This window comes from Hippocampus bargibanti, linkage group LG14 (genome assembly GCF_051943395.1).
Source record: "Hippocampus bargibanti isolate YZ-2025 linkage group LG14, ASM5194339v1, whole genome shotgun sequence".
Taxonomy (NCBI): Eukaryota; Metazoa; Chordata; class Actinopteri; order Syngnathiformes; family Syngnathidae; genus Hippocampus; species Hippocampus bargibanti.
The window spans coordinates 18,503,913-18,647,064 of NC_142747.1; the positions used below are offsets into that span (position 1 = coordinate 18,503,913).

At 39.9% G+C, this 143,152-nt stretch overlaps 9 protein-coding genes and 1 long non-coding RNA gene across 19 annotated transcripts in view; 4 read left to right on the forward strand and 6 right to left on the reverse strand.

The window, feature by feature from the left end:
- The window catches only part of lrfn1 (leucine rich repeat and fibronectin type III domain containing 1), a 151,415-nt gene extending 142,560 nt beyond the window's left edge, over positions 1 to 8,855 (reverse strand). Inside the window, exons 1-2 of one of the 2 annotated variants that reach the window (XM_089013170.1) lie at positions 8,781 to 8,824; positions 1,186 to 1,285 (exon numbers count right to left, since the gene is read on the reverse strand). The gene's annotated coding sequence lies outside the window, so the exon portion shown is untranslated. Of the gene's footprint in view, positions 1 to 1,185; positions 1,286 to 8,780 lie in introns of both variants that reach the window. The other variant, XM_089013171.1, reaches the window with a different exon arrangement.
- Positions 8,856 to 14,412: 5,557 nt separating this feature from the next.
- Positions 14,413 to 17,449, reverse strand: socs9 (suppressor of cytokine signaling 9). Of its 3 annotated transcripts, none has more exons than XM_089014348.1 (2): positions 17,330 to 17,449; positions 14,413 to 16,108 (listed from the first exon to the last, which is right to left on the reverse strand). In XM_089014348.1, the coding sequence occupies exon 2, from the start codon at positions 16,100 to 16,102 to the stop codon at positions 14,654 to 14,656; it is 1,449 nt and encodes a 482-aa protein (XP_088870474.1). In that variant the 5' UTR covers positions 16,103 to 16,108; positions 17,330 to 17,449; the 3' UTR covers positions 14,413 to 14,653. The 3 variants fall into 3 exon arrangements, with proteins under 3 accessions (XP_088870474.1, XP_088870475.1, XP_088870476.1); XM_089014349.1 differs by having other exon boundaries at positions 14,413 to 16,130; positions 17,330 to 17,448; XM_089014350.1 differs by having other exon boundaries at positions 17,217 to 17,357.
- A 531-nt stretch (positions 17,450 to 17,980) lies between these two features.
- samd4b (sterile alpha motif domain containing 4B) lies at positions 17,981 to 34,354 on the reverse strand. 3 transcript variants are annotated; one of them, XR_016117174.1, is made up of 14 exons: positions 34,063 to 34,354; positions 32,144 to 32,634; positions 30,446 to 30,922; positions 29,240 to 29,476; positions 29,056 to 29,165; positions 28,114 to 28,200; positions 27,689 to 27,959; positions 26,680 to 26,765; positions 25,940 to 26,055; positions 25,621 to 25,819; positions 25,392 to 25,518; positions 24,585 to 24,668; positions 24,409 to 24,496; positions 17,981 to 24,202 (listed from the first exon to the last, which is right to left on the reverse strand). XR_016117174.1 is itself a non-coding variant. In XM_089013844.1 (13 exons), exons 2-13 carry the CDS (start codon positions 32,337 to 32,339, stop codon positions 24,468 to 24,470), a joined length of 2,019 nt encoding a protein of 672 aa, XP_088869970.1. In that variant the 5' UTR covers positions 32,340 to 32,634; positions 34,063 to 34,354; the 3' UTR covers positions 17,981 to 24,467. The 3 variants fall into 3 exon arrangements, 1 of the variants encoding a protein (XP_088869970.1); XR_016117175.1 differs by having other exon boundaries at positions 17,981 to 22,140; positions 24,062 to 24,496; XM_089013844.1 differs by having other exon boundaries at positions 17,981 to 24,496.
- A 1,013-nt stretch (positions 34,355 to 35,367) lies between these two features.
- LOC148888665 (glia maturation factor gamma-like) lies at positions 35,368 to 39,625 on the forward strand. Of its 3 annotated transcripts, none has more exons than XM_089014425.1 (9): positions 35,368 to 35,525; positions 35,746 to 35,811; positions 36,765 to 36,806; positions 37,062 to 37,140; positions 37,852 to 37,895; positions 37,965 to 38,014; positions 38,382 to 38,476; positions 39,325 to 39,398; positions 39,465 to 39,625. In XM_089014425.1, the coding sequence occupies exons 3-9, from the start codon at positions 36,804 to 36,806 to the stop codon at positions 39,534 to 39,536; spliced, it is 417 nt and encodes a 138-aa protein (XP_088870551.1). In that variant the 5' UTR covers positions 35,368 to 35,525; positions 35,746 to 35,811; positions 36,765 to 36,803; the 3' UTR covers positions 39,537 to 39,625. The 3 variants fall into 3 exon arrangements, with proteins under 3 accessions (XP_088870551.1, XP_088870553.1, XP_088870550.1); XM_089014427.1 differs by having other exon boundaries at positions 35,762 to 35,811; XM_089014424.1 differs by lacking the exon at positions 35,746 to 35,811 and having other exon boundaries at positions 35,372 to 35,525.
- Positions 39,626 to 40,352: 727 nt separating this feature from the next.
- LOC148888666 (glia maturation factor beta-like) lies at positions 40,353 to 44,307 on the forward strand. The gene is made up of 8 exons (XM_089014428.1): positions 40,353 to 40,383; positions 41,303 to 41,345; positions 41,817 to 41,895; positions 42,420 to 42,463; positions 42,545 to 42,594; positions 43,512 to 43,594; positions 43,978 to 44,051; positions 44,144 to 44,307. The coding sequence occupies exons 2-8, from the start codon at positions 41,343 to 41,345 to the stop codon at positions 44,207 to 44,209; spliced, it is 399 nt and encodes a 132-aa protein (XP_088870554.1). The 5' UTR covers positions 40,353 to 40,383; positions 41,303 to 41,342; the 3' UTR covers positions 44,210 to 44,307.
- A 452-nt stretch (positions 44,308 to 44,759) lies between these two features.
- Positions 44,760 to 54,477, reverse strand: paf1 (PAF1 homolog, Paf1/RNA polymerase II complex component). Its single transcript, XM_089014360.1, has 14 exons — positions 54,286 to 54,477; positions 53,425 to 53,457; positions 53,246 to 53,338; positions 53,045 to 53,166; positions 51,907 to 51,973; positions 51,714 to 51,815; positions 51,490 to 51,595; positions 50,905 to 50,973; positions 49,852 to 49,955; positions 49,664 to 49,780; positions 49,463 to 49,591; positions 47,893 to 47,998; positions 47,713 to 47,806; positions 44,760 to 46,763 (listed from the first exon to the last, which is right to left on the reverse strand). Exons 1-14 carry the CDS (start codon positions 54,330 to 54,332, stop codon positions 46,309 to 46,311), a joined length of 1,644 nt encoding a protein of 547 aa, XP_088870486.1. The 5' UTR covers positions 54,333 to 54,477; the 3' UTR covers positions 44,760 to 46,308.
- Positions 54,478 to 59,310: 4,833 nt separating this feature from the next.
- On the reverse strand, positions 59,311 to 78,210 carry taok1a (TAO kinase 1a). 2 transcript variants are annotated; one of them, XM_089013344.1, is made up of 21 exons: positions 78,060 to 78,210; positions 77,623 to 77,971; positions 73,015 to 73,274; positions 71,084 to 71,155; positions 70,720 to 70,821; positions 70,586 to 70,631; positions 69,693 to 69,789; positions 69,464 to 69,577; positions 69,290 to 69,381; positions 69,134 to 69,227; positions 68,971 to 69,052; positions 68,716 to 68,883; positions 68,423 to 68,623; positions 67,410 to 67,544; positions 67,023 to 67,259; positions 66,789 to 66,917; positions 65,631 to 65,834; positions 65,012 to 65,251; positions 63,541 to 63,753; positions 63,176 to 63,358; positions 59,311 to 62,160 (listed from the first exon to the last, which is right to left on the reverse strand). In XM_089013344.1, exons 3-21 carry the CDS (start codon positions 73,144 to 73,146, stop codon positions 61,621 to 61,623), a joined length of 3,081 nt encoding a protein of 1,026 aa, XP_088869470.1. In that variant the 5' UTR covers positions 73,147 to 73,274; positions 77,623 to 77,971; positions 78,060 to 78,210; the 3' UTR covers positions 59,311 to 61,620. The 2 variants fall into 2 exon arrangements, with proteins under 2 accessions (XP_088869470.1, XP_088869469.1); XM_089013343.1 differs by having other exon boundaries at positions 77,623 to 78,209.
- Positions 78,211 to 79,182: 972 nt separating this feature from the next.
- tsr1 (TSR1 ribosome maturation factor) lies at positions 79,183 to 89,305 on the forward strand. The gene is made up of 15 exons (XM_089014415.1): positions 79,183 to 79,340; positions 80,533 to 80,636; positions 80,868 to 81,096; positions 82,108 to 82,242; positions 82,334 to 82,776; positions 82,853 to 82,997; positions 83,988 to 84,163; positions 86,025 to 86,227; positions 87,119 to 87,278; positions 87,335 to 87,445; positions 87,518 to 87,650; positions 87,727 to 87,843; positions 88,639 to 88,779; positions 88,852 to 88,926; positions 89,052 to 89,305. The coding sequence occupies exons 1-15, from the start codon at positions 79,223 to 79,225 to the stop codon at positions 89,228 to 89,230; spliced, it is 2,469 nt and encodes an 822-aa protein (XP_088870541.1). The 5' UTR covers positions 79,183 to 79,222; the 3' UTR covers positions 89,231 to 89,305.
- A 19,583-nt stretch (positions 89,306 to 108,888) lies between these two features.
- LOC148888670 (uncharacterized) lies at positions 108,889 to 128,749 on the reverse strand. Its single transcript, XR_016117127.1, has 4 exons — positions 126,728 to 128,749; positions 121,209 to 121,427; positions 118,307 to 118,357; positions 108,889 to 109,262 (listed from the first exon to the last, which is right to left on the reverse strand). It is a non-coding gene; the product is annotated as an uncharacterized LOC148888670 (long non-coding RNA).
- hic1 (hypermethylated in cancer 1) overlaps positions 114,127 to 143,152 on the forward strand; it is a 54,589-nt gene continuing 25,563 nt past the window's right edge. The window contains exons 1-2 of one of the 2 annotated variants that reach the window (XR_016117105.1): positions 114,127 to 114,512; positions 122,669 to 124,972. Coding sequence is in view for 1 of the 2 variants with exons in the window: in XM_089013219.1 (XP_088869345.1) it covers positions 114,461 to 114,512; positions 122,669 to 124,872 (2,256 nt within the window). In the remaining variant the exon portion in view is untranslated. Of the gene's footprint in view, positions 114,513 to 122,668; positions 126,387 to 143,152 lie in introns of those variants that run through there. The other variant, XM_089013219.1, reaches the window with a different exon arrangement.

Genomic DNA, 143,152 nt, shown 5'->3' on the forward strand with positions numbered 1-143,152 from the left:
TAAATATCAATACATTAATAATGGACGACCGTATTTTCCGGTGTATAAGGTGCACTGCAGTATACTGTAAGGTGTACCCACAATGAATTGTGTATTTTAAATTTTTCTCCATATATAAGGTGCACTGGAGTATAAGACACACATTCAAAGAATGACAGAAAATTTCCAAACATATGAATATATAATAGCTTTTCACATTATAAGGCGCTACAGTAGAGGCTGTTGTGGCTCAATATTATTATATATTATTTGTCTATATTATAATATATTGTTCACATATAAGGCGCACCTGGCATATAAGGCGCAGGATTATCTTTTAGAGAAAATCAAGGCTTTTGGGTGTGCCTCATACACCGGAAATTACGGTATTTTTTTATTAACTGTATAATCATGTGCAAAAATGCATTGAGAAAATGCCAGCAATAAATAATTCCAAGAGAGAGACTCTCCCGTGCTATGAACATTAAACAATAGATTTGAGATTTTGTCATTTATTCATTTATTCATTAACAATTTAGTAAGTTATTAATTTGTTAATTTATTAATTATTTATTTATGGATTTATTTAGGACTGTATTTAGGACTGTATTTATGGCTGTAATTATGACTGTATTTATGTATTTATCTATTTATGTATTTATTTATCTATTTATCTATAATTATTCATAATTATGTATTTTTATTTATTTATTATTATGTGTTGAATCTTTGATTATTTATTTTTAATTTATTCATTATTTATCATTTATTGTTTATTTATTATTCTCTATTTTCGATATATTATTTTCTATTTATGATTTAATATTTATTTATTTATTATTAATTTATTCATTATTTCTTAATTATTATTTATTGATTATGATTTTCTATTTATGATTTTAGATTTATTATTATGCATTATGTATCATGCATTATGTATTATGCATTATGTACTATGTATAATTAATTAATGTATTTATTTATCTATTTATGTGTGTATGTATTTATTTATTTATTTATTTATTTGTTTTTCCTCTATCGAGAATTAAATCGATCATTCCGGCCATGTTTATTATGTTGTTTGGGATTACGTGAAACTGTGGTCTGTGTCAATAATAATAAAGAAAGTCTTCTCAGAGAATGCCAGCAAATGACTGAAACTGTGAACCAATGATGTGCTTTCTTAATTTTATGCAAAAAGCCCACCTCCTTCCCAAGAGTCAGCGCCTCGCCAAAGCTCCCAGCGGGATATTTGTCGGTAAGACGATGAGCCCTCCAGGCAACCAAGTGACTCATATATGCAATGCTAAAGAAAAAAAAAACAGATGAAATAAATGCAAACAGACTCCATGTAAAAAAAAAAACATCTGCATTCGTGTTAGGTGTTTAAACAGTCATGTTCATGAACGTGGGGAATAAAAGATAATACTAATTGCTAAGCACACAGTTGCCGGGATCACTGGGCTGAAATTATAAATGTATTCCCCCGCTAACAGACAAGGATGATCAAAGTACAACCACGAATAAAGTGAATTGTAAAAATACATTTTGCCGTGGGGGGAAGAGGCCGCCTGCCTTCTTTCTAGAACTTGATGGAGAATTATTCGTCACTTCAATGAATGGCTGAAAGGCACAATCGCAACAATATGAGCGAGTAGAAAGCCTTTAAAGGACAACAACCGACGTCTCCGGACAAGTTGTGTCCAAAATTTGTAAAATGGCTTCAAATGACTTCTACTGAGCGTATTTTAATAAGATTCCACCGCATATAGCTATATTTTACCTTTTAAGACTCTGAATATTCAGGAAGTCTTGTTTTTGAGTTGGTGACGAGTCCGTACGTGACGTCACGAAAGGACCGCCCCCTGACCGAAAAAAGACACATTGTAGCAGTCCTTCCATCACGTCAATGTATTTTGCTGTACATGTTTGGTCTGAGAACCGTGATGTACCCAAAAGCCGCCAGAAGAGGGCATCCAAGCTCCATATAAGGAATTTATCAGCCTGTGGAAGCGGAGGTGGCCACTGGAGGTCGCCATTTTGTGCCTCTTTTTTTGGGGGGTGAGAGATTTTCCCGCAATGTTGCCTCAAAATGACACATATCATTCTTTAATCGATTGCAAACATGTATACTTTCCTCTTCGGAACTATTTGAATCATATTCATAACTGGATGTGTAACAAGAAAGCATATTCTCCAAATCTGAAGCCATTGTTTTGATTCACAAGCAATGCAAGTCTTGGCGTGACGTCAACACGAATCAACACAAAGTTTTCAGACCAAACAAAGTACCCAAAATGCATTGTGTGTCGCTTTCTCGGTCAGGGGCGTTCCTTCAGTGACGTCACGTCAGGAATCATCACAAACTCGAAAATAAGACTTCCTGAATATTCAGTCTTAAAACGTAAAATATAGCTATACGCGGTGGAATCTTTGTAAAATACGCTCAGTAGAAGTCATTTGAAGTGATTTTACAAATTATGGACACAACTTGTCCGGAGGCGTCGATTGTCCATTAAGCAACATTGCCTCCTAAAAAAATAAGACAAAAATACATGAGCAAAATTAATGGGATGAGCATATAATTTCATGCTCGAATATTCAAGTTGAATATTTGTTTTGATACTTATATAGTCTGGGCGCCAAAACACACACAGAAGTGACATATTGGTGATTTCGGCGCCAAAGGGGTGACCATTGAAATTCATTCACTTCTTGCATAGATCGGATTATTCCCATTTTAATGGTTTCCTATGGGATTTTTTTTTTGAGATACACACTTTTCGCCTTACACACTCCGTCTGGGAACCAATTAAGTTCGTAAGTTGAGGTCTCACTGTAGTAAGTTTATCAATGATATTCACCTGCATGATTGCACTGCAAGATCAATGTTTCATTGTCATGTTATTATTCAAGCTGAAAATAAAGTTTAAAAAAATGGAGCAAGGCGGTCGATTGGCATGCGGCGAATAACTCCAGTGGCGCTTCTCCATTTCGGCAAAGCGCCACGGTCTAAATCGCATTTTCTCCGAAGCGATATGAACGACCAATACGGACCGAACGCGCAAGTCAGACGCTATCAGACCAATCAAATTGACACTGTCACATCTCGGCAACGTGGGCGCGTTAGCGCTAAAGCAGATTTCATTAGAGATGCTGCGGCGCCTTTGGGAGAGGGAAAATGGCCGGGACATTCATTTCTAGTACCATTATTACATAATTGACTGATTAAAAAAAAAAAAAGTCCTTGTCAACAAATTGTTGGATTGCATGTTCTACGTGGGTTTTATCTGGGTACTCCAGTTTCTTACTACATTCCCAAAACATAAATACCCATTCACCCATCGAACATCTGATCCGCTTATCCGCAAGGGTCGCGGGTCAAGTCAACAAAGTCCAAAAAGACACAGTAGAAAAGGAAAGAGGGGTTGGGGGGGGGGGGGGGGGGATATGTTGCTTAATCAAAAAAGACCGTTTGAAAGTTTTTAGTTTGGTATTGATTACTCCAAAAAACAATATATAATATAATTGAAAAAGCAAGCTAACACATTTCTTCACAAATACATAAACGCACACATAACTAAAGAATGACATCAATGAATTATGAAATAAAGAAATAAATAACTAGCTAGCTAGCTAATAAATAGCTGGCTAGCTAGTTAATAAATAGCCAACTAACTGAAAAGCAAGCTAACAAATTTCTTCACAAATACATAAACGCACGCATAAATAAATAATGAAATCAATGAATCATGAAATAAAGAAATAAATAACTAGCTAGCTAATAAATAGCTGGCTAGCTAGTTAATAAATAGCCAACTAACTGAAAAGCAAGCTAACAAATTTCATAACAAATAAATAAATAAATAAATAAAGACAGACAGACATAATTAAATAAATGTATCATAAAATAAATAAATAGCTCATAAATGTTAGAAATAGCCTATAAATAGCAAGCTAGCATTATAAATAGCTAGCTGGCTAATAAATAGCTCGTTAGCTAGCGAGCTACTAAATCGCTCTCTAGCTAATAAATAGCTCACTAGTTAATAAATAGCTCACGAGCTAATAAATAGCTTGGGTGAGGTCAATCAATAGCTAAAAACTAGCTAGTGAGCTAACAAATAGCGAGCTAGTTAGCAAGCTAATAAATAATTCACCAGTTAATAAATAGCCAACAAAAAAAAGCAACCTAACAAATTTCATCATAAATAAATAATTACATACACACATTTATGATTAAATAAATGAATCATAAAATAAATACATCGTGAATAAATGTTAGAAATAGCTTATAAATAGCTAGCTAGCATTATAAATAGCTAGCTGGTTAATAAATAGCTCGCTAGCTAACGAGCTACTAAATAGCTCACTAGCTCGCGAGCTAATTAATAGCTCACGAGCTCATAAATAGCTTGGGTGAGGTCAATCATTAGCTAAAAAGTAGCGCTAACTACCGAGCTAATAAATAGCTCGGTAGTTCGTGAGCTTATAAATAGTGAGCTAGTGAGCAAGCTAATAAATAGCTCACCAGTTAGCAAGCTAATGAATAGCTCACTCGTTAGTATTAATATTATTATATTGTATTTTATTTTTTTATATTAGATTTATATGACATCTCTTCATTCAGTGCGACTGTCATTGGAGACATAGATAAGAGGACGATTGATACCTCAGACCAGCTTTTTTTTTTTTTTTACGGAAAGAATTTGTGATTTCCCCCAGCGTGCCCGTCGAGGGACAGTGAGCCAAGAATCCCCCCCCCCACCCAGCTAGCATACAAAATTAGCTTTAGCGTTAATATGGAAAGAGAACGCCTGACAACTCATTAAACACAAGTCCTCTTGATAAGCACAAAAGGGGATGGGGGGTGCGTCCTGGGAGTAGATAAATCCAACATGGCGATGGAGAAGATATTTTTTGAACACGCGTGTGCATAAAAATAACAACAAATTCTCGAGAAAGGAGCCCAGGAGTGTACCACGAGGGAACTTGCATAACAAAGCACAAGTTATGCGCTCGACTTACTTCGACAAGGAGACGTGAAGGTTAAACGCATCCTCCTCCTCCTCTTGCTCTAATTACGGCGAGTAGAGAGAGGAGGTGGCTGGTGACTGCAAAGCAAATCTTTGCCGTCGAATAGGAAATGACGGACGGCTAGAAAAATTGCCTTTTTTTTTTTAAACCATCCGTTGTGCAATTCAGAGTAGATTGGAACTTAAATGGAATTCAATTATTAAACCTGCGCCACAGCCCGACAAGCATTAAACAACGTTTTGTCTCAAATCGAGTCATGTGCCCAGGCGATACTTTTTCACTCAAAACCCTCAGGCGCTAATTTGATCTTGCTAAGAAACGCAGCGGGCCTAAGATTAAACAATCCACAAGGTGAAGAAAACGTTTGACTTTCGGGTACAGTCGCGCAAAGTCAGAAGTCCCGTATCTACGCTAACACAATACAGTGATACACCTCAACTTACAAACACCTTATCTTACAAACATTTCGTCTTACAAACGTCAAATTTCTGAAAATTAAACCTTATAATAAGCACTATTTTCATAATACACACCCACCACGGCTGGCGGAGTGATCTTAAGTTACCAACAGTCCTTATGGAAGGTGACTCTCCTTCCATAAGCCATCAACGACCATCAAAGAGGTAAATAAAACTTTATTTTACAGCACAGTTTATTTCTTTAATTACAGTCCTCATGTAATGTGCCTCTCTTTCCAAACAGCAATTCCCTTTGACCTTCGACCTCCAACGCCATTCCATCAAGCCATAAATGACCATCACAAATGTAAATAAAGCGACTTTATGATACAATGCAGTGTATTTCTTTCATTACAATACACTAGCACATGTATATACATAGAATAAGGTATGTTGTGTGTAGTTTTAAGGCTTATTTAGTTAAAAAGTATATTTTATGGAAACCCGGGATCGGATTATTCCCATTTTAATGGTTTCCTATGGGAATTTTTTTTTTGAGATGCACACTTTTCGCCTTACACACTCTGTCTGGGAACCAATTAAGTTTGTAAGTTGAGGTCTCACTGTACAGTGATACCTCAGTTTACGAACTCTTTAGCTCACGAACTTTTCGGCTAACGAACATTAATTATTTGAGGTGATACCAGAGCAAATGGCCAGTCGTAGATATCATACTCAGGCGGGACAATAGAAGTAATCATTGGAGCCGCAGGGAGTAGTCCTCTGCTCCCCCGCAACCTGAGAGCCGAGTCCGGCACCGCCACGTATGGACAGAAGGGATATATATATATAGTGCCGAAACTACCAGTAAGACTTTAGTTTGCTGACGAAGCATCTTGGATAAGAAGCGAAACGTCCAACACCTTCAAAAAAGTACAGATGACGGCTGAAGAAACCTTTTCATCGATGGACCACTCCTGTACGACTGAGACTTTACACAGACGTAACGAAAATTAAATTTGCGAGAATATAATCTTGTCATACGGACTAGTTTTCGGCGGACGAACCAAACCACACAGCACCACGGTGGCTGGCGGATTAGTTTTCCACACCCCATCTCTGAGTGCAGATGTGGTTTGTTATTGAGTGGAGTACTTTTGCTATTATGGGACTGAAAAAGACCGCACCGCAGGCTAGTGTTAAGCCTAAAATGACACCCGTACTTACGACCACGACCTCCAGACGCTATTCTAAAAAATGTAATTCTACGCCTGGCACGCAATGCGATAGCAGGCCGGCAACGTGTACGACAATTTGGGCCAGCCAGCCAGCATCTCACTCTCGCACAGCAATCGACTGTGTGATGGCACCAGAGGGGGGAGTTTGCGTGTCATTTAGCCTCTGAGTCTCTATTCAACATTTTGAATGGATTTCGACTTACGACCATTTTGACTTACGACCGTTTGGTCGGAACGGAACTCGGTTGTAAATCGGATGTAACCTGTATAACGATCTCGATCTTAAATCCGCAAACTAATAACAGGATTGGGAGAAATTAATTGAATATATTCGTCCAACGATGTTTTGACCAGAAGGGATGCAAAATGGCTATCAAATGATTGATCTCCAAAATCCAATTGAAAGTTTGCGGACGGAAAATTTCAAAGCGTTAAAACATAATCTCATCAGGCTACGTTTGAGTTGCGCTTCGTAAACTTGTTCAATCGATGTAATCAGTTTGTCCGATTGTCATCGCTTGCTAGCTCGCGGTGCCATTTTCGGGATGGGACCACACTCGTTTCGACGCAACCGTCGTTTCCGAATAAATAGTTTGGCTTTTAATTGGGAGCTCTAAGTGCAGACGCCGCACTGCGGGTAGTCGCCGCTCTGGCTTTAACGTCGCTGCCTCAAGCTGCGTTTCGTCACCCTTTTCTGTATCGCATGCACACACAAACGTACAAAAGTAACAAGGAACACAATTACAGAGACGCTGAAATAATACGCGTGTTTGTCTGCCTCCCCTGCTGTCAATCAGAGGACTATTCAGCGCAGCGCTTCAAATGGCCGCCGCGTCGCCCATTTGAAGTCTGAACAACCTCACATTCAGCCCGCTGATGATGATAAAAGAGGCATGCGGCGTTTTTTAATAATAAAAAAATAGCTAGCTAGCTACTTAGATAGCTAGCTATCTAAGTAGCTATCTATTTGCTATATGGCTATCTAGGTAGCTATCTATTAGCTAGTTAGCTAGCTTTCTATTGATTTAAGTTACTTCAGGGTTGAGCGAATGCTGGCGAGCGTGGCTGCCGCTGCTCACCCACAGAAAAACCTATCCTGTGATTGTAAAGTGACCGTGACAGTTTTGAAAGGTGCTTGTAAATTAAATTTATCGTTATCGTTATCATTATCGGTATCGTTAGCGTTATTGTTAGCATTATCGTTAGGGTTTTCGTTAGCGTTATCATCATTATTATTATTATTATTATTATTATTATTATCAGGAGAAGGATGCTGAATCTTTAACTGCCAGGCAGAAAACCAAGTGGAAGACGGAAGAGGAGGTTTATGGATGTTGTCAAAGAGGACATGAAGGTAGCGAGTGTGAGAGAAGAGGATGCGGACACTAATTCATTATGGCGACCCCTGAAAAGAAGAAGATTATTATTATCATTAATCGGCACCCATGCAAGAAAAAACAAAACCCGAATAAGCGCAAATTTGGGAACGGCAGTGAATGAGTTAATGAAATAATATGCGAGACGACACTATTTAGCGCAAGTATCTCTAGTGCGAACTGTCACGGTAAAAACAAAAGTGAAGGTAAAGAAGCAAAGTATTTCGTCTACGTATGCGTGTGTGTGCCCAAGCCAAAAAGTAAATTGAGCACTTGCAGCGGCCAATTCCATACAAAGCGAACACTCCATTCCGAATAAACGCCCGTCTTTTTTTACATTCAATGGCTGCATCCCAAAAACAACTGCGCACAGCTTTACAATCCACCGGCGTTCAGCATTCTCATCCTCTTGCTAGATAATTCTGCTGTTCCAACAACTTTCCTTTCCTACCATGAGCTCTGGTGGCCAAGATTTATCGGAACTGAAGCTGATTTGCGACAAGCAAAGCGCCTAATCACACAGGGGAACCGTATATCTCGCCAGCCTCTTATAAATCCCAACGCACGCTGCTAGTTCAATATACCGTAAATTCCAACCTGGCTGGCCTTGCGCTAGCGTTATATGCAAAGATGTAACCACACTCACAAAGCTGAATGCAGCCCAAAAAAACCACATTTTGCAACAAGGTATGCTGATAACAAATCTACCGGCTTTATAATCGATCCAGAAAGGTATCTATCGCATTCCATACCTCCTCCACAGCACAGATGACCAACACGACAGACAGACAGCATCCATAAAGGTGATTTTTGACATTTTTTTCCCCCTAAAACAACAAGAAGAGGAGTGCGTAAAAGTCATTGACAACCATCTCAGACGAGTACAGGTTTGCTCGCAACGAAATGGTAGACATTTGGAACACATCTTGGGAAAGCCATAAATTGACTAAAAATTGACAGAAATAGCTGAAATTCTAGTGAATAGTCTTCCATAATCTGAATAATGTGTGGTTGTAATTTGAAATAAATAGCTTCTTAATCAAAGCCACAATTGACATTTTCATGGGTACGCATCTTTTTGGGTCACCCTGTGCTTTAAAGGACAACCGACATCACTTTTTTGTTTCTTAACTGACATCAGGAAAAAATTTTAGCATCTAAAATACCCAAAACACGCAGTATGATATTTTTGGTCAAAGGCAAAACACCAATAAAAATGACTTCAAGTGTCCAAAATCTGCAAAAAAAAAATTAGCTGTGAATTGGGCATTTTCAGAAAGTCCCGCCCCCATTTCGTGACGTCACGCCAATACGTCTTGCATTGCTTGTGAATCAAAACAATGGCTTCAGATTCGGAGAATATGCTTTCTTGTTACTCATCCAGTTATGAATATGATTCGAATAGGTTTGAAGAGCAACCAAAAAAGGCAGAAGATGGCATCAAAGCTCCATGGAAATGGGCTCAAAAATTTTGTCACAACACACAAGGATTCACCATCGCGTTATTTATGTGTTTTCCTTCTAATTTCACCATCAACACAACAACACAAAGTTTTCAGACCAAACAAAGTACCATAAAATGCATTGACGTGATGAAAGGACTGCTACAATATGTCTTTTTTTCCGGTCAGGGGCGTTCCTTCCGTGACGTGACGTCAGGACTCTTCACGAATTGAAAAACAAGACTTCCAGAATATTCAGCGCGAGTCTTAAAACGTAAAATATAGCTATATGCGGTGGAATCTTTGTAAAATACGCTCAGTAGAAGTCATTTGAAGCCATTTTACAAATTATGGATACAACTTGTCCAGGGCGTCGGTTGTCCTTTAACAAAAGAAGTTCAAAAAAATGCTCAAAAACATGCAAGATTCCATAGAAACTTATCAGGACTGGTTCCAATTGGAGTCATTTGGCATTAGCTTTTAGCTTCATCAAACAAAATATAGGTCCTAAACCTCTCCCTTTTTTCCCCCTCTCAGCTTCATTCTGGATTTTTCATGTTTTTATGAACGTTGATATCCTTACTTTTTGTTGTTGCGTGCAGTTCTCCACCTCCATGATATCAACTACCGCGATGCCTCCATACTCGATTAGCAACACCTGGATCTTCCATAGCCCCGCCCTATTCTTTCTCTTGATTGGCCAGTCACATAACACCTGTGATTACTCTTTAATTGAACCGTTTTTTTTTTACTCTCAGTCGCTTTGGTATACTCAGATCTAGTGATGGAAAATACGGCTCTTTTCAGAGAGCTGGTTCTTTTGGCTCGGCTCACTGAAAAGATCCGGCTCTTATGGCTCCCAAATGGCTCTTCAGTTTGTTTGTTTGTTTGTTTGTTTTTTGTTGCTTAAATTAACTAACTACCAAAAATCATGTAAAATTATGTGTAAAACGAATTATTCATCTAAAAAATACACTACATCAAATATTTTTATTTATATGGCTTGATTTATATGTGCACAGAGAGCATGCGCTAACTTTCACTTTCCCTGTGGTAACTCTGGTCTTATGATCAGCTGTCACTAATTTGCTTTTCATATTAATAATGCAATCATACTAACTAGTAAAAAAATATCATAAATGAATAATAATAACAGCATAATGTGATAACATTTGTCCATCTGTCTACCCTAACATCCCCCCTATCCCATTCTCCTCACTGCTGATATTCAACTATCTAGCAAACTATCTATGAGTTATCCATTAGCTAGCTAGCTAACTTTCTATCTATTTGAGTTACGTCCGGGTTGAGTGAACGCTGTCGCGTGTGGCTGCCGCTGCTCACCAACAGAAAAACGTATCCTGCGACTGTAAAGTGACCTTGAGAGTTTTGAAAGGCGCTTAGAAATGAAATGTATTATTATTATCATTAATATTATGAATTAATTTTGTGTCATTATTTTTTTAAAGCATGGTAATGGCAATTGGTAAACGGCACCCTCTCGTGGCCGTGCAGTAATATCACACCACACTCGCATAGTATTTTTTTTTTTAGATTTTCGTTTGTTTATTTTTCAATTCCTGACGCATAAGCCCCCGTTTAGCAGAGGTGAAAGCTGCTAATAAAGGACAATTGTTCTCCAAACAAACAACTCTTATCTATGATTGTATCCGTAGCGGCCATTACGGCAAAACATATTATGATACATTACAAGTGATAGGGATCATTTACAAAGCTTCATACGGGAAACCATCGATGACACATCCCGGTTGTTTCCATTAAGCGACGCGTAATGATTTTATGGACTCCGTTGTGGGATAAGGGTCACTATCTATCTCTCGATCTCTTCCTGTGTTTCTCTCTGTCCGTGTGTCTGTTTTTTTCGATCGGGGAATGACGCAACGCTGTTTTGTAGAAGAAGCGCTCTGTTTGAACAGTTTGATGAAAATAGACAGGTATGTCTGATTCTCAATGGGGAGAATTATATTTAGTCTGATTTGCTGTAAAAAAAAAAAAACAAGTACAGTGATACCTTGGCTTACGAACTTAATTATATATATATATATATATATGTAACGGAGTTGTGCGCTTAGATTATTAAATTATGAAGGAAGTGACGCAACGGCGCACAGTGTGGCACTATGTCCCGCCCATAGTTTCCAGAACAATCTCGAGGAGATTCAGGGTGAGTCGCAATTTTCTGTTGGTCTTGATTAACGCGCATTTTCATGACAATATCTTATTTTGTTTCCCCTTTTGTACTGTCTAGTGTTATCTAATTAGTTCCCTTATTCATTTCGAGTGCAGATTACTTTTTGTGTCATTATTTACTTCACGTTTTGTCGAGTGGAACTTTGGAGCATATGCGCTTTTCTATCGCAGTTAATCACAAGACGAAACCCATGCGACTTCACCCATCCCTTCTGCCATACTGTGTTGCAGGTAATAATTGTTTCATTTCGTTTTTATTGAACAATATTTAGTTTCTTGTGTCGTGTTTCATTTGCCCGTGAGTGTCCGTGGCGGGTTGAACTTCGCGCCAGCCATTACAAGCGCACCGCGTGTTCTGCCGAGTCTCCGCCCATGATGCGTTCAGGGACATCTTGTAAATAACAGTGAACTTGTGTTGTATTCTCTTTTTCTGTAAATAACCACTATACGATCACACGTTGTTAATTCTGTTTTGTTATCTACAATGTTTTGCATTTGAGAACAATCTCGAGGAGATTCAGGTTAATCACAAGACGAAACCCATGCGACTTCACCCATCCCTTCTGCCATACTGTGTTGCAGAAATAAAAGAAATAAAAAGACACATCCACGCGTCTCGTCTTCATTAATACGGCAGCATCGTGGAGATGAAGACAGTCACTGTTGTGACACCCGTCACATATATATATATATATACATACAGTAAAGTCTCATTATATCGATAGTACTGCTTATTACGATACTATTTCTATGAACGCAAGGAGAAAATCTACATGCCGCAGGATCGGATATATCGATAGTCCGGTTATATCGATATTTTTTCCGACTCCCGGTAATATAGATATAACGAGACTTTACTGTATATGTATCAATAAATATAAATACTGTATAAAAATAAATATGAATAAATATAAACAAAAAAAAATAAATACACACATTCATATACATACATATCCATTGTCCGACAATTAAATGTTTTCTTACTGATCACATGTGTCAACGTCAAGGCCCGGGGGCAAATCTGGCCCGCCACATCATTTGATTCGGCCCTCGAAAGCAAATCAAGCATGTTAAGTGCCATGATGTTTGCTGCAGTCCGAACCATTTTTTTTTTACATTTTCCCACGTAAACCACAACGACAGTCATTATTTTTGCCTTCAAATTTGAAAACTAGTTATTCAGTATTTTTGTGTATGCTCTATATTTAATGTGTAGAAGGGATGAACCATTCTAATGGCTTCCCCAAATTGATAACGTCTCCCGAGAGGAAAAAAAGTCGAGTTCACTTTTTTGAGTTGGAAACAGCACCATCTGGTGGCACTAGTGTGTCATTGCATTACAACCCATCCCCCTCAAGCATGTTGTCACCACTGATAAATCGAGGTCCCCCACACACAAAAAAAAGCTCAAACAAACCTATTGTAGTTGGACCGGTGCCAGCCTGAATCAGTTTTTCGCATGTATTCGACCTGAATATCCACTGGTCGACTTGCCAGTGTGTTTATCCCCAGGTGTTGTGAACAGTTCAATCTTATTCTCCAACCCTTTGATGCTCAGATGTGGGGATTAAACTCAAGGACAATCTCTCCCCCTAGTAGTGAAAGAGGGAGAGAGAAGAAATGAGAGGTTTTAACACACTGACAATGTATAACCAATCATCCTGGGTCTTTCCTTGAGGGCTGTTGTCCCCTCTGGGCCCAATGATCCAGGAAGAAACGCCTTTTTCTTCCCTCAGGGGCTCTAATACCTTCATGTTGGATGCTGTAGCAGGCACACATATACACCCCAATATGGAACAAAGCTCCATACAGCCCCCTGCTGTGCTTACTGCAAATTCACTGCTGCTGCTGGAAAAAAATGTGATATGGTACATGCCGTATCTCAACTACTATCTTGAACATAAATGGTCTAAGATCCCAACGGTGACAATACACTGTATCTTTCCCAATCATGAATTTATTTCTAAGACTCTCCCCAAAATTGTTGCAACTTTATTACACTACTACTTCTTACTTAAAGGATAACCGACACTATTTTTTTGTTTCCTAACTGACATCAGAAAAAAAAACGTTTTAGAGCATCTGAAATACCCAAAAGACGCAGGCTGATATTTTTCGTCAAATGCAAAACACCAAAAAATGAGTTAGTGTCCCAAAACTACTTCAAAATGACCCCGCAAATGGCGGGTTTCATAAGGTACCGCCCCCTTGTTTGTGACGTCACGCAAGGATGTCTCGCCTTGTTCTCGAATCAAAACAATGGCTTCAGATTTGGAGAAGATGCTTTCTTGTTACTCATCCAGTTATGAATATGATTCAAATAGTTCTGAAGAGGAAAGCATAAATGTTTGCAATCAATTAAAGAAGTCCTTCCGTATCAATTCGAGCCGTCTGGACTCCAATGTAGCGGCCCAGAAAATGCACAAGATGGCGCTGAAGCTCCGTTGGAAACGGGCAGATTTGTCTGCTGGGAATTTGTGTCAACTAGTATCAAATAGTGGTCGATTGCCCGGGCATAGAATAAAAATGTTAAAAAAATAGGATCTGGAGGTCATGGTCGTAGTTACGGGTGGTTGTAAGTCGAGCTGGTCGTAAGTCGGATGTTACCTGTATACTGTTCAAGCCATTTTCAAGAATAGATGGACGTCATGAAGAAAGGTTGGACAGCTCCGAAGCTAGCAGAAATAGCAAATAATATTGCGATTTTATGAGATTATCATGAATCCACATGTTCACAGTAAATATTCGAACAGTTTAATGACAGTTCCTTCAAGTCACACGTTATTTCCTGGTCAACACCAACAGTGGACGTACAGTAATATCACACCACACTCGCAGCTGATTTATTCAGACATGGCATTACTGAAGGCCTAGAAGTGACATGCACGGCCCGCCACTGGTTGACAGTATGTTTCGAATGTACAGTCCAATAAATAAGTGCGGTTCGGGCGAGGAGTTGTTGTGGTCACCGGTCATTCCCACCACGTGTCCAGTCGGTGGATGTGTACCCTTTGCTTGTAGTGATACTCTTTGAGATGTTTCTTCAAGGCGTTGGGCACGGGCAACGCGTTGATGCCGTCGTAGGTGGTGCAGCTGCTGACGACGGCGCGGCAAAGCCTCTGCAGGCTGAAGGGCTGCGTGCGGTGAATGGGGAAGGACAGCAGAGGTTCGAAGAACATGCACGAGCTGGGGTCCTTGTAGTGCTCCAACAAGGCCGTGACGGTGGGCGCGTGAAAGACGCTGGGGTCGCGTACGTCGAAGCTGAAGTTGTGGTTCCACTGGTCCACGCGGGCGTGCAGCGAGCGACCGTAGCGACGGAAGCTGACCGAGAAGAGGTAGTCCTCCTGAGCGGAGTCGCGGAGTAAGAAGGTACCCTCGGGTTTGCCCTCCAGGAGCCCCTCCGCCTCGTAGCGGTCCATGATGCCCCAGTAGCAAGGCAGGTTCGTGATCTGCAGCAGGTCGGGGACCAAACAGTGGATGTAGTCGATCTGGGTGTGAACAAGCGGGCCGGCGCGGGGCGACGTGGTTCTCGTGGCGACTTCCGGGTCACAAGAAGCGGAGGAAGACGATGCCACCGCCTCGTCCAGAGTGTCCAAACAGCTCTGGAGAAGTAGCTGGTGCTGCCGCTGGAGGTGAAGCTCCTTCTGCTCGGATCCGCAGTCTTCGGCCACGGGCAGTTTGGGCCCGCGGCGCCTGTGGAACGCCGGGCCGGCCCGGGACGTCACCTCCAGCGTATGGATCTCGGCGTTGGCCGGCGGTTCCACGCCATGCGCGATACTGACGCGCCGGCGTTCTCTCAGTCGGTCGTCCACGTCATCCGTTAGCCCGGCGGCGGGTTCCGTCGCCGTGTGCTGCTTGATGACATGCCACTTCTGTGCCAGGTCCGACCCCGCCGCGAACGGGCAGGTATCTAGCATTAGCTCGCTTAAATGGATCTTCCGCCTTGACGCGGTGGAACTTGGTGCTAAGGACAACGCCTGAGGGATTGATGGCATCGTCGCTACGCTCTGAGTCTTCATCGGGAAGCACTGACCCACTGCGTCTTGGATTTTTTGCCGGAATGTGCGAACGCCGCCACTTTCGGCGGTCGACGACTCGGCAACCAACACCGGACCAGATGCTCCCTCTTCTGAATCTTCCGTACTAGGACATCGGCAGCCCAATCTCTGGGAAAATGAGGTGCTGGTTCCGGTCTGGTCTCTGCTCTCCAGCTCTTTCAAAAAATTCCCGTACTCAAAGCCGTCGCTAACGGGCCGTTCGGCAACCGGTTCGCGTGCTGAAAAATCCTGCCGTCTGGCGCGAGAAGATTTGCGACCGCCGCCAGCGTCTCGTCTCTCCTCAGACCGACTCAGTCGCACCTTGGGCTGCGTTCCCGTCCTGCGTTCTTTTCTGCGAGCCCCCAACTCCTCTGGGAAGGACATCGTGGACTTGGACGAGAAAAAAACAAATCTGTCATGGATCAGATTATGAGTATGATTATGAATTTTTTTTTTGTTCTTTTGACTTAAAGATGGCGCCGCAAGAGTGACTGTCTTTTGAGCAGCTACTCAATTTTGTTTTTCTACTTCTTTCTTTCCGTTATTCTTCCTTTCATAACTTTGCTGATGTGAAATCTTAAGTGGGCTATCTATGAGCGATCTATTGGCTAGCTAGCTATCTGTTGGCTATTTAATAGCTAGCTAGTTTTTTATTTATTTGAGTTATTCGGGGTTGAGTGAACGCAGGCGCATGTGGCTGCCGCTGCTCACCCACAGAAAAACTGATGCAGTGACTGTAGAGTGACCTTGAGAGTTTTGAAAGGTGCTTATAAATGAAATGTATTATTATTATTAGTTATCTTGCTAGCTGGCTGGCTATATGTTAGCTATCTATCCAGCTAGCTAGCTATCTATTAGCTAGCATTATTATTCAATTATGATATTTTTTACTAGTTGGTATGATAGCCTTATTAATATGAAAAGCAAATTAGTGACAGCTGATCATCAGATCAGAGTAACCACAGGGAACGTGAAAGTTAGTGTATGCTCTCTGTGCACATATAAAGCCATACAAATAAAAATATTTGATATAGTGTCTTTTTCACATGAGTAATTCGTTTTTCACATAATTTGACATTATTTAGGTAGTTACTTAATTTAAGCAACAAAAAAACTGAGGAGCCATTTGGGAGCCAAAAGAGCCGGATCTTTTTAGTGAGCCGAGCCAAAAGAACCAACTCTCTAAAAAGAGCCGGAATTCCCATCACTATTCGATACTGAACTCGGTCTGTGATCTATTAAATGGACGAATGTGCTGCTTCTCCAAAGTAAAAGTCACATTTTGAATATATTTCCAGAATTCCGTTTGTTTCAGCCATTTCCCATTTCACTGTCTACTGTGCAAATCAAGAAATACATTTCAGAAGTGGGTAAATTACGCCATTGGAAACATTCTCGTTCTTTTCCAGTCACAGAATTGTGACTTTATAAACACAAACGAGCCTTATTTTTAGAGGTATAAGACATAAACAAACAAAGGAGAAAATGAACAAAGTACCTTAACGAAGGCTTTGACGAGCCTTCTTGGGAAGTTACGTGCTTACACGAGATACTCTTGGCTACTGAAAACAAAATAAAATGGAATCATTTAAGATTATTATCATAACATACCTTTGCTGGTTGTGTCGAATTCAGCACCGAGAGGACTTTGGCTTCATCTTGGGTAAATTAATAACGCGACAGAAAGGCGGTTCGTTGTCGTTTGCGAGATTACAAAAAAAACGGATGCCGTTCAACCCGGAAGTACTTTCGATGACGTATCGGATTGAATGTTCCGAACACTGAACCTAGAAAATAAAGATTGATATTGTATAAATACATTTTAGAGATATATATATATATATTATTTTTTTTATAATTATTGCATTTTATTTATTATAGTACTTATGCTTGTCTGTGACTGTAGAATGTCCTTGAGAGCTTTGAAAGAAAGGCGCTTAAAATTAAATGTATTATTATTACTATTATTACTGTGTACATAGTGTTTTATCTTTTCACCCTCCACACAAGATGTAGTTTTTTTCCCCTTTCAAATTCTCGCTGTGGACTGCAAATTTCCCCATTGCAGCACTATTACAGGCTTTCTGCTTCTATCTGATTAATAATAATAATAATAATAATAATAATAATAATAATAATAATAATAATAATAATAATAATAATAATAATAATCAAAGCTCTCAAGGACATTTAATGTCCACTTAATGGTCAAAGTCACTGCATGAAGATCCAAATGAAAAGACACAGAACAAACTATTGATTCCGTTGCAAAAACTGAACCTTTTTAATTTGGGACTGCCATTGAGTTGACAGATGCTGCACTTCAGACCATTCACAAATAGGACTTACAGTTTAAAAAAGAAAGAAAGAAAGAAACGACAACATAACAAAAGCAAGCACTGGATGCACAGTATTTCAAAAGACATTAGAAAAAAGCTTGGCAGGGACATCAATGATTTCAATGTGAGCGCTAGTCCAGGGATTGGGAGAACCGTTGCGGTCCTCTGAGGCCCGTCTTAATCCAAAAATATATGCCGACTGACGTGAATCGTTTACATTAAAGTTTTTCGGCTTTTCGGTGACATTTCAGGATGAAGCTCAAATGCGGTATGACATCATTTATCCCCTTCAAAACTTTTCCTCCCGAGGTTTCAGCATCAATGGTTGTTTGCCTCTGCGTGCCATGCGATTGAATCGTTCAGGGTGTGCCCCGCCTACTTCCTCGAAGACTGCTGGGACAGGAACCAGCGACCACAGGAGGGTTAAGTGGTTTAGAAAACGGATCGTTGAATAAAACTAATAGATAAAGCACAAAAAAATATTGAACAGTTAGGAATCCATCCATCATTTTACAAGTTGGAGTCGATGGAGTTGTTTTCGGGCACTAGGCGGGGGACACCCTGAACTGGATGGCATCCAATCGCATGTAATGCATCGACAAACAACCATACACACCCACAATCTCACTTAAAGGACAACCGACACCATTTTTTTTGTTTCCTAAATGACATCAGAAAAATGTTTTGAATATGATTCAAATAGTTCTGAAGAGAAAATCATAAATGTTTGCAATCGATTAAAGAGGTCCTTCAGTCTCATTTTGAGGCGTCTGGACTCCAATGTAGCGTCCCAGAAAATGCACAAGATGGCGCCCAAGCTCCGTTGGAAATGGGCTGATTTGTCTGCTGGGAATTTGTGTCAACTATTGTATCAAATAGTAGTCTTGGTGCAACACACGATTCACCCATCGCATTATTTACGTGTTTTCCTTCTAATTTTGCCATCAACACAAAGTTTTCAGACCAAACAAAGTACCCAAAATGCATTGTGTGTCGCTTTCTCGGGCAGGGGCGTTCCTTTAGTGACGTCACAAACTCGAAAACAAGACTTCCTGAATATTCAGCGCGAGTCTTAAAACGTAAAATATAGCTATATGCGGTGGAATCTTTGTAAAATACGCTCAGTAGAAGTCATTTGAAGTGATTTTACAAATTATGGACACAACTTGTCGGGAGGTGTCAGGTGTCCTTTATGGACGGACAACTTACAATTTTAATTAACCTGTCATGTGTGTATTTAGGAATGTGGGAGGAAACCAGAATACCCAAAGAAAAGCCACGGAAGCAAAGCCTGCACCTCTGCAGTATTGAGGCAGATATACATCCAGTTTGAAATTAACATTTTAAAATTTAAGATGTCAAATTGAACAGATCTGTAAGTTTACTATGCATTTTAGGTTCATCCTGAACTTTTTGTGCATGTGTAATTAGCCACAGGTCCCCCCTACCCCTGTTCTAAAAATAAAAAAAAACACAACTTGGAAGTGCATCATTGGAATGTAAACATGGAGTACTCCTTGGCCTTGTATTGTTTGTTGTGTAGTGGTTTTACAAATTACTCATCAAGCATGGCTCAGAAAAAGCGTAGTCATGCCCCTTGTTTGCAGCATCATTATTTCCGCAATGAGTGATTCACTTATGAAAAGCACAATCTGAGTGTATTATGTAATACAAGTCCTAAAAACGTTGTTGAGGTCCTTGTCCGGCACGAGCGTGATGTTTTTTAAATGAAGTCAGATGTATCCAAGAGCCTGCTCTGAAGAAAACCCATGACTGCAATATAACTCGACACCATGAAGCCAACATGTTAAAGGACAACCGACATCACTTTTTTTGTTTCCTGACTGACATCGGAAAAACGTTTTATAGCATCTAAAATACCCAAAACATGCAGTATGATATTTTTAGTCAAATGCAAAACACCAATAAAAATGACTTAAAGTGTCCAAAATCTGCAAAAAAAAAAAGAACCCGGAAGTGGCCAATTTCAGAAGGTCCCGCCCCCTTGTTCGTGGTGTCACGCCAAGACGTCTTGCCTTGCTGGAGAATCAAAACAATGGGTTCAGATTTGGAGAATATGCTTTCTTGTTACTCATCTAGTTATGAATATGATTCAAATAGTTCTGAAGAGGAAAGCAGACATGTTTGCAATCGATTAAAGAATCTATTCCGTGCCATTTTGAGGCAATAGGGGGGAAATGTAGCACCAAAAAAGAGACAGAAGAGGGCGACAGAGCTCCGTGTAACTAATTAATCAGCCCGTTTCCACAGGCTAATTAATTCCTTACACGGAGCTTTGTCGCCCTCTTCTGCCTCTTTTTGATGCAACACGTTCAGACCAAACAAGTACAGCAAAATGCATTGACGTGATGGAAGGACTGCTACAATGTGTCCTTTTTTCGGTCAGGGGCGTTCCTTCAGTGACGTAACGTGAGGACTCGTCACCAACTCAAAAACAGGACTTCCGGAATATTCAGCGTGAGTCTTAAAACGTAAAATATAGCTATATGCGGTGGAATATTTGTAAAATACGCTCAGTAGAATTCATTCGAAGCCATTTTACAAATTATAGACACGACTTGTCCGGAGACGTCGGTTGTCCTTTAAGGATACACAGAAACAAAAATAAAAGGGGGCGGGTGGTTGTTTTTGTTTTTCTCAAAACATAACGTGGGAATCATCTTGCAAAGATGTAAACAGGCGTTATAAACACACAAACACAGACACAACTTCAGTTGCAAGATGCCCGCTCACCATGTCGTCCTTTTTTATCTACAACGTGCTGCATTGCCACACATGCGATTATAGAAATTAAGCGTTAGGGGAGTTTATTAACCCCCTAAAGAAAACAAACAAACAAAACAACTTTGTGTGTACAGTGGAACCTCCAAATGGGAATTAATAACATTGAAATTTCAAACGGAATTTTGAATTAGTCATATGTGTTCACTCGGATATTTAGGTCAGATATTGTTAGTATATAATACAAATACAATTCATGAAAAAATAAATCAAACTGAGAATTTATTGAATGTAAAAAGAAGTGTAGCTGAGAGCATAGCTAGCAACTCATACAGTGATACCTTGGCTTACGAACTTAATTGGTTCCCAAACAGAGTGTGTAAGGCGAAAAGTGTGTATCTCAAAAATTAATTTCCCATTGGAAACCATTAAAATGAGAATATTCCGTTCCCAGGTCCCCATAAAACATAATTTTCTACTTTCAAATTTTTTAAGCCTTAAAACTACACAGAATATACCTTATTTTATGTATAATAAATGTGCTATGTATATATACATATGGTATATTAGCATATTTGACAATAGAGCTGACTTTGATTATAAATTAAGAAATAAAGACGTATCATTGTATCATTATTTAAAGGGGGCATGAAAAAAATGTAGGTTTTGTTTTAAACAATTATAATAGGAATTCTTTAAAACGGTTCCCTGTGCAATTAATATTAATTGTTGGAAATGTTAAGGGATCAAAAACAAAAAAGTAATTTTAGTCCCTGTATATTTTAAGAATTAATGGTATGATTGACAGAATTTTATTCTGTCAAACATTGCGATTAGCCTCAAAATTGTCCGTAAGGGTTGAGCTCTAATAAAAAAAAACAATATAGAAATTATTTTTAACTTGAGGAAATCGTGTCCTGAAATGATCATCTATAAATCATCCATAGTATGTCATCATGTTTACAGTTTGACTTTTAAACTTGTTTATTTATTTAACATTAATTGCGAAACGGAAGTCAACTTTGAGGGTTCCACTGTTTGAGCACGTTTACTTTTTTTTTTAAACCATGGGTACCGCCACCCAAAAAAAAAACATTCTAATACCTGCCTTACAAAACAACCGAACAAACAAAAGTGAGCCAAAAAGAGACACCATATTCATGCACCTCGACCCTGTCACATTCCAAAACAGACGTCAGGGTTAGAAGACCACTTTCTTTTGTTTATTAATTCATTATTATTATTATTATTTAAACGATTCAACACTGATAAACCATGTGATAATGTTGAGGTCTCACTGAAACACAGACACTAATGGAAAATACGGACATTTCGGAGCACCTTGGGGGAGAAAAAAAACGTATCAGTCATCAAATCATCATGTGTCAGGATAAAAAAAGGGTGTTAAATTTGGTGCATGGGTCTAATTTTGAAAGCCGATTGTTAAGAATGAAAGTGAATTTAGGCATTTCTCGATCAATTTTGCTTTTGGACAGGACTTGCGGGCAATCCGGGAGGACCCCAGTTGTTGGCATCGTATTGTAATGAACTAGCGGCTAATTTGTGAGCAATGTAATTACTGAATTCATTTAATTTGATTCTTTAGTATAGTGATACCTTGGCTTACGAACTTAATTGGTTCGCAGACAGTGTGTAAGGCGAAAAGTGTGTATTCCAAAAATTAATTTCCCATAGGAAACCATTAAAATGAGAATAATCCGTTCCCAGGTCCCCATAAAACATGATTTTCTACTAAATAAGCCATAAAACTACACAAAATATACCTTATTTTATGTATAATAAATGTGCTAGGGTATTATAATTCAAGAAATAAACTGTACTATATAATAAAGTCATTTTATTTACCTTTGTGATGGTCGTTGATGGCTTGATGGAATGGCCGGTTTCATCAGCATTAAAACTTGATGAGGAACGTAGCCTTTTCCTTCCTTCCTAATTTTACCTTGTTCCTCATCAATTGTGTTCGATTTAGCTGGGTTGATAGCTTTTTGCATCAAGTGTACAGAGGGCTTGTGCGGGTTATTTGGGGAACGTGATTGATGGGAATTTTAACCTTGCAGTCTACACTCTGCCTTTGAACTATCAAAGTGGAAACGAGTCCAAATTTCACTGTTTTCTATCCATTTTGTCACTCTCTCTCTGTCGTCTGCCTCTCTCTTTAACGTTTAAACCACCTCCCCTCACTGCTGCGTTCTTGACCAATCACGTGGCTTTAACCGAAGACTGGGGGCGGGGAATAGAGGAAATAAAATATCAGCTGCCATTTTCTTTTTGGGAGAATGGCTTCACGCTCTGTCTGTAACCCCCACCCCCTCACTGCTGCGTTCTTGACCAATCACGTGGCTTTAACCGACGACTGGGAGTGGGGGGCAGAAATTAGAGGACCAAAACAAGCCGGCTGCCATTTTCTTGTTAGGAGAACGGGCTCGTTCGCGAACCACACATCATTCATTGTGGCAGCTTCGTGTGTATCCCGAAAAATAGTTTGAATGCCAAGATAACATTTTCATAAATGTAACGTTCGTAAAGCGAAAAGTTCATAAGCCAAGGGGTTTGTAAATCAAGGTATCACTGTACTTCCTGGCAGTCGAGGGGGTCCCCAGTTGATGACATTGTATTGTTCTAAACTAGCTGTGTAAAAATATGTTGCTAATTTGTTAGCACTGGAGTTATTGAATTCATTTAATTGGATTGTTTCATATTTAGTCTGGGAGAAGTGTTTTCAGACATTTGACTGCTTTGGATTTGAATATATATATTATGACCCTGGCAGTCGAGGACACCCTGTACTTGGGGTCGCCGGTTTGGAAGCATGTTTCAAATTAGCTCGGCTGGCCTTCATTCGTTCCTCAGTACAACACGATAATTCATCATCATTAACGCCAGTAGGGAGAAAAAATAAAATAAAATAAAACGATATAACGGAAACAAAGCGCAGTGGAGGATTCTCGGACTGCTTTTTAATGTTAAACGATTCTGTCGCCAGGAATTCTTCCCGAGTGAGCCACAGACTGAAAAAAAAAAAAAAACTCTTTGGCTTTAGTGGAGAGGAGACTTGAGAGTGTAACGCTTGGAATAAAAAGGCAAGGCCTGCTGTTTAAACGTCATGCTCGTTCCTCGTAATAATCTGGAGTGGACAGTTAGGGGTGGGAAATCTTTTCAGATGCCTTTCGGGGTCTCAAAAGTGTCATCTGAAGCCAATTACAGTCTAGTGCCTTTTGTATAAAAAAAAGTGCCTTACTTCTGGCCGATCCACGCGCGAAGCGACGTAGGTCTGCGGGGAATAAGGAAAAAGAAGGAGAACTCATAAAGGGGGCCGTTTTGAAGACAGCACCGATCCTTTTCACCCTCTCTTGCTCATATATTGCGCCATGTCACAGTCCTGCAAATGACACAGGCGTCAACCATCCTCCCTGTCTTGCAATATAATAATTATCTGTATTCCATTTTTTTTTGTGTGTAATAATAAACTTAGTTGTATATAATAAAGTACAAAAATATTCGACAACATCTACACAGTTTTTTTTTGTCATTATGTATGTAGTGACTCGACCGCTTCTGCTTTTTGCCTGGTTTGCTTGAGCATACGTAATTCTTTGTGCTGGGTGATGAGGATATTTATTTTTTTTCTTCCTTTTGTCGTCTTTTCATATCGTCGATGTCCGGTCACTTCCGTCTGTGGTGGTGATGAAAACATGTGAATACATTTTATCTTAACCACCTTTTTTTTTTTGGCTGCCGTGAACGCAGCGAAAGACACTCACCCCCTAAGGCGTGTTCCGTCATACTGAGGCACAGCGACTCCAGCGTTGGGTTGATTTCCAGGTCAGCGCCTGGAATTTGGCAATCTAATAATAAAATGGCGGTTTGGGTTATAATTGAGTGTTAAATTTTATCATAAATTATTTTTTAAAAATCAAATCAAAACAGAGTATCAAATAGGTTCAAATGGAGTATATAATTGACAATAATATAACTGAATAAACAATAAGCTCTTTTCTTTGCTCTCTAGTTGGCTAGCGATCTAGCTAGCCCTCTGTTTGCTAGCAATCAATCCATCCATCCATCCATCCATCTATCCATCTCTCTCTCTCTCTCTCTCTCTCTCTCTCTCTCTCTCTATCCATCCAGCTCTCCATTTGCTATCTAGCTGCCTAACTATCTATTAGCTGTCTATTAGCTAGCAAGCTAGCTTTCTATCTATTTAAGTTACTCTCGGGTAGAGCGCGCGTGGCTGCCAATGCTCACCCACAGAAAAACTAAGCCTGTGACTGTAAAGTGACCTTGAGAGTTTTGAAAAGCGCTTATAAATGAAATGTATTATTATTATTATTGTTGTTGTTAATATTATTATACACTCATCCACTCACATATATGATACACATTTTTCGTCTTACACACTGTCTGAGAACCAATTAAGTTCCGTAAGCCAAGGTATCGCTGTATTCGAATAAATACGGTAGTTGAGCAAAAAAGGTGGATTCTGGAAGAGTATTGAAGTCGTAAGAAAAGCAAATAAACCATTTGAAGAGATAACTACAGAATGACGGAGCAAACGGAAGATACAGAACCTTGCTGCTGGAACATGAGCATGGTTTGCGGCGAAGTGTGGACAGGAAGCGAGTGGGTCCGTTGCACAGAGCTACGACTTTGACTTGGCATGCTGTTACTTCCCCCGGGGTTAGCAAACCACAAGCTCTAAAAAACAAAAGACAATTTCGTATCAGTTGATTGATATTCAGCTCAGTCGCCGATGCTGCCGTGATTGTAAAATGTGAACAAAATGACAGTGATACTGACTTGACGACCCTGGCCTGCTAGCGCAGGATTGGTGAGAGCGTGGCGGGGAGAGACGCCGCCGATTCCACCGGGGCTGAGGAGACCTATGCGTCCCGCCGGGAGTCCACGGGGCGTTATTTGGAACTGCCTCTGGCCCCGTCGGCCCACGCCTCCGCTCACAGAGCCCGCTGTGGGGAGGGAGTTGGAGCCGTAGGCCCAGCTGGAGCAGCAAAAGACAACAAGACATAGGAAAATAAACCGGGAGGACTCCATTTTGATTCCCCTTGAAATGATTTCACATCAAATGGCGGCTCAAGATTTGAAGTAGTGCTCAGCTCACCCTTTTTGTCGGTACACGGGCATGTCCAGCATGGCTTTACGAGGGACCAGGCGGAGCAGTTTGTGGACCTGCTGCTTCCAGGAAACCAGTCGTTTCTTGTGGGTTTCTGTGAAAGCCTGAAAAGAATGAAAACAAAAAAAAAAAACATTTTATTTTGTTTGTGGTTATCATCAATTTAATAAAAACAGCTCAGCCCAGTATCTTACCACAAAATACCAATAATGAGAGAGGATGAACATGAAAACCTTTCTTTTAACTTATTCACTGCCAGACGTGTAAAAATGCGTCCACTCCATTGCCAGGGTTTTTGTCATTTTCACTAAAATTCCAGGACCCACAGAATATTGAGTTTTAGGACTACATAAACATTCAGTGCAGAGATGGAAGAAATCCTGGCTTAAATTGAGGCAATGTAGTCAGAATCTCCTTTCAATATCACAGAGTAAACAAGTGAGCCCATTTAAACTCTGTTGCTGACCAAAACAGCAGCACCGTGCGAGGTCCTATTGGATGTTCTATGCTGCATTCAAGATGATCATCAATTACGTGAAGTATGTTCCATCATGTCAGCCTCGTTTCTTGCTAATTTCTTTTCCGTTCATTTTTTACATTTATTTTGTGATTAACTGTAATTTCCCGCTAAGTTCATAAGGTCTCCACGCCACCTAGAGTCGAGTCGACAACACACCTCTCCCCCTGGATACTATTATGATGAGAATACATCAGGTACAGACACTCACCTCGTGTATTAGACACTTTTCAATGAGCTGGAGGTAGCAGCTGATATTCTCCTCATCTGGCCTGGACACGAGAAGCTGTGTGCACACTGAAACAACAGATATGAGAGCGCAGAATGTTGAAAAGGATAATTAATGACTAATAACATCATACATTCAACTACATGAAGCACTTCAATGTAATTTTATTTAAAGGACAACCGACGCCTCCGGACAAGTTGTGTCCATAATTTGTCAAATCACTTCAAATGACTTCTACTGAGCGTATTTTACAAATATTCCACCGCATATAGCTATATTTTACGTTTTAAGACTCGCGCTGAATATTCAGGAAGTCTTGTTTTTGAGTTGGTGACAATTCCTGACGTCACGTCACGGAGGCAACACCCCTGACCGAGAAAGTGACACACAATGCATTTTGTGGTACTATGTGTGGTCTGAAAACGCCGTGTTGATGGCGAAATTAAAAGGAAAACACATAAATAACGCGACGTGAATCATTGTGTGTTGCACCAAGACAATTTGATATTCGCTAACACAAATTCCCAGCAGAGAAATCAATTTTCAAATCAATCAAGACAACCCATTTCCAACGGTGCTTGGGCGCCATCTTGTGCATTTTTGGGGACGCTACACATCAGTCCTCAAAATGACCCGGAAGAACTTCTTTAAATCGATTGCAAACATTTATGCTTTCCTCTTCAGAACTATTTGAATCATATTCATAACCGGATGAGTAACAAGAAAGCATCTTCTCCGAATCTGAAGCCATTGTTTTGATTCTCGAGCAAGGCAAGACAAAAATCATGAAGAAAATCATGTTGGTGCCATTTCTTTATAATTGACAAAATAGTCAAACCTCGGTTTTCAAATGACCAAATGGATTTTGATTTGAAAATTTGACATTTTTACGCCTTGGATTATGTCAAAAAAATATGCTCACAGGTGATGATAAAATATGCTTCCAGTGATTCATATCACCGCACCACCATAACAAACAGATGCTCCTTACCTTTCCCCATAACTCTGGTGAACTGTCCAGCAATGTCACCGTCCGGGATAGGCGTCACAGAGGAATCTCCATCGCAGGCGGGTGTGCTGTGAGAATGGAATCCCTCACGGACTGCCTCTTTAACCGTCCCCGACTTTGTCGCTTCAGGAGCGGCGCTGGTGGGTTCTTGCGAAGCTTGCATCAATAACGTGCTATAAGCCTTGATGGGTGTGACGATGATCTGCTGCAGCTCCTGCAGAGCGTTGCGAAGGTTTCCTCCTTCCAAAATATCCTGCGAGCAAATGAGGTGCGGATATTTGTAAGACACAAGAGCACAATTACAAACAAAGACCCAATCAGCCAAAAAGCTAAAGGGGAGTTTCTTCAACCGAACCACATGAAGACTAATTACTACTCATAAAAAAAATAATTAAAGTGTAAATTACCTTTTCCAAAGACTTAAGGACACTCTGCCGCTCACGCAGTTTTTGTATACTCAAGGCAATTTTATGCCGCGCTCCCTTAGTGACGTTCTAAGGAGGAAGGAGATAACAACGAGTGCAACCTGTCATTTCTTGACTCAGCCATCTAAATTGTGACTACACAAACAAAACATAATCACCAAATTCAAACTACCTGTTGATAGACAACAGAATAAATCATTGGAGAAAAATATGCGACGTGAACAAAATAAGCCAGTTTGTTAATTTGCGTTTAGCACACAAGTCATTTTAAGCATGTCGGCCATATTTTTGGAGCACTAGATGTCATTATGAATAATGTCAATGAGAAAGTGTACAATGGGTGCTGGTCTTTTTACATTATGTTGCACACTTGAGCTATCTAGCAGGCTATCTAGCTAGCGATCTAGCTGGCTAACTACCTAGCTATATATTTGCTATCTATTAGCTAGATGGCCGGCTATCTAGCTAGCTATATAGCTGCTATCTAGCTATTAGCTAGCTGGCTAACTTTCTATCTATGTCAGTGATTCGGGGTTGAGTGAACTCTGGCGCATGTGGCTGCCGCTGCTCACCCACAGAAGAACTGATCCTGTGACTGAAAAGTGACCTTGAGAGTTTTGAAAGGCGCTTATAAATGAAATGTATTATTATTATTATTATTATTATTATTATTATTATTATTATTACGGACGTAACATGAAATGATCATCATTACACAACAAAAAAGAATAATAATAATAATAATAATAATCAATCGAAAATGACGTGTAAACGTCACGTCGGCCATTTTGAATGGATACATCGGAAAATATGGGATAAAGACATAATGACAGTATTTCGACGTGTTTCCAAATTGTACAACCTAATGGCTGATCAAAGTTGTAGATTTCATTGGAATCTAACTCAGATCTTTGTGTATCTTACCTGAGATTCCAGATGATGTTCTGTGAGAATCATCATCTCCTCATAGGTCATTTGGGAGAAAAGCGACGCATATTTGTGAAGGCGGAGACTTTTTAACCATGTGGGGACATCTGCAACAGGACACAAAATGACAGATCAGTTTAAGTCACCGCATCGTAGCACACGATTGAGAACGACCTCTGACCTTTCATGCCGCTGCCGTCCTCTTGGAAGGTGTTGCGTGCGGAGCCCTGCTCTTCTGTTTGCTCGCTACCTGAGGAGGCCACGCTGCTCTGCGGGGAAAGCGGCGCTTGGTCGGTCGGGAAGAAGTTCTGCCGGCTACTCGTGTCGTCCTGACTGAACCACTCTGAGCCACAGGCTTGGGGACTGGAGGGGATGGCGCATGTCTTTAAGGGGCTGGGCTGCATCTGCCCGCTCATTCCTGGGAATGAGTAGAGAAAAAAATTAATGAACAAATTAAACTGTCGTGCTGGTTGTAATTTTTCCAGTATGGTCTAAAAATCAACCTGTGTTGCTACTTTGATGAGAAGGTTTTTTCAGCCGTCATCTGTACTTCTTTGAAGGTGTCGGACGTTTCGCTTCTTATCCAAGAGGCTTCGTCAGCGAACTAATTTTTTTGCTGGTAGTTTTGGCCCTATATATATCCCTACTGTCCAGACGTGGCCGTGCCAGACTCTGCTATGATTGGTCCCTGCTCTCCAGTTGGGGGGAGCAAAGGACTACTCCCTGTGGCTACACTTTTATATACATTTTCCAATGACTAAACAAATTCTCAAAGAAAGACTTTATCAACATCGCAGGGATAATACGAGTGGGCCTCAATCTGCAGTACATATGTACCTAAAAGCTATCAGCCACTCATTTGACGACAATGAGGTTAAAATTTAAGCAAAAGAAAAACAGATGGTTTGAAGGGGGAGTAAAAGAAGCTATTTTCACAAAACAGCAAAACCCTTCACTCAATCGCCAGGGTGGGGTGAGGTTCAATTTAGATCATTCCTACAACCGACTTCTTAGGCAACATAGGCTTAGTTATGCTGATGAGGTGATACCAGAGCAAATGGCGCAATCAGGCCAGTTGTAGACCCCATACTCAGCCAGGACAATAGAAGTAAATCAGTCAAGACAATAGAAGTAATGAGTGTAGCCGCAGGGAGTAGTCCTCTGCTCCCCCCAATCTGAGAGCAGGGACCAATCATAGCAGAGTCTGGCACCGCCACGTCTGGACCGTAAGGATATATATAGGGCCAGCAAAAATTTTTGTTTGCTGACGAAGCCTCTTGGATAAGAAGCGAAACGTCTTCAAAGAAGTACAGATGATGGCTGAAGAAACCTTCTCATCGATGGACCACTCCTGTACGACTGAGAGCTTACACAGACGTATTGCTACCTGTGTTGTTACTGTTGACCGGGGAGGACAATCCGCCTGGAAAAGCCATGTGCCCATTCTGTCCTGCAGGAGATGTGCTAGATGAGGGGGACATTTCGTGCCAGGCATGGCCGGACTCCAGGGTCTCGGCCGAGTTATGCCACTCGTCCGAGCCCTGACGCGGGTGGTACGGGCTGGGCGGCGCCCGTGTGGACGGTACGTAGCCGCCGGATAGGTGTTCCTCCAGGTGGTTGAGCCACATAGCCAAGGACGTGCGGTCCTCCAGCGTAGTGGCGGGGTGGATGAGCGCGTAGGACAGTAACTGTCTGCTCTCCTCCACAAACAAGCTACTCTCAATGGTGTGACTCAACACCTTCTGCAGCAGCTTCATGTACTCACATTTGGCCTCGCTGTTGCGTGGCTGCAGCAAAGGCAGATGGGACAAAAGTAAGGACACCATTTTGTCCTTGGGCTCCTGGTGCCACTGGTTGACTATGGCTGAGGGCAGAAGATATTCCATCAGTATTGTAGCTTTACTTTGTTCAAACAACAATTTGGATATACAGGTGAACCTCCAAACTGGTTTACAGAGCTCAGATGACCTCGCTCCGGTGCTTTTTTTTCTTTGCCGTTTATTTAACACTATAATGGACGGCTGTCACATGTTGTGTGTCTTGTTATTACGCGTTTCATCCGGTGACAGTTTGTAGCAAATAAATATTTAGTCAGCAACTTTCCATCAGTTGAGGCGATCAGAAGGTCGGCTCGGTGCTGTTTTTGTCATGCTTGGGTGCTGATAAAGCGCTGGCTATGGCCTCTGGCATTTTTTTCTTTTCCACAAGGAGGCAGGATTTCCCCTTTTTTCCATGTTAGCCTTTTGTTTCAGCTTCAGCTGTTGTTAAAGCGCTATATAAACCAATATGTATGTATTGCATTGTATTTTGGACAGCCGTCCTCATTTCAAGCTCATATAACTCCAGACCCATATCATTTATAATAATAATCCATTTCATTTATAAGCGCCTTTCAAAACACTCAAGGTCACTTTACATTCACAAGATAATTTTTTCCGTGGGTGAGCTGCGGCAGCCACACGCGTCAGTGTTCGTTCACTCAACCCGGAATAACTCAGATAGAAAGCAGGGTAGCTAATAGATAGTTAGCTACATAGCTAATAGATAGCTAGCTAGCCAGCCAGATAGCTAAGAGACAGCAAATAGTAGTAGATAAGTAGATAATAATAAAAATAAATACTGTACTTAATAAAATAAAAAATAGACATTTTCCTGAAGAAAGAAGAGAGTCTAAGGTTTCTAATGCTACATTGAATGTTTATGTAGTCCTAATCCTCCATATTCTGTGTGTCCTGGAATTTGAGTGAAAATGACAAAAACCCTGGTAGTGGAGTGAACACATTTTTGCACATGGTCTGTCAGTGAATGAGTTAAAATAGCTTATAATGTTCACTTTGCCATTGCTGCGCAGTTTTGGAACTTAAGAAAGTTGCCCTTTCCAGTAGGCAATTGAATTGTATTTATTTATGTTTTTTATTAAGAATGAAATGACCCCAAAAATAACAAATTTCGCTCTGCAAGCGACCCAGCATGGAACTGTATTTCTCATTCAAATGCAACAGGTTCACTAGCATCACAGAAAAAAAAACGTGATCCATCTCAGAGGTTGCACCGTATATCAATCAAGAAATTCATATTCATCTACCTGCATTATTGGCCTCTGCTTCCAAGATATGAATTTCTGTGCAGTCCGCCAACCAGTGTTCAAGGCATATGTGTAAAAAGCGTGCCTGGGTGCGGGACACCCTCTTGAGAAGTGACAAGAGCGCCACCGTCTGTTCGCACTCGTTCCAGCCCTTGAACCAGTCCGTGAGGATACCTACCTGGTCTCTGAACATCATGGCGTGTCTCCTTTTTTTTAAGGTGAGGAGATGGGGAATGTGTGGACAGGGTAGGAAGGGGTGAGGGGGGGACAACGGGGTAGGGAAGTGCACTTTTCAGGGACAGACAGGGTCAGTCTTTTCCCCCAGACTCCAATGCAGAAACCCTCACATGGTTCAGGTGCAGCAAAACATTACGGGAAGTCTTGACAGACCACTGTGTGGAATGCTCGGACGATTCCTTGAAAAGTGTTCCTGACAGGAGTCCAAATAAATTGTAGAGTCACTCTTGCATGCTCAGGATCACATTGGTCGCCTAGGCAAGCAGAAGAGCAGAGAAAATAATGTTTGAATTTGACATTTTGAGTTTTTAATAAAGTCATTCAGGCAGTCTGACTGGTAACAGTATTGATAGGATGCTTAGGAAGAAGTTTACACTAACATAAAAACATATAATATGAATAAAATGGACCCAGAAACACATTTTTCTCTCTCACCCATTTACCCCTACATTCCAGAATCGCGATCGACTGTTTGGGCAGCCCTATTCTAGATCATGCAAGATGAATCACAATCGAACCTGTTTTCAGTATTTCAATGCCTACCACGTTATTCACCTTACCACTGTAGATCACTACTGATGACTTTGAGTGTGGTCAAACTAATGTAACAGACCAACACATTTATGTATAATATATCTGACACTGTTAATTGTAATACTAATTCATCATTCTTCTTCTTTTCCCTTCGGCTTTTCCCTTCAAAAGGTCGCCACAACAAATCAGTGTCCTCCATCTTTAGAGGTGTGATCCGTATGTCTGTTTTGGCCAAGCTTTTACGTCAGATGCCCTTCCTGACACAACCCTCCGTATTTATCCGGGCTTGGGAACGGTACAAGAAGACTTATGTCCCTTTGTGGCTACAGAACAAGCAACTCTCCCAAACACAAAATGGTCATCGGCGCAGCAACATTAAAAAAAAAAAAAAAAAACTATACTCACCATTTGATGACAATACTCGTGTTTGTTAATTTAAAAAATGCATTAAAAATGAAACCCTAAATGATTTGGCAAAACTTCTTCAAAAAAATTGTTTTACGCTTGATACGTGTTGAATATTGTCACTGGTAAAGCTGTTTTTGTTTTCTCTGCCTGGACGTCATTGGCCGTTGTTGTCAATCAATTTAGGTGTTCCCTCTTTGTTTGCATGAAGCATATTGAGTTGCCTTTTACTATGAAATATGCAAGCTACCCATTTATATCATGTTGTCGTGCTTTAAAACTTGATCTTTATACCAGAAGTTAGATAGCGGACTGAATCAGTGTGTAAACACATACACTACAAAAGAGTAATGTCCATGCAACTGGAGACCGGCAAGCATGTTAATGTAGCATGTCAAACATTCCTCCGTCACTATAAATGGTGGCACCTGTAACATTGGGAGCGACATAACCACACCCGAAGCAATGTTAGGTCAGCACAGTGTTCCCAGGAATAGTCACGGGAGAGTAAAACAAGACTTCTAGGCGACATCGAAAACTGGAATAAGCTCGCCGACGCAATAAAGTCGGCCTTGCTAGTGATAGTGGGGGGGGGGGGTTGTATTGTTTTTCGTTAGCAGTGTTGCTGCTTAAAACACTTGCCCTCAAACCACGTAAACGAAAATTGGCTGCGTCGAATAAATTCACAGAGACGACATTGGAATTAACTCACAAACACGCGGATAAGAGACATGGTTGTTTACCTTTGACGCTTTGTCGGTGCTTTTAGCGAGGTGAGGCTAACGTGCTAACGCATAGCTGAGAGCTCGGCGGCTACCTTGGTAGCTTATAGCAACTTTTGCTAGCAATAAGGTTGACTTAGCAGCGAGAGGCGTACATTCCAATCCTCCGCCGTGGTGTTGTCCATGATAAAGAGAATCCCGCAGTGGATACAACAAAGTCAAAGAACGTGTGTACAAAAATAGTGTTCATCATTATACAAGAGTGGACGCCTCGTGAAAAATGTACTTGGTTTTTTTCCCCCCTCCAGTTGGACGTGCGCGAACGTCATACGTCTGACATCATACGTCTGGACGCTGCGTCATGTTGAAACACAATAAAATTGATCAAGGAAAGAAAGAAACAATTATTTTATTTGCTGTTGTGCGAAAACCAACAACAGGCAACAGATAAAAGGAAAAAAACACATCATTGGAAAAAAAACATCGAAATGTAAATTATACCAGACTACAGTTGTCCCCCGTTTTTCGCGATAATGGGGACCAGGATCACCCGCGACAGACAAAAATCCGTGAAATAGTTATAATAATAATAATAATAATAATAATAATAGCAGCACCGGAGCAGCCGGCTTGTTTTGGTCCTCTATTCCCCACCGCCAGTCGTCGGTTAAAGCCACGTGATTGGTCAAGAACGCAGCAGTGAGGGGCGGGTTTACAGACAGAGAGCGAGTCAAGCCCTTTTCCAAAAAAGAAAATGGCGGCCAACATATTATTTGTCCTCTATTCCCCGCCTCCAGTCTTCAGTTAACAAGGGATGATTCCTCAAAATGGTGAAATAAGAAGGCTACGTTCCTCATCAAGTGTTTAATGCTGATGAAACCGGTCACTCCATTCCATCAAACCATCAATGACCATCACAAACGTAAATAAAAGGACTTTATCATACAGTACAGTTTATTTCTTTCATTATAATACCATAGCACACTTATTATACATAAAATAAGGTATATTTTGTGTAGTTTTAAAATTAGAAAGTAGAAAACTATGTTTTATGGGGACCTGGGAACGGATTATTCTCATTTTAATGGTTTCCTATGGGACATTATTTTTTGGGATACACACTTTTCGCCTTACACACTCTGTCTGGGAACCAATTAAGTTCGTAAGCCAAGGTATCACTGTACTTGTTTCCTGCTGCAGTCCACATTTCGTGAGTTGGCAAAGAGATCAGAAGAACCATTTATTTTAGCAAAAGCGTCTCAGCAGTTTGGAGTGCATACCTGTGAAATTGAACCTGGCCAACATGGGGCGCTGGGATTAACGTGGATAATGAAAGACAATTCAAAACAGTAATTAAAGAGGACTGGCAGAGAAGAAGAAGGCAGATGTTTGCGATAAAAGACAGGTTCCCGCCTGCACATTCAGTTCGTTCAATACACCTGAATTGTTCAGACGCTCGCTGTGCTTTGCCGCCACCTTAACAGGTAAGAAGTTTGCAACAAAAATACTTTTAGCTACCGGTTGGTGGTTGAAAATGCATACTTATGAATTTAAATGTTAAAATGTTATGTTTGATTTGGATCTTTTCAAAATGAACAGATTGGGTGGGGCTGCACAGATATGACTACTGCTAATTTTGCCATGTGATGTATTATTATTATTTTGCTTAAAAAAGCACTACGCAAGTGAATAATGCGTTTTTAGAAATACTATATTTTAGCTGCAGAAGATGGTACTGCTGGGAAAGCTCCAAATTTGCTTCCTTAACAGGTGAGCAGATTGCAACAAAAATCCATTTATCTATCGTTTGGGGGTTGATAATACATACTTATGAAACCTATATTTCAAATTTTTATGTTTTATTTGCATTTTTTTTCAAAATGAATAGATTGGGTGGGGCTGCAAAGATATGACTGGTGCTAATTTTTAGTTTTCAAGCATTGTGTGAGTGAATTATGCACTAAAGCAGTGGTGTCAAACTCGCGGCCCGCGGGCCAACTGCGGCCCCCGAATGAATATTTTGCGGCCCACCTTGACATGAAAGATTAATGTTAGTGAGGCCCGCATGATTGATATGAATGAAACTTGTATGCGGAGCTGAACAAACCACCATTTTGGAGCAACAGAGGGAATTTAATCACAGATTTGCAGACTTCTAGACGCACAAAGCCACATTTCAAATTTTTTGCTGACCCATTCTCTTTTGATGTGCAAGATGCCCCTCCTGTGTTCCAAATGGAGCTCTGTGACGTACAATGCCACTCTGCACTCAAAGCCTATAATTATATACTTTAATTATTTTTTTTATTTTTTTTACTGGTTAATTTATTTTTTATTCATTTTCCATTTATTCATTTAATTCATTTTTGTGTGTTAAAAATAAAGATTTTGAGAACATTGGAATGTTTAACTATGCTTTTCTTGTGAAAATCCTGATGCGGCCCAGCCTCACCCAGACTCCTTCTAAAGGACAACCGACGTCTCCGGACATGTTGTGTCCATAATTTGTAAAATGGCTTCAAATGACTTCTACTGAGCGTATTTTACAAATATTCCACCGCATATAGCTATATTTACGACTTTGAGAATTTTTGTTTTTTTATGAGGTTTCGGGACCACGCCCTAGTAGTCAACATAGTTTTCCGACTAAAGACAGGTTGCTATTTTGGATGAGAAAGCTATGTAAAAAAATCTGTGTTCAATATTAAAGCTTTTTTTTTTAGTTCCAGTCAGGAAGCCTGAGGAAAAAGATAAGTGGGAAAATGGTGAGTAAAACTGATGCAATTCCATTACAACATTTTTCTATGTGATATTCTTTTCTGCTTTGTTTCTTTTCTATTTGATTTTTTTTTTCTGCAACGTTTGAGCCACGATTGGGCTTACCAGTGAACATGAATGTTACTCAACGTCAAAGTATCTTCTGTCATTAAAATGTTCTGCTTGTCACGACACATTGTTGGCATAAAAAAAAAATTGGGTGCGAATCACTTGCCAATTTTATCTTGTTTATAACCTTGCAGTCCATGGCAGGAATCGAGATGGATGTTGCCCTCGGGCAGAAACTGAGAGAACTTATGGAAACCAAACACGCTATAATCAGTGAGTGCCTAAGTACAGTGAGACCTCAACTTACAAACACCTTATCTTACAAACTTTTCATCTTACAAACATCAAATTTATGAAAATTAAACCTTATAATAAGCACTATTTTCATAATACACACCCACCACGGCTGGCAGAGTGATCTTCGGCGGAAGCACACGACTGAACAGCACCAGAGGTTAAGTTACCAACAGTCCTTATGGAAGGTGACTCTCCTTCCATAAGCCATCAACGACCAACAAAAAGGTAAATAAAACTTTATTTTACAGCACAGTTTATTTCTTTAATCCTCATGTAATGCGCCTCTCTTTCCAAACAGCAATTCCCTTTGACCTTCGACCTCCAACGCCATTCCATCAAGCCATAAATGACCATCACAAATGTAAATAAAGTGACTTTATGATACAATGCAGTGTATTTCTTTCATTACAATACAATAGCACATTTATTATACATCGAATAAGGTATGTTGTGTGTAGTTTTAAGGCTTATTTAGTTGAAAAGTATATTTTATGGAAACCCAGGAACGGATTATTCCCATTTTAATGGTTTCCTATGGGAAATTCATTTTTGAGATACACACTTTTCGCCTTACACACTCTGTCTGGGAACCAATTAAGTTCGTAAATTGAGGTCTCACTGTACATTTTTTATGCTGTCCAGTATCTTGATGCAGACGTGTATTTACGTATATCATGTCTCTTTCAGTGAAAATAGAAAATGATGTTTTGATTTTGGATCAGGAACATAAGGCAAGTGACACCTTTCATTGGAAAATATGCCACTTTTCTCTGTTTTGAAAATCAATACTTGTCTTTCAGAACATCTCATTGGATGATTTAAGAAAGAAGATTCCAGAGAATGAGCCCAGATATCCTTCAAGGACAAGCGACACCATTCTTTTATTTTGTTTCTAAGCACGAATAGCTGTAAGAAATAAAACATTGTCTTTTACATAAGCTGATAAATTTGTAACCTGGCTAATGAGCTCTTCCTGTGAAGGAGTTACAAGTCGTAAATTGCTTCGGTGATAAAGGAGTTTCCCCAAGTCCTAAATTCTGTCCAAGGCCAGATATCCTAGATGAAGATAACAGTTTAACAAGCTGTATCTGTTGACCTCATATTGACCACAGGTTTCTCTGTGCTTCAATTGTGTATTCGAGTCACACATGTTCACAGCATGAAACTTTTAAATATGATAACTTCTTGCATGTCAATTTTCCTTGACTGCTATGCAAGCTCATCGCCTATCCTTATAATTACGTTGAAAAATCAGGGCCAGTGTCATATCACAGTATACTGATTTTAGTGGCCCCTGACCCCAGACCTGGCGGTAAGTATTCTATATGTCGCATTAGTCATATTGTGTTCTTAAAGGTTGATTTTAAACTGTACATGGCAGTCGTGTGCTTTAATGTCACAATGAGTGATGTGTGAGAAAATGGATAGAAAACAGTGAAATTTGGACTCGTTTCAACTTTGATAGTTCAAAAGCAGAGTGTAGGCTGCAAGGTTAAAATATCCCATCGATCAGGCTCCAAAAATAACATGCCATCTGTACACTTGATGCAAAAAGCTATCAACCCAGCTTAACAGAACACAATTGATGAGGAACAAGGTAAAATGATCGCAGAGAAAGAACCTACAAGGGATCATTCCTCAAGATGGTGAAAGAAGAAGGCTACGTTCCTCATCAAGTGTTTAATGTTGATGAAACCGGTCACTCCATTCCATCAAGCCATCAACGACCATCACAAAGGTCAATAAAACGACTTTATTATACTGTACAGTTCATTTCTTTAATTATAATACCATAGCACATTTATTATACATAAAATAAGGTATATTTTGTGTAGTTTTAAGTCTTAGAAAATTAGAAAGTGGAAAATTATGTTGTATGTTTTATGGGGACCAGGGAACGGATTATACTCATTCTAATGGTTTCCTATGGGAAATTATTTTTTGGAATACACACTTTTCGCATTACACACTATGTCTGGGAACCAATTAAGTTCATAAGCTAAAGTATCACTGTATCTCAAAAGGTTTTTTTCCCCTCTACATCTCCATTCCAAAAGAAGTCACGTGAGGGTGTGCCCACTTGTGCTCATGATGTAAAATGAACAGAATACTGTATGGTGAATGCCCCCAAAACATACCGATTGTGCATTGAATCCAAAGGGTGCTCCCCACGGACCGTGATGGACTACACTTCCACCGTCCGTCTCCCAAAACAAGCGATGCGTGCCCCCAAGGTAACGCTGATCTCTCATTTCTCACAATGACCAAAAACTGATGACTCCATTTTGTGTTCCACTCAGACTTTCGATATCAAGGACAAGAATGACTTGACCGAGGAGTGGCTGAAAAAACAGATAGAAAGCATATTTTGAAAACTGATGTTGACAACATGGTGACAATTTCTGTCCATTTTCTTTTTCAATGGCATATCGCTTGCTAATAAATGGATGGACCTACCTGACATGTTCCATATTGCATCTTTTTTTAAAATTTTTAAGCATCACTACAAAAAAATCAAGGACATAAATGGACCACCCAGGACACGCTGGAGTGACTATGTCACACAGCTGGCCTGGGAACACCTCGCGATCCCCCAGGATGAGCTGGAAGAAGTGGCTGGGGAGAGGGAAGTCCAGGGTGCCCCCGCGACCCAACCCCGGATAAGCGGCATAAAATGGATGGATGATAGGACGTGAAGGCCTAGAAGCAGCATTGAACCATCCAGAGAGCCGCGGATTGGCCAACCGTGCTGTTTAGTGAGTTGGCACACCATGTGTAAACATGTCACACTAACCCAGTGGTTCTTAAACTGGGTTTGATCGAACCCTAGGGGTTCGGCGAGTCGGTCTCAGGGGTTCGGTGGATCCTCTGCCACAGAGGTCCACCCCTCAGTCTAGTCTGCAGTTAGTGGGCACAGTCATTTAAAGAACAGTTCGGTGAATGAGCATATGAGACTTGTGGGATTCGGTGTGTCTAACAAGATTAAGAACAACTGCACTTACCACAATCTTGAGCGCATACTTGTTAAATTGGCCAGTATGGAAAGCTGGGCTTAAACTGTATCGTAAAAGACAATTCAAAAGGGCAATTAAAGATGACAGGCGGTATAGAAGAATGCAGATGTTTGCTATAAGGGACAGAGTCATACCTACAGATTCAGTGCTTAAAATACTCCTGAACTATTCAGAAGCTCAGTGTGCTTTCCTGCCTCCTTAACAGGTAAGAGGTTTGCCATACAAATCCAATTTGCAACCATTTCGTGGTAGAATATGCATACTTGTGAATCCAGAATTTCAGAATTGTTATGTTTGTTTTGGATCTTTTCAAAATGAACTTCAGAAGATTGTGATACAGTCTCAGACTGCTGGGAAAGTCCCAATTTAGCTTCGTAGAGCTTCTGTATTTTGACCTCAAACTGTTTTCACAACCTAAGTTAACATCTGTATTTTTTCATGCAGGTCTGAATAATTTGGTGTACCAAATATTGGCCTTAGAGTGTCGTTCCCAATTAACTTTTTTTTTCCATACGGCGCTTAGAAATGTTTTTCATGAGGTTTCGGGCTATGGGATTGTAATTAAAGAAATAAACTGTACAGTATAATGAAGTCGTTTTATTTACCTTTGTGATGGTTGTTGATGTAGTTGGCCGTGCTTTCTCGGCGATAATACCCTCATGCACACTGTCCCATGCTAGCTGTTTTTCATTAATCCAAATCATCAGAAGTTTTTCAACCTCTTCTATTGCCTGAGTACGTTGCTTGGACAACACCCATAGCCACACGTAGCAATGGTCGACTTAGCATACTGGTACTGGGACGCTAAATCACACAAACCTCGTTCGTGTTTTACGATGATCTTCTTCTGCTCGACCGTAATTTTATTTTGTGTCTTCTTCGGCTTAACACTGTGGTGGGGTCTTTTTCGGTCCCATAAAAGCAAAAGTACTCCACCAAATAGCAAACCACGTCTGCACTCAAAGGAGGTGTGGAAAACTAGTCCGCTAGCCGCCGAAAACCAGTTCGTATGCCAAGATTCTCGCGAATTTAATGTTCGGAAAGATGAAAAGTTCGTGAGCGAAAGCGTTCGTTAGCCGAGGTATCACTTTTATTAATATTATTATTAATTTTAATATTCTCAGTCCCAGTCAGAGAAACGAAAGAAAAAAGATCAGCAGGAAAATGGTGAGTAACACTGATACAATTCCATTACAATGACAATCCAAGTTGTATCTTTTTTTTTTTTACTATCTATCTATCTATCTATCTATCTATCTATCTATCTATCTATCTATCTATCTATCTATCTATCTATCTATCTATCTATCTATCTATCTATCTATCTATCTATCTATCTATCTATCTATCTATCTATCTATCTATCTACCCACATACCCACCCACCCATCCATCCATCCATCCAGCCAGCCAGCTAGATAGCTAGCTATTCGCTAGCTGGCTTGCTTTCTATCTATTTGAGTGACTTGCGGCTGCCGCTGCTCACCCACATAAAAACTTATCCTGTGACCTGTAAAGTGATCTTGAGAGTTTTGAAAGGCGCTTAGAAATGAAATGTATTATTATTATGGACCAATTAAAAACCTTATTTGCATTTTAGGAACCACAGAGCGATTTCATCTTGTTTATAACCTTGCAGGACCTGTTGCAATCACCGATGGATGATGCCCTCAAGCAGAAACTGACAGCAGTTATGAACTCCAAACACGCTGTGATTAGTGAGTGCTTCTGCACCCAAGTCATTTTTATACTATTGAATATTTTAAAGGACAACCAACACCATTTTTTTGTTTCCTAACTGACATTAGAAAAACGCTTTATAGCATCTAAAATACCCAAAACACGCAGGCTGATATTTTTAGTCAAATGCAAAACACCAATAAAAATGACTTAAAGTGTCCAAAAACTGCCACAAATCACGTTATTTATGTTTTTTCCTTCTAATTTCGCCATCAACACGGGTCAACACGATGTTTTCAGACCAAACAAAGTACCCAAAATGCATTGTGTGTCCCTTTCTCGGTCAGGGGCGTTCCTGACGTGACGTCACGTCAGGCATCGTCATCAACTCGAAAACAAGACTTCCTGAATATTCAGCGCAAATCTTAAAACGTAAAATATAGCTATATGCGGTAGAATCGTTGTAAAATGCGCTGTGAGTGATTTTACAAAGTATGGACACAACTTGTCCGGAGGTGTCGGTTGTCCTTTAATGCAGAAGTGTATATTATGTCTTTTTCAGTGAAAATTGAAAACAAACTTTTGATTTTGGACCAGGAACATGAGGCAAGTAACCCGTTTCCTTGAAAACATGTTGGATTTGGAATGCCACTTTCTCTGTTTTGAAAATCAATATTTGTCTTTCAGAACATCTCATTGGATGATTTAAGAAACAAGATTCCAGAGAATGAGCCCAGATATCCTTAAATACTGGCAAAGGCCATTACGAGAGGTCATTTAGCAGAATCACATTTTGATTAAACAACTGGGATAAGTGCATTTTTTTTACAGATCATCGGTAGCTCAAAATTTTCTCCCCTGAAACAATGTTTATTTGAATTGAACATGCAAATGATGATTTTAAATACAATGATACCTTGGCTTGCGAACGCAATTAGTTCCCAGACAGAGTGTGTAAGAGGAAAAGTGTGTATCCCAAAAAATAATTTCCCATAGGAAACCATTAAAATGAGAATAATCCGTTCCCAGGTCCCCAATAAAACATAATTTTCTACTTTCTAATTTTTGTAAGCCTTAAAACTACACAAAACATACCTTATTTTATGTATAATAAATGTGCTAAGTGTACAGATGGCTTGTGCGTGTTGTTTGTTGAGCCTGATTGATGGGATATTTTAACCTTGCAGTCTACACTCTGCCTTTGAACTATCAAAGTTGAAACTCTCACTGTCGTCTGCCTGTCTCTTTTGTTTAAACCACCTCCCATCACTGCTGCGTTCTTGACAAATCACGTGGCTTTAACCGAAGACTTGGGCGGGGAATAGAGGACAAAAACAGTCGGCTGCCATTCTGTTGTTAGAAGAACGTGCTCGTTCGCGAACGACACATCACTCATTGAGGCAGCTACGTGTACGAAAAAAGGTTGTATGCCAAGGTAGTATTTTCATAAATGTAACGTTCATAAACCGAAAAGTTTGTAAGCCAAGGGGTTCGTAAACTGAGGTATCACTGTACTAAAGTAGGGAAAACTGAGAATTTTCAAAAGGGAAATAAATTTTCATGGCACTGTATTTGAATTTTGTGCAGTATCACACTACACATAGGAAGAAAGTGAGGCGTCCAAAAATTCAACTTTTCCTTGACTGCTACTCAAGCTCATCGGTTATATTTATGATTACATTACCCCTAGTGGGCACGTGAGACCCCACAAGATACTTATTTTTTTGTCCGCTGATGGTAAGTATTTATTCTGCCGTATCTGTCTTTTTAAAAAGTTAAATTAAAGAAACCATTAAAACAAAAACATAAGAAGAAAAAAACAAGCTGCTTACAAATTATGGACACAACTTGTCCGGAGGCGTCGGTTGTCCTTTAAGGATGGTAGCAATGGTAGACTTAGCGTACTGGTACTGGGACGCCAAGTCACACAAACTTCTGCTCGATCGTAATTTTCTTAGGCTTAACACTAGCCTGTGGTGGGGTCTTTTTCGGTCCCATAATAGAGACTATATGCTTGCAAATTTAATGTTCGTGAGGCAAAAAGTTCGTGAGCTGAAGGCGGTGGTATCACTGTATGTTAAATATCTCCAAAACATATATATTGTCGATGTAATCAACAGGGAGTTCCACAAGATCCCTGATGGCGTACACGGGCAGCATGCAGTCGGTACAGGAAGCATTGAATTGCAACAAGGTAATGCTGATCTCTCATTCCTCACAATGACTTGTGTCGGTCTGGAGGCCGAAAATTGATTATTGTTACCCCCCGTCGTGTGTTCCACTCAGACTTTAAATATCAAGAACAAGAACGAATTGAGCGAGGAGTGGCTGAAAATGGAGCTGGATCGCTGAGCTTGAAAAGTCATTAACATGGTGACAATTTCTGTCCATTTTCTTTTACAATGGCATGTCAATTGCTAATAAATGGATGGATCTATCGAACGCAGGGGTGTCAAACTCTATCTATCTATCTATTGTGGTATGTGTGATGAATTATTATTGAACACGTTTGTCACATCCCTACATGAATCGTCACGTCATTCACGATGCTGCTTGGTTCAGCCGACCCTAGTGAACGAGTTAAAAAGGCCATTCCAATATCTAGTTTTTTTAACCAAAAGATACGGACTAATAATAATACATTAATTTTAGAAGCGATTTTCAAAACTCTCAAGAACACATTACAGTCACGGGATATTTTTTGCTGTTGACTAAACAGCGACAGCCAGAAGCGCCAGCGTTTGCTCAACCCGGAAGTAACACGCACACACACACACACACACACACACACACACACACACACACCCACCTACACGACTAATTCAAAAAATAAAATTCAAATAAAGTAAAACTACTCACCATTTAATGACAACGCTCATATCTTACCTTGAAATTAGCACCTCTTTGTATTCGTTTAATCACGAAAAGAACTTCAAGGTCATTTCAAAAAGCCGCTTTTTTTACGACAACAATAATGCTTTTACGACTCGTAGACAGGAAATACGGCACAATTTCGAATGGGCCCGATCAACAAACGTTGATTTCGGCATGTTAATTTGTGTTCCTTTGCGATACGATAACAGAATTTGATTATTATTGTGCAGTCTTGTCTTCCTACAGAAAGCATATTAAAATAAATAATATTTCCCTCCTCCATTTTTCTTCATTTTTTAAACATTTTTTGGGGGAAAAAGCGCCATAGAAAAGTGTCGCATGTCGTTGTGAATGCTTCATACAGCAAATCCAAGTGTTTTGTGAGTTTACTGATTGAAGATTAATTGTCATGTTCATTTTAGAGGATTCCTTACCCATCGGAGCAACGTATTTATGCACAATAAATGTCATTTTTATTGTAAAACAAATTCATTTAAAAACATGGAATTCTTAGGAAAAAAATGCTTGATGTTTTAATGTTTTGAAAGCCATTCCAGAATGTTTATAAAAAGAGTACAGTGATACCTTTGCTTACGAACGTAATTGGTTCCCAGACAGTGTAAGGTGAAAAGTGTGTATCTCAAAAAATAATTTCCCATAGGAAACCATTAAAATGAGAATAATCCGTTCCCAGGTCCCCATAAATCATAATTTTCTACTTTTCTAAGCCTTAAAACTATATAAAGTATACCTTTTTATGTATAATAAATGTGCTATGGCATTATAATTAAATAAATAAACAGTACTGTATAACAAAGTCATTTTATTTACCTTTGTGATGGTCGTTGATGGCTTGATGGCCGGTTTCATCAGCCTTAAACACTTCATGAGGAACATAGGCTTCTTTCACCATCTAGAGGAATGATCCATTGTAGGTGCTTTCTCTGCGATGATTTTACCTAGTTTCTCATCAATTGTGTTTTGTTTAGCTGGGTTGATTGCTTTTCGCATCAAGTGTACAGATGGCTTGTGCGGGTTGTTTGTGGAGCCTGATTGATGGGATATTGAAAGTGTCCTTGAGAGCTATGAAAGGCGCTTAAAATGAAGTGTATTATTATTAATATTATTTTAACCTTGCAGTCTCCACTCTGCCTTTGAACTATCAAAGTTGAAACTCTCTCACTGTCGTCTGCCTGTCTCTTTAATGTTTAAACCACCTCCCCTCACTGCTGCGTTCTTGACCAATCACGTGACTTGAACCGAAGACTGGGGGCGGGGAATAGAGGACAAAAATGAGTCGGCGGCCATTTTCTTGTCAGAAGAACGGGCTCGTTCGCGAACAACACATGACTCATTGAGGCAGCTCCGTGTGTATCCCAAAAAAGGTTCGTATGCCAAGGTAAAATGTTTATAAATTTACCGTTCGTAAACCGAAAAGTTCGTAAATCAAGGTATCACTGTAAGCAAGAATAATGGTCTGCATCGCAACATGGCGACAACTACACATGATGAAAAATGGAGATGACTCCAGTTCAAAAGTACGAGCAGGTTTCCGTCTCATGACGACAACAGCGCAATCATTCCGAGTCACTGGCGTCACTAGATTCAGACGCCCTCTCGCTGGCGCTGCCGCTCTGCGCCCGAACCTCCGAATGGTCGCTACTACGCTCGCTGTGGGCCGGAGAGGCGCTGCGACTCCTGCTCCTTCCTCTCCGTTCCTCTTCGTCATCATCGCTACCTTCCTCGCCGCTGCTCCTTTTGGGCTCATTGTCACTGTCGTCGTCGTCGTCGTCGTCGTCATCACTCCCGAAGATCTCCTCCTCGTCTCGCATTTCGCGGGCGCGGTCTTCGCCGCTTTCGCTGTCGCTTGAGCGCCTCTTCTTGTTCTTGCCGCTAATCTTAACTCGGTCTCGTTCTTCGTCATCATCGTCGTCTCCCTCTCGGGCCTGTTTCTCTGTCTCTTCTTCACCCCTGTCGGAATCGCTGACGGAGTTCTCGGCTTCGCTGCCGCTGCCTCTTTCTTTTTCATCGCCTGGAGGGAAAAAAAAGAAGCAAATATTACACATAACATTAGTGTACAAGGAATATACCATTTCCTTTGTGTGTGTGTGTGTGTGTGTGTGTGTGTGTGTGTGTGCGCATTTCTGTGTGTACTGTGGGGAAAATATTGTAATTACCACAAACGCATTTCTGCCACGAAATGAGTGGGGGGGATGCGAGAGTGCAATTCCCTAACTAATTATTAGTATTATTATTATCATTTGTTAGCTATTAGCAATCTGGCTGGCTAGCTATCTAGTTCGCTATCCATACTTACGACCACCAGACCCCCTTTTTTCAATTCTACGCCTGGCGCCGCAACGCGTACTATAATTTTGGCCAGCCAGCATTTCACTCTCGCACAGCAATCTACTGCGTGTGCGCCGACACTAAAAGGTAAGTATAAAATTTATAAATAAACTGTATAGTAAAGATTGGTAAACATTACAGGTAAAGGTATACAGTAATAAAAATCGATAATATGAAATATAAAGTGATAAAAATGACAGGAAAAGTTATAACATTTATAAATTAACTGCAAACAGTTTAGTATATAATAGTTTTCAATGGAAAATGTTGCTTAAAAACAACAGATTGTAACAGACTATCCTGTCCTATAAACCTCGCGTCGGCCTTTTTAAATGGATTTCGACTTACGACCGTTTGACTTACGACCGTTTTGTCGGAATGGAACGCGGTCGGAAGTCGGATGTTACCTGTACCATATTGACAATGTCAATATAGAATATTGACATAAGACATTTTGGGGATTTCAATAAAATCCAATATAGATTAAGTGACGGAAAACCAAACTAAATAGAGAATATGAATTCTAATTTGGGGATTTGAAAAAAAAAAAGGAATAAAACATATCAGATGTTACTGTTCAATCAACCATATCTGAAGACTTTGCTGTGTGGAAAGTAACTACGATGACTAACCAGAGTCTTTGTCCATGTCCATGTCCATGTCCATGTCCAGGTCTTCCTCTTCATCCTCGGGCTCGTGGTTCTCCAGCTGAGCTTTTCGTGCTTCCTGCCAACCAAAAACAGCCATATAAAGTCATCAGGTTAAAAAAAAAGGCAGAAATGGATGGCAAATAGTCACGGATGGAAACTGACCTGGGCCTCCAGCTCTTTTTCATTCATATCTCTGTGTTTACAAACCAGCACGGCGTTGGTGGTGGACTGGGCGCCCGCTTTGGCTCGCCTCTTGCTCAGACGCACCCTGCGGCGTGACATCGTAAAATAGATTCAATTGCCGCAACAAGATGGATACATATACAGACGCTCCCCACCTTACGAACGAGTTACGTTGAGAACGGTTGTTCGTAAGGTGAATTTGTTCGTAAGTTGCTTCAGTGCTATATTTTGGATGGAATGTATGTTTAAAGGACAACCGACACCTCCGGACAAGTTGTGTCCATAATTTGTAAAATAACTTCAAATAACTTCTACTGAGCGCATTTTACAATGATTGCACCGCAGATAGCTATTTTTACACTTTAAGACTCGCACTGAATATTCAGGAAGTCTTGTTTTCGAGTTGACGATGATCCCCTACGTGACGTCACGGAGGGAACGCCCCTGACCGAGAAAGCGACACACAATGCATTTTGGGTACTTTTTTTTTGTCTGAAAACACTGTGTTGATGGCGAAAGTAGAAGGAAAACTACATAAATAACGTGATAGTGAATCGTTGTGTGTCGCAGTCAATTGCGGTACCACGCATAAAGAAGGTGTAAGTTGAAACAAATTCCCAGCGGACAAATCAGCCCATTTTCAACGGAGCTTGTGTGCCATCTTGTGCATTTTCTGGGCGCTACATTGGAGTCCAGACGGCTCGAATTGATACGGAAGGACTTCTTTAATCGATTGCAAACATTTATGCTTTCCTCTTCAGAACTATTTGAATCATATTCATAACTGGATGAGTAACAACAAAGCAACTTCTCCGAATCTGAACTCTCAGAAGCCATTGTTTTGATTCTGGAGCAAGGCAGTTTGTGAAGGAGTATCCTGGCGTGATGTTACGAACAAAGGGGGCGGGACTTTCTGAATCTCGCCAGTTCCGAGCTCATTTTGTGTGTCATTTTTATTGGTGTTTTGCCAGTGTCTGAAACTCATGACAAAAAAAGTTAGCGGACACCCGGGCAGACAACTCTGAAAAGTTGCCTGCCCGGCCATAGAGTTGCCTGCCCCCATTTTTCACAACTTGAAACATAATAAGACGACTAATCGCAAAAATAAATAAATATTGTTGCGATGTATAAAGGATTTTTTTAAGGGCCTAGCACGAAACAGGCTTCTGATTGGCTGTCGTGCCGAGTATGCAAATTGCCAAACGATCGTTCGTTTGAGTGTACTTGAAAGTTTTGAAGGCCGCTTAGAAAGACGAGTCCACGTGGCTTGTAGCGGTTTGCTTTTTTTTTGGTTTTCTTTATTGAATAAAACAAACGTTTGATTTGAAAAAAATGTCTCCGGGCAGACGTTATTTCAAACACTGGTGTTTTGCATTTGACTAAAAATATCAGCCTGCGTGTTTTGAGTATTTTCAATGCTATAAAACGTTTTTCTGATGTCAGTTAGGAAACAAAAAAAAGGTGTCGGTTGTCCTTTAAACTAAACAAAATGGTGTAAGCACTGAAACCAATGCTATAAAAAAGTAAAGTTTTCCCCATCTTTGCGTACCTGGTTTCCAACTCGTTGTAGTAAACCCCGTCTCCATCTCTGAAGATGAAGAAGTAGTTCTCCTCGTAACCTTTACTGGCTTTGTTCTTCACGTTCCAGTTGTACTCCCTGGCAATCTTGTAGTCGTAGCTGAAAAGGCAAAGAACTTACAAGCGCAACCAAAAAGAAGCGACATCATCGCGTTTTGGATCTTTCCCCTACAGGTCATCCGGCATGTAGTCCAGTCCTTCGTCACAGTCCCGTTTACGCTTGCGAAGCGTGTCTTCGTTGGGCAGGAAGTAGGCCACAAACTGGTTTCCTTCCTCATCCATCATGCCTCTGTGTGCGTGGAAGATGTTTATCAATCTAAGTATTAAAAGACAATATTTTGACATCGCATTTGACCCTACCTGATCATAGCTTGGGACATCATTTCCATGCCCGCTGGGGCCGACATGTCTTTGGGAGCAGGATCCGAATCGAAGATGACCTGAGCGCACGGATTGATCCACATCTGGCGAGGCACGGGGGCGAGGGGGGGGTGGATATCGGAAAAATCGGTTGAACATTTGGTTCATCTGTTTCATCTGAGGCCTCCATACTTATTCGGGTGTATTCAAAGGGATGGTGTGCTTCGGATGCTTGACATTTTGCTTTGGCGTATTGTATTTTGCTCGTACATTGAATTAGTCGTACTAATGAGAAATTCAAGGCTCCTTTTGCAGTCTAAACCGCATTCAAGAATATTTTATTGGCTTTAAAAACGGTCCATTCCATGACTGCGCATCGTATTGTATTTTTTTTTAATTCAAGGTGTTTAATTCTCTTCTCCTTATGAAAAAAATGCAAATAAACACCCAATGGGATATGGTTTTCTTTGGAACTCCAAAGGAGGTCGAAAACTCACGCCGACTTACTTACTTACGCTATTAGCTATTGAGCTAGCTAGCCAGCTCTCTATTTGCTATCAAGCTAGCTCACTCTCTATTTGCTAGCAAGCTAGCTCGCTCTCTATTTGCTATCGAGCTGGCTCGCTCTTTATTTGCTATCAAGCTAGCTAGCTATCTAGCGATTAACTATTGAGCTAGCTAGATGGCTCTCTTTTTGCTATCTACTTAGCTAGCTATCGAGCTAGCTAGCTATCTATCTGTCTAGCTATCGAGCTGGCTCTCTATTTGCTATCTAGCTTGCTAGCTATCTATCTCGCTATTAGCTATTTATTAGCTTGTGAGCTAGCTTCATATCTGTTTGAGTTACTTTCGGGTTGAGTGAACGGTGGCGCGTGTGGCTACCGCTGCTCACCCACAAAAAAACTGATTCTGTGACTGTAAAGTGACCTTGAGAGTTTTGAAAGGCGCTAAGAAATGAAATGGATTATTATTATTATTACTATTATTATTATTATTATTATTATTATTATTGTCTAATATATTTCAGCAGATGAAAAAAAAAATGTAGCTCACCTTGAAATCTGGGAAGGCGGGTAAAACCTCCAACGGAGTAACTCGGGGTTTGCTGTAATGCTGTGCAATCTGAACACAAATAGCATTTTAACTCAGTCACTGCCAGACCATGTGCAAAATATTGTCCACTCCAATGCCAGGGTTTTTGTCATTTTCACTCAAATTGCAGGACCCATAGAATATTGAGTTTTAGGTCTATAGAAACATTCAATGCAGCGTAAGAAACCCTACACTCTCTTCTTTCATCAGACAAAAAGTTAATTCCTAAATTATGTGGGTCTGGAGTTATCGGAGATTGAAATTGGGGCAGATGTGGTAGGGAAAAATTGCAAAAGTGGCAAATTTCCCTATTGTTGGACTAGTAAAGGCTGATTCTGATAACATTGCATGAGATCCGCCCAACGCTGTATCGGCACAACCCCCAAGAAGAACCAAAACCCGAACTAATTCAGGAATGGCGCTCCACTTCATGCTTTTCAATTCCCGAATTAATTCGGGAATGGCAGTGAATGAGTTAAGATAAAGGTGGGATGCTGCCCAACTCAATAGCCTGATTGTTGTAGTTTGAAGTGATGAAGCTCTTACCGGTTTCTGGGCATCCTCAAAGGTCTTCTCGATGGCAGAGATTTGGCTATCCCTGTCCTTGTAGATTTCTTCTTCTGTGAACTGTTGTTTAACAGATACGCCGATCCTAAGCAAAAAAAAAAAAAAAAAAAAACAAAAAAAAAACACACACAGTCGCGTTGGCAAGCATTGTTCTCTCTTTCTCTCTTCATTACAGATGCATTCCCACTTGATCATTAACTCACTTGACTTCCACTTTCTCGTTGGAGACACCATATCTGTTGAACTCAGTGGAAATATATTCCGTTTTTCTCATCCATGGCACCACCTTGGCGTGCTGCTGGGATCTTAAAAGGCAAAGGATCAAAAATTAAAAATAAAAAAGTCAAAACATATCCAAAGGTCACAATCTGGACCGGCTCATCTTTGTGGCTTTACCTCTTAGAGCTAGATGGAGCCTGGATGTCCTCTTCTAACAGCTTTTCATCAGCTGGATCCAAGAGGACTGAAAAAAAAAAAAAAAAAAAACGTTCAGTAAAAATAACAATAAAACTATCACCCCAAAAACTGGAATTAATTTTGGGGAAAAAAAGTGTGCCTTTTGGTTTGAAAAAACATCACGTTTTGTTGTGTAATGGCTGCTTCAAAAATAAAATACAGTGGTACCTTGGCTTACGAACTTAATTCGTTCCCAGACAGAGTGTGTCAGGTGAAAAGTGTGTATCCCAAAAATTAATTTCCCATAGGAAACCATTAAAATGAGAATAATCCGTTTCCAGGTCCCCATAAAACATAATTTTCTACTTTCTAATTTTCTAAGCCTTAAAACTACACAAAATATACCTTATTTTATGTATAATAAATGTGCTATGGTATTATAATTAAATAAATAAACTGTACTATATAATAAAGTGGTTTTATTTACCTTCGTGATGGTCAATGGCTTGATGGAATGAGTGGACGGTGTCATCAGCTTTAAACACTTGATGAGGAACGGAGCCTTCTTCTTTCACCATCTTGGGGAATGATCCTTGTAGGTGCTCTCTCTGCGATAATTTTACCTAGTTCCTCATCAATTGCGTTCTGTTTAGCTGGGTTGATAGCTTTTTGCATCAAGTGTACAGATGGCTTATGCCGGTTGTTTGTGGAGCCTAATTGATGGGATATTTTAACCTTGCAGTCTACACTCTGCCTTTGAACTATCAAAGTTGAAACGAGTACAAATTTCACTGTTTTGTATCCATGTCACTCTCTATTGTCTGCCTGTCGCTTTAATGTTTAAACGACCTCCCCTCACTGCTGCGTTCTTGACCAATCACGTGGCTTTAACCTAAGACTAAAATGAGTCTGCTGCCATTTTGTTGTTAGGAGAATGGCTCGTTCGCGAACGACACATTAGTCATTGCGGCGCTCCGTCTGTATCCCGAGAAATGGTTTGTATGCCAAGGTAAAATTGTCATACATTTTACGTTCGTAAACCGAAAGCCAACGGGTTTGTAAACCGAAGTATCACTGTATTTAACTCTAAACTTAACTTCTTATATAATGGTGGCCATAAATAAACAGACAGACTTACTGTTGGGGTCTATACGGTACGTGTCTGGGTTGATGAGATCGATCGTGACGCCGAGGTCTGGCTCGGTGAGCAGCTCGTGTTTGTGCTGCTTCTCCAGTGAAGTCGCTTTGTACTGGACAAACCTGCCACCATGGCATCAAGAAAACTATTCATTGTTTCCACACCTCACAGTGAAGAGAAAGAAAGTTGTATTTATGGTACCTGTTCTGATCAAATGGGTATGTGATGAATTTGGGGTCAAACGGGATGTCCGGCAAGCTGTTGCAATATTTCACCCGACAGACCACACCCGACCTGTCATGAATACAAAACAACTGTTATTTACAAGTTAATTTTACCTTAATTTCAGCTCAATTTAAATATGCATCAACGTAGCTCACCTCTCTGGGACAGTTCTGTGTGATGATGGCCGACTGAAAGGATAAAAGTAACAAGATAAAAGTAACAAATTATGGGATAAGATACTTGAACTCATTCTGAATGCAAACATCCATGCAATACATTGACAATGGTGCCCACTAAATGCATTTCTTTGTATTTATTATTGTATTGTTGGATACAAGTTCCATTGCAGAGTATTTGAAGAGCTATTTCTCATGAACGGGTCGAGAATTTAATTTGATCTTGATTTAAGTCAGTACACAGTAGATTGAGCAGAAAACAACATTTATTAAAACCTTATGTATGCTTACAGAACCGAAACTGAAGGTGGATGACTTCTTATCGCAGAAATAACAATAACTTGCTTATTGGAGGTTTCTTTCGTCCAAGTATTAAACATTAACTAAAAACTATTGTTAAGGCAAAATATTTGATTTTTTTCTCGTAACTGGAGGTGCATGACTTCTGATTGTAGAAATCACAGTAAGTGGCTTATTTGAAGTGTCTTTCATCCACGTATTATAATAATAATAACATTAATACATTACATTATAAGCGCCTTTCAAAGCTTCCAATGACACTTTACAGGCACAGACAATCATAGGTAGTATAATAAATAATATCCAAGCATAAATATAATACAATAAATAAAATACAATTATAAATAGAAACAAGAGAGCTACCCAGAATAATCACTTGAATATTTTCAATTGTGTGTTTATCTAAAAACTAGTTTCACGCAAAGACAATGAGCTTTTGCGAAGAAAAACGCGCCGTTGTGGCTAATAAGACAGACTAATGATTGACAAGCTAACTGCACATTGACAAGCTAACTTCATGCTAGCATTTCGCGTGTTTACCTGTGGCCGTCCTCGCGCTGCGTTTGCGTCTGAATCGTCGGGGCCATTGTAGCACAAAATGGTCCCTTTGCGTCCAATTGGAATAATAGTCACTTCGTTAAGTGGATAACCTCTTAATAAAGGCAAGGAAAAACGAAACTATACAAACATTACGTCCATTTGCAGTGTGAGCCTGACAGTACCGGAAGAAGTTGACTGAGCACTGAGCAGCGCTTTAAAAACGTACGCTGTTTTTTTGTGAGCGCCCCCTGTTGCCCGTAAAGGTGCAACACGTAGTTTGTGTAAATTGATGTTAAAATGTAGTTTTGGTAATTATTGTTATTAAATAATTAGTGATTGTCTTTATCGTGGAATGTACATTTAAAAATATGTATAACATCTAACGTTCTTATACTTGACACTGTTGGTTATTGAATTATAGTTATTAGTCCGACTTGATCAGCTTCAAACAACAAAGCATACGAGCGAAAAGTAGTTAAGATTGCAAGTTTGTCAGTTTTTTTGGTGTTATGTATTGAGTTTATGATTTTACTTGATGTTAAAATATTTTTAAGCGATTTGTGACAGTTGCAGCGGTTGCATAAGCGCTATATAAATTGGGATATACGGTACCTGTACCATATAGTACAGTGCCGGTTCTAGATTAGTTTCACTTAGGGGGGGCAGGAGTTTTGTTAGAGGGGCACAGGAATCTTATACACGAATGAGCATTTGCATTCAACAGTTTGAGGGACAAACGTAAATAAAATCTCGCCCCCATGTGACAAACACAAATATAACACTTTATTTTTATTATTTTGTTTTTTCCCCCCCCCACCCATACTCTCTTCACTTCTTTTTTTATCTAGCTGTCCAGCTAGTTGGCTACCTAGATAGCGATCTATTTGCTATCTAGCTAGCCAACTAGCTATCTTTTAGCTAGCTAGCTTTCTATCTGAGTTATTGCGGGTTGAGTGAACGCTGGCGCGTGTGGCTGCCGCTGCTCACCTACAGAAAAAACTTAGCCTGTAAAGCGACCTTGAGAGTTTTGAAAGGCGCTTATAAAAGAAATGTATTATTATTACTTTAAGAGGGTGAGCTTTGCAGCTCAAGTCAGTATCCGACACCCACTGACCGCTTCCATCCAAAAGACCAATTGAGGGCAGTAATAATAATAATAATACATTTAATTTCTAAGCACCTTTCAAAACTCTCAATGACACTTCACAGTCACAGGATTTTTTTTTTTGCGAGTGAGCAGCAGGGGGGGGGGGGGGGATATACATATACACACACACACAAACGGGACTTTTATACTAAAATTACTTTATTACATCTGATTTCTTTTCAATAATCCCTCTGCCAACACAATGGTACATTATAATACAAACAAAATAGTAGATTTTATTCTATTCATATTCTGTTTAATCATTTTTTTAATACAATTTGAATCAATTTAAATGTCTGAGCATCTCGTTACATGTAGCATCTTCATAAACTCTCAAGACCAGCTATACAATTTAATACAGGTTACAAGTTGTAGTGGTAATGCACCGACAAAAAAAAACAAAAATAAAATAAAAATACTGACATCTTCAAAAGAAATGCTCTCTCTCTCTCTTTTCATGTATTATATTTGTCACCGAAGTATTTTTCTGCGCGCGTTAGCCTCCGCATCAGATGTGACCATGATCATGGAGGACCAACATGCCAACATCTGGGCTTAGCAACTATGGCACAGTGTTTGGACCCCAGCAAAGGCATCTCTGCCCTCTGTCTGTCGCCTCATTCAGAATCCATAACAGCGTTCAGTCAGTCACTCAGTCAGTAGGCCCTCCCGCCCTCAAACGAAACAAAAAGTAAAAAATAATAACAAATCCAGGTTGGCGGACAGATGGGTCATGTAAATAACAATGTAATGAAACACATAGGAACTGATACACATGTAGGTTGGCATTGAGGGGGGGGGGGTTGAGGGTAAAAAATTAAAACGCTTGGCTGTTGACGTGAGAAAGGAGCAATATGTTTCCATTTGTTCTTCATCGATACATTTGACAAACGGTGAGATTGCTTCTTCTGGCGGTGGTGGTGTCATACGAAATTAATAAACTTGCTCTCTTCACATATTAACTGTAAAGATAATGACCAAAAAAAAAGTTGATACAAAGTGAAACCTCCAAAGTCAAGATGGTTGGATTTACTATATTGTTAAATTCTCACTTAGCTTTGTATGATCAAACGTTGCCTGCCCCTGGCTTAAGTCTTTAAAGGACAACCGACACCATTTTTTTTAGTTTCCTGACATCAGAAAAACGTTTTATAGCATCTAAAATACCCAAAACACGCAGGATGATACTTTTAGTCAAATGCAAAACACCAATAAAAATGACTTAAAGTGTCCAAAAACTACTTCAAATCGAACCCGGAAGTGGCCAGTTTCAGAAGGTCCCGCCCCCTTTTTTCGTGACATCACGCCATGACATCTTGCCTTGCTCTAGAATCAAAACAATGGCTTCAGATTCGGAGAAGATGCTTTCTTGTTACTCATTCAGTTATGAATATGATTCAAATAGTTCTGAAAAGGAAAGCATAAATGTTTGCAATCGATTAAAGAAGTCCTCCCGCATCAATTAGAGTTGTCAGGACTCCAATGTAGCGTCCCAGAAAATGCACAAGATGGCGCCCAATGCTCTGTTGGAAATGGGCTGATCTGTTTGCTGGGAATTTATGTCAACTAGTATCAAATAGTAGTCTTGGTGGAACACACAACAATTCACCATTGCGTTATTTATGTGTTTTCCTTCTAATTTCGCCATCAACACAAAGTTTTCAGACCAAAGTACCCAAAATGCATTGTGTGTCGCTTTCTCGGTCAGGGGCGTTTCCTCCGTGACGTCACGTCAGGCATCGTCATCAACTCGAAAAGAAGACTTCCTGAATATTCAGCGCGAGTCTTAAAACATAAAATGTAGCTATATGCCGTGGAATCTTTGTAAAATACGCTCAGTAGACGTCATTTGAAGTGTTTTTACAAATTATGGACACAACTTGTCCGGAGGCGTCGGTTGTCCTTTAAATGCATTCATTCATGTCACATGATTTATTATTATTATTATTGGAAATTACAACATGGCAGTCAATTGGATTGTGTTCAACTTTGAAGGTTCCACTTGAAGCAATCAGATGTCTTGCTGCTTTAAAGCACAGGGTGTCAAACTCAAACCTGGGCGTTTTGGCCCAATGCCGTAATTTATGTAAATGAGGGGTCAATTTTATTTTGGCACCGAGTTCTGTACATTAATGGATTTTTTTTTTGTTACAATGAGCAAACGCTGGATGCATTTTTTTTAAACAAGTAAAACCTTTAAAACAAATTGGAAATAAAGAGGGCATGAATAATGGTGGCAAACTAATTTAAATAAATGCAATCCAGTGTGTAAAAGTCATAATTCAAGGGACTGCGTGTAAATTTGTCTGCTTTTCTTTTCACTCAAGAAAGGATTTTTAACAGATTCTAAACGCATTTTCAAAAGAATGCGTGCAGAGGTGGTATTTTCACAGCAGCTGTCAACCTAAAATAATTAGAATATGGAAACATCGCATTGTATGATTAATTAAAAAAAAAAAAAAGAGATATTCAGCATTTTTTTTTTTTTACAATTAAGAGGTAACGTTATTTCCTGAACAGGTTTGCACACGTCATATTTGGGATTTTGGCGAAGAGTTGTTGCACTTTTGGAGGCTTTCTCACGTTTTTAATGTCGTCATTTTGCATTTACAAGCTAACCAGAATAAACATGATAAAATTGTTCTTTGGGTAGGAGGGCTACACCAAATACGGTGATACCTTGGCTTACGAACTTAATTAGTTCCCAGACGGAGTGTGTAAGGCGAAAAGTGTGTATCCCAAAAATTAATTTCACATAGGAAACCATTGAAATGAGTATAATCCGTTCCCAGGTCCCCATAAAACATACGACATAATTTTCCACTTTCTAATTTTCTAAGCCTTAAAACTACACAAAATATACCTTATTTTATGTATAATAAATGTGCTATGGTATTATAATTAAAGAAATGAACTGTACAGTATAATAAAGTCGTTTTATTGACCTTTGTGATGGTCGTTGATGGCTTGATGGAATGGAGTGACCGGTTCATCAACATTAAACACTTGATGAGGAACGTAGCCTTCTTCTTTCACCATCTTGAGGAATGATCCCTTGTAGGTGTTTTCTCTGCGATAATTTTGTCCAGTTCATCAATTGTGTTCTGTTTAGCTGGGTTGATAGCTTTTTGCATCAAGTGTACAGATGGCTTGTACGGGTTGTTTGTGGAGCCTGATTGAAGGGATATTTTAACCTTGCAGTCTAAACTCTACCTTTGAACTATCAAAGTTGAAACTAGTCCAAATTTCACTGATTTCTATCCATTTTGTCACGCACTCTCTCTGTCGTCTTCCCGTCTCGTTAATGTTAAAACCACCTTCCCTCACTGCTGCGTTCTTGACCAATCACGTGGCTTTAACCAACGACTGGGGGCGGGGAATAGAGGACCAAAACAAGCCGGCTGCCATTTTCTTGTTAGAACGGGCCCGTTTGCGAACGACACATCACTCATTGTGGCAGCTCCGTGTGCATCCCGAAAAATAGTTTGTATGCCATGTTTCATAAATTTAACGTTCGTAAACCGAAAAGTTCGTAAGCCAAGGGGTTCGTAAACCGAGGCGTCACTATATTTAAAACTCCAATTTGATTCTGTGTATTTGCTCCTTCTGGATTGTGCCCATGATAGAAGTGCACATACAATTAGACCTCATAATTCTTTCCAAGTTTCGAAAAATGTGCAAAATTGGCAACATTTGTTATTTTTTTTTTGCACACCAGTTACATACAATGTGGCCCATGTCCAAAAAAAAGTTTGACAGCCCATCTTTAAAGCTTTATTATCGTGCAATGCAGGCTGCTCCTGTCAAATGTCAAATAAATGGCTAAGTGCTCAATGCCACATTTGTTGATATTCTTAACTAGCTTGTTCATTCACACACACACACACACACACACACACACACACACACACACACACACACACACACACACACACACACACACACACACACACACACACACACACACACACACACACACACACACACACACACACACACACAGGGGCGCTCAATTCAGTCAATCCCAACACGTTCTTTCATATCACCCCTCATGATGTGGCTCCCAGCCTGCTGTCATGGTCATGGCTTCTTTTTTTTTTTTATTTACCTGCGTGTGACCAGCCTGAATATTTCAATCAGTTGTATGAACTACCGAAGCCCAAAAAACTTCAGTGGAGACACACATTTAGTTCAATTGGGTTTCAAACATGCACGCACCAGGCTTGCCACGGATTGCACAGCTGACTCATCTCGACATCGCCTAGTTTCGTCAAAACAAATCAAATATTTAAAAAAATTGCATTCAGCATAAAGTGCTTTGAAAAGGCAGCAGTTCTTTCCCCTACTCTCTAAAAAAAAGGCACTCATAAAATAAAATAAGAATAAATCAGGAAATCTGACTTGGATTGTTTTTAAAGGCAAGCGTGTCACCTGTGGACACTGACGGGGTCACGTCTACTGTAAAGACCGCTCTAAGAACTACTATTAAAATATATATATATATATATTTACACATTCCGCTCCACTTCTCAGTTTAAGACTACTCTTATCAGCACTGCGTACGCATTTGAAAATAACTGGGACTTGTGGAACTAAGAGGAATCCATAGAATGCTAAAACAAGTACCCACCACTGATAAACATTTAAACCCGGCCGGCTGGGGTCTTGACATTTTGACATATGGGCAATTTTAATATCACCAAAAAGTTATCCAACAGGAGAGGGGGTGGGGGGGGGGTTATTTGAAATGGGGGTAGAAGGGTTTGATGTTATTCCCGAAACAAGACTGATTGTAGGTTTTCAGCGCACTACATCACATTTAAGACTTGTGTTTTCATTCAAACAAGCTGAAAAAGGCACCGTTGTCAAGCTTGTGGCCTTGAACTGGAGGAAGAAAATGCTTATTTGGTTTTGGCTGGTGGTGGTTTAAAATGGACGCCCAATCCCCTCCAACACCCCCATGGCCATCGCAGCAGGCTGGCATCACAATTTTGTCGTCAAACCATAATCGGAATGAGATGGGTGAAGGGGAAATATTGTGAATTTTTCATGTGCAAAACGGGAGCAAGCGAATGTGAATGAAAAAAAGTACAGTGATACCTTGGCTTACGAATTTAATTGGTTCCCAGACAGTGTGTAAGGTGAAAAGTGTGTATCCCCAAAAATAATTTCCCATCAGAAACCATTAAAATGAGACTAATCCGTTCCCAGGCCCCCATAAAACAATTTTTTTCTAATTTTCTAAGCCTAAAAACTACCCAAAATGCACCTTATTTTATGTATAATAAATGTGCTGTGGTATTATAATGAAAGAAATAAACTGTACTGTATAATAAAGATGTTTTATTTACCTTTGTGATGGTCGTTGATGGCTTGATGGCCGGTTTCATCAGCCTTAAACACTTGATGAGGAACGTAAACTTCTTCTTTCACCATCTTGAGGAATGATCCGTTGTAGGTGCTTTCTGTGCGATAATTTTACCTAGTTCCTCATAAATTGTGTTCTGTTTAGCTTTTTGCCTAGTGTACAGATGGCTTGTGTGGGTTATTTGTGGAGCCTGATTGATGGGAATTTTAACCTTGCAGTCTACACTCTGCCTTTGAACTATCGAAGTTGAAATCCATGTTCTCACTCTCTGTCATCTGCCTGTCTCTTTATTGTTTAAACCACCTCCCCTCACTGTTGCCTTCTTGACCAATCACGTGGCTTTAACTGACGACTGGGGGCGGGGAATAGAGGACCAAAACAAGCCGGCCGCCATTTTCTTGTTAGAACTGGCTTGTTCGCGAACGACACATCACTCATTGTGGCAGCTCCGTGTGTATCCCGAAAAATAGTTTGTATACCAAGGTAAAATGTTCATAAATTTAACGTTCGTAAACCGAAAAGTTCGTAAGCCAAGGAGTTCGTAAACCGAGGTATCACTGTAAAGAGATCAGTGTGCTAATGTAACAAAGCTAAAGGATTGGTATCCTTTTTGTGTGTGTTTGAGTGTGGTGGTGGTGATGGGTGGGGGACGGGCTACAGCTATTTGCAGCCTATTTGACCTGAGCAACATTGATTCAACCACACATTCATGTGTGGGTATGCACAGTAGGGAAAAAAAAAATGGCGGGAGTGGGGAGGTGGAGGGGGGGGGTGCTGTGTTTAGTTGGACTTGACATCGGCGCCGGCTGACAAGAGGGATTTATGTGTAGGACAGGTGGGACCCATTGGATATTTGCGAGGTGACGCTGGTACTCCTGCTCATGCCCTGATCGCCGTGCCCTCCGGCCGATGTCCTCCCGATGCCCTGGGGGCTGATCTGCGCGACGGCGCTGCCGCGGGATACCGCCGAGGGGTGTCCCCACGGTTGCGGGGTGCCGCTCCCACGCACGCCTTGACCCCAGCTCTGCGGCGTCGGCGGCCCGCCGGGACTGGCGTGATAGTGGCGATGGCTGCCTTGGCGGCTGGATCCGGCGCCTAAGCTGCCGCCGCTCCATTGTGACCCGTGAAAGCTCCCCGATGACTGTTGTTGTTGTTGTTGAAGATGGCCGCCCCAATTTGCCGGCGATCCGGGATAGCTGTGGCCGAGGGCTTCCGGGGAGACGTTGGATAGCACCATGTTACTGAAGCCAAGGCGCATGCTCTCCGAGTCGAATGCTTCCACCTCTCGCGCTTGACGCTCCAGCAGACTGCGGATTCGCTCCAAGCGTTCGTTTTGCAAGGACATCATCTCCTCCTCGATCTGAAGGACAAAAAATGGTGGGAAAAAAAGCCACAGGTGGATGTTCTCAAAGCTAGATTGCTAAATGATCTTGTCACCACCTGTAACTGAAGCCAAATTGTTGTTTTTACTTCCGGACCTGGTTTTGCCACTTCGAACTTTCAGATGTTAAGTTTTAGTTTGGGAAAATAAATTGATTGTTTACTGTATGTAAACCACAGGTGTCAAAGTCAAGAGCCCGGGGCCAAATCCGGCCCGCCACATCATTTTTTTTCGGCCCGCGAAAGCAAATCAAACTTGTGAAATTCCATGATGCTTGCTAAAATCCGAACCAAAATGTCATATTTTTGGATGTCAACCACAATAACAGTCATTATTCTTGACTTCAGATTTGAAAACGAGTTATTCATTAATTTGCTGTGCCCTCTATATGTAATATATGGAGGGGATTAAACATTCTAATGGCTTCCCCAAATTCATATAATTTAGGAATTACCTCCTTTTTTAACTCATGCACTGCCATTCCCAAATGTATTCGGAAATTGAAAAGCATGATGTGGAGCACCATTCCCAAATTTGTTCGGGTTTGTGTTTTTCTTGTCGGGGAGTGCTGATAAAGCGCTGGGCAGACCTGGCAATGTTTTTCCCTCCCACGAGGGGCCAGCAGTTACCTTTTGTACAGCCGTCCCAATTTCAAGCTCAGATAACCCCAAGGCCATATAATTTAGGAATTAACTTTTTCTCTGATGAAAGAAGAGAGTTTAAAGTTTCTTACGCTGCATTGAATGATTATGTAGTCCTAAAACTCAACATTCGAGTATTCGAGTGACAATGACAAAAACCCTGGCACTGCTGTGGACACATTTTTGCACATCATCTAGCAATAAATGAGTTAAACAAAACAATTGCATACATGTTGTAAATACCATCTTAAATTACCTGCAAATATTTGATATTCGCACTATAACTTTTCCCCTGTTCTCCGTGAAGAGCAAGGATTTCCCCGTATGGCCAACAATGAATTGACAGTGCAAACCTTTTGTTCCAGCAGCGCTCTGCGTAGCGACACCCTCTGTTCCAGATCTTTCCTCTCGCGCTCATGCTGAGCGTCTGTCTGCATCTTGATCTTGCTCTGATAGGCGTTCAGAAGCTCCAGCTCCTGCTGAAGCTGCATTTTAAGGCCCTGGCACTGGGACTCTTGAGTTTCATCCAGACGAAGCTGGACAGTGAAGTGAGAAATAAAATCATTGACGGTCACCACAAAAGTAATGCTGATATCTTAATATATTCGTATGAATGAGTTAAAATAAATGATTTCAAAGATCACCAGGGTGCTATTGGGAGATTTACCACAGACATGACTTGAAACAACTCGAAAACTTAAGGCACAGTTGAACTCACCGCCTGAGTGGACAGCATCTCATTGATGGAGTGGTCGTACTGCTCGGCCAAGATGGCGAGTTTGCGGTGCTGCTCCTGCTTCAGGCGCTTGAGTACAGCCTTGTGCTCCGACTTTGGTGTGGTGTCCAGCAGGTGATTCCTCAGCGCCTTGTACTGCCTTGTCTGAATCTTGCAGGTGTCTTGGAATTGCTTCTTGATCTGTAGCTCTTTGGACTGCCAAATTTGAATTTGAGTCAAAACTTTGGTTCATGAATTCCCGTTTGTTCCAGAAACTAAGCGGCCATCCAAGTCCAGCTCGTGACGTCGCATACGACCTAACAGCTTTGAGATTGACAAATACAGACGCTCCTCAACTTACGAACCAGATACATTCCGAACGGTTGTTCGTAAGCTGAATTCATTCGTACGTTGCTTCAGTGCTATATTTTCTATGAAATGTATGTTTAATGCTTATATAAATATGTTTAATGCTTGTATAAGTAACCTGTATTGTTTGTACTGAAAAAGAAACATTTAATAAAATATATGCGGTTGTTCGTAACCTGAATTTGTTCGTAAGTTGCTTCGGTGCAATATTGTCTATGGAATGTATGTTTAAGGTGTATATAAGTATGTTTAATGCTTGTATAAGTAACTTGTATTGATTTGTACTGAAAAATAAACATTTAATAAAATGCATGCGGTTGTTCGTAAGGTGAATTTGTTCGCAAGTTGTTCAGTGCTATATTTTCCTATGGAATGTATATTTAAGGCTCATATAAGTATGTTTAAGGCTTGTATAAGTAACCTGTATTGTTTGTACTGAACAAGAAACGTTTAATAAAATATATGTGGTTGTTCGTAACGTGAATTTGTTCGTAAGTTGCTTCGGTGGTATATTGTCTATGGAATGTATTTTTAAGGCGTATATAAGTATGTTTAAGGCTTGTATAAGTAACCTGTATTGATTCGTACTGAAAAATTAACATTTAATAAAATATATGCTCTATAAAGATATGTACAAGCGCAACTGGAGAGAATACTACATATGTTACTACAAAAATGTGCAGTTGTTCTTAACGCGAGTGTTCGTAAGTAGGGGAGGGTCTGTAATCTAATCGAGATTCCCCCCTTGAGCTTGCAGTTTTAATTATTTACAAGGTCATCCCATGTTTTTTTTTCAACAATTACAACAAATAAATCAGTCTGTGTAACAATAAAAATATCGGATTAATTCTACATTAGGGTTTCATACATTGATCTTATCCCCCCTCAAAATAACCATAAAAATATGAAAAGATTCATCTCCCCTGATTAGGGCGTGTTAAAGGTAGCATGGATAGGCTATAGTGCCATCTAGTGGTCATTTTCTACTGACCTCCTCCCACCCATCCCAAAGTGGCCTTTCCGATTCAAAAACTGCATTGGAGGGCGCTGCGGTATCGATTTCAATTGGATTCATTGCTACGTGTACAGACAAGTCTCTTCTCACCTTGAGGCTTTTGGGTTGTTGGCGAACCTCCATAACATGCTTGCGTCTCAGCTCCCTCTCCCGCCTCTTGTTGTACTCCTGCTGGTTGGTGAGCTCGGTCTGGTGTTGCAGTCGGATGAGCTCAGCTCGTGTCCTCTGGATGGTATTGAGCTGGCGGAACTCCAGCTCTTGCATGGACTCGTGGTGCCGCAGGAGCATGGCGTGCTCCAGGTCCTTCTGGGTCTGACGTTTGTTCAGCTCCTGGGGGATGAGAATCAGTACAAAAGGAAAATAACTAGCTCGCTAGCCATCTAGCTAAATAAATCGGACCATCGTCAGTAAACTTGGGATGGCCCGACGACAGTCAAAGCGAGGCTCACTGTAGAAGTGTAACAGTCTATCAAAGAAGGTAGGAAAAAAAAATCATAAACTGCACTGGATTTGACCAAATGCAAAACGCAACCCCCCTAACGCCTGAAAATGTGTCATGAAAAGTATCAACATCTTTGTACTTTAGACTTGTAGAAAATGAAGTAAAAGAACATTTGAAATCAGGCTAAAACTCAAGTTAATAATGAACAAAAAAAATGTGTCAATAAACCAATCAAGCATCAAGTGTATTACAGCTTTGCTAACTAACCTCGCGCACTAAATCCTGCTCAATGTTGTGGCGAGCAATCAGGATCCTCCGTTTGAACCTGCGCGACTCCAATTCCAGATACTGCCTTTGTCGGCGCTGCAGGTTTGCCTCCTCTTCGGCTTGGAAGTGCTGAAAATTCTCTTTCTGCTTGGATAGCCACTCTTGCTTTTCCTTCTTGGGTGTTGACTGGTTTTCATTCAGCTCCTACAGGGGAAAAAAAAACACATTCATGTGAAAAACAGACTTGATGGATTTTAATGTGCTTTCGAAGGTACAGGGGGAGGCTCAGCTTTATGATTCAGTTTCAATCCTCTGATGGTAATTTAGAGGACAACCGACGCCTCCGGACAAGTTGTATCCATAATTTGTCAAATCACTTCAAATGACTTCTACTGAGTGTATTTTACAAATATTCCACCGCATATAGCTATATTTTACGTTTTAAGACTCGCGCTGAATATTCAGGAAGTCTTGTTTTTGAGTTGGTGACAATTCCTGACGTCACGTCACGGAGGCAACACCCCTGACCGAGAAAGTGACACACAATGCATTTTGTGGTACTATGTGTGGTCTGAAAACGCCGTGTTGATGGCAAAATTAGAAGGAAAACACATAAATAACGCGATGGTGAATCATTGTGTGTTGCACCAAGACAACTATTTGATCATAATCATAAAGGACAACCGACACCATTTTTTTGTTTCCTAACTGCCATCAGAAAAACGTTTTATAGCTCCTCAAATACCCGAAACACGTAGGCTGATATTTTTAGTCAAATGCAAAACACCAATAAAAATGACTTCAAGTGTACTGAAACTGCAAAAAAATTGAGCTGCAAATTGGGGATTTTCAGAAAGTCCCGCCCACAGTTCGTGACGTCACGCCAAGACGTCTTGCCTTGCTCGAGAATCAAAACAATGGCTTCATAGTCGGAGAAGATGCTTTCTTGTTACTCATCCAGTTATGAATATGATTGCAATTAAATAAAAAAATGTGTATGCTGGGAATCAAGCGTGCCATGGTGCACCTTGTGACACCATATTCTTAAACCATTGCACAAATTAATTCACACTGTGTCATTTGCAACCTTGAACAAGTAGAACCAAAAAAAAACTGTGCCCCCTCCTTGTTGTCACAAAGCAGGTGAGAATTCACGACCTCTTTCAGTTGTTCCTTGCGCAGTTTGTACTCCCGCTTCTGTGATTCCAGGAAGCTATTGAGTTCCTTCTTCTGCTGGCTCTGGATGTGTTGATGGAATTTCTTCTCATCGTTGCTAAAGGTTTTTGTCTGTTGAAAAACAGCAAACATCACATGACAGGAAAATATAGAAGAAAAAAACTTGTTTGGAAGCAGAAGGCTTTTTTTGTTTTTTTTTTTTTAAAAAGGGCCTACATCCTTCTCCATGGCGCCTTGGTGCTTCTTAATCAGCTTCTCCATGTCCTGAGCAAAGCTGTTCCTCTGGTTCTCCAACTCCTTATCCAGGCGAAGCCGGTGCTCATCCATCTCCGCCTTCAGCTTGTTCTCCAGGGCCATCAGTTGTTTCTGGTGCTGCCGCCTCATCCGCTTGTAACCCAAGATCTGCTCCCTTAATTCCGAGTCCTGCTCATGCTCCTTAATCTGCCGAGTGAGCTGGGGAGTATGGGAGAGCAAGTATTTCAATATTTTATCGTGTACTAGCGTGCAACATATAGCACTACATGATAAATAGGATGTCAACGAATGCTCAATCAACTTGACGGAGTTTTCCGTCATTCATAACAACACAGCGTCGGCTATTACCACTGAGGCCGTCCGAATTGTCGCAAAGTGTTCGCGGTTCCGTTTCGGTCGCGGTGCGTTGGCGGGTTGGGTTTGGGACTGGGGCTCAGTTGACCGAAGATGAGGTTCGGAATCTTTGTTGTGCGCTCCTTTTTCCTGAAAGTTAAGCAAGACAACCAATTTTCAACCAATTTAAAATGAGCAAAACACTTTAAAGGACAACCGACGTCTTCGGACAAGTTGTGTCCATAATTTGTAAAATGGCGTCAAATGACTTCTACTGAGCGTATTTTAATAAGATTCCACCGCATATAGCTATGTTTTACGTTTTAAGACTCGCTCTGAATATTCAGGAAGTCTTGTTTTTGAGTTGGTGACGAGTCCGTACGTGACGTCACAAAAGGACCGCCCCCTGACCGAAGAAAGACATATTGTAGCAGTCCTTCCATCATGTCAATGTATTTTGCTGTATATGTTTGGTCTGAGAACCGTGTTGCACCCAAAAGCCGCCAGAAGAGGGCATCCAAGCTCCATATAAGGAATTTATCAGCCTGTGGAAGCAGAGGTGGCCACTGGAAGTCGCCATTTTGTGCCTTTTTTTTTTTGGGTGTGAGAGATTTTCCCCCAATGTTGCCTCAAAATGGCACATTTAATTCTTTAATCGATTGCAAACATGTATGCTTTCCTCTTCAGAACTATTTCAATCATATTCATAACTGGATGTGTCACAAGAAAGCATATTTTCCGAATCCGAAACTTTAAGTCATTTTTATTGCTGTTTTGCATTTGACTAAAAATATCATACTGCGTGTTTTTGGTATTTTAGATGCTATAAAACATTTTTCTGATGTCAGTTAAAAAACAAAAAAGTGACGTCAGTTGTCCTTTAACAAATAGCCAGACTGAATCCAACAAAATGGATCTCAACGTGCCGTTAAAAAGCATCAAATGAATTCCACGTTGCAACAAACAACCAACCACCTATATGGTTACAATAGAAGTACAATTGACAAAGTAGTAACATTGTGTTTTACCGGTTTGACATGTATAACGGAGCTGTTGGACATGACAGTGTGGTCTCCTTCCATGTCCACTTCGCTTTTGTCATCGCCGGCATCCGTCAGGCTGTTGACGGAACTGCTTTGGGAGCTGGCGCTGATGGACATACTGGGAATGGACTGATTGCTCCCCACGCTGTTGACAGTGCCCGTTCTGCTAACGTTGTGTTCTGGCTCCTAAAAATATCCCGACGTGTATGGTGTCAAAAAAAAAAAAAAAAAATCTCAATCTGTTAAAACGATAGAAAAGGAGGCAACGCTTAACAGACCTCCTCTTCATCCGCAACTTCAGTTGTGGGACCATTGTGGGCTTCATGAAACAAGATCTTCTTCATTTTGCGATACTGCAAATTGTCCAGCTCTCTCACTGCATCCTTCGTCCGATTTATTAGGTCTATTAGAACCGATTCGGGACGTTCACGCTGAACAAAAGCATGCTAAAGGAAGAAAAAAAAAAAAAAACATTGGATTAGCGTTTGAATGAATGATTATTCCCTGGCAGTGATTGTTTTTTTAATGCTGACCTTTAAGAGCTCCTCAGAGTTTGGTCTATCTTGGGGACATTTCTGAAGGCAAGAATCTACAAAGTTTCTGAAATAATCCGTCCTAAAATGATGGAATATAAAATAAAAACAGTTGTTTATTTGTCTTTTTGGGGTGACAAAGCTCAAACAGAAGGCAACTCACCATTCACAAGACTGCAGCATGGGGCTTTCATTCTGTGCTATGTGGTATAAGGCACTCATCGCATTCATGTTGAACAATGGAGGCTTCCTCTCAGCTACAAACCAAATATATGTCAGGCTGAAATATTAACATAGCTTTGAGATTTGAAATGTTTACCTAATTCAATGCAAGTTATTCCCAACGACCAGATGTCCACCTTTCCGTCGTACTGGCCCTCGTCCATAGCCAATATCACCTCTGGGGCCATCCTAAAAGCAGACAAAAGCATATAAAGGATGATTGCTCTTTAAAAATGCGTGTGGTGTTCAATGCTAACGTTACTCAGCATACCAATATGGCGTCCCGACAAAGGAGTTGGCAGGGCAGGCGATGGAGGCCGAGCCAAAATCAGCGAGTTTCACCTGGCCTGGCTCTGTCAGCAAAATGTTTCCTGCCTTGATATCTCTGTCCAACACATGAGCGAGGGTGAGGTGGGGGTGTTAGGGATGATGGGTGATAACAACTCTGTACAGAAGAAACTAATGATTCTGAGGCCATTGCGATGCTCCTGAACCCTCACCGGTGAATCATGTTGTGGGAGTGAAGATAGGCCAAACCTTGAAGAGCACCGTGGGTAATTGCAGCGATTTCAACCTCTTGTAGGGGTTTCTTGTGCACTGGTGAAGATAAAGAAACCCACCGGCAACATTATAAATCCAGACGGGATTTTCAAATATAGATAATAATAATCAATTTCATTTCTAAGCGCCTTTCAAAACTCTCATGGTCACTTTACAGTCACAGGAGAAGTTTTTCTGTGGGTGTGCAGCGGCAGCCACACGCGCCAGGGTTCTCAACCCGGAAGTAAATAAATAGCCAGCCAGTAGATAGCTAATAGATAGAAAACAGATAGCTCCCTAGATAGCCACCCACCCAGATAGCTATATAGCTAATAGATAGCTAAATAGATGGAACGACAGCCAGCCAGCTAGTAGATAGCCAACAGATAGCTAGCCAGCTAGCCAATAGAAAGCTAAATAGAGAGAAAGTGAGCTAGCCAGCTAGTAGTAGATAGCCAACAGATAGCTACCTAGATAGCTATATAGCTAATAGATAGCTAAATAGATAGAAAGAAAGCTAGTAGATAGCTAATAGATAGCCAACATAAGAACGATATACGTTCGTAAAGTGAATTCGTTCATAAGTTGAATCAGTGTTATATTTCATATGGAAGGCAAATATAAGTATGTATAAGGTTTATTTAAGTATGTTTAAGGCATGTATAAGTAACATGTAATTGTTGTATTGAAAAATAAACATTTAATAAAATATATGCTCTATAAAGATATGTACAACTGGAGAGAAAGAATACTACTTGTTACTACAAAAATGTTCATATGTTCGTAACTCGAATATTCGTAAGTAGTGGAGCGTCTGTATCCATGTGATGAATATTGTTCAACTTGCACTCACCTTCTAACAGATCTGAAGCAGAACCTAGACAGTACTCCATCACCAGCTGTAGTAATATACAAAATATATCGTTAAAAACTGTGTTTTAACAATCTCTTCAAAAATGGCGTCACCATCTTCACATGGTTTCTTACCCAAGCCGTGTGCTCTCGCAGGTAACAACCTTTGTACTCAATACTGTTCGGGTGTTGTATTCTCTGCAGGAATTTCACCTCCTTGATGATGTCTTGCCATTTCTGAAGAGAGTACAGAAGAAGATAAGTCAGATGGCAAACCAAAAAGCTACAGTAAAGTCTCGTTATATCGATATTAAAGGGAGTCCGAAAAAATATCGATATAACCGGGACTATCGATATATCCGACCCTGTTTGCATGGAATTTTCTCCGTGCGTGCATAGAAATAGTATCGATATAACCGGGACTATCGATATATCCGATATTGATATAACGAGACTTTACTGTAATTGTAACTGTGCGAATGACTCTTAGGAGTGGTACCTCGCTGGACTGCTTTCCACTGTATGACATTTTCTTGATGGCCACGACCTCACTTGTTCGCACATCCTGTGCCTGAATAACAAAAAACACAGGATCACGCGGGATGCTGATGTGAATATTATGGCGCATCAAACCCATATTTTGGTTTGTGTATGAGTTCCTTTGCTGGCCGTTGTGACAATATAAGAGAACAGTGATACCTTGGCTTACGACCTTAATTGGTTCCAAGACAGAGTGTGTAAGGTGAAAAGTGTGTATCCTAAAAATTAATTTCCCATAGGAAACCACTAAAATGAGAATAATCTATTGCCAGGTCCCCATAAAACATAATTTTCTACTTTCTAATTTACTAAGGCTTAAGACTACATAAAATATATATTTATGTACAGTATAATAAATGTGCTATGGTATTATGATTAAAGAAATAAACTGTACTTTATAATAAAATCATTTTATTTACCTTTGTGATGGTTGTTGATGGCTTGATGGAATGGAGTGGCCGGTTTCATCTGCATTAAACACTTGAAGAGGAACGTAGCCTTCTTCTTCACCATCTTGAGGAATGATCCCTTGTAGGTGCTTTCTCTGCGATAATTTTACCTTGTTCCTCATGAATTGTGACCTGTCTAGCTGGGTTGATAGCTTTTTGCATCAAGTGTACAGATGGCTTGTGTGGGTTATTTGTGGAGCCTGATTGATGGGAATTTTAACCTTGCAGTCTACACTCTGCCTTTGAACTATCAACGTTGAAACAAGTCCAAATTTCACTGTTTTCTATCCATTTTGTCACCCTCTTTCTGTTGTCTGCCTGTCTCTTAAATGTTTAAACCACTTCCACTCATTGCTGCGTTCTTGACCAATCACGTGTCTTTGACCGATGACTGGAGGCGGGGAATAGAGGACCAAAACAAGCCGGCTGCCATTTTCTAGTTAGGCGAACGGGCTCATCCGCAAACGACACGTCACTCATTGTGGCAGCTCCGCGTGTGTCCCGAAAAATAGTTTGTATGCCAAGGTAATATTTTCATAATTTAACGTTCGTAAACCGAAAACTTCGTAAGACAAGGGGTTCGTAAACCGAGGTATCACTGTTATAAAACACACATTCTCGCATACATACAAGTTTAACCGAGCATGACGATTTGGAATGGGATGTACTGAGATGAGGCTTTCGCTTGTTTGGTGAAAGTTAATTAAAAAGAAAAGTAAAAGCCTAAGCTGCACTTGGTGTAATTAAATGGCCGCTCGCGTAATCATCATTTGCTAAACGAATATGCGGTGTAATCTACAAACACCACAGTGCATGCTAGCAATGGTATGAATACTGTATATTGTAATATCAGCGTTACCTAGACCATATGTTGGCCAACCGATTTGTAGTCCTGTGTACAAACTTCACAGTAATTACATTTTTTTGTTGTGGGTCACATGGCAGTTTTGGTTCCTTCAAAGGCCGTCCGTAATGACTGAACTCTATTTAAGAAGTGATTGCCTCATGCCATACATATACAACAAATTAATATTGTTTTTTCAATGACAGCCCATTAAAAACTGTTCAGATATTATTTATTTTTAATGAGGGATCTTGGTTTTTACTTCTCATTTTGACATGAGTGCCTTGGAAATCTGGTCATCGTGTAAAAATGACGCAACTCTGACCAATCTTGTCATGAGTGGACAAAGTAAGTGTGCTCCCACACAACAGTTAATGTAAAGAAACTATTTTGAAGCTTTATCTGGCTATGTTGTTTAATATTTGTTGGTGAGATGCACATTCCAGATATCAATCAATTTGAAAGCAAGCAACTAAGAAAACTATTTGGGATAAGAGGCTCACTTTGAGGCAAAAACTGGACTACATTTTCAGAAATTCGATAATATGGCACTATTCTATATGAATTCTATATTCATTCATGTGTGCATCTACTCACAAAATATACAGCGCCGAAGCTGCCATGTCCAATCTCGCGCAGGTCAGAGAAGAGCTTCTCCGGATCTTCCTTGAAGAAGAGCTCTGCAATTTCGGGGTCCTTTAGGCTCCCCGTCCGACTGCTGTTAGGCATCGTTAGGAGATTATAGGGTCGGGGGGTGGTGATGCCGCTGCCGCCAAACTATCTGGGTCTGCGGCAGCGACTAAAAAGCCCCCACCGACGACTCATTTGCAGGACAGTTGTCTCATATGTGGTCACCGCTGAAAGGCAAGAAAAATTAACATTACATTTATATTAACACATGGATATTAGCTGACTCACTAAGCGGCTAAGCAAAATTCAATGGTCCAACAGTTAAAAGTTAGCATCTACTTTATTCTCAAATGTTCAGAGGGGGGAGCCGCTGTGGGTGCCCGCTCTGCCAAAGAATAGTTCACATATAATAATAATACAGTCACATAATAATAATAATATACAGTCACAGGATATTTCTTTGGCGGGTGAGCAGCGGCAGCCACACGCGCCACTGTTCACTCAACCCGGAAGTAACAAAAAAATGACAAAATAATACAACAACACATAAGACACAGACAGTCTTAACCACTTTTCCTGCATACACTTGGTTTTTTGACTAAGTTATAGATAAAAGAGGAGCGATTCAAAGTGTCCTTTGTCTTGCTATTCGCTAAATTTGAAAGTAGTAAAAAGCTGTAGCGTCCATTAACGAAAAGAATTATCTCGCATCTCCTGCCACACAGAAATCCGCTTCAATTCCAAGCTGCGACTCCCAGTTCCATATATACTGCCCATTTCAAGCACAAAATAAAAGCCCCACATCAGGTCTATATGACATAACAAAAGACAAAAACAACAAACAAATTCAAAGCTCTTCAATATCATTTGCCGACGGCTGCCTCCTTGGGCGCCATTTTGGAAAAAACAAATCAGCAGTAACATATATTAATATTTTCTTTTTCAATTATGTATTTCTGACGAGATTTTGATGGAGGAAGGGAAAATTTTTACACAAACCTCCAGAGATTAAATCATTTTGGAATGGTTTCACGTGGAAGTTTTCCTTTTTCTTTAACTTTACGTATGTGACTATATGTGGATGCGATGCTATCAAGAGCAGTGATGGTAGAGGAAAACAATGTGACAAGCTTAAAAGCACTGCAGCCAAGTGATAAAGAGATCATTGTCCTATGTCGACGTCAATACAAAAATAGAATTTCACCGCCCGAAAGGTTAACTTTACATCAAGCACAAGACTCACTACATATTTTACATTTTGCCCCTTATAATGCGGTGCATCTTATGTAAGGAAATTAGAAATTATGTATGGATGTTATATATTTCAAGCTAGCAAGAGACATTGACTATTCAAGATGCAACGAGAACAATGATGTCGAATTCAGGGGGGGGGGGTAAGAGGACATCCTGGGGGGTAGCACAAAGATAAAGTGAGTGAGTCACCATAGTGGCAACTCCAGTCACGAGATCAGGAGGGCGGTGTTCTGAAAGCCCTCACCTCACACTGCTACCACCGCTGCTGCCATTGGTATGCTGATAGACAAATGTCTCACCCCCTGACAAAAGTCCCCGAGGTGACAGCACACTGCTTCGTTTGTCAGATGCCTGACTTGAGACAAAGCATTCCAATGATAGGACTTCTCGTCAAACCTGTACGGTCCTAAAAAAAACATGTCCTGAAATATATCACGGGCTACTGATTTTCATACACGTCAAATGCGTGGTTCATATGGTTTAAAAAAATGTAGACTACATATAGGGAAAATGAGCATTGAGAGAAAAGAACTGTGGGGAAATACTACGATACGACGATACTAGTGCAGCGTGTTCTACCGGAAATAAATTCCTTGTGTGTTCTACATACTTGGCAATAAAGATGATTCTGATTCTGAAATGCGGGTTTCTCTTGCTTGTTGTTTAAAATTACACACAGACGGCCGGTGATGTCGAAGAGATCAACAAATCCTGTCATGTCAAGAACTTCATGTAAGGCAGGGCTATTAATGCCATCTCTGGCTTCTGCCATACAGATGTAGAGTGTAAAAAAAAATACCCTGAGACCCGCTAAGGCTAACGTGGCTCAGATGATCAGCTGCGAGCAGATGCTGAGCCGAAAGTCACAAGACTTTTCTTTGCCAGACTGGGAGAACCACCGCCTCTGATCAGGCAATGTTTTTTTGTTGTTGTTTCCCCACCACTAAAAAAGTCATGACTTCACACAGATGGAGCAGTCCATGTCTATGAATTAAAAGAAATATATTGTGGGAAATTTACATTTTAATGTTTCCAATAATAAGGTATCTGTGATATTAAACAACATAAATTGTTATCTGCCATTTTTGAGATAAACTTCCTGTGAATAATAATAATAATAATAATAGATTTCATTTGTAAGCGCCTTTCAAAACTCTCAAGGTCACTTTACAGTCACAGGATAAGTTTTTCTGTGGGTGAGCAGCGGGCAGCCACACACGCCAGCGTTCACTCAACCCGGAATAACTCAAATAGATGGAAAGCGACCCAGCTAAGCCATAAGCCATTATGCACTTCCTCTATCCAGAAATAATAATAATAATACATTTTATTTTCAAGCGCCTTTCAAAGCTCTCAAGGACACATTAAAGTCACAGACAAGCATAGAAAGAAAAACGCTCTCAGACAGAAACTTGATTGTAAATTAAAATGTAAAAAATGACTGCGGAGTCTCCGGGCCGAGACCAGCAAGCTCAAGGACAGTTTCTGCCATCAGGCAGTCAGGAGACTCAACTCCCCCCCAGCCCTGCCCCCCCCCCCCTTCCCACTGCCACACTCACTGAACCCCGAGTACACGCGACACACTGTAGTATCATCCTGAATTCTATTCCTTTTGCAAGACCTCACTTCAACCTTTTTTTGGTTTTTGCATTACTACACTACGTCACTACCTCACTTTACATACGACAATACCTCACTTTACATTCAGAAATTACATGTATTGTCTGTCTGTTGTCAATTGTCTGTCTTTTTTTCGCCACATTATAAGTGCCTTACACGTTGCATCCGAGACTATATTAATTTCATCTGTGCTGTTTGTCATGCACATTAGCATATTTGACAATAAAGCTGACTTTGACTTTGAATGGCGAGCCAAAGACATGAGGTGAGCTGGAATTCCAGGGCAAAATTTCGGACTTCACTTGCACTAGTAGAAGTCAACAGTTGGTCACCAAACATTCGACATACAAGGTGGTAGATGATATCATTCTAATATCACAGCTCACCATTTGCCTGACTTTATGAGCACTGGCTCACTGAAAACAAAACTCCAGCCCTAAAACGAGCCTATCATTTTCTATAATTCGTAAAGAAAGCATGTCACCGACATGTTATTAAGACACCTGGTAAGTAGTTGATATTAATACAAAAAGAAGGCATACTACATACTATGCCTATAAAAACATAATTACCCCATGGATGACTGTGCCTCTTTATTACAATTGTTCCAACCAGCAATTGCAGAGGAGTGAATGAGCTTTGTTACCACACTCCGTGACGGTATTCTCTGTCGACATGCGTGAACGAGGACGACTCGTACCTTCACGCGAGACACCTTGTTGCACTGCAGTATGAGCTCGTGCAAGAATGCGGCAAGACGAGACAACAGAGCTGGAGGGTTGGTATTCCCAATTCGTGCCTTTGCCATGTGGCATATCTCACCACTTCCTGTTCATACAGCTAGAGAGCAATTAACGCTTCGGTATCTCTACATTTTACCTAAAAAGGAATTCATGCATGGGTACAGGAAGGAAAGTAACAGGCTCTTGGTGTCTGGTTGGGTGTTGTCATGTCATGGATGTTTTGTTTTTTGGCATTAATTTGCAAACAAATGTTTCCTATGGCAGTATTCTACATATAATGCGTTCGAGTCCTCATATATTACATAACGCTATCAACTAGGGGAGCAAACATATGACATTTTCTTTTGATGCATAACTTAAACATCAAAAGGACCACATACATTTTTTGCAAGTCGTCGAGCCTGTCACATATTCTTCCACCCTCGTGTCAAAGTGGAGTTAAGTATCTCGGTAGTGATACACGAGGAAAAAAAAATATTTATGAGCTACATATATTATAGTGATATCCGAGATAATGCTAACTCCGTAGCCCACTTTGACTAGCCAAACGAGATTACCTGTGGTTGGTGAATAAAGCCCCCACCCGTCCCCTCCCGACCTGGTCATGTTGCAACACAAGTAGCTTTAGGGATTATCTCATCCATGTCACTTTTCTACGACAGCATCTGCCGGAAATAAACTCAATTGAGCTGTGTTACAGACGGTTTGGAATAATGTGATTGCCTGTGATGTTAGCACCAAACTTAACGTTAGCGACATGAACTTACGTGTCATGTGTTAGAACACGCCAACCAAATGCGTGGAATATTCACAAATTTGCGTGTAGTTCTGTGTTTTGAGGGCGGAGGGGAACAACATTCACTTCGAGTCCGGTCAGAAGAGATAAGAGACATCATTGAGAGGCTTAGCGACTGGGGATGTTTGCTACGTTAGCTTAGCGACTTAGCTCCGAACTCACCGTTCTGTGACAGGCCAGCTCCCGAGAGGCACTGGAGAAATCTCGTCAAATTGAAAGCAATTTACCCAAAAAATAAGTGGTCCTTCCTTTCTCATCCCTTGGCCCTGTGGCCAAATTAGCGTGTCGGATTCTTGCTGTTCTCTACGCTGTCACTCGATGGTCACGAGAAGACGATGGAGTTCATTTGCGTAGAATATAAAAATAAACATAAAAAAAATGAGAAAGGACAAAAATGAAGAAACGACGATCCACGGCCTATTAAGTAACTGGGGATGGCAAAGTGGTCGAATCTCACTCCCGGGCAAGGCAGGTCCAAAGATGGCTGCCGATGGCTGCCTCCGCCGCCTCCCTTGTCGTCAAAAGAAAAAAAAACAAGTTGAGGGCAAAAACGTCAGTGAAGTTCAAACAGCGCCCAAAACGGCCTTTTATAAACGAACCACGATATTGTCCGCCGTTCGCTCGGGTCACGTCAGAAAAAAAGTCGATCACGTCAGCATGCAACTTGGACTTGGATGTGAACAAACTCAGGGCCGAGCGTCCGCCTCGCTTCGACGCACTCTAGCAGTTCCGCCCTGCCTGCCTGTTGCACTCAACTCTTTCTGACCCACTAACTAACACGAGGAGGTGGAGACATTCCAGGCCAATAACACTTTATACAAAAAACACAACCTTTTTGTTCTTTAAATACCAATCTTATCGACCCAACTTTCCAACTTTGACGTTGATTAATATTCCTGTGTTGACACTTATTTTATAACTAAGATTGATCGTGGGTGATTGCATAAGCAATACGACCTAACCCAAATACATTGTTTTTTTTTATCCCACTTACGTTGAAAAATTGGCTCTTTTGATGTACAACTCGTACCATACACTACTGCAGCTGGGGTTTTTTTATTTAATAGAATGAACAATATTCGTAAAATAATAATGTTGCATAGACATTTCACGATTTATTTTATGTACCCAATAATTATTAATCTGTAGCCACAAAGGGACATGTCTTCTTGTGCCGGTCCCAAGCCCGGATAAATACAGAGGGTTGTGTCAGGAAGGGCATCCGACGTGGCCAAAACAAACATGCGGATCAAACCTCTACAGATGGAGGACACTGATTTTCTGTGGCGACCCCATGAAGGGAAAAAGCCGAAAGGAAAAGAAGACCCAATAATTATTAAATAATGTAAATGCATATTTATATAGCGCTTTCACATATAAAATAACAAAAGACGTGGACAGTCATACGATCATAACCATAGTCCAGCATAAGTTTTGTTGTTTACAGTTGCTAGATGAAAGAAGAGCGAATCAAAGTGTCTTTTCAACAAGACAATTGAATAAAGCGAAATAATTAAGAAAGGCAAGACACTATTTTGTGAATTTTAAACACGTAGCTGCACTTCTTTCTTTAATGCGAAGGCATTATAACAAATGTATGGTTAGGTTTGGATTGCTATTTTCAAGTCATCACTGGACCATTTGTTTACTGCAAAGCTTTTATTTCGAAACAGAAACAAATACCGGAAGTATATGACGTTTACTGAAATGACGTAACGATTACGGAAGTACGTCAGATTGTACCAGTGCACGTGGTAAAAAAATGGTGGCAACCAGCGAAAAGCAGCAAGGCCATCGTCCGGGGGTCTATAAGCAGAAAAACAAAGGCCACAAACATGGCAGGCATCGGACAAAAGGTGAAATTGAGAGAGAAAACAAAGGTGAGTGTCATTTTATTTCGAATAAGACACAAATTAGCATTCCTTGACTAGCGTTAAAGCGGCTAACAAAAAAAATCTTGTGTGTGGATTTACTGATACGAATGACAGTCATAGCGATGTTTGTCGAGCAATAGTATTGTGCTTGTTGTTTCTAGTAGTTTGCAATTTAGAATGCTCGTAATTTGTACACTTGACGTTTGAGATGCAGGAATTATCTCGTGAAAGCAAAAATAACAAAACGCTTTAATTTTATCTTGTTTACAAACAGAAGGGATGTGACAACGTTTTTCAATAATAATTCATCACACATTTTCTAATAACATTAAAGTGCATTTAAATAGCTTTCAAATGATGTATAGATTATTGTTCTATGACAAATAATATGGAAATAATGGAATTTTTAATTTTCGAAATATGAGGGGATTTTCTGCCTATAATTACACAATTAAAACAATGAAAATCTGTGCACGAGTTCTTTATTACAGTTAAAACTATCATAACGTTCTTAATTTTTGGCAGGTTTTAACGAGTGAGGCACCATTGGAAAGTTTTGAACTTCTAAACAAGAACAGAAAACACAAGAAAAGATTCAAAATATAAATGAGCAAATATTAAAAATCTAATGCAGGCAGATTTTCGTCAGAAGTAAAAAATGGCTGTCACTGAATACTAGGAAAGAAAATTGCAAGCTCTAGAAATATATATGCTAATGCTTCTTTTTGCTTGAAACTTGGCAGTTATGGAGAAAAATATATATTCTACCACTTTTATGAGTTATTAAAATACAACTTACTCACCTTTATAAACTGTAGTGTTAGCAAAAACAGCGTAAACTTCAATCATTTTTATCCCCCGTTTCTTGTTGTCGTATTTGGAAATTTCAAGAACCAGCATGAAGGGAAACGTGTAATACGTCATCATAAGCTTCATGGCTTGGAAAAGCCCACGAAAAACGATTACGTACTTCACAAAAATGCAATGATATACGACTGCGAGTACAGAGTGCGCTCGGTTCACTGGACAGAAACAATCGCGGTGGAATATAGCTCACTGTAGCGTACCTACAAACAGCTATTCTCGTATTCTAAGCACATACATGAGTTTTTTTTGTATTCACTACACTATGAAAACCATGTTAAATGATTTCTTACGGCTTCCCAAGTTTGTCCAAACCATATACAATCTCCTGCAGGAAGGGTGTCCGTGATAGCGCTCACCAAAAAACAAAGAAAGGAGCAACGGAAGGTGGACAGAAAGAACAAAGCTAATCAACTACGCAAGAACAAGAGAGACATGGTATTTACAAATGCTAATCAACGAGGCTACATTTACATGGGAGGTCTACATCTGCAATTTGATTTTATGCATCCATCCATCAATTTCCATCCATCCACCCATAACCCACCCATCCATCCACAATCATTCATCATAATTCATCCAAATCAGAACTTTAAGCATTTACCACCGTAGCGTAAAAATATCATATTGAATATCACATCTGAATTTTAATATTTGTCATTGTGTTAGGTGCTAACGGAGAAGCGCCGCCTAGGCAGCAGGGACGGTCCTCCTATTCTGGTTGCGGTGGTCCCTCTCCATGCCGCAGTAGATGTCAGGGTTGTTACCAAAATGCTCCGTCAAGAGGGTGCAGGTGGCGTTGTACTCCAGGAGCAGTCTGTCAGTGGTGCCAGCGACAGTTTCGGAATGGTTGTGCCTCGCTTTAAACAAAGATTTACCTTTCTCACAACCAAGACAGGTAAGGTTCAAATCTTGGTTCAGGTCGCGCTTCTATGTTTGTGCAAGCATGTGCTTTGTGTTTTTTCCATGTAAAAAAATTGAATTAAATTATGTATATTATTGTATAGTGATACCTCGGTTTACCTTGGCAAACAAACTATTTTTCGGGATACACACGGAGCTGCCACAGTGAGTGATGTGTCGTTCGCGAACGTGCCTGTTCTCCTAACAAGAAAATGGCAGCCGACTCATTTATGTCCTCTATTCCCTGCCCCCAGTCTTCGGTTAAAGCCACGTGATTGGTGAAGAACGCAGCAGTGAGGGGAGGTGGTTTAAACATAAAAGAGACATGCAGATGACAGTGAGAGTTTCAACTTTGATAGTTCAAAGGCAGAGTGTAGGCTGAAAGGTTAAAATATCCCATCAATCAGGCTCCACGAATAACCCGCACAAGCCATCTGTACACGTGATGCAAAAAGCCATCAACCCAGCTAAACAGAACACAATTGATGAGGAACTAGATAAAATTATCACAGAGAAAGCACCTACAAGGGATCATTTCTCAAGATGGTGACAGAAGTTCCTCATCAAGTGTTTAATGCTGATGAAACTGGCTACTCCATTCCATCAAGCCATCAATGACCATTGTAAAGGTAAATAAAATGACTTTATCGTACAGTACAGTTTATTTCTTTAATTATAATACCATATCACATTTATTATACATAAAATAAGGTATATTTTGTGTAGTTTTAAGGCTTAGATAATTAGAAAGTAGAAAATTATGTTTTTTGGGGACCTGGGAACGGATTATTCTCATTTTCATCCCATGGTTTCCTATGGGAAATTAATTTTTGGGATACACACTTTTCGCCTTACACACTGTCTGGGAACCAATTAAGTTTGTGAGCCAATGTATCACTGTATTTTAATGATAAAGTTTTACAATCAAGTAGTCTCTCCCAGTATGGCCGCGGACTGCCTGGCTGTCAGTTCCTCATCCTGGTCTGTATTTTGTCTCTCTGCACAGATGACATACATTCACTGCTCGATATCGCAAAGACAGCGGATAGCCTTGTTTTCGTGCTGAATACCGATGAAGGCTGGGATAGCTACGGAGACTACTGTCTTTCCTGTCTATTTGCCCAGGGCCTCCCGAGCTTTGGTACGTGTAACCTTTATCACTGTCACGTTTTGATTGTATTTTATTCATGTATAATACTGATCTGTTGCTTCCAAAAAAAAAAAATCCACAGCTCTAGTGTGTCAGGGCATCACTGACCTCCCAGTGAAGAAGAAGGTGGATAGCCGCAGGGCGCTGTCCAAAATCACAGAAATACGCTTTCCCGAAGCCCGTCTCTTCCCTTTGGACTCGGACCAAGATGTCACCCTTCTGCTCAGACATTTGGGCACGCAGAGACAACGGAAACTGGGCTTTCGGTCCAAACGCTCTCATCTTGTAGCCCAGCGCGTCACTTTTACACCCGGCGCCACGTCTGCTAGCTCCGCCGGCGTTGGCACACTGTGTGTCTCCGGGTATGTCCGTGGTCGTCCTCTGCGAGTGGACAGGCTCGTTCACATCAGTGGACACGGTGATTTTCAGCTGAGTCAAATCGACGCTCCGATGGATCCACTTCCCTTGAACACGACTGCACCCAGACCGGGCAAACGCGGCAAGGCTGGAGAGGTTGACATGATGGTAGGATTTTAATGAAACGCAGACTGCTCAGATTTTCCATTTAGCTGTGTTTGATATTTGTGTGTTCTTTTTGCAGGATGGTGATGAATCAGAGGCCCCTGCGAGGGTGCTCATGAAAGCGGACCCCTCCTGTAGGGAAAGCCTGCAGGCCGAAGCTGAGGTGGACCCCATGGATGCAGAGCAGACATGGCCTACAGAATCAGAGCTGCTTGAGGCGGAAGGTATGAAATAAGACTGTTATGGTCATTATTAATGAAGCAGGAATCAAAGGTAAAAACAAAAAGCTGATTTAAAGGACAACCGTCGTCTCCGGACAAGTTGTGTCCATAATTTGTAAAATCAAATGACTTCTACTGAGCGCATATTGCTATATTTTATGTTTTAAGACTTGCGCTGAATATTCAGGAAGTCTAGTTTTTGAGTTGGTGACGAGTCCGTATGTGACGTCACTGAAGGACCGCCCCTGACCGTAAAAAAAAGACGCATTGTAGCGGTCCTTCCATCACATCACGTCAATGTATTTTGCTGTACTTGTTTGGTCTGGGGACCTCGTGTTGCAACCAAAAGCCGCCAGAAGAGGGCGTCCAAGCGCCGTATAAGGAATTTATCAGCCTGTGGAAACGGAGGTGGCCACAGGAGGCCGCCATTTTGTGCCTTTTTTTTCCCCCCAATGTTGCCTCAAAATGGCACAAATAAATTCTTTAATCGATTGCAAACATGTATGCTTTCCTCTTCAGAACTATTTGAATCATCATCATTATATGTAAGAGGAACTTTTGGTAATAAAAACAATAATTTACAACCTTAAAAGTTCTCTTTTTGGGGTAAATTGTGTTGTATAATCACATATGTATGAGTTTCATGTTTGAAATGGGGTTCCCATGGAGCAAATCCTTTGCACACCTAGTCCCCACCATTTTGTAAAAACGTGTGTCAGTGTGTGCGAGCGCGTCACCAAAATTTTGGGGAAAAAAACGACAACTTTTATTTTTGAATTACTTCCAGGGTTGAGTGAACGCTGGCACATCTGGCTGCCGCTGCTCACCTGCGGAAAAACATATACTGTGACTCTAAAGTGTCCTTGAGAGTTTTGAAAGGCGCTTCTAAACGAAATGTATTATTATTATTATTATAATCACAAACGGCAACTGTTACCCAAAAGATCAATGATATCACGTTATAATAATTCACATTTAATTGCTGTCTGTTAGAGGCCAGAAAAAGCAAGCACGTGATGAAAGTTCCAAAAGGAACATCCGACTACCAAGCGGCGTGGATCGTGGATAATGATGAAAACTCTGACGTCGACGAAGAAAGCAGCGAAGACGATGATGGCGATGATGAAATGATGGATGAGATCCCTGAAGGGAACGACGATGACTCACAGGTAAACCGTATCCTTAGTTTATTTAAAGCATTTCCATCAAATGGTTTCCACCAAAATCTCATTTGAAAAGTGTCACAGTCACCATTTTTTGTGGGATCCGAATTTGTTGATTTTGTGTTTAATAAATAGTGATGCCTCGGTTTACCAACTTAATTGGTTCCCAGAGTGTGTGTAAAACGAAAAGTTCATCTACCAAACATTTATTTCCCATAAGAAATCATTAAAAATGAGAATAATCCGTTCCCAGGTCCCCATAAAACATAATTTTCTTCTAAATAAGCCTTAAAACTACACAAAATAGACCTTATTTTATGTATAATAAACATGCTATTGGATTGTAATTATAGAAATAAACTGTACTATATAATAAAGTTGTTTTATTTACCTTTGTGATGCTCGTTGATGTGGTTGCCTCTTGATATCCAAGTGAAGTTGCCGTGCTTTCTCGGTGATAATACCTTCACTCACAATGTCCCCTGCTAGCTGCTTTTCGTTAATCCAAATCAACAGAAGTTTTTTAACCTCTTCTATTGCCTGAGACCGTTGCTGAGAAAACACAGAAACATCTTTGGCCACACGTAGCAATGGTCGACTTAGCGTAACGCTAAGTCACACAAACGTACACCTCGTTTGTGTTTTTCAATGATCTCCTTCTTCTCCTCGACTGTAATTTTGTTTTGTGTCCTCTTCGACTTAACACGAGCCTGTGGTGGGGTCTTTTTCGCTCCCATAATCGCAAAAGTACTCCACTCGATAACAAACCACATCTGCACTACGACAGGGGGGTGTGGAAAACTAGTCCGCCAGCCGCTGAGTGGTTTGGTTCGTCCGCCGAAAACTAGTGCGTATGCCAAGATTATACTGTATTCTCGAGAATGTAATGTTCGTATGGCGAAAAGTTCGTTAGCTAAAGCGTTCGTAAGCCAAGGTATCACTGTATTTTGTTGACAAATAATTGCAGTTGTCCAATTATGGAACTAAACAAATTCAACATTAAAGCAGTTTGTGTTCGTTTATTTAACCAAGCCGCAGCAGGCTTTAAGCCAAAACAATAGCGCTTTGGTGCAGGCAAGCCTCTTTCTTATCTTCCTGCTCGACGAACACGACTCACTTCCTGTCTGGACACGGCCAGGCTTCGCCCAAATGATTTATTTCCAGCTTTGCTTCAAAGGAATCAAAGACAAATCGCTTGTTTGATGTTTGAACTTCACAGACAAGAATATGCGCGAGTAACAATAGGGTTCTTCAAATACGGTATAGGTTCAACCACCTACTGTGTCTTCATGTCATCGCGGGGAAGTACATAAATGCCCAATGGTTGCTGGTTTTCATATTAGAGTAGGCAACTATTTATATAGCACATTTCAGACTAGCACATTTCAGGAATACAGTGATACCTTGGCTTACGAACTTAATTGGTTCCCAGAGTGTGTATCCCAAAAATTCATTTCCCATAGGAAACCATTAAAATGAGAATAATCCGTTCCCAGGTCCCCATAAAACATAATTTTCTACTTTCGAATTTAATTTTCTAAGCCTTAAAACTACACAAAATATACCTTATTTTATGTATAATAAATGTGCTATGGTATTATAATTAAAGAAATAAACTGCCATTTTGTTCTTAGAAGAACAGGCTCGTTCGCGAACGACACATCACTCATTGAAGCAGCTCCGTGTATGAAAAAAGTTTGTATGCCAAGGTAAAATTTCCATAAATAAAAGTTCGTAAGCCAGGTGGTTCGTAAACCGAGGTATCACTGTACGTGATTTGTTTTGTTTGTAAATATATAACTACAGACTTTTGTCTGGTGTTCTTACCGCTTAGTCTGTAAATGATCATTTTCTGGTTTCTGTTCAGGATGGAGGTTCATACCTTGCCTCAGAAGACGAAGAGGAAGAAGAATTGTCCTACACAGAGCGAGCGGGATCCGACCAGCGCTACGACGAGCACATGGACGAGACGGAGGAAGAAGAAGGTCTGAAACGTTACCGCGAGGCGAGAGCCAATGAAATGTTCCCCGATGAGTTGGACACACCCATTGACGTGGCAGCTAAAATCAGGTGCGTTCCGAGTTTTACCCATAAGTCCTTTCATATGTAGTTTTGGGGGTTTAATTTGCCTGGCTGATTATGGCCCTCCAAATATCAACCAAGTAGCTTGTATTTGCAGATTTATTTTTCATAATAAGACATACATACATTTCATTTATAAGCGGCTTTTTAAAACCCTCTGGGTCAATTTTCAGTCACAGGATAAGTTTTTCTGTGTGTGAGCAACGTTCAATCAACCCAGGAGTAACGCAAATAGATAGAAAGCGAGCTAGCTAATAGATAGCCAGCTAGACAGATAGCTAGCTAGCTATGTAGTTAATAGATAGCTAGCTACATAGCTATATAGCTAATAGATAGATAGCTATATAGCTAATACATAGCCAGCTAGCTAGATAGCTATATAGCTAATAGATAGCCAGCTAGCTAGATACATTTCATTTCTAAGCGCCTTTCAAAACTCTCAAGGTTACTTTACAGTCGCAGGATAGGTTTTTCTGTGGGTGAGCAGCGGCAGCCACACGCGCTAGCGTTCACTCAAACCGAAAGTAGCTCAAATAGATAGAAAGCTAGCTAATAAGTAATCATACAAAAATTGTTTCATCAGCACACAAACAAGAAAAATTATATTATTATTTACGTCCCTGTTTTGTGATTGTAAAGTGTCATTGAGGTTTGAAATAACATTTATTATTATTATTAGTATAACAAACAAAACCCAAATTTCTCTGTCATATTTTCAATTCCCGAATACATGTATTTATTTATTTCCCGAATACATTTGTGTATTTATTTATTTACTTACTTATTTATAGCTGTGATTAATAAGCTTAAAAATAGATCTTCAATGCCTTTACTGCTTGATCTTCTCATTTTGACACTGATCTCCCCCCCTTCCTCCAGGTTCCAGCGCTACCGGGGTCTTAAAAGTTTCCGCTCTTCCCCCTGGGACCCCATGGAGAACTTACCTCACAACTATTCGCGCATCTTCCAGTTCCAGAGTTTTGAGCGCACCCGCCGCCGCATTCTGGCCGAAGCCTCAGAAGAGGAGGAAGGCGCCATGGTGAGCAAATCTGTTAGCGATCTGGAGCTATCTTAACACCGTTCTGTGCCGCGCAGGTGGGCTGGTACGTCACGCTCCATATCAACGATGTGCCTTCATCGGTGATGGAGAGCGTGCAGGGAGGCAGGCCGCTGGTGCTCGTGTCGCTTCTCCCCCATGAACAAAAGGTCCTTGTGCGCCTCAAACAAAAATTGTTACAAAAAAAAAACCATAAAAGTTTGATTTTGCTACATTTATAGATGTCAGTGATGCACCTTTTGGTAAGAAGGCATCCCAGCAACACAGAGCCCATCAAATCCAAAGAGGAGCTAGTGTTCCATTGCGGTTTTCGACGGTTTCGGGCCTCGCCCATATTCTCTCAGCACACCTCCGGTACTTGCTTCATTCACCCTCTTTGATTCATTATTCACGCTAAACCACTCAGGTGCTAACTGTTGTTGCTATTTAGCCGACAAGCACAAGATGGAACGCTTCCTCCGGCCGGACGCCCCCACTGTGGTGTCGGTATATGCTCCCATCACCTTCCCGCCAACAGGAGTCCTGCTCTTCAAACAGAGGGACGATGGTGAGATCAGCAGAAATACTATACTATACTATACTATACTGTACTATACGAAACTACACTATACTACACTATACTATACGAAACTATACGAAACTATACTGTACGGTACTATACTATACTATACGAAACTACACTATACTCTACTATATTACACTACGCTATACTATACTACGCTACACTATACTATACTACGCTACACTATACTATACGAAACTATACTATACTATACGAAACTACACTATACTACACTATACTATACGAAACTACACTATACTATACTACACTATACTATACTTTACTATACTACACTACGCTATACTATACTATACTATACTATACTATACTATACTACGAAGATCATTTCAATCCGACTCTAGTATTCTACTACTCTTGTGAACATTAATTTTTCCCCCCGAATAGAACAACTACCGTATTTTCCGATGTACAGGTAACATCCAAGGTATGACCACCTGTACTTACGACCACGACCTCCAGACCCTATTTAAAAAAAAAATAATTCTACGCCTGGCACCGCAACGGGCGAGCAGGCCGGCAACATGTACGACAATTTTGGCCAGCCAGCCAGCATCTCACGTTCGCACAGCAATCGACTGTGGGTTGGCACCAGAGTTTGCGAGTCATTTAGCCTCAGAGTCTCTATTCAACATTTTGAATGGATTTCGACTTACAACCATTTCGACTTACGACCGTTTGGTCGGAACGGAACTCAATCATCCTGATTCTATCTTGATTTTTTTTTTCCTTCACCATTCTAAATAACTTGTGTACTCATAGGCGTGCAGGACCTGGTAGCTACCGGCAGCCTGCTCAGTTGTGACCCTCAACGCATTGCCCTCAAGAGGATCGTGCTGAGCGGACACCCGTTCAAAATTAACCGGCGCTCTGCTGTCGTTCGTTACATGTTCTTCAATCGAGGTGAGCATTCTTTAGTCTTTTGCTTCCTAGATGTTTACATAATCTTTTTTTTTTTTTGTTTGTTTGTTCCAGATGACATCATGTGGTTCAAACCCGTGGAGCTGCGCACGAAATGGGGTCGGAGGGGCCACATCAAGGAGGCTTTAGGTCAGACAAATCAAAAATCATTGATCATTCACAGCAATAATACTAATAATAATAAAAATGTTAATAATAACAATGCGTTTAATTTATATATATATATATATTTATTTCACTTTTTTTTCTTTCAGGAACACACGGTCACATGAAGTGCGTTTTTGATAGTCAACTGCGCTCCCAAGACACGGTCCTGATGAACTTGTATAAGAGGGTTTATCCTCATTGGACGTACGACCCCTACGTGCCTTTGCCTCTGCCTTGGTTTAAACGGGAGTCAATGGTGGGCCTGCACGACTTGGACATGGAATAGTTTGACATGACCAAAACCGCATTGCTATTGAATAAAAGTAATTGACATCTACATGCACGTTGTTAGTGCTTCTGATTGAGATACACACACAATTGATCCCCAGTTAATAATAATAATAATAATACAGTGATACCTTGGCTTACAAACTTAATTGGTTCCCAGACAGACCATGTAAGGCGAAAAGTGTGTATCCCAAAAATTAATTTCCCATAGGAAACCATTAAAATGAGAATAATCCGTTCCCAAGTCCCCATAAAACATAATTTTCTACTTTTTAATTTAATTTTCTAAGCCTTAAAACTACACGAAATATACCTTATTTTATGCATAATAAATGTGCTATAGTATTATAATTAAAGAAATAACTACTGTATAATAAAGTCATTTTATTTACCTTTGTGATGGTCGTTGATGGCTTGATGGAATGGAGTGGCCGGTTTCCTCAGCATTAAACGCTTGATGAGGAACTTAACCTTCTTTCACCATCTTGAGGAATGATCCCTTGTAGGTGCTTTCTTTGTGATAATTTTATCTAGTGTCTCATCAATTGTGTTCTGTTTAGCTGGGTTGATAGCTTTTTGCATCAAGTGTACAGATGGCTTGTGTGGGTTGTTTGTGGAGCCTGATTAATGGGATATTTTAACCTTGCAGTCTACACTCTGCCTTTGGCTATCAAAGTTGAAACTTGCTCACTGTCGTCTGCCTGTCTCTTTAATGTACAAACCACCGCCCGTCACTGCTGCGTTCTTGACCAATCACGTGACTTTAACCGAAGACTGGGGGCGGGGAATAGAGGACAAAAACAGTCGGCTGCCATTTTGTTCTTAGAAGAACGGGGTCGTTCGCAAAAGACACATCACTCATTGAGGCAGCTACGTGTACGAAAGAAGTTCGTATGCCAAGGTAAAATTTTAATATATGTAACGATCGTAAACCGAAAAGTTTGTAAACCAAGGGGTTCGTAAACTGAGGTATCAATGAATCACTGTATCATAATAATGATACATTTCATTTATTAGCGCCTTTCAAAACTCTCAAGGACACTTTATAAAGTCACAGGATAAATTTGGCCTTCAGCGATTATACTTCCAAATATTAATTGTTTTTCACCATCTCAGAAAGAACGAGATTCTCTCCTTAAAACAAAGCCCACACTTCGATATCGGTTCACTGTTTCCCTTTGACTGCTATACCGTATATGGCCGCTAGAGGGCGGCAATGTATAACTCTTCCAAAGTGAAATAGTCAAATGTTTTGCCAGGCAAAGACGGCAACTATAACATCCATCTTGATTAAATCGATACCTAGTCAATATTATTCACATAATTCAGTCAAGTAAAACATAATCTGTCTATAAAAGCAACTATTGAACAGTACTAAATTATTGAACTGCAGTGTAGATTCTCTCAAACAACTTGTCCATTTTTTAGGCCAAAAATCAACTTTTCAAGTCAACCATTTTATGCGCACTTGTGCACATACATGGCGTGATGAGCAAATTCCATAATGGTGACCTACATAACAGAAAAATAAAAATAAAATCCATACGAATTAATTTTGGTATATACAACTTGTCACTTAAAAGAGTTTGGTGTTATTTTCATTAAAATTGCCAGTAACTTTAAATCTTTTTTTATTTATTTTTTCTGATGCGACTGTCGCGGCCATTTGTGATAGTAATAATAATAATAAAGAGTAAGCTATCTAGCCAGACATTAAATGGCTAATATCTATTTGCTATCCATTAACACATGTAGCTATGTAGCTGGCTATTTATTAGCTATATGCTATCTAGCTAGTTAGCGAACTGTCTAGCTGGCTATCTATTTGCTATCTATTGGCTGGCTGTCTAGCTATTTATTAGCTATATGGCTATCTGTTAGCTTGCTGGCTAGCTTTCTATATTCCAGATTGAGTGAATGCTGGCGCGTGTCACAATGAGTGATGTGTGAGAAAATGGATAGAAAACAGTGAAATTTGGACTCGTTTCAACTTTGATAGTTCAAACGCAGAGTGTAGACTGCAAGATTAAAATATCCCATCAATCAGGCTCCACAAACAACCCGCACAAGCCATCTATACACTTGATGCAAAAAGCTATCAACGCGGCTAAACAGAACACAATTGATGAGGAAGTAGGTAAAATTATGGCAGAGAAAGCACCTCCAAGGGATCATTCCTCAAAATGGTGAAAGAAGAAAGGCTACATTCCTCATTAAGTGTTTAATGCTGATGAAAGCGGCCACTCCATCAAGCCATCGACCATCACAAAAATAAATAAAACCACTGTATTATACAGTACAGTTTATTTCTTTAATTATAATACCATAGCACATTTATTATACATAAATAGGGTATATTTTGTGTAGTTTTGGTGCTTAGAAAATTAGAAAGTTAGAAAGAAAATTAGGTTTTATGGGGACCTGGGAACGGATTATTCTCATTTTAATGGTTTCCTATGGGAAATGATTTTTTGGGATACGCACTTTTCGCCTTACACAATCTGTCTGGGAAGCAATTAAGTTCGTAAGCCAATTTATCACTGTATGTGACAGAGATGGAGAAAAAAAAAGTTTTTTTTTTCACCAATCGCAGCCGTGCAGAGAGAAACCTGGCACCTCCATTCGACCCATGCTCGCAAAACGTCTTCTGCACATCCCTTGAGCTGTCCCGCCTCTGAGTTCAAATTAAAAATGATAGCTCTATGCCCCCAAAAATGTGGTTTGGGAGTGTGCCTCGCTCCTTTTTTGACCCGATATAGCCCCTTCTTCACCACAAAGTTCATAGCCTCATTGTTGCCGTCAAAGCCAACGGCCAAAAAATGCTGTGCAGTTGTTACTTTTTTTTATTTTTGGCAAATGCTTGATTTACGAATCTCAATATTTTTTGGGAATCGCAAGCCCCGTCACCCCCTACCCCTCCTATTTTTTTTTTTTTTTTGCACACTTGCAGAAACATGATTCATCCCGGCGGCCATGCCAAGATGTCGACATGAGCAAGCACAGGGCGAAGACGTTGAGACGGAGGCAACGTGATACAAAGTGGAGTGAAAGTTCACCTTGTGATTCAAGAAAATGTCTCTCTCTCTCTCTCTACACACCTTTCTTTTCAGCTAAAAACGCCTTACTATACATGGTCGGTTTTTTTTTTCAGCAAAAAATACCTTACTATACATGGTCGTTTTTTTCGGCTAAAAACGCCTTACTATACATCGTGGATTTTTTCAGCAAAAAAACGCCTTACTATATACATGGTCGTTTTTTTTTTAGCTAAAAAGGCCTTACTATACATGGTTGTTTTTTTCGAGAAAAAAAACGCCTTACTATACATGGTCATTTTTTAAGCTAAAAATGCCTAACTATACATGATCGTTTTTTTCAGCGAAAAACGCCTTACTATACATGGTCATTTTTTTCAGCTAAAAACGCCTTATTATACATGGTCGTTTTTTCAGCAAAAAACGCCTTACTATATACATGGTCATTTTTTTTCAGCTAAAACGCCTTACTATACATGGTCGTTTTTTTTCAGCGAAAAACGCCTTACTATACATGGTCGATTTTTTTCCGAAAAAAACACCTTACTATACTTGGTCGTTTTTTTCAGCTAAAAACGCCTTACTATACATGGTTGTTTTTTCCGCAAAAAAACGCCTTACTATACATGGTCATTTTTTTTTTCAGCAAAAAATGCCTTACTATACATGGTCGGTTTTTTTCAGCAAAAAATGCCTTACAATACATGGTTGTTTTTTTCTGCAAAAAACGCCTTACTATACATGGTCGTTTTTTTTCCAGGAAAAAATGCCTTACTATACATGGTTGTTTTTTCCGCAAAAAACGCCTTACTATACATGGTCATTTTTTTTTCAGCAAAAAATGCCTTACTATACATGGTCGTTTTTTTCAGCTAAAAACGCCTTACTATACATGGTTGTTTTTTTTTCGAGAAAAATGCCTTACTATACATGGTCATTTTTTTCAGCTAAAAACGCCTTACTATACATGGTCATTTTTTTTCAGCAAAAAATGCCTTACTATACATGGTCGTTTTTTTTCAGCAGAAAAACGCCTTACTATACATGGTCATTTTTTTTCAGCTAAAACGCCTTACTATACATGGTCGTTTTTTTCAGCAAAAAACGCCCTAATATACATGGTCGGGTTTTTTTTTTCGGAAAAAAAAAACGCCTTACTATACATGGTCATTTTTTTCAGCTAAAACGCCTTACTATACATGGTCGTTTTTTTTCAGCGAAAAACGCCTTACTATACATGGTCGATTTTTTTCAGCAAAAAACGCCTTACTATACATGGTCGTTTTTTTTCGGAAAAAAACGCCTTACTATACATGGTCGTTTTTTTTTTTTCGGAAAAAAACGCCTTACTATACATGGTCATTTTTTTCAGCTAAAAACGCCTTACTATACATGGTGGGTTTTTTTCAGCAAAAAATGCCTTATTATACATGGTCATTTTTTTCAGCAAAAAAACGCCTTACTATACATGGTCGTTTTTTTCCAGCAAAAAATGCCTTACTATACATGGTCGTTTTTTTTTCAGCAAAAAACGCCTTACTATACATGGTCGTTTTTTTTTCCGGAAAAAAACGCCTTACTATACATGGTCATTTTTTTCAGCTAAAAGGCCTTACTATACATGGTCGTTTTTTTCAGCAAAAAACGGCTTACTATACATGGTCGTTTTTTTTTCTCTGAAAAAAACGCCTTACTATACATGGTCATTTTTTTCAGCTAAAACGCCTTACTATACATGGTCGTTTTTTTCCGCTAAAACGCCTTACTATACATGGTCATTTTTTTCAGCTAAAAACGCCTTACTATACATGGTTGATTTTTTTCAGCAAAAAACGCCTTACTATACATGGTCGTTTTTTTTCTCGGAAAAAAACGCCTTACTATACATGCTCATTTTTTTCAGCTAAAAAGGCCTTACTATACATGGTCGTTTTTTTTCAGCTAAAAACGCCTTACTATACATGGTCGTTTTTTTTCAGCAGAAAAACGCCTTACTATACATGGTCATTTTTTTTCAGCTAAAACGCCTTACTATACATGGTCGTTTTTTTCAGCAAAAAACGCCTTAATATACATGGTCGGGTTTTTTTTCGGAAAAAAAACGCCTTACTATACATGGTCATTTTTTTCAGCTAAAACGCCTTACTATACATGGTCGTTTTTTTTCAGCGAAAAACGCCTTACTATACATGGTCGATTTTTTTCAGCAAAAAACGCCTTACTATACATGGTCGTTTTTTATTTTCGGAAAAAAACGCCTTACTATACATGGTCGGGTTTTTTTTCGGAAAAAAACGCCTTACTATACATGGTCATTTTTTTCAGCTAAAAACGCCTTACTATACATGGTGGGTTTTTTTCAGCAAAAAATGCCTTACTATACATGGTCGATTTTTTTCAGCAAAAAACACCTTACTATACATGGTCGTTTTTTTTCAGCAAAAAACGCCTTACTATACATGGTCATTTTTTTCAGCTAAAACGCCTTACTCTACATGGTCATTTTTTTCAGCTAAAACGCCTTACTATACATGGTCGTTTTTTTCAGCAAAAAACGCCTTATATACATGGTCATTTTTTTCAGCAAAAAACGCCTTACTATACATGGTCGTTTTTTTTTCCAGCGAAAAACGCCTTACTATACATGGTCATTTTTTTCAGCTAAAAACGCCTTACTATACATGGTCGATTTTTTTTCAGCAAAAAACGCCTTACTATACATGGTCGTTTTTTTCAACAAAAAACGCCTTACTATACATGGTCGTTTTTTCGGCAAAATACGCCTTACTATACATGGTGGGTTTTTTTCAGCAAAAAATGCCTTACTATACATGCTCGTTTTTTTTTCTGGAAAAAAACGCCTTACTATATATGGTCATTTTTTTCAGCTAAAACGCCTTATGGTCGTTTTTTTCAGCAAAAAACACCTTACTATACATGGTCGATACATGGTCGTTTTTTTCAGCAAAAAACGCCTTATATACATGGTCATTTTTTTCAGCAAAAAACGCCTTACTATACATGGTCGTTTTTTTTTTCCAGCGAAAAACGCCTTACTATACATGGTCAGTTTTTTCAGCTAAAAACGGCTTACTATACATGGTCGATTTTTTTTCAGCAAAAAACGCCTTACTATACATGGTCGTTTTTTTCAACAAAAAACGCCTTACTATACATGGTCGTTTTTTCGGCAAAATACGCCTTACTATACATGGTCGATTTTTTTCAGCAAAAAACGCCTTACTATACATGGTCGTTTTTTTTCAGCAAAAAACGCCTTACTATACATGATTGGTTTTTTTTCTCGGAAAAAAACGCCTTACTATACACGGTCGTTTTTTTCAGCAAAAAACGCCTTACTATACACGTCGTTTTTTTTCAGCTAAAAAGGCCTTACTATATATGGTCGGTTTTTTTTTTCGGAAAAAAACGCCTTACTATACATGGTCATTTTTTTCAGCTAAAAACGCCTTACTATACATGCTCGTTTTTTTTTCTGGAAAAAAACGCCTTACTATATATGGTCATTTTTTTCAGCAAAACGCCTTACTATACATGGTCGTTTTTTTCAGCAAAAAACGCCTTACTATACATGGTGTTTTTTTTTTTTCAGCGAAAAACGCCTTACTATACATGGTCATTTTTTTCAGCTAAAAACGCCTTACTATACATGGTCGATTTTTTTTCAGCAAAAAACGCCTTATATACATGGTCATTTTTTTCAGCAAAAAACGCCTTACTATACATGGTCGTTTTTTTTTTCCAGCGAAAAACGCCTTACTATACATGGTCATTTTTTTCAGCTAAAAACGCCTTACTATACATGGTCGATTTTTTTTCAGCAAAAAACGCCTTACTATACATGGTCGTTTTTTTCAACAAAAAACGCCTTACTATACATGGTCGTTTTTTCGGCAAAATACGCCTTACTATACATGGTCGTTTTTTTCAGCTAAAAAGGCCTTACTATATATGGTCGGTTTTTTTTTCGGAAAAAAACGCCTTACTATACATGGTCATTTTTTTCAGCTAAAAACGCCTTACTATACATGCTCGTTTTTTTTTCTGGAAAAAAACGCCTTACTATATATGGTCATTTTTTTCAGCTAAAACGCCTTACTATACATGGTCGTTTTTTTCAGCAAAAAACACCTTACTATACATGGTGTTTTTTTTTTTTCAGCGAAAAACGCCTTACTATACATGGTCATTTTTTTCAGCTAAAAACGGCTTACTATACATGGTCGATTTTTTTTCAGCAAAAAACGCCTTACTATACATGATCGGTTTTTTTTCTCGGAAAAAAACGCCTTACTATACATGGTCATTTTTTTCAGCTAAAAAGGCCTTACTATACATGGTCGTTTTTTTCAGCTAAAAATGCCTTACTATATATGGTCGTTTTTTTTTTCGGAAAAAACGCCTTACTATACATGGTCGATTTTTTTCAGCGAAAAACGCCTTACTAAATCCATGTCACTGTCATGGTAATTCTTTAATAAGAATAAGACATCCCGTAACAGTTACTTACCAGGGTAACTGACATGCCTGGGATTGATCCGGCAACCTCATGCATTCACAGCATTTGCTTTACCATTGAGCTAAACCTCCATTTGACAGCATGAAAAACTCCTTCCTATACATGGCTGTTTTTTTCAGCTAAAAACGCCTTACTATACACGGTCGTTTTTTTCAGCAAAAAACGCCTTACTATACATAGTCGTTTTTTTTCAGCTAAAAACGCCTTACTATACATGGTCATTTTTTTCAGCTAAAAACGCTTTACTATACATGGTCGATTTTTTTCAGCAAAAAACGCCTTACTATACATGGTCATTTTTTTCAGCTAAAACGCATTACTATACATGGTGGTTTTTTTCAGCAAAAAAACGCCTTACTATACATGGTCGTTTTTTTTTTCAGCGAAAAACGCCTTACTATACATGGTCATTTTTTTCAGCTAAAAACGCTTTACTATACATGGTCGATTTTTTTCAGCAAAAAACGCCTTACTATACATGGTCATTTTTTTCAGCTAAAACGCCTTACTATACATGGTCGTTTTTTTCAGCAAAAAACGCCTTACTATACATGGTCGTTTTTTTTTTCAGCGAAAAACGCCTTACTATACATGGTCATTTTTTTCAGCTAAAAACGCCTTACTATACATGGTCGATTTTTTTCAGCAAAAAACGCCTTACTATACATGGTCGTTTTTTTTCAGCAAAAAACGCCTTACTATACATGATTGGTTTTTTTTCTCGGAAAAAAACGCCTTACTATACACGGTCGTTTTTTTCAGCAAAAAACGCCTTACTATACACGTCGTTTTTTTGTCAGCTAAAAACGCCTTACTATACATGGTCGTTTTTTCGGCAAAATACGCCTTACTATACATGGTCGTTTTTTTCAGCTAAAAACGCCTTACTATATATGGTCGTTTTTTTTTTTTTTTCGGGAAAAAAACGCCTTACTATACATGGTCGATTTTTTTCAGCGACAAACGCCTTACTAAATCCATGTCACTGTCATGGTAATTCTTTAATAAGAATAAGACATCTCGTAACAGTTACTTACCAGGGTAACTGACATGCCTGGGATTGATCCGGCAACCTCATGCATTCACAGCATTTGCTTTACCATTGAGCTAAACCTCCATTGGACAGCATGAAAAACTCCTTCCTATACATGGCTCTTTTTTTCAGCTAAAAACGCCTTACTATACACGGTCGTTTTTTTCAGCAAAAAACGCCTTACTATACATGGTCATTTTTTTCAGCTAAAAACGCCTTACTATACATGGTCGATTTTTTTCAGCAAAAAACGCCTTACTATACATGGTCGATTTTTTTCAGCAAAAAACGCCTTACTATACATGGTAATTTTTTTCAGCTAAAACGCCTTACTATACATGGTCGTTTTTTTCAGCAAAAAACGCCTTATTATACATGGTCATTTTTGTCAGCTAAAAACGCCTTACTATACATGGTCGATTTTTTTCAGCAAAAAACGCCTTACTATACATGGTCATTTTTTTCAGCTAAAACGCCTTACTATACATGGTCGTTTTTTTTTCAGCGAAAAACGCCTTACTATACATGGTCATTTTTTTCAGCTAAAAACGCCTTACTATACATGGTCGATTTTTTTCAGCAAAAAACGCCTTACTATACATGGTCGTTTTTTTTTCCAGCAAAAAACGCCTTACTATACATGATTGGGTTTTTTTCTCGGAAAAAAACGCCTTACTATACACGGTCGTTTTTTTCAGCAAAAAACGCCTTACTATACACGTCGTTTTTTTTCAGCTAAAAACGCCTTACTATACATGGTCGTTTTTTTTTCAGCGAAAAACGGCTTACTATACATGGTCTTTTTTTTTCAGCAAAAAACGCCTTACTATATATGGTCGGTTTTTTTTTCGGAAAAAAAACGCCTTACTATACATGGTCATTTTTTTTCAGCAAATAATGCCTTACTATACATGGTCGTTTTTTTTCAGCAGAAAAACGCCTTACTATACATGGTCATTTTTTTTCAGCTAAAACGCCTTACTATACATGGTCGTTTTTTTCAGCTAAAAACGCCTTACTATACATGGTCGGTTTTTTTTTTCCGGAAAAAAACGCCTTACTATAAATGGTCATTTTTTTCAGCTAAAACGCCTTACTATACATGGTCGTTTTTTTCAGCAAAAAACGCCTTACTATACATGGTTGTTTTTTTCAGCAAAAAACGCCTTACTATACATGGTCATTTTTTTCAGCTAAAACGCCTTACTATACATGGTCGTTTTTTTCAGCTAAAAACGCCTTACTATACATGGTTGTTTTTTTCAGCAAAAAACGCCTTACTATACATGGTCATTTTTTTCTGCTAAAACGCCTTACTATACATGGTCGTTTTTTTCAGCTAAAAACGCCTTACTATACATGGTCATTTTTTTCAGCTAAAACGCCTTACTCTACATGGTCATTTTTTTCAGCTAAAACGCCTTACTATACATGGTCGTTTTTTTCAGCAAAAAACGCCTTACTATACATGGTCATTTTTTTCAGCTAAAAACGCCTTACTATACATGGTCGTTTTTTTCAGCAAAAAACGCCTTACTATACATGGTCATTTTTTTCAGCTAAAACGCCTTACTATACATGGTCGTTTTTTTTCAGCGAAAAACGCCTTACTATACATGGTCATTTTTTTCAGCTAAAAACGCCTTACTATACATGGTCGATTTTTTTCAGCTAAAAACGCCTTACTATACATGGTGGGTTTTTTTCAGCAAAAAATGCCTTACTATACATGGTCGATTTTTTTCAGCAAAAAACACCTTACTATACATGGTCGTTTTTTTTCAGCAAAAAACGCCTTACTATATATGGTCGTTTTTTTTTCGGAAAAAAACGCCTTACTATACATGGTCATTTTTTTCAGCTAAAAACGCCTTACTATACATGGTCGATTTTTTTCAGCAAAAAACGCCTTACTACACATGGTCGTTTTTTTTCAGCAAAAAACGCCTTACTATACATGGTCGTTTTTTTGAGCAAAAAACGCCTTACTATACATGGTCGTTTTTTTTAGCAAAAAACGCCTTACTCATGGTCATTTTTTTCAGCTAAAACGCCTTACTATACATGGGCATTTTTTTCAGCTAAAAACGCCTTACTATACATGGTCGTTTTTTTCAGCAAAAAACGCCTTACTATACATGGTCATTTTTTTCAGCTAAAACGCCTTACTATACATGGTCGTTTTTTTTCAGCGAAAAACGCCTTACTATACATGGTCATTTTTTTCAGCTAAAAACGCCTTACTATACATGGTCGTTTTTTTGAGCAAAAAACGCCTTACTATACATGGTCGTTTTTTTCGGAAAAAAAACGCCTTACTATACATGGTCATTTTTTTCAGCTAAAAACGCCTTACTATACATGGTCGTTTTTTTGAGCAAAAAACGCCTTACTATACATGGTCGTTTTTTTTAGCAAAAAACGCCTTACTCATGGTCATTTTTTTCAGCTAAAACGCCTTACTATACATGGGCATTTTTTTCAGCTAAAAACGCCTTACTATACATGGTCGTTTTTTTCAGCAAAAAACGCCTTACTATACATGGTCATTTTTTTCAGCTAAAACGCCTTACTATACATGGTCGTTTTTTTTCAGCGAAAAACGCCTTACTATACATGGTCATTTTTTTCAGCTAAAAACGCCTTACTATACATGGTCGTTTTTTTGAGCAAAAAACGCCTTACTATACATGGTCGTTTTTTTCGGAAAAAAACGCCTTACTATACATGGTCATTTTTTTCAGCTAAAAACGCCTTACTATACATGGTCGTTTTTTTGAGCAAAAAACGCCTTACTATACATGGTCGTTTTTTTTAGCAAAAAACGCCTTACTCATGGTCATTTTTTTCAGCTAAAACGCCTTACTATACATGGGCATTTTTTTCAGCTAAAAACGCTTTACTATACATGGTCGTTTTTTTCAGCAAAAAACGCCTTACTATACATGGTCATTTTTTTCAGCTAAAACGCCTTACTATACATGGTCGTTTTTTTTCAGCGAAAAAACGCCTTACTATACATGGTCATTTTTTTCAGCTAAAAACGCCTTACTATACATGGTCGTTTTTTTGAGCAAAAAACGCCTTACTATACATGGTCGTTTTTTTGAGCAAAAAAAGCCTTACTCATGGTCATTTTTTTCAGCTAAAACGCCTTACTATACATGGTCGTTTTTTTTCAGCGAAAAACGCCTTACTATACATGGTCATTTTTTTCAGCAAAAAACGCCTTACTATACATGGTCGTTTTTTTCAGCAAAAAAACGCCTTACTATACATGGTCATTTTTTTTCAGCTAAAAACGCCTTACTATACATGGTCGTTTTTTTGAGCAAAAAACGCCTTACTATACATGGTCATTTTTTTCAGCTAAAACGCCTTACTATACATGGTCGTTTTTTTCAGCGAAAAACGCCTTACTATACATGGTCATTTTTTTTCAGCGAAAAACGCCTTACTATACATGGTCATTTTTTTCAGCTAAAAACGCCTTACTATACATGGCTGTTTTTTTCAGCAAAAAACGCCTTACTACACATGGTCGTTTTTTTTCAGTAAAAATGCCTAACTATACATGGTCGTTTTTTCCAGCAAAAAAGCCTTACTATACGTGGTCGTTTTTTTCAGTAAAAACGCCTTAATATACATGCTGGTTTTTTTCAGCAAAAAAACGCCTTACTTTACATGGTCGTTTTTTGAGCAAAAAACGCCTTACTATACATGGTCGTTTTTTTTAGCAAAAAACGCCTTACTCATGGTCATTTTTTTCAGCTAAAACGCCTTACTATACATGGGCATTTTTTTCAGCTAAAAACGCTTTACTATACATGGTCGTTTTTTTCAGCAAAAAACGCCTTACTATACATGGTCATTTTTTTCAGCTAAAACGCCTTACTATACATGGTCGTTTTTTTTCAGCGAAAAACGCCTTACTATACATGGTCATTTTTTTCAGCTAAAAACGCCTTACTATACATGGTCGTTTTTTTGAGCAAAAAACGCCTTACTATACATGGTCGTTTTTTTGAGCAAAAAAAGCCTTACTCATGGTCATTTTTTTCAGCTAAAACGCCTTACTATACATGGTCGTTTTTTTTCAGCGAAAAACGCCTTACTATACATGGTCATTTTTTTCAGCAAAAAACGCCTTACTATACATGGTCGTTTTTTTCAGCAAAAAAACGCCTTACTATACATGGTCATTTTTTTTCAGCTAAAAACGCCTTACTATACATGGTCGTTTTTTTGAGCAAAAAACGCCTTACTATACATGGTCATTTTTTTCAGCTAAAACGCCTTACTATACATGGTCGTTTTTTTCAGCGAAAAACGCCTTACTATACATGGTCATTTTTTTTCAGCGAAAAACGCCTTACTATACATGGTCATTTTTTTCAGCTAAAAACGCCTTACTATACATGGCTGTTTTTTTCAGCAAAAAACGCCTTACTACACATGGTCGTTTTTTTTCAGTAAAAATGCCTAACTATACATGGTCGTTTTTTCCAGCAAAAAAGCCTTACTATACGTGGTCGTTTTTTTTCAGTAAAAACGCCTTAATATACATGCTGGTTTTTTTCAGCAAAAAAACGCCTTACTTTACATGGTCGTTTTTTCAGCAAAAAACGCCTTACTATACATGGCTCCTTTTGTCAGTTAAAAACGCCTTACTGTACATGGTTGTTTTTTTTCAGCAAAAAACACCTTATTATACATGGTAGTTTTTTTTTTGGCTCTTGATCATGAACGTTCCCTCATCCCTTGTTTGAAAGGCTCACTGAGCTGAGGTTTTGAGCTGACTTCTCAACTGCAACGTGGTACGTCGCGCCGAATACAAGCCGTGATTTGAGTGTTTGGCACATGTCTGCAGTCAGGACACATGAACGCTGGTGACTTAGTGCTTTGTTGGCCCAAGAATGTCTTGCGGTTCACACTTCACTGCCACCACACTTGGAAGGCGTCCCTGCCGAAGATATAACGGAAGATATAACGGCTTTTTCCATTGGAGGAAAGCGGAAGAGGACAAAGACGGACGGGGGCAGGAGAGATAAGACGAGGGTCAACCTCAACAGTGTGTGTGTGCGTGTGTGTGTGTGTGTGTGTGTCTGTGTGTATGTGTATGTGTGAGGTCCCCATTAATCAGGTGTACCTGGTACCTGTGTGAATTATTTAACTACATTCCCATATATGTATGCATATAATACTAATACAGTAAAGTCTCGTTATATCGATATTCAAGGGAGTCCGAAAAAATTTCGATATAACCGGGACTATCGATATATCCGACCCTGTTTCCATGTAATTTTCTCCGTGCGTGCATAGAAATAGTATCGATATAACCGGGACTATCGATATATCCGATATCGATATAACGAAACTTTACTGTAATAATAACTTTGCTGCTGTGAAATTTAAAATAAATTTCTCCACTGCGAGACGAATAAAGCCAAATCCAAATCCAAATAATAATAATACATTTCATTTCTAGGCACCTTTCAAAACTCTCAAGGTCACTTTACAGTCACATGCTAGGTTTTTCCGTGGGTGAGCAGGGGCAGCCACACGTGCCAGCGTTCACTCAACCCAGAAGTAACTCAAATAGATAGAAAGCTAGCTAACTAGCCAATAGATAACTAATAGATAGATAGCTAGTTAGCCATATAGCAAATAGACAGCTACTAAGATAGCTAGCTAGCCAGAAAGAGAGCTAATAGATTGCAAATAGCGAGATAGATAGCTGGATAGCTAGATAAATAAGAAAGAAATGAAAAGAGGAAATACATACAACAGGGGACGCCGCCATTCATGACCGACACCCAACTTCGGCAGCCTTCTGCCAAGCTAATTATTGAGCGTATATATGTATGTATGTATGTAAAAAATACGTGGGTGAAAGGAATCAGAGGAATGTATGAAAATAAAGCGAAGAGGGAGTTAAAAAAAATGTTGCGAATTAAAATAAAAAAAAAGTGAGAGAGAATGTGGGAGAGCGTGGAGTGGCGTTTATGGATTGCAGATGTGGCGCTGTGGGGTTTTGGCAGGGCCCTCGCGCTGCCTAAATCATACACCGGCTGGGTGGCACCGAGGTGAGAGCGAGGTCAGCGAGCCGCAGCACACAGCTTGTAGAAAAAAGGAATGAGAACCTCAAAAATCATACGACGGTTGGGCATTGGGGCGAATGCTGCATGTGTGTGTGAGAGAGGGAGGGCCAGTGTGGCCAAAATACACTTTGGGTTCAGGCGCAAGCACCAAAATGCCGCAGTACGACGCTTCCATTGCTCGGTCAGGGGCGTTCCTTCAGTGACGTAACGTGAGGACTCGTCACCAACTCAAAAACAAGACTTCGGGAATATTCAGCGTGAGTCTTAAAATGTAAACTATAGCTATATGCGGTGGAATCTTTGTAAAATACGCTCAGTAGAAGTCAAATTATGGACACAACTTGTCCGGAGACGTCGGTTGTCCTTTAAAGGGTCTTAACTTCAAGAGACACTCCCCTCCCCGTATTGGTTAACACCCAATCGTCGGGATAGATATCAACAAAATGTCTTTAGTAAATCTGATTGAGGCTACATAGCGGACTAGAGGTTAGTGTTGGCTTCATTGAAGAAATACTACTATAAATTCTACAAACTACTACGACAAATTCTACAAACTAATACGACTACAAATTCTACAAACTAATACGACTACACATCGTACAAACTTCTACTACGACATATTCTACAAACTACTCCGACAAATTCTACAAACTACTACTACTACAAAGTCTACAAACTACTACTACAAATTCTACAAACTACAACTACAAATTCTACAAACTACAACTACAAATTATACAACTTGTACTACTACTACTACAAATCCTACAAACGTCTACTACTACTACACATTCTACAAACTACTACTAATACTACAAATTCCAAAAACTACTACTACTAATTATTATTATTATTATTATTATTATTATTATTATTATTATTATTATTATTATTATTATTTTACATACCACTACTACAAATTCTACAAACTACTACTACTACAAATTCTACAAACTACTACTACAAATCCTACAAATTACTACTACAACTACAAATTTTACAAACTTCTACTACTACTACTAAAAATTCGACAAACTACTACTACTACAAATTCTACAAACTACTACTACTACTACTACTTATTATTATTATTATATTATTATTATTATTATTATTATTATTATTATTATTATTATTATTATTATTATTATTATTATTATTATTATTATTCTACAAACCACTACTACAAATTCTACAAACTACTAATACAAATCCTACAAAGTACTACTACTACTACTACAACAAATTCTACAAACTTCTATTACTACTACTACAAATTCTACAAACTACTATTACTAATAATAATAATAATTATTATTATTTTAATAATAATATATGTCATTTATAAGCGCCTTTCAAAACTCTCAAGGACACTTTACAGAAAATGGGTGGAATTTTCATTTTGTTTTTATAATAATAATAATAATAATAATAATAATAATACATTTCATTTATTAGTGCCTTTCAAAACTCTCAAGGTCATGTATAGAAAATCAGTGGATATGTATCAGGCCAGAACGTGAATAGCAAAAATCCACATTTAATGGATTTTTGCTATGGATTAAATTGGGTTGGATTAGCCTCATCAAAATGCCTTATCAGGATAATATCGTTTAGCTATCTAGCTGGCTAGGTAGCTATCTATTAGCGACTATATGCTGTGACTGTAAAGTGACCTTGAGAGTATTGAAAGATGCTTCTAAATGAAATGTATGATTATTATCACTGTCTCAATTAGCTAGCTATCTTTCTATCTATTTGAGTTACTTCCGGGTTGAGTGAACGCTGGCGCTTGTGGCTGCCGCTGCTCACCCACAAAAAAAATATCCTGTGACTTTAAAATGACCTTGACACTTTTGAATGGCGCTTATAAATGAAATGTATTATTATTATTATTATTATTATAACACACCACATTGATTTCAGCAAGAAATATCTTACCCCCCTTGTCCCCCTTTGCAATTTTTAATAATCAACTGCACTCAACTCGTACACTCGAGTCTCCTCCAGTTCACATGTGAGTCGGTACACGTTGATCAGGATGTGACAACAAAGCCATGAGAACAAGTTCAACTAGCGAACAAAGGAGGTGACACTGAACCAAGCCTGGTGAACACATTGCAAAACTACCACACATGAGACTCATTGAACGCAACATTCTTTGGATATTTTGCCATTCAAATCAATCCAAAGCAAAGTCGGGTTGGCATGATGTGACCTGCTATGGAACCACTAATTATTCGCCGCCACCCCCCTTCTACCACCCCTCAAGGTGCGTGTAACTTTCATCTACCTAACTTTCCACAATCCTGATTATCCAGGTGGGAATGCAATAGAAAGAAGGAGGTTAAGGGGGGGGGGGGGGGGATTATAGAGGCAAGATACAATTTCCATGCACCCTCGACGGGCCTCCCAGAGTGCTTTGCAGCTGACATCACCTCCAAGAAACCTGGCAAGCTTGTTTCTATCTCTCCCCTTTTGCTTCCTGCCCTCATGATGTCACACTCCATATGGTTTTCAGCAATATCAAGCAACCGGAAAGAAGGGAGAAGAAAGTCTGGGAAGTGTGTGCGAGTGCGTGTGTGTGTGTGTTTGTATGGCTAGTCTTGTGAGGACCTCTAACATTTTATACCAGACGTAGTGAGGACATTTTTGACAGGTGAGGACCTTTTGGCTGGTCCTCACAAGTTTTTCATTCTAAAGGCTGTTTGAGGGTCGCTATATGCATCTGTTAAAGTTTCAGACAGGTCCTCACAAATTCACCCAAAACGATTTTTTTGGTGTGTATTTTCATTTCACTTGGATACACACACGTTTTACTCACTGTGTGTTTATGTGTGTGTGTGTGTGTGTGTGCGTGGTTAATGACAGGGAAAAAGTTCATACCACAAAAACTAAAACGATATTTTAACCAAATTCACTACAGGGGTGAGGACTTTGAATGTACTCATTCAGAGTCCTCACTCCTGCTGTTATTTCAGTTTCAAGTCCACTTTTTATTGCTTTGTTGAAGTGGGAAATGGGGCGACAAAGCGTCATTTGCATGAAATCGGTTGCTCTGTTTGTCTATTGCAGCGATTCTCCAAGTGTAACACGTGAATGTAGTCAAATCTCGCGATGAGCAAAGTAATTACAGAATGAGATAAAAATGTGTGCAGTGAGGAAGTTGAAGGCCTTCTCTGCTGGCCCAAAATATACTCAGAAATCCTGTCCTACATTTTCTGTTTATCCCGATGTCTGAGCTGCATCGCATCAACCACACCGTCCAACTGCATCGAACTAAGCATTTTCCTTATTTTTCAGTCTGTAAATCAATCAGTATAAGCCGTACCAGGAAAAAAAAAATGCATCAAGTTACTCTGTCCTATAAATCACGTTTGCGAGGCGCGAGGGGAAGAATTTACTGTATTTTACACAAATCGAGAGCTAGAACAGTCGCACATGGACTTGCACCCAAATTGTCCATTCCGTAATCCTGTTTGGCAGCGCATAAATTCTATTTGCATTTTAAACCTGTAACTATGGAAATGTTTTACATTTTAAACTACATTCAGTGGCGGGACGTGGATTTTACCGCTAGGCCTTCAGTAGTGCTATGTCTGAATCAATCGTCTGCTTCTTCTCGAACGTATGAGATCACGTGCGCTGCAAGACTTGAAAATGCTGCGAACGGCTTCGAAAACGCTGCGAACGGCAGAAAAGGTCGTAGTTCGGTCACTTTCCAAATCGGGACGAATGATATTGTTACAAAACTGTGAAAAATGACAGCGGCTTAAAAAAAAAAAAAAAAAAAACGGGAGATTTGGCTCTCTCGTCGTGGGCCGTGAGATTTGTGGTCAAAATCGGGAGTCTCTTGACCAAATCATGACACTTAACTTGTATGCGATGATTGACAGGCTTTGATGGAATACGTAGCTTGCTATCAATAATTAGCTATCCAGCTATCTATCTAGCTGCTGCTCTACCCCCAAACTCTCGTGTTTCTATTTATAACTGTATTTTATTTATTGTATTCTATTTGTGATTGTATTTTATTTATTATAGTACCTATGTTTGTCTGTGACTGTAGAGTGTCCTTGAGAGCTTTGAAAGCTGATTAAAATGAAATGTATTATTATTGTTATTATTATTATTATTATTAGTAGTAGTAGTAGTAGTAGTAGTATTATAAAAACAATGAAAGGAAGCTAAAAGACAATTTGGGATTATTCAATAAAAAATCATGGACTTAGACTGATCGATGGCAACGTAACCAAAAGGAGACACCAACTTTGACGAATTTTACGGACGATCATGTGACTCACATGCCGACGGTTTCCGCCTTTGAGGTGTTTTAAAGGACAACCGGCACCATTTTTTTTGTTTCCTAACTGACATCAGAAAAACGTTTTATAGCATCTAAAATACCCAAAACACGCAGGCTGATATTTTTAGTCAAATGCAAAACAGCAATAAAAATGACTTAAAGTGTCCAAAATCTGTCACCAAAATGAGCTCGGAACTGGGGAGATTCAGGAAGTCCCGCCCCCTTGTTCGTGACGTCACTATTGGTCACACACTGCCTTGCTCCAGAATCAAAACAATGGCCTCAGAGAGTTCAGATTGGGAGAAGATGCTTTCTTGTTACTCATCCAGTTATGAATATGATTCAAATAGTTCCGAAGAGGAAAGCATAAATGTTTGCAATCGATTAAAGGAGTCCTCCCGTATCAATTTGAGCTGTCTGGACTCCAATGTAGCGCCCAGAAAATGCACAAGATGGCGCCTAAGCTCCGTTGGAAATGGGCTGATTTGTCTCCTGGGAATTTGTGTCAACTGGTATCAAATAGTAGTTTTGGTGCAACACACAACGATTCACCATGGCGTTATTTATGTGTTTTCCTTCTAATTTCGGAACAAAAAATTTTCAGAACAAAGAGAGTACCCAAAATGCATTGTGTGTCGCTTTCTCGGTCAGTGACGATACCTACCGTGACGTCACGGTAGGTATCGTCAACTCAAAAACAAGACTTCCTGAATATTCAGCGCAAGTCTTAAAACGTAAAACATCGCTATATGTGGTGGAATCTTTGTAAAATACGCTCAGTCGAAGTCATTTGAAGTCATTTTACAAATTACGGACACAATTTGGCGTCGGTTGTCCTTTAAGTTTACACGTGAAGCATCCTGCGTCGTGTCAAGCCCCCTACCGTGCGTCTGCGTCGCATGACGATAAAGGCCAGTGGGGGGTTCTGCGGCGTTTCTGCTCCCAGACGTCTACGTGAAAAAGCTCCTTTTCCACTTGATCTTCTCGTAGAGCCGAACCTGCGCACGGCGAGGGCCTGAAACAGGAATGTTGTGTAATTTAGTGTTGATCCACACAGACCCTGTCTAATCTCCATTTTTTTTTTTTGGTTGCTCTTCTGCATGGAAAGCTGCCCTGTATGGGACGCTCATCATCCCTGGCGCTTGCAGTGGTAACCCAATTATTGCTTACAACCAGTAATTTAGTGGTTTAAAAAAAAATAAAAAATCCTTCTCCTCCAGTTCATAAAAAGTTCAACTGTTTGGGGTTTATTAGTGCCAGAATATGGATGACTAAAATTCTGTTTTGACAAGTATAAAGTCCAGCACAGGCCTCAGGAGGCTGATTGATATGTTAGATAAAGTCTGCAAAGACAACAGCTGCACTCAAAAGGCACACAAACAATTAGACGCAGTTTTTCATATACTTTTTTTCCCCCTATCACAGAGTTGGGGGAGGGGGGAAAGCTTGATTGTGGAATTAATTTCTTTTCATTCCTTGGCCTCAATAATCAAATGAGTACATAAACACTTGATAAGCCTTGATTTTGCAAAGGAACGTGTTTTTTTTTTTTTGGGGGGGGGGAATATGCAGTGATACCTTGGCTTACGAACTCAATTGGTTCCCAGACAGAGCGTGTAAGGCGAAAAGTGTGTATCCCAAAAATTAATTCCCCATAGAAAACCATTAAAATGAGAATAATCTGTTCCCAGGTTCCCATAAAACATAATTTTCTACTTTCTAATTTTTCTAAGCCAAAGAGGACCAAAACAGAGCGTGTAAGGCGAAAAGTGTGTATCCCAAAAATTAATTCCCCATAGAAAACCATTAAAATGAGAATAATCCGTTCCCAGGTTCCCATAAAACATAATTTTCTACTTTCTAATTTTTCTAAGCCAAAGAGGATCAAAACAGAGCGTGTAAGGCGAAAAGTGTGTATCCCAAAAATTAATTCCCCATAGAAAACCATTAAAATGAGAATAATCCGTTCCCAGGTTCCCATAAAACATAATTTTCTACTTTCTAATTTTTCTAAGCCAAAGAGGACCAAAACAGAGCGTGTAAGGCGAAAAGTGTGTATCCCAAAAATTAATTCCCCATAGAAAACCATTAAAATGAGAATAATCCGTTCCCAGGTTCCCATAAAACATAATTTTCTACTTTCTAATTTTTCTAAGCCAAAGAGGATCAAAACAGAGCGTGTAAGGCGAAAAGTGTGTATCCCAAAAATTAATTCCCCATAGAAAACCATTAAAATGAGAATAATCCGTTCCCAGGTTCCCATAAAACATAATTTTCTACTTTCTAATTTTTCTAAGCCAAAGAGGACCAAAACAGAGCGTGTAAGGCGAAAAGTGTGTATCCCAAAAATTAATTCCCCATAGAAAACCATTAAAATGAGAATAATCTGTTCCCAGGTTCCCATAAAACATAATTTTCTACTTTCTAATTTTTCTAAGCCAAAGAGGACCAAAACAGAGCGTGTAAGGCGAAAAGTGCGTATCGCAAAAACGTTGCCACTGCAAATAGAAAAGACAGTCAGGATCCACGCAAGACAATCTATGTGACAGCTTTTGTCATGCTGGCTGTGGAAACTATTTTGGACCTTGGATGAAAAAAATAAAAAATGAAAAAAAAAATCACATCCTCCATGGCGCGTATGCGTTCTCCAGGCCACTCCATGTCTGTCTGCCAGGTTATCAGCAGTTCATCAGGGGAACATGGAAGCCCAAGACAATGCGCTCGTCCCTTACTCGGCCCGGGCGACTCGGGGGTGCTGCGGATCACTTCCGCGCAGCAGCGCGCCAGCACCTTGAAACCGGGATCAACCGCCCAGAGGAAACCACTGGGGGCCCTTTTGTGACATTATCGCATGCTGTTGCCATCAAAACAAAACAAAGGCGCACTAATGAACGAGCCGTTCCGTGGTTGAAAAATGAGACATTTAATCAGCTCTAGTCCTTCCCCATCAAGCCGAGCGCTTGACACTGAGCAGATTGAAATCTCAGGCAGAGTCTATGTTTATAAGAGGTCGTGACCTCTGCTAAGTGTGTAGTGTAAAAAGCAAGAGAAAGTGATGTTAGGGTATTAGGCTTCCATTTCATCACACGTGTTGAAATTGTCAACTTGAATCCCAAGTACAGGAAAGATTTGAGAAAATATAAGCTAAATAATTATTCAAAAGTAATGTAGTTTGGTGTGTATATTGTGATAGACATTTATTTAAAGGACAACATGTTGTGTCTATATATTTTTTAATCACTTCAAATGACTTCTACTGAGCGTATTTTACAAAGATTCCACTGCATATAGCTAGATTTTACCTTTTAAGACTCGCGCTGAATATTCAGAAAGTCTTTTTTTCGAGTTGATGACAATCCCCACGTGACGTCACGGAGGAAACGCCCCTGACCGAGAAAAAGCGACACACAATGCATTTTGCGGTACTTTGTTTGGTCTGAAAACTTGGTGTTGATGGCAAAATTAGAAGGAAAACAGATAAATAACGCGATGGTGAATCGTGTGTTGGACCAAGACTACTATTTGATACTAGTTGACACAAATTCCCAGGAGACAAATCAGCCCATTTCCAACGGAGCTTAGGAGCCATCTGGTGCATTTTCTGGGACACTACATTTCAGTCCAGATGCCATTGATGGCTCGAATTGAGATGGGAGGACTCCTTTAATCGATTGCAAACATTTATGCTTTCCTCTTCAGAACTATTTGAATCATATTCATAACTGGATGAGTAACAAGAAAGCATCTTCTCCCAATCTGAACTATCTGAAGCCATTGTTTTGATTCTGGAGCAAGGCAAGACGTCTTGGCGTGACGTCACGAACAAGGGGGCGGGACCTTCTGAAACTGGCCATTTCCGGTTTTATTTTGAAGTCGTTTTTGGACACTTTAAATTGCGTATCCCCCAAACACGTAAATCAGATGACTCTATACAATAAAAAATACATTTATTAAAAGCAAATATCCTCCTAAAGTGGAGTGTATTTAGACGTTCTTTGATGATTTAGCATTGATCATTATCATCACTATTATTATTAGTATTATCACTGTTTTTATTTACTTTACCCCAAAACATCGTCAATGTCCACCCCACCACTTCAATGTTTGTTTATTGATTTAGTATAAAAAAAAACAATATAGGCTCTGTACATCAAACTGTATTATTATTATTATTATTATTATTATTATTATTATTATTATTATTATTATTGAGTAATGATGATCATTTTATGTTACTTCCAGGTTGAGTGAGAACGCTGGCGCGTGTGGCTGCCGCTGCTCACCCACAGAAGAAATGTGACTGTAAAGTGTCCTTGAGAGTTTTGAAAGGCGCTTGGAAATGAAATGTATTATTATTATTACATTTCTGCCCAGTTTAATATGCTGCGCCTGCTGTTACGCCTTTAGGCCACAGAGTGACGCTGTGGAGCGTAAAGTGTCAGGCGTCTGTTGGCCCGAGCGGACCTAGACAAAACAAGTCGATCACAAGTGTCAGTAACTTGTCATAATTAATTTTATGTTAGACGACTGTTTATAAACAAAACGGTAAAACATTCTAATCCAATATGATTTTCTCCACGATTTTTTCCCAATAACTCATTGGGCGAAAAAACATGACTGAAAACAGCGTCTGTTTACAGTATTCGCCACTCCTCACCATTTTCTTTCAAAATTAAAATAACATATACTGCCAATTGTTATTGTTTGTTGTTTTCATACGATTTTTTGAGTGAAAGCATTAAAAATATGTTTTCACTATTTTTTGACGTCAGTTACACTTGTCAGCGAATGTTTTTTTTTTAATCAGGGGTGCACGTAAACTTTTCGTACTGATTTTTTGGGCTGATTCTCTATCGGCGAATCTGGTTTGTGTCACAATAATAATTATAAACATATTTCTCATCCTTTCCTCACGAAAGTCGCGAGGTGAGAATGTATCCCAAATGTTTTCGGACAGTTGACCGTCCAAAAAAAGCTAATGCTGCGAGCGTGGGGGGCACACCAATGCCTCCATAATAACCATAAAACAATTACTAAAGTAATTGGTCAAATTATATCACGATTTGTAAAGGTTAGGCTCTGCAACAGGTGGATTTTCCCCCTGAAACGTTATAGCTATGCTCTTGTTATTACGATGCTATAGTTCTTACAATGCAGAGCAAAATCGATATGTGCTATGGGACTGTGGAGAAATATCGAACTCTTTAGGACAACAATCAGGAATGAAAACGAATCTAAAAACCCCTAATGTGTAAAGTAAAGACATAATTACACACAGGGACACATCAAGCTTTCTCTGATTAAAAATTGCTGTTAACGTACCCGTACGCCGAACATTAGTTTAAATGATTAAAAAGGCTAACAAGCGGAAATGCAGAGTTTACTGCGCATGCGCACATTATGCCTTTCAATCAATCCGACCGTACACAGCATTAATAAAAATATACCATTGAGGATTACTTTTGCTCGTTACTTTTGCTGGTCAACTACCAACAGTTGAGACAAACTGGATTTGAGCCAACATACATAGTCTTTGTAAGATCGGTTCACATTTTTAAAAAATGTAGTGCGCCGTACATTATTTGAAATTATAAAAAAACGCATAAAATACGGGAAAACGGATAAGCTGACAAGTATACCAGTATAGTCATTTTCCGAAAACTCATCATCAGCATTTGAATGCTCCTCCTTGTCTCACCGAGAAAGGAAAGGAGCGACACGAGCTGCCTGTGCCTTTAAGACGATGCGCGTGCGCAAGTTCAAGTTAGGGTCAACCGAAGTTCCTGCCCTCCGCGTTACCTTCTTGCTTTTTTTATTATAGACTGACATCACACTAGAAGCGAACTCACAGAGGCACCATTATCATCACCGTCGTCGTTCCGAGTGTGCGTTATTGCCGCTCCAAAATAGCAGAGGAAATTAGTAGAAGAGGGCGAAGAAGAGAAAAAAAACGGGAGGAAACTGATGCTTTTTTTGGGTATGGATAGGAGGGGATGAGAAAAAGAGAGGAGGGGCAGAAAAGAAAAAAGGGGAGCGAGAGACAGAAAGAGAAAGAGAGAGAGAAAAGTGGGTGGGAAGAACGACGTGAGCCAGCCGACGAGAGCCTTCGTATCAATTAATAATGATAAAAAAGAGCTGGTGAAAAGGACGCTGGCATGGTTGAGTGGAGGCTGGCACTCGGGACGTCAGATATGACTGCAGCAGCCTGCTGACATGATCATAGAGGCAGACTCGGATGGGATGGCAGCAGACATCGGGCATGCAGGTAAGACAGGACACTTGCAATTCACAAGCTTTTTTTTGAAATGTTCTATCACGCAACAAAAGTATTTGTTTTCTCGTGAATTTCTATACGATTTCCTCCTCCACCTGTTTCAACCTGTCTCCATGCAGATAAACGGAACCCCCCTCCTCCTCCTCCGCCACCCTATTTTTATAGATTTGCGACCCCTTAGAGTGAAAATAAAAGAGAAAAAGAAAACATCGTCATTAAAGTCAAGGCACTCTTATGTAACGGTTAGCACGTCTTTGCCTTTAAAAGTATGCTTGCCGTAAGCTTTGTTGTTTTTTTTTAGTTCTGGAAAAAAAATGCAAGGAAATAAAAGTGCGCCAACCAACGCTGCTGTTTTCACATTTTCAGAAATTTGCGATTGTATGTGTAGCGAGGCAATTTTTTTGACCATTTGGGGTTTTAAGGTATGTATAAAACGATTTCCATCAAACAACATGATAACATAAAAGTTCACAATGCTAGCCGCTTAAAACTGTCTCCACAATTGTCGTTTTTTTTACAGTTATTTAAAAAGCATGTTCAACTTCAAATCAAATGTGCCTGTTTTAAACAGTGTTCAGTCTTTGAAGTATGATAAGAATTATCTAAAAAGGATTTCAGTCACAAAGGGTTAAACAATCGTTTACCCCATTTTTATTCATCTTTTGGCTTTGGAGTAATTATCTAAAGTGATCTTTGTCTATTAAGAAACCTTTTATTTATGTATAAAGCAGACATTTTGAAGAACAAAACTGCTCCTGACCCGTACAGTAAGTTGAAAGACAGTTTGTGTTTTTAAAGTAAATGACATCCCCAATTGCATGCAGGATGCGTAAAAATGTATATAAATTGGTCACTCATTCTGTATCACAAAATTGCTGTCTCAAAAAATGTTGACAATTATTTAAAGTGATCTTTATCGATGCTGTATTTCACATACATCATACATAAAGATCATATAATCGATTTAATATAGATTCATATAGTTATAGTTAATATAAGATGTATAGATAATACAGATTAATGGAATATAGTGTTCTAGATTTAAAGTTGTAGTTGAAGAAAATGATGACAATCACACGTCTGTGTACAAGTACTGAAAAATGACCTTTTTTTGATTAGTTGGACTTAATGTGTTCAAATTATCAAAAAAAAAGTGTTATCATGTGTCGCTAAATAAATGTCGTGAAATAAAATAAAAATGTGTCCCACATCACATATAAGCGCATTAAAGGTGATCCTACGTATACTGAAATAGAGAAAAAAAAAACATTTTCGTATCACTCATAGTGTAAAAATGACCATGTGCAAATGATTTGTTTTTTATCTGTAACATTAAAATAAAGTAATAATGTCCTCACATGCCAATCCGAGTGCAAAAATGACGTGTTCCCATATGTCTTTTTTTTTAACCAACAAAACATTCAAATCGATTAGTATGTAACCCTTAAGAAAAAACAATAAAATATCTACACACTTTTTAGTTATGAAGAAATATAGTTTTTCCATCTTTTCATGCTTATATATCAAAGTAGAACACAAATCCATAAAAATAACCATGTTCAACATTTGGCCTTTATTTATGTACGTATTTTGCTGTTTTATAGCATACATACGCCACTACGTTTGACATTTTGTCGTTTTTTTTTTCTTTTGCTTTTCTATTAAGGTTTCAAACTAAAATGCCAGCGTGTGTGTGTGTGTTTATATGTGTGTTGTGAATAGTTCGCCGCACTCTGATTTCCCTGTCATAATTTCCGTCTTAATTTCTTGCTTGTCCGCTGACAGCCGGAGGATTTGATTTGTCAGCGTCCCCCTTGCGCACTGTTGACATGTCTCATTAGTACACGAGTACAGTACGGAGTTGCCGTTATTCTTTTTTGGGGAGTGAAAAAGACATTTTGAGAAATTAGGCCTCGTGCTGTGATGAAAATATGTGTTAAAACTGCATTTTGTTTAGTGTGTGGGGGCAATGTGATCAATCTGATGCTATTGTGACTTATATCTTAACTAATCAGATTCCGGTTATGATTTTGTCAGCGTTTTCTACTACGGTGATGTGAGGATTTTTATTTATTAATTTTTTTTCTCAACGCAAACAGACAGGAAGTTGACTTTGATGCGCTTTGGTGATATGACTGAGGCATGACCTTTTCACCTTTCGGTAATCTTTGAAACGAGCAGGCGGGGGAGTGAGGGGAGGTTGCCTTGTAGCGCTGTGATGTTACACATTTAAAGTACAGTTAGCTTTTGTCAAAAGAAGCGCAGAGGTATCTTTTAAAGACATTATGCTGTTTAAAAAAAAGGTGTTTGTTTATGACTAAAAATAGTCATTTTAGTTGGAACAACTTGAAATGATTGAAAAATATGTCAAAAGTAGAAGTTAGCAAAACAGCTTGTTTGCGCTAAAAACCATTAGCTAGGTTTTTTTTAAACCTCAAGTTTGAAGTTGAGCCACAATAAAAGGGGAAATTAGATCTGAAAATTCTTCTTTAGTTGGAAAATTAATTTTAAACATGCCCCAAATTAGTTTGTTGAGTTTATCTACTTATTTATGTATTTATTTTTCACTACATTGGACTTTAGATGAAGCTAACATGCTGTAGTTGTTGCTCCATAAGAACATTTACAGCGTTAAATGTACACTTCCTGCATTTCATTTTGTAACTGTCGAAAGAAGCACAGCAGTGTCAATTACAGCAACTGTAAATTATTGAAAATATGTCAAAAGTAGAAGTTAGCAAAATAGATTGTTAGCGCTAAAACAGTTAGCTAGGTTTGTTTTAACCTCAGGATTAAAGTTGAGCCACAATAAAAGGAGAAATTAGATCTGAAAATTCTTCTTTAGTTGTTGAAAATGCGGGAAAGCTAATTTTAAACATGCCCCAATTTAGTTTTGTTGCCTTATTGAGTTCACCTAATTTTAATTTATTTATTTCACTACATTGGACTTAAGGTGAAGCTAACATGCTTCTTCATTAATCGATGAAAATGCGGGAAAGCTAATTTTGCTTTTGTCAAAGGAAGCCCAGCGCTATCTTTTAAAGACATTATGCCATTAAAAGGAGAAGTTAGCAGAGCAGCTTGTTTGCGCTAAAACAATTAGCTAGGTTGTTTTTTCATCTGAACATTCTTCTTTAGTCGTTGAAAATGCGGGAAAGCTCATTTTAAACATGCCCCAATTTAGTTACTACATGTTTTAAAGACATGCTGTTTAAAAAAGGTGTTTGTCTGCGACTAAACACAATAATTTAAGTTGGAACAACTTTTAAACTGTAAATTCTTAAAAAATGTGTCAAAAGTAGAAGTTAGCAAAACAGTTTGTTTACGCTAAAACAATTAGCTAGGTTTTTTTTAACCTCAGGTTTGAAGTTGAGTCGCAATAAAAGGAGAAAATAGATCTGAAAATTCTTCTTTAGTTGTCGAAAATGCGGGACAGCTAATTTTAAACATACCCCAATTTAGTTTATTGAGTTCACCTATTTTTTTTTTTATTTATTTCACTACATTGGACTTAAGGTGAAGCTAACGTGCCTCCATAGGAACATTTACAGCGTTAAATGTACACTTCATGCATTTAATGTTGTAATTTTGCATGCTTTTAAACAAATTATTCATGTAATGGTTACATTCAGGGTGCTTTAAAATTAAAAAGGATTTATATATATATATATATATATATATATATATATATATTTTTTTTTTTGTGCTCAGGCAGTAAAGGCTTCGGCCGCCGTGTGTCGTCACTTGACTGTGAGAGTTCACCAAAGGGGTAAATGTGAACTTACTTGGTTTTTGATGCGATGGCGGCTGAAAATTGATGTTAAAATATGAAGGCCCTGTAATGGAAAGCAGAAGTGGAAACGCTCAAAATGACAGCTTGGGAAAAAGATGGAGCGTGATGTCAAATTAGTTCCTTTCACACATTTTTGTTTTCAACCCCAGCTGGAATGAATCCTTGTCCTCTTTTATGATATTTTAACGTTTGATTCATGTTGTACAGTGATACCTTGGCTTAGGAACTGAATTGGTTCCCAGAGTGTGTAAGGTGAAAAGTGTGTATCCCAAAAAATAATTTCACATAGGAAACCATTAAAATGAGAATAATCCGTTCCCAGGTCCCCATAAAACATAATTTTCTACTTTCTAATTTTCTCAGCCTTAAAATACACAAAATATACCTTATTTTGTGTGTAATAATTGTGCTATGTATTAGAATGAAATATATAAACTGTACTGTATAATAAAGTCATTTTATTTACCTTTGTGATGGTCGTTGATGGCTTGATGGAATGGAGTGGCCGGTTTCATCAGCATTAAACACTTGATGAGGAACGTAACCTTCTTCTTTTACCATCTTGAGGAATTGGATTGGATTTGCCTTTATTAGTCTCGCAGTGGAGAAATTGGAGAATGATCCCTTGTAGGTGCTTTCTCTGCGATAATTTTAACTAGTTCCTCATCATTTGTGTTCTGTTTTGGTTGCATCAAGTGAACAGATGGCTTGTGCGGGTTGTTTGTGGAGCCTGGTTGATGGGATATTTTATCCTTGCAGTCTACACTCTGCCTTTGAACTATCAAAAGTTGAAACTTTCTCACTGTCATCTGCGATGGGTTAAAAATGATCGTTCGTCCCTGGTTCATGGCTCTTCAGGGTGTTAGAAGTGGGATGCTAAAATCAGCAGGAACCAAAGTGTTGAACAGAATAAGTTATTTTAATCTTGTAGACAGCAGGGACATTGTGAGGTCGGTTGAGGAGGGACAGAGAGAGAGAGAGATAGACGTGTTGGGAGAGCCTTTATAAAAGACGGACAGGATGTGACGTATAGGGTGTGACGTGTCAGGAAGTCCAAGAAAAAAACAAAACGATGTTTAAAGATAGTTGTATTAAGTTCATCCCGTCTACTTGATATCTAATTTAAAACAGATTCTTATCTTACAGACAGGGTATTGTCGGTGTTCAAAGTGATGTTTTGATGTTTAAACCACCTCCCCTGACTCCTGCATTCTTGACCAATCACGTGGCTTTAACCGAAGACTGGGGGCAAGGAATAGAGGACCAAAACAGTCGGCCGCCATTTTGTTCTTAGAAGAACGGGCTCGTTCGCGAAAGACACATCACTCATTAAGGCAGCTCCATGTATGAAAAAAGTTCGTATGCCAAGGTAAAATGTTCATAAATTTAACATTCGTAAACCAAAAAGTTCGTCAGCCAAGGGGTTCGTAAACCGATGTATCACTTTACAATGAAACCCATTTCTAAATTGTAAACGTCTCCGTTATTTTTTGACATCCCTTCGCTTTTCATATGTATTGTGTCGTAGCCACGTCATTACTTTGAATTGAAGCTGATTTTTTTTTCCTCCCCTCCCCCTTCACAAAAATATTTTCTTAGCCTTTTATGTTTATTGTGACTGCAAATTACTTTTTATTTGCGCTCCTCCCCACCTATTGTGATGCTAAACAATCAACATAATCAGAACCATACCGCATAACCAAAGCTTTGTGTAACTTTTTAGTGCCTCACACTTCATTTTCTCTGTCCCACCACAAGGGAAGAATGTGACGCGATATTTATTTATCGACTCGCTCGTGCTCCCATCAGCAGCCAGAGAAAAAGCCCCACAAGGATCACTTTGTATTGTAAACTGTCCTCAGATGCCTCGACTGGAACCGAGATGTCATGTTTCATGCGTGATGTACTTTACTTTCGGCCCAATGGAGGAGAGGAGTGGTGATCTTTGAGTGTGCCGGAATGTTTGCCTGTGTGTGCATTGGATCCCCGGGGGACTTAAAACAGCGTGACGCATTGCGCCATCTAACATAAATTGACAGTAAATTTTAAGTTTCTTCGATGGTATAGTGGAAAAAAACCACAATTGCTCTTGTGGTGGGTGACCTATGTATGTAGATAACGTCTATGACTTATAACTTTATGAGAAAATGCAAACAGTGAAAGAACATAAGTCGCAATTGATGTATAAAAAAGGGAAGTTTTGTCAGAAAATGTCTTGCCAATAAAGTTGGATGCACACTTATTAGTCTAAATAAGCGTTCATGTTAATCATGTGTTTGTTAGATATTTATTGAGCCAGCCATTTTTATCAGTCACGGGGTGGCCATTTTGGATTGGATTAGATTTTATTAGTCTCGCAGTGGAGAAATTTACTTTCGGGTTGAGCGAACGCCGGCGCGTGTGATTGCCGCTGCTCACCCACAGAAAAAAAACCGATCGTGTGACTGTAAAGTGTCCTTGAGAGTTTTGAAAGGCGCTTAGTAATCAAATGTATTATTATTACTACTGTATCTATTAGCTAGCTGGCTAGCTTTCTATCTATTTGAGTTACTTCCGGCTTGAGTGAACGCCGGTGCGTGTGGCTGCCGCTGCTCATCCACAGAAAGGTGTGGGGTCTTTACAGCTCTCACATTACGGACGCTGTAGAGGAAGCGAACGCATTAGGGACCTGTTTTTTTTTTTTCTCCCTCATGATGAGAAACGCAGCGGCGGTGCTCACCTAGCTAGCTTTCAGTGACCCCCGGTATGCGTTTCTCAAACTGTCGCGCCGCAGCCTGCTTGTTTTGCTTCACAATTGACACGACCGCTGACATATGTCGAACAATTCCGCCAGTGAATTTAGCGCAACCGCAGATTAATTACTTTTATACGTGAAATGTAGCTTTGTGACTCACTTTGTCTCTTGTGTTGTGACATGTGGCCGGTCCGTCGCCGAGTTAAAAATGTGGAGATTTCTGCCCATGCTGTTGAGATGTGAGCGAGAGGGGCCTCCAGGCTCCAAGTGTCTCTGTTCTTGTGTTTGATTTTGGCAGAAGATTGTTGGTTAGCACTTGTTCTTCACAGTTGAGCGGGTCTCTTGGAATCACATTCCAGAAACATACATGGCTGGTTAACTGAATACACACACACACACACACAAAAATGTTAATTGTTGTGAAAGTAAATCTGAATACTTGTTTGACCACATGTGCCTTGCGATGAACTGGTACCTGGTCTTTGGTCTTTTGACTTCATGTACCGTATTTTCCGATATATGAAGAACGTTGTATTTTTTTATGTATGTATGTTGTATTTCCTATAAGGCACACCTTCAATGAATGAAAAGGTTTTCTAAATAGAAAGCTATAAAAGTTTTCCAAAATCTATTTTCTATCTATTTACTATCTATTAGCTAAATAGCTTGCTAGCTAGCTAGATATATTTTGGCTATCTATCTATCTATCTATCTATCTATCTATCTATCTATCTATCTATCTATCTATCTATCTATCTATCTATCTATCAGCTACATAGCTAGATACCTATCTAGTTAGCTATGTAGCTAGATATCTATTAGCTATCTATTATCTAGCTAGCTTGCTATCTATTTGAATTACTTGCGGGGGAACGTTGGCGCGTGTGGCTGTCGCTGCTCACCCACAGAAAAACCTATCCTGTGACTGTAAAGTGACCTTGAGATTTCCAGTCTATAAGGTGCATCAAAGTATAAGGCGCACCCCCAATGAATGGTGTATTTTCTAACTTTTTCCTTATACAAGGCGCACCGGACAATATGGCGCACCTTCAATGAAAGAAAAGGTTTTCTAAATAGAATATAGAGATATAAAAGTTTTCCAAAATCTATTTGCTATCTATTTTCTCTTGATTTGCTATCTATTTGTGATATAGCTAGCTAGCTATCTAGTTAGCTATATAGCTAGATAGCTAGATAGCTATCTATTAGCTATAAAGGTAGATAGCTATCTAGTTAACTATCTAGCTAGATGTCTATTAGCTATCTATTATCTAGCTAGCTAGCTTTCTATCTAGTTGAGTTACTTCCGGGTTGAGTGAACGCTGGCGTGTGTGGCTGTCGCTGCTCACCCACAGAAAAACTTATCCTGTGACTGTAAAGTGACCGCGAGAGTGTTGAAATGTGCTTATAAATGAAATGTATTATTAAATATGAGGCACACCACATTATAAGGCGCTACATTAAGGGCTACGCACTATTTTTACAGGGGGAAATAGTCGTGGCTGCTGACAGTAGTTGAGAGACTTGTGGTTCAATGTTACTTCACATATAAGGCGCACCTGCGTAGAAGGTCTATTTTTCAAATCCCCAACATGACATCTCGCACCTCTCCGTCTGTAGGTGGCGGACTGAAGACGATGCTGGATGCCATGGAAGTACCAAGTCACGCTCGGGAGCTCCTCCTGCAGCTCAACAGCCAGCGCACCAAAGGATTCCTCTGCGATGTCATCATCGTGGTGCAAAATGCCCTCTTCCGGGCGCACAAGAACATTCTGGCGGCCAGCAGCCTCTACTTGAAGTCTTTGGTGGTTCACGACAATCTTATCAACCTTGACCACGAGATGGTGAGTCCCGGAGTCTTCCGGGTCATTCTGGACTACATCTACACGGGACGCCTCACCGAGGGCGACCCCGCTTCTCCCACCGAGCCCAACCTGGGCGCCGTTTTGGCCGCGGCAAGCTACCTGCAGCTGCTTGACTTGGTAGCTCTGTGCAAAAAGAAACTGAAAAGAAATGGCAAATACCCACCTCGCACCGCTCCCGCCTTCCTGCCGTACGCAAAGATGGGCGCCATGGGGTTAGGTGGCGGGGGGCGCTACAGGGTTTCCGCTCCTGTAATCCAGTCGTGTCCTCCCGGTGGGGGGATTCTGAACAGCCACGCTCCCCGGCCCCCGCCGTTGGAGGATCTGGTTCCCCACCGGCTCGCCATCCATACCGGCGAGCTGTACGCCCCCACCTCCACCCAAGGCCCCCAGCAGGCCTTTCCGTCCATTCAGTCGGTGCTGCCGGCTCAACTCGGCCTACGTTCGGAGCGGAACCGCTCCCCGAACTATGGCTTGGACCTCTCCAAGAAGAGTCCTAACTCTCAATCTCAGCACACCCCCTCGCAGTCCCATGTGGTCAGCACCCACAACGACGAGGACAGAGACGGGACCCCCAGCGGCCACGCCAGTCCCACGCGGGGGGCCAACGGAAGGGCCTTCCCCTCGGACAAAATGGAGACGGCGGATCAGACCAGTACTCTCACTCCGCCGCCGTTTCCGCACCTGCAACCACTCGGTCCCCACCCGCCCCACCTCCATCGATCACAGCAGGGCGCCGAGCGCTTCCCGTGCCCGCCGAGCCCGGACACCCTCACGGAAGTCGGGGAGGCCGGACGAGAAGTCGGCAACATCTACCGATGGGTAAAACACGAGCCGCTGCCGTACGCGGCCGAGGCCGAGGACGAGGAAGACGACGAGGACGAAGAGGAAGGAGGCGAAAATGGCGAACGACGGCACAACCATCACAAGGAGGAAAGCGAAGGACCGGACGACAAAAGCGGCTCGGGCACCGAGGAGACGGCCAGTAGCGAGGGTCGCCCGTCGCCACCCGGACCCATGGGGAGGTTCCACGTCCCGTACGAGCCGGAGAGTTACGGGGACAACCTGTACGTGTGCATCCCTTGCGACAAGGGCTTCCCGACCTCAGAGCAGCTTAACGCTCACGTGGAGACTCACACGGAGGAGGAGCTTTACGGCAACTCTGGCAGCGAGCCGGGAAATGGCAATGGCGGCAAGAACATCAGCAGTAGCACCAACGGCTACGACGGCCTGGCCGCCGCCGCCGTCCTGGGAGGCATCTCCCATCTGGAGACAAAGTCCAACCAGAGTTTGGCTCCGGGGCCCTTGGGGGAAATGATCCGCCCGTACCGCTGCTCCTCCTGCGATAAGTCCTACAAGGACCCGGCGACTCTGCGGCAGCACGAAAAGACCCATTGGCTCACCCGGCCTTACCCGTGCAGCATCTGCGGCAAGAAGTTCACGCAACGCGGCACCATGACGCGCCACATGCGCAGCCACCTTGGCCTCAAACCCTTCGCCTGCGACTCTTGCGGCATGCGCTTCACTCGCCAGTACCGCCTCACCGAGCACATGCGCATCCATTCCGGGGAAAAGCCGTACGAGTGCCAAGTGTGCGGAGGAAAGTTCGCCCAGCAGCGCAACCTGATCAGCCACATGAAGATGCACAGCGGCGGCGGCGGCGTGGCCGGCGAAGGCAAGCTGAAGCTGGATTTTGCCGAGGGTATCTACCCTCTTAGCAAGTATGCCGCGGAACATCTGGGCCTCAAGCAGGAAAAGGCCAACGAGCTCCTACTCCAGGCGCAGCAGCAACTAGTGGCCGACGCCAAGGTCATGGAAAGTCTCTACCCGCTCTCCAAACTGGCGTCGGAGCACCTGGGGGCTCTGGGTCACGACAAGATGGACATCCTGTGCCAAGCCATGCCCCAACCGCAACAGGTCCTCTCCGAGGCCCGCGCTATTGATCGCTACTCACCCAGCTAAGACCAGCCAGATGTCTTCAAAAGCCGCACGCAGTATTCCGACGCCGTTCACCTCAAGTTAAATAAACCCCACCCCGTCCGCACCTCAGACTATGGCGACTGTAAGTGCCTTTTCTAATCTTTGAAGCCCTCTACCGGAAGTGCTATCTATCCTGTGACCAAAGGGACACTTGCTTCAAAGCAGTATTTATGTGTGTTTGTATGCAAAAAAAAAACAAAAAAACACCAAAAACAATTCAAGCTATTGAGCCAAAGCATTAAAAAAAAAATCTGAAAAATTATTTATTTTTTTTCTATTATGATGATATCCAAAGAAGCTTTAAACCTTAAAGGACAACCGACACAATCTGGACAAGTTGCGTCCATAATTTGTAAAATCACTTCAAATGACTGCTACTCGCGCTGAATATTTAGGAAGTCTTGTTTTCGAGTTGATGACGATGCCCTACGTGACGTCACATTTGGAACGCCCCTGACGGAGAAAGCGACACACAATGCATTTTGGGTACTTTTTTTCGTCTGAAAACTTCGTGTTGATCTGTGTTGGTGGCGAAATTAGAAGAAAAAACACAAATAACGCAATGGTGAATCGTTGTGTGTTGCACCAAGACTACTATTTGATACTAGTTGACACAAATTCCCAGCAGACAAATCAGCCCATTTCCAATGAAGCTTGGGCGCCATCTTGTGCATTTTCTCGGCGCTACATTGGAGTCCAGACGGCTCGAAATGATACGGAAGGACTCCTTTAATCGATTCCAAACATTTATACTTTCCTCTTCAGAACTATTTGAATCATATTCATAACTGGATGAGTAACGAGAAAGCATTTTCTCCCAATCTCAACTCTCTGAAGCCATTGTTTTGATTCTGGAGCAAGGCAGTGTGTGACCAATAGTGACGTCACGAACAAGGGGGCGGGACTTTCGGAATATCTTCAGTTCGGAGCTCATTTTGTGGCAGTTTTGGGACACTTTAAGACATTTTAATTGGTGTTTTGCATTTGACTAAAGATATCAGCCTGCGTGTTTTGGGTATTTTAGATGCTATAAAACGTTTTTCTGATGTCAGTTAGTAAACAAAAAAAAAATGGTGTCGGTTGTCCTTTAAACCCGTGTTATGAGAAGCAAATGGACACAATTCAGGGGTTTGTTATCCAAATCGTCCGGGATTTAAAACATTGGGAGTTTTTCTTTTCTTGAATTTCCTACTCTGGAGTCACTGATGGCATAGTGGTACACTCAAATTTCGGATGTTTCAGTTTAGTGAATGTGGTTCGGAGTTAGGGTTAGGGGCGGAGCTAGGTGGTGCCCAATGGTTACTATCTGGCTACCCTTACATCAATTTGTGATTTTTTTTTCTGCCATTTTCACACAGGTGCACTTTTCTTCTATTCTTTTAAGCTATCACATGACATTTATATTAATTTGATGAAAGGATTTTTATGCAGACATCCTGACTGTCAACAACACTCAAAATCATGACTCTTCCAATATACCCAAAAATGTCATTGCTTATCAGATGATCCACCATCAGGATTCATGACATAAAAAAAATGCGCATTTGTATTAAATTAAGCTGAAAATTAACGTCAAGAAGTGGGAAGACACATTTGCATACATGTTTTTTTTTTTTATTTGATTGAATGATCCATTGATGGCGGTGTACAAAATGGCCGCTTATAATGAAATCCTGACTGCGGATCATATGACAAACAATGACTTTTGAAGAATTTATGCACAAATGACAAGAATGTATGCATATCACGGTAGCCACAAGCCCCCCCCACCTAATTTTTTTTTGGGTGATGCCATTGATTAGTGACTGTGAATGATTGTCTGTTTTTTTATACATGCCTTTTAATCAATTGGCGACCGGTCCGAGGGTGAAGACTGCTATGCTCTCGCAACTCGCAATCCTGTAGAGGAGAAATGATGTCTTGAAAATGTATTTACGAATGGACGAGCTTTTAAACACTTCATTACACTCCAGCCATCTTGTCCCCACACGCATGTTTTTTTTAACCCCACATGAATCTATTTACACCAAGCGTGTTCATATGAACACAGATGAATTCATTAAAAAAAATAAACAGATGATTAAATTTGTTTAAATGGAGTATATAATTAATAAACAATAATATAATTATAAAAACATAAGCTCTATTATTTGCTATCTAGCTTCCCCGCTAGCTATCTAGCTTTCTATTTGCTATCTAGCTAGCTATTAGCTATCGATTAGCTATTTGAGTTATAGCTAGCTAGCTATCTAGCTAGCTCGCTAGCTATCTATTAGCTAACAAGCTAGCTTTCTATCTATTTGAGTTACTTTCGGGTTGAGTGAACGCTGGCGCGTGTGGCTGCCGCTGCTCACCCACAGGAAAACTGAAACCTGTGACTGTAAAGTGACCTTGAGAGTTTTGAAAGGCGCTTATAAATTATATTCTTTTCCTTTCAGCTTTTCCCTTATATTATACAGGTAACATCCGACTTACGACCGAATTCCGTTCCGACTAAAAGGTCATAACTCAAAATGGTCTTAAGTCGAAATCCATTCAAAATGTTGAATAGAGACTCGGAGGCTAAATGACTGGCAAACTCCCACTCTTAAAATGTTAAAAATAGGGTCAGGAGGTCGTGGTCGTAAGTACATGTGGTCGTAAGTTGATTCGGTCGTAAGTCGGCTGTTACCTGTAATTAACAGCAATTGATGTAAGAAAAACAACAATGCATTTGAAAATGAATTTCTCTGTTCATATGAACACGCTCGGCGTAAACAGGTTGAAAAAAAAAAACAAAACAGTCGTATCCCTCGGAATCCCTCGGACTAATCACTCCATTCAAACCGATTAATCACACAGCGCCAATCAGGGCTTTGATTACCCCACGCTGTCACATCCACGAAGCCCAGCTTACCGTTGACATAGCAAAGTGAGTGTTAAACACACACGCCGCCGCGCCTTATCACCCCGCCCCTCCCCATTCTCATTTCACACACACTTAGCGAAGCTGCTAATCTGTCAGCAACGCAAACACGAGTCCCCCCCCCCCACACCACCACACCACCCCCACCCTGGTTGTACGCCGGCCCAGCTGCTGGGCGCCAGTAATCCCTGTGAAATCTCGCTTTCTCCAGGACAATTTGCGCACACCACATCCCCATTTCATGCCTGCCATCCCCTCAGCACGACTTAGTAACATTTCAAGCCTCGAATTACTACCCTGCTGCTCCTCCATTTTGTCCCCATCCTGATACCAAAGCCACAAAAAAAAAGAAAAAAAAAGTTTTTTTTTGGTTTTGCATCGGGGATGAGTGACAGTGTGGGAAAAAGAAACAAAACAAAAGAGCACTTGAAGCTTGCGGGTTTTGAAGGCACTTATTCTTATTTTATTCAAAATGCTTTTTATCTCAAAGAACATCCTGCAGACTTTTTTTTTTTTTTTTTTTTGCTTTCACCAGTCCTTAATTCAGATCGTCTAACCACTATCGTGCCAACGTCAACCTCAGAGGGTGAATGTGAAGACTTTTTTAAGCCATAATAAACACACTGTGATGGACAGAATGACTTTTATATGTATGAAAAAAAGCAACCCACCCTTACCCCCCCCCCCCTCCAAAAAAAAGTGCCTTACATTTTGGGATATTTTTATCTGTATTTTGATGTAACTGTCTTTTTGCAGTGGGGAGAACATTTTGGAAACATGTTTGTTAAATGTTTCGGGGCTTTTTTTTAAAATAACAAATCCTCTGAGGTTTTGTATTCTGTTTTTATATTCCATCCGCATGCATGTGTTTCTCTATCCCTGCTTGAAAAGGGGCTTCATTTGTGTAATACAGTATATGTCCAATAGCAAATCTGTTGTTTCCTGTCACTTTTTTTTGTCCTACCAAACCGCATGACCACACACACACACACATTCCTGTTTCAAAGGTTTTGTGAGGTCCGGATAACTCCAGGTAAGGAGTGAGGACCATCGTTGCTGATAAGTTTAGAGAAGAACTAGTGTTAAATTTGAACACTAAATGTCACCTCGTTTCCCACTTCAACTTCTTTAAAAAGAAAGGAATAAAAAGGTGGACTTGAAACTGAAATAGCAGCAGGAGTGAGGACTCTGAATGGGTACATTCAAAGTCCTCACCCCTGTGGTGAATTTGGTTAATATATAACTTTACTTTTTGTGGTATGAACTTTTTTACACACCAAAAAATCATTTTAGGTGAATGTGTGAGGACCTCTCTGAAACTTGAACAGATGCATATATAGACCCTCTAGAAGCCTTTAGTTTAGAATGAAAAACTTGTGAGGACCGGCCAAAAGGTCAGGCTCACGAAAGGTCAAAAATTGGTACATTCAAAGTCCTCACCTCTGTGGTGAATTTCGTTAAAATATAATTTTACTTCTTGTGGTATGAACCTTTTCCCCTCATTAAACATACACACACATAAACAAACACACAGTGAGTAAAAAGTGTGTGTGTCCAAGTGAAATGAAAATACACACCAAAAAAATAATTTTGGGTGAATGTGTGAGGACCTCTCTGAAACTTTAACAGATGCATGTATAGAAGCCTTTAGAATGAAAAATTTGAGGACCGACCAAAAGGTCCTCACTTGTCAAAAATGTCCTCACTACGTATGGTATAAAATGTGCGAGGTCCTCACAAGACTAGTCATACAAACACACACACACGCAGTTATATTTTTAAACCTGTGGTTACCGTTTTATAGCGGAGTGATGACATTTGATATTGCTTTTATTTTTTTATTGTTATTATGATGATTACGATGCGGCGTATACTTTCCATTGTGTTGTCCTGAAAAAAAAATAAGGCGTCTACAGGTCTGCCCCACTCGCTGCCTGTCTTTACGGGCTTGTCTGTGAACATCAGAACCGCACTTAGGGGCAGAGCGCCATGCCATGTTAATGTTGTTTGGGTTCAGAGTGGAGCTTCCAGGGACTTTTCACAGGCCGTTTGATACAGTGTTCAAGAGCTTGAGGCTACACACATTTATATACACACACATACACGCACACACAGGAGGACACGTTTTTCTTTAAGGGTGGGGACGGGGTGGGGGTTATTTTCTGATGTGTATTCTGAGTAGATGGGAATTTTTGCAGCTCATTGACTTGTTCTAATGAAAACTTGCCCCTCACTCCCCTGTTAAAATAACACACACTGTTCTCTGTAGCACAAAATCTCTGCAGCAAAAAGAAGAGTCAGATAACTTTTTTTTTTTTTTTTTTTTTTTTTTTACTTACAATAAGCTCCAAAACACACATGCGCACACACACACACACACACACAAACGCACATGCTGACAGAAAAATAAACACAGCCATGTGCTGAAAAACGTCAATTATGAGGTTTTCCTGAGACTGCTATCGGTCTCCCACTTGATCCCCAAAAGGAGATAAAAGTACTCACATTCTGTACTTAACTCATTCACTGCCGTTCGCGAATGTATTCATGAATTGAAAATACAGTGATACCTTGGCTTACGAACTTAATTGGTTCCCAGACAGAGTGTGTAAGGCGAAAAGTGTGTATCCCAAAAATTAATTTCCCATTGGAAACCATTAAAATGAGAATAATCCGTTCCCAGGTCCCCATAAAACAATTTTCTACTTTCTAATTTTCTAAGCCTTAAAACTACACAAAATATACCTTATTTTATGTATAATAAATGTGCTATGGTATTATAATTAAATAAATAAACTGTAGTGTATAATAAAGTTGTTTCATTTACCTTTGTGATGAAAATGTGCACACACACACACACACACACGAAAGGGAGACGACAGAGCTTGAAACAAAAAAAAACAAAAGTGAAAAAAATATGTGAGAAATTGTGAGAAAATGGATGGAAAACAGTGAAATTTGGACTCTTTTCAACTTTGACAGTTCAAAAGCAGAGTGTAGACTGGAAGGTTAAAATATCCCATCAATAAGGCTCCACAAATTCCATTCCATCAAGCCATCAGCGACCATCATAAAGGTAAATAAAAAAACTTTATTATACAGTACAGTTTATTTATTTAATTATAATACCATAGCACATTTATTATACATAAAATAAGGTATATTTTGTGTAGTTTTAAGGCTTAGAAAATTAGAAAGTTGAAAATTATGTGTCATGGGTACTTGGGAATGGATTATTCTCATTTTAATGGTTTCCTATGGGAAATGAATTTTTGGGATACACACACTTCGCCTTACACAGTCTGTCTGGGAACCAATGAAGTTCGCAAGCCAAGGTATCACTGGAGATAGATAGTTAGGTAGCCAGCTAGATAGCTAGTTAGCAAATAGCTATCAAATAGATATGTCAAGTCACCCCCACAAGGCTACGTCAAAAACTATTTTAAAATTGACTGGTTGAAAAATGGTGCGGGAACACGTGTATGTGAGCGACGCCGCTAATGTCCATCACCTTATAGGAGTCAGTGTGCCGGAAGTGTTTGCTTGTCTGTTTATGCCATCGAAGCAGAGGGACCAAAGGCCTAATTCACATCCTGGCAATAAAGCCCAAGCGCGAAGGAGACGAGCCGAGGAGCAGGAAGTGAACTTTTGCCCGTGGCGCAGGATGTGTCCAGGCAGATAGTAAGAGAGCGGAGAGGGTTTCGGGGCGAGGGGGGTGGGCTGAATGCAAGTGGGGCAGACCCTGAAGCCATTGTCGGCCTATGACAAGCCCACGTGAATCTCCAAAATGCTCCATTCACAAAACAAGTCATTATCTTTGGCTTTTCCTCTTCCCCATTTTTGCTTGGTTGGGAAATAAACCTCTGCTCGGAGTCACGGTGATATGGTCGAATGCCTTTGGAAGGCGTTCAAGCGATTTGTGGTGAGGATGTTGTGAATTTATCGTTAAGGAAAAAGGGGTGGGGGGGTGGATTGGTTAAGTAGCGAGCATTTAGGTAGGCTACATACCAAGAAAACTGCAGTATGCTTATTAAAAATATATATCGAAAAATCTTCCAAAAGGCAATTTTACAAACCGCACAGTCTACACAAATCACATATCTTCCGACTCCAGAGACATATTCTGCGTTCAGAGCTCACCAGGAAAACAAAACGATGGCCAAACAAATCACCTTATAAGATAATTTGGTCTTCGTAAAATCCGTAGGTAGATAGTAGTCACTGATTGGATGTTGATACGCATTTAACTCTATTCTCTATTCTAAATAATAATAATAATAATAATAATAATAATAATAGAAATATAGCTACCCAGCTAATAGATAGCTAATAGATAGCCAACAGATAAATAGCTAGATAGCTATCCACTTAGATAGCTAGATAGCTAATAGCCAGCTAGGTAGATAGATACTGATAGATAGAGTAAATAGATGTAGATCTAGATAGATAGATAGCTAATAGATAGCCAACAGATAAATAGCTAGATAGCTATCCACTTAGATAGCTAGATAGCTAATAGCCAGCTAGGTAGATAGTTAGTTAGCTAATACACTGAGCCAGCGTTCACTCAACTCGAAAGTAAATATGTAGAAATCTAGCTAGCCAGCTAATAGATAGCCAACAGATAGATAGATAGATAGATAGATAGATAGATAGATAGATAGATAGATAGATAGATAGATAGATAGATAGATAGATAGCCAGCTAGGTAGATAGTTAGTTAGCTAATACACTGAGCCAGCGTTCACTCAACTCAAAAGTAAATATGTAGAAATCTAGCTAGCCAGCTAATAGAGAGCTAATAGATAGCCAACAGATAGATATCTAGATAGCTAGCCACTTAGCTAGCTATATAGCTAATAGCCAGCTAGCTACATAGTTAATTAGCTAATACATTGAGCCAGCGTTCAGTCACCTCGGAAGTAAATAGATAGAAATCTAGCTAGCCAGCTAACAGAGAGCTAATAGATAGCCAACAGATAGATAGATAGCCACTTAGCTAGCTATATAGCTAATAGCCAGCTAGCTACATAGTTAGCTAATACACTGAGCCAGCATTCACTGAAATCAGAAGTAAATATACAGAAAGCTAGCTAGCCAGCTAATAGATAGCTAATAGAGAGCCAACAGATAGATAGCTAGATAGCTATCCACTTACATAGCTAGATAGCTAATAGCCAGCTAGCTACATAGTTAGTTAGCTAATACACTGAGCCAGCATGCACTGAAATCAGAAGTAAATATACAGAAAGCTAGCTAGCCAGCTAATAGATAGCTAATAGAGAGCCAACAGATAGATAGCTAGATAGCATTTGATTGTTTACTTAAAATCACACGCATGTGTGTGTATATGCTTCATTAATTTGGCGCAGAAAAGCTTCCTCAGCGTAGTTTAGCAGTTTTGGTGGTGATAAATAAAGCTTTTTTTTTTCATGAAATTCCATCAAGAAGAGCCAAATTTAAAAAAAAAAGCCTTTGCAATGAGATTTAACAACATTTTTTTATATGCTCGTGCTTGATTCCTTTTGCCATTTCTTTCCTTTTTAAATGTCAGTGCGAGACCCATAACTTTTACAACACTAACAGTATGGAAATAATATATGGAAAAAAAGAAAAAAGAAGACGATCTGGATGAATTCCACTAGCCTTAGATGGATGTTGGCTTTTAAAGCTTCCCTACTAACTTTGGGAAAGAAAAAGAAAAAACAAGAAGAATAATAATCTTCGCGAAGGGGAAGAAGTACTAAGCCGACATTACTTACAAAAGAAATAACGCTGACTGTCTTTTCAGTTTTATGGATTCACTTGCTGGCTTTGCATCATTGCCTTTCAGTGTGGATAATCATAGGTGCCAAAAGCCACCATTGTCCACTGCCTATTTCCTTTTTTTTTAATTTTTTTTTCCTCTTTATATGAACTGTCAAATTACAGAGAAAAACTGTTCATTTTCATCTCCCGGAGCTAAGAATGGCCTTTTTTTTTTCCTGTGTGATTGCGCTCGTCGCTATGAGAAGTCAGCATTGTCGCTGATGTAAGCAGCGTGGTTATCCGTGTGTGTTGTCTTTGTACACCCCCCCCCCCCCTGCACCCCCCCCGGTTCGCCCCGATTACTAGCCTTCATTCTGAGCAGCTGCTTCACATTTAAAGGACAACCGACACCATGTTTTTGTTTCCTAACTGACATCAGAAAAACATTTTAAAGCATCTAAAATACCCAAAACACGCAGGCTGATATTTTTAGTGAAATGCAAAACACCAATAAAAATGACTTAAAGTGTCCCAAAACTACTTCAAAATGACCTCAGAAAGTTTCAGTTGCAGAAGGTCCCGCCCCCTTTTTGTGACGTCACGCCAGGATAATCCTTCACAAACTGCCTTGCTCCAGAATCAAAATAATGGCTTCAGAGTGTTCAGATTCGTATAAGATGCTTTCTTGTTACTCATCAAGTTATGAATATGATTCAAATAGTTCTGAAGAGGAAAGCATAAATGTTTGCAATCGATTAAAGAAGTCCTTCCGTCTCATTTCGAGCCGTCTGGACTCCAATGTAGCGCCCAGAAAATGCACAAGATGGCGCCCAAGCTGATTTGTCTGCTTGGAATTTGTGTCAACTAGTATCAAATAGTAGTCTTATTATATTTTTAGTCTTATAGTTTAAGTAATATAAGTAGTCTTAATTTTTTTCCGACTCCCGAGAACATCGATATAAGGAGACTTGACTGTATATAGGTATATATCATTAGAAAAACACTCATTATAAAATCAAAATTATCACATTACTTTTTGTTCACAAATGGTAATTAAGACCACACACACACACCTACACGTTTTTGCTGCGTAGTGGGGACCAGGTGTGCAAAGGTTTTGACCCGTGAGAACCCAATTTCAAACATGAAAAAAATATACCTCAACCGCGCCTCTCTTGCTATTTTTTTTTCTGTGGGTTGAGTGAACGCTGGCGCGTGTGGCTGCCGCTGCTCACCCGCAGAAAAACTGGTCCAGTGACTGTAAACTGACTTTGAGAGTTTTGAAAGGCGCTTATAAATCAAATGTATTATTATTATTATAAAATGGGTACCTCATTTTAGGTCCCCACGGGTAAATGAGTGCAATGAGGTTTATGTCCCCACCGGGTGGCACAAACGAGAACACACACACACATACAAATGGGGCCAATTGTACAGCTACAAATTGTTTTCAATTTTTTGGGGGAATGCTCCAAACTTGACTTTTGCATTTGCAAAACTTGCCTTTTCGATGACATGACCAGAGTTTTGGCTCTCCACCGGCCCCTTACACTCCCTCCTTCAATCTTTTTCACCCCCCCTAAACGCCCCGATCCACTTACCTCCAGCTGTTTCTCATGCTGAAGAAGACACTTGTCTAAATGTTTACACCGAAGGGCTACTTTCATTTTCACTAAGCCCTGATCGATTTCCAAAATGAACCCCGCCGCCATATACATTGACCTCCACTGCATGATGGTTAACCACCCCCCCCCCAACTCCCCAACCCCCCCCCTCCTTCTGCCACCGCCAAGAAAAGCGAGATTAAAACCAGAGGAAATGAATACCGCTCAGAAAGATGCCAGCAAAGTAAACATGTATGAAATTGCACAATTGCGCCAGGGCCCTCCGGGTGCACAGCGGCCAAGTCATGCGTCCAGATGAGATGAACAAGAGGAAAAAGAAACAAAGCCAGAAAGAGAAGAAAGCGGCGAGAAGAAAAAAATAGCGATCGTGCCTCGCCTATCGTTTCTTTTTCTGTTGAGTAAAGCTGAAAGTGAGATTACCTTCAGGAAATGTTGCGGCTCATTGTCAGACTTGCTAGTTGATGCTCATCCATCATGTCAGCTTGCCCTCAGAACTGTCAATCGTCGCTGTAACTGGATGAGAAGCAAAAGAGCAGTTTTAATGTCAATGGGATCCCTTAATGGGAGAACACAGCTTTTTTTTGTACAGTGATACCTCGGCTTACGAACTTAATTGGTTCCCAGAAGAGTGTGTAAGGCAAAAAGTGTGTATCCCAAAAATTTATTTCCCATAGGAAACCATTCAAATGAGAATAATCCGTTCCCAGGTCCCCATAAAACATAATTTTCTACTTTCTAATTTTCTAAACCTTAAAACTAAACAAAATATACCGTATTTTATGTATAATAAATGTGCTATGGTATTATAATGAAAGAAATAAACTGTAGTGTATAATAAAGTGGTTTTAATTACCTTTGTGATGGTCGTTGATGGCTTGATGGAATAGAGTGGGCGGTTTCATCAGCATTAAACACTTGATGAGGAACGTAACCTTCTTCTTTCACCATCTTGAGGTATGATCCCGTTCAAGTGCTTTCTCTGCGATAATTTTACCTAGTTCCTCATCAATTGTGTTCTGCTTAGCTGGGTTGATAGATTTGTGCATCAAGTGTACAGATGGCTTGTGCGGGTTATTTGTGTAGCCTGATTGATGGGACATTTTAACCTTGCATTCTACACTCTTCTTTTGAACTATCAAAGTTCAAACGAGTCCAAATTTCACTGTTTTTTATCCATTTTGTCACTCTCACTCACTGTCGTCTGCCTGTCTCTTTAATGTTTAAACCACCTCCCCTCACTGCTGCGTTCTTGACCAATCACGTGGCTGGAGTGGGGAATAGAGGACAAAAAAATGTCGGGTGCCCGCTTCACTCTCTCTCAGTAACTGGGGGACCAATTAAGTGGTTTTGGGGAATAGAAGACCAAAACAAGTCGGCTGCCATTTTCTTGTTAGGAGAATGGGCTCATTTGCGAACGACACATCACTCATTGTGGCAGCTCCGTGTGTATCCCGAAAAATAGTTTGTATGCCAAGGTAAAATTTTCATAAATTTAACGTTCATAAACTGAAACGTTCGTAAGCCAAGGGGTTCGTAAACAGAGGTACCACTGCATTTGTAATTAAAAATCAATGATTTTGAACTGTCATCTCATTGTAATTCCTCCACCCAAAACTCCCCCAATTGAGCGACTGCAAAATGTCTTTTTTTTTCAAACCATAACATGATAAAACGTTAACTTTTCTTTTTTTTTGGGCTTCCCTTGATTTTTGATCCCCAAGTTGAAAGATGGCCCCATGATGTCATTTGTTCGGTATTTGTCCCCATATTGTGTGGAAAACCAGAACTCACAGACACAAGGCCTGCAGACTCCAGATTAGATCATCTTTAATGAAGTTGCCATGCCGCATTTGGAGTGTCGCTTCTTGTAGAAAAAGTCATTATTAAAGGGACCGGGCGATCGGGAAGGAACAAACGTGCCAAGATTGTAGACTGCCTCGGGGTTCTCCTCCTACATACAAACACACACACACACACACAAACACACACACACATCAGAAATTAAGGGCAGGATTGATGGATTGGGCGGCTGGTTGGATTATGATCTAATGAGGATGACTGCGTTGTGCCCGCAGAAAGTTCAGTCGCGGGACGCACTGCCACGCTGACAGCACAGCAGACTGTGGTATCACTGTAGATAGTTAATAGCTAGCTATCTATATAGCTAATAGCTAGCTAGGTAGCAAGCTAGCCAGCAAATAGATAGCAAATAGATTTCAGATAACTTTTTTCTTTCTACATTCTATTTGGAAAACATTTTCATTCATTGAACGTGCGCCTTCAAGTCTGGTGTGCCTTATACGTATGTGAAAAAAGTTTGAAAATACACTCATTTACAGTTACATTAATTTGGGGTGCGCCTTATACACCGGTAATATGGTATATATATTTTTTTATAAATTCAAGATACTAGGAAAAAAAAAACAAAAAAGGGCTGATATTTTTAGTCAAATGCAAAACACCAATAAAAATGACTTAAAGTGTCCCAAAACTGCCACAAAATGAGCTCGGAACTGGGCAGATTCAGAAAGTCCGGCCCCCTTGTTCATGACGTCACTATTGGTCACACACTGCCTTGCTCCAGAATCAAAACAATGGCCTCAGAGAGTTCAGATTCGGAGAAGATGCTTTCTTGTTACTCATCCAGTTATGAATATGATTCAAATAGTTCTGAAGAGGAAAGCATAAATGTTTGCAATCGATTAAAAAAGTCCTTCCATATCAATTCGAGCCGTCTGCAAGCGATGAAACCGGTGAAGATCTGGACTCCAATGTAGCGCCCAGAAAATGCAGAAGATGGCGCCAAAGCTCCGTTGGAAATGGGCCGATTGGTCTGCTGGGAATTTGTGTCAACTAGTATCAAATAGTAGTCATTGTGCAACACACAACGATTCACCATGGCGTTATTTAGGTGTTTTCCTTCTAATTTCGCCATCAACATGGTGTTTTCAGATGAAAAAAAGTACCCAAAATGCATTGTGTCTCGCTTTCTCGGTCAGGGGCGTTCCAGACGTGACGTCACATCAGGCATCGTCATCAAATCGAAAACAAGACTTCCTGAATATTCAGCGAGAGTCTTAAAACGTAAAATATAGCTCTATGCGTAGAAGTCATAGTAGAAGTCATTTGAAGCCATTTTACAAATTATGGACACAACTTCTCCGGAGGCGTCGGTTGTCCTTTAAACATAGCATTTGCTTTATGAGCTCCTAATTACTGCCGTGTAAACCATTACAGTCTCTCAAACCTGTCAAACACTTAGCCTGAATTTTGTTATTAGGAGTCCATTATACAGGAGGAAATTGAAAAAAAAAAAACCTTTTTACTCGAATGTGCAACAGTTGTGTCATACTTCATCCCTTGGCCCAGGTTCCACTCATTCACACTACTTGTGAAGCAAGGAGCCCATAAGGAATTGATCATAACATTAATCTGCCATAAAACAGAGGGAAACTTAACATCACTTCATCATGTTAATTAGTGCTCACACTGTGACCACATTCAGAAAGAGGCTTCTGCACAATGTCTGCAAGAGTTCGTAACCTTTCAGAGTTTCCAGTCTGGCACTATTTTCCAAAAAATTGGCGATCCCTGAAAAGGATGCTTTGATGACTTCCTCGTCCACTTATGAATGTTTTTATTTCAAAGTTCGGTGGAGGCATGTCACCACACCATTTTTTTTTTTTATTTTTAGTCAGGTGTGTTGATTTCCTAATGTTTTTTTTTTATGTTTGTCTTATAGTAAATGGTTTCCTATGTAGTTGTAATTATTTGCTCGTAAGTACGTTTAAATCGAGCAGGTCATAAGTCGGATGTTACCTGTATTGCATTGTATTCTGGACAGCCGCCCTCATTTCAAGCTCATATAACTCCAGTCCCATATAATTTAGGAATTAGCGCTTTTTCTGATGAAAGAAGGTTTCTAACGCTATATTGAATCTTGATGTAGTTCTAAAACTCAATATTCTATGGGTCCTGGAATTCGAGTGACAATGACAAAAACCCTGGAACTGGAGTGGACATATTTTTGCACATCGTCTGGCAGGGAATGAGTTAAATGCGTATCACCATCCAAACGGTGACTAGTATCTACCTATGAACTTTACGAAGTCCAAATCATCTTATAAGGTGATTTGTTTGGCTGGTCGTAAGTCGTATGTTAACTGCATTTGTCGACGAAAAGGTTTCTTCAGTCGTCGAAGCGAACTAAAGTCTTACTGGTAGTATCGGCCCTATATATAGGGCCGATACTACCAGTATGTTTTCCATTGAATCGTAGGGAGTGTAGGCAGGGTTGTAGAGACGCCTTGGACATGCCAGGACACACAACATGAAAAGGTCATGACGAACTAAAGTCTTACTGGTAGTATCGGCCCTATACATAGGGCCGATACTACCAGTAAGACTTTAGTTCACTGAAGAAGCATCTTGGATAAGAAGGGAAACATCCGACACCTTCAAAGAAGTACAGGTGACGGCTGAAGAAACCTTTTCATCGATGGACCACTCCTGTACGACTGAGAGCTTACACAGACGTTACCTGTATTTGTACACTTTTATATACAGTAAAGTCTCGTTATATCGATATCGGATATATCGATAGTCCCGGTTATATCGATACTATTTCTATGCACGCACGGAGAAAATTACATGCAAACAGGGTCGGATATATCGATAGTCCCGGTTATATCGATATTTTTTCGGACTCCCTTGAATATCGATATAACGAGACTTTACTGTAGTAATACATTATATTTGGAAAACTTTCATTCATTGAAGGTGCACCTTATACTCCGGTGCACCATGTATATGAAAAAAGTCTGAAAATACAGCATTCCTTGGGGGTGCGGATTATATTCCGGTGCACTTTATACACCAGAAAATACGGTACTTGCGGCCTCCCAAGCTGCAGCTCGCGGACCTCTAAGGGTTCAGGAATCTCAGTTTGAGAATGTTTGACGTAGGACAGTTCTGGGATAACAACAAGCAAATAAAATTCAAGCATTATTTACGTATATTCTCGCCCGGATTTGAAACCGTTTTAAAAGGTTTCCTTTTGGCCTGAAGGAAGCGTCTGTGGTCCGTGTTTTTTGTGAGTTGGGGAGGAAAGGAAGCCATCGTCATGACCTTTTCATGTTGTGTGTCCTGGCATGTCCAAGGCGTCTCTACAACCCTGCCTACACTCCCTACGATTCAATGGAAAACATCTGCCTGCGAGCACACAGTGCCCAGTTTGGTTCACTACAGTTCAGTCGCTTCCCAGCTACCGCTCCCATCTTCTTCCAGCGTCCAGAGCGCTCCCTTGCGCCCCGTCCTCATTTTTAAAAAGGTGTGTCCGGGCTGCGGCTGAAAGACAAAGACAAAGTGCATGAGAATGTGTTCCTCACCCACATGTGCAACACTTCCCTTTTCTTCTCGCTTGAACACGTTTTGATTTGCCAATAACACGTCTTCCTCGCTAATGTTGTAATATCACTCACTAACTTGGACGATTTTTCCTACTTTTACAATAGAAAAATTGAAAATGATATTTTTAGTCAAATGCAAAACACCAATAAAAATGACTTAAAGTGTCCCAAAACTGCCACAAAATGAGCTCGGAACTGGGCAGATTCACAAAGTCCCGCCCCCTTGTTCGTGACATCACTATTGGTCACACACTGCCTTGCTCCAGAATCAAAACAATGGCTTCTGAGAGTTCAGATTCGGAGAAGATGCTTTCTTGTTACTCATCCAGTTATGAATATGATTCAAATAGTTCTGAAGAGGAAAGCATAAATGTTTGCAATCGATTAAAGAAGTCCTTCTGTATTAATTCGAGCCGCCTGGACTCCAATGTAGCATCCCAGAAAATGCACAAGATGGCGCACAAGCTCCGTTGGAAATGGGCTGATTTGTCCGCTGGGAATTTGTGTAAACTTACACCTCCTAATCCGTGTTACCGCAATTGGCTACGACACGCAATGATTCACCATCGCGTTATGTCGTTTTCCTTCTAATTTTGTGATCAACACGGTATTTTCAGACGAAAAAAAGGGCCCAAAATGCATTGTGTGCGGCTTTTTCGGTCAGGGGCGTTCCCTCCGTGACGTCACTTAGGGCATCATCATCAACTCAAAAACAAGACTTCCGGAATATTCAGCGCGAGTCTTAAAATGTAAAATATAGCTACTGTATATGCGGTGGAATCTTTGTAAAATGCGCTCAGTAGAAGTTATTTGAAGTGATTTTACAAATTATGGACGCAACTTGTCCGAAGGTGTCGGTTGTCCTTTAAACAAAATGAGCAACTCTACACATCATTGCTTCTGATAGCGATATTAAATGCTATAGTCATAACCAACCAACTCGGATGAACATTTACAGTAAAATCCTTCAGCGAGATAATAAGTTGCTGTCACAACTGAAAAAAACCTTTTCAGTGGAAGTAATACAAAAAAAAAAAAACTTAGTCTTACCAGAAGAGGAGGTTAAAATGTCACGGGTCAAGGCGTAGGTGTATGCGATCAGGCGATGGTGACATCAGACTTTCAGTGGGTACAATGTAAGTCACGTACAGAAAGGAAGTATTGCTTCATGGCCAAACAGGATCACTTTTTGTTGAAGTTCAAGAAATTTTGTGCCATCCAGGTTTGGATGTCCTTTTTTTTTGCTCAGCGGGATATCAATCTGACAGTCATCCGCATAAGCAGTGGAAGGAAATACCATGTTTCCTTCAGATGGAACCCAAAAGGAGCAGATACAGTGAGAACAATGGACTCAAGAGCCATTATGATGTCATCCAAGTTATATAAGTCATTTGAAATTGTTCATTTTACGTTTCATTCACTTTTTTCGGGGTTGTTTTTGACAAAGTTGCTCTCAAAAGTATAATGAAAAAGTTGTAATTTCATGTCAATAAAGTCGAAAATACAGGAGCTGTTGTAAAGGCTACTCTCACGTTGACTTCAAAATGGCGCAGCGAGAGTGGCTGCCTTTACAGCAGCTCCTGTATTTTCTTTTTGCTGCTGTGAAATGTACATTTTTTTTAGACAAATAAAGGCTCATCTAATCTAATCTGAAGTCTCACAAATGAGTATTATGCTCTCTATCTATCTCGATGTCTCTCTCTCTCTCTCTCTCTCTCTCTCTCTCTCTCTCTCTCTCTCTCTCTTTCTCTCTCTCTCTCTCTACCTACCTACCTACCGAGCTATTAGCTATCTATTAGCTAGCGAGCTAGCTTTCTATCAGTTTGAGTTACTTTCGGGTTTAGTGAACGCTGGCCCGTGTGGCTGCCGCTGCTCACCCACAGAAAAACTATGCCTGTGACTGTAAAGGGACCTTGAGAATTTTGAAAGACGCTTATAAATTAAATATATTATTATTATTTTTTATTTTATTTTTGGCCAAATAACTTGCAATATGAAGTGAAACAATTTAATGTGGAAAAAGGTTCCAATATTTATCTTGTTTTAGCCTTTTTGTTACTTTTGCAAAGTATGACAAACTAAACAATAAATATGATTAACGTTGTAATCTGGCCAACATTATAATTTCAACATTGTATGTGTTGGTTTATGTGTGATGTGTGTGTGTGTGGTCATGGCTGTGTGGGTGTGAAGTTTGTGGAAGTTAAAACAATGAGAAAGACTTAAGACGAAAGTTTTGAGTCACAACATGTGAACTGAACGAATTGTTACTGGAAAAGCAAAACCAAAATAAAGTCAAAATACTTTTTTTGAAGATGCCTGACAGAAACGTGATGGAAAGACAAATAAATGGGAGGTGTTCGTTTTGTGGTTATGAATACATTTTCCTGTCCATTTCTGCAATCTAGCTGTTTGTGGTTGCATGATAAAAAAAAACTAAAACAAACATGACCTAGCATGTATGGAGCAATGCAAGTCACAGGAAGGTGTCATGTACATTTGAAGTTATCAAACCATTATATTCACGAATTTATTCGGGAATTAAATATATGACTGCCATTCCTGAATTTGATCTG

Bases quoted from the DNA above. Each gene is read 5' to 3' on its own strand.
- socs9 (XM_089014348.1), bottom strand. From the start codon at position 16,102: ATGTCCTTCCCAGAGGAGTTGGGGGCTCGCAGAAAAGAACGCAGGACG.
- samd4b (XM_089013844.1), bottom strand. From the start codon at position 32,339: ATGATGTTCAGAGACCAGGTAGGTATCCTCACGGACTGGTTCAAGGGC. The intron at 29,477-30,445 runs GTAGCAATACGT...ACTCATTCCCAG, and splicing joins GGTCAACAGTAACAACACAG to GAATGAGCGGGCAGATGCAG. The intron at 29,166-29,239 runs GTCAGAGGTCGT...GTCCTGTTGCAG, and splicing joins GGACGGCAGCGGCATGAAAG to ATGTCCCCACATGGTTAAAA.
- LOC148888665 (XM_089014425.1), top strand. The intron at 37,896-37,964 runs GCAAGTGACACC...CTTGTCTTTCAG, and splicing joins TTTTGGATCAGGAACATAAG to AACATCTCATTGGATGATTT. The intron at 38,015-38,381 runs ATATCCTTCAAG...ACTGCTATGCAA, and splicing joins ATTCCAGAGAATGAGCCCAG to GCTCATCGCCTATCCTTATA.
- LOC148888666 (XM_089014428.1), top strand. The intron at 41,896-42,419 runs GTGAGTGCTTCT...TGTCTTTTTCAG, and splicing joins CTCCAAACACGCTGTGATTA to TGAAAATTGAAAACAAACTT. The intron at 42,595-43,511 runs ATATCCTTAAAT...ACTGCTACTCAA, and splicing joins ATTCCAGAGAATGAGCCCAG to GCTCATCGGTTATATTTATG.
- paf1 (XM_089014360.1), bottom strand. From the start codon at position 54,332: ATGGCCCCGACGATTCAGACGCAAACGCAGCGCGAGGACGGCCACAG. The intron at 49,592-49,663 runs GTAGGGGAAAGA...TTGCCTTTTCAG, and splicing joins GACTACATGCCGGATGACCT to CTACGACTACAAGATTGCCA. The intron at 46,764-47,712 runs GTTAGTCATCGT...TTTTCCCTCCAG, and splicing joins GGACATGGACAAAGACTCTG to GCGATGAAAAAGAAAGAGGC.
- taok1a (XM_089013344.1), bottom strand. From the start codon at position 73,146: ATGCCTAACAGCAGTCGGACGGGGAGCCTAAAGGACCCCGAAATTGCA. The intron at 69,790-70,585 runs GTGAGTGCAAGT...TATCTTCACCAG, and splicing joins TGCTTCAGATCTGTTAGAAG to TGCACAAGAAACCCCTACAA. The intron at 62,161-63,175 runs GTTTGCACTGTC...TTTGTCCTTCAG, and splicing joins GAGCGCTGCTGGAACAAAAG to ATCGAGGAGGAGATGATGTC.
- tsr1 (XM_089014415.1), top strand. From the start codon at position 79,223: ATGGTGGCAACCAGCGAAAAGCAGCAAGGCCATCGTCCGGGGGTCTAT. The intron at 79,341-80,532 runs GTGAGTGTCATT...AATCTCCTGCAG, and splicing joins AATTGAGAGAGAAAACAAAG to GAAGGGTGTCCGTGATAGCG. The intron at 87,279-87,334 runs GTGAGCAAATCT...TGTGCCGCGCAG, and splicing joins AAGAGGAGGAAGGCGCCATG to GTGGGCTGGTACGTCACGCT.